General features: G+C 37.1%; 2 protein-coding genes and 1 pseudogene across 3 annotated transcripts; 2 read left to right on the top strand and 1 right to left on the bottom strand.

Moving 5' to 3' along the window:
• Positions 1–12,782: 12,782 nt before the first annotated feature.
• Positions 12,783–88,192, bottom strand: Micu3 (mitochondrial calcium uptake family member 3). 2 transcript variants are annotated; one of them, XM_051169961.1, is made up of 15 exons: positions 87,792–88,192; positions 62,175–62,328; positions 58,122–58,153; positions 48,977–49,055; positions 44,479–44,526; positions 42,105–42,187; positions 39,376–39,447; positions 36,963–37,001; positions 28,203–28,298; positions 23,033–23,133; positions 22,402–22,573; positions 19,492–19,600; positions 17,308–17,465; positions 15,819–15,887; positions 12,783–13,515 (listed from the first exon to the last, which is right to left on the bottom strand). In XM_051169961.1, the coding sequence occupies exons 1-14, from the start codon at positions 88,149–88,151 to the stop codon at positions 15,819–15,821; spliced, it is 1,572 nt and encodes a 523-aa protein (XP_051025918.1). In that variant the 5' UTR covers positions 88,152–88,192; the 3' UTR covers positions 12,783–13,515. The 2 variants fall into 2 exon arrangements, with proteins under 2 accessions (XP_051025918.1, XP_051025919.1); XM_051169962.1 differs by lacking the exon at positions 36,963–37,001.
• Positions 88,193–90,113: 1,921 nt separating this feature from the next.
• Positions 90,114–95,222, top strand: LOC127209841 (eukaryotic translation initiation factor 1-like; annotated as a pseudogene).
• Positions 95,223–111,139: 15,917 nt separating this feature from the next.
• Fgf20 (fibroblast growth factor 20) lies at positions 111,140–118,393 on the top strand. The gene is made up of 3 exons (XM_051169931.1): positions 111,140–111,684; positions 116,907–117,010; positions 118,148–118,393. The coding sequence occupies exons 1-3, from the start codon at positions 111,396–111,398 to the stop codon at positions 118,391–118,393; spliced, it is 639 nt and encodes a 212-aa protein (XP_051025888.1). The 5' UTR covers positions 111,140–111,395.
• Positions 118,394–129,051: the final 10,658 nt, after the last annotated feature.

Here is a 129,051-nt window from a genome sequence, read left to right as displayed (position 1 = left end):
CTCCAGTTTCAGGAGAGCAGACATCTTCTTCTGGCAAGGGATGTTGACATATGCAGACAAGAAACTTGTATACAAAATAAAAAAAGAGAGACCATTTTTATAAATCCAGTATTTTCTTGGAATGTTAAGTCAACTCTTGTCTAATGTAAAGTATTAATCTGCCATCACTATAACTAAATACCTGAAACTGGGAGACTTTTTTACTTTTAGTTATCCATTCATTTGTTTTGAGAAAAGATCTTGCACATTCCAGGTTGTCCTAGAACCTTTGATATAGTTGGGGATGACCTTGAACTCTTTATCTTCTTGTCTGCGCTGGGATTATGGGTAGCTGCCATGCCTGGTTTATGTGGTGCTGAAATGAAACCCAAGCTCAAGTCTCTATGCCTGTTGAGCAGGCACTATGCTAAGGGAGCTATATTCCTATTATTCCTAACTCTCAAATTCTCTAAGTGTAAAGATTTATTTGGTTCCCAGTTTGGGATTTTTAAACACATGGTGCTAATACTGGTTTATCTCTGCTAAGGCCTTGGAGTGGATGGGAGGAGAAGGACACATAACTAGACAGAACAGAAACATAGTTCAGGGCATACTACCCTGTTAAGAAAACCCTCATTTTTGAAAAAACTCATTCCAAGATACCAGCCTTCCTTTGAGAGCAGTACCCACAAGGGACTAATAACAGCTTCACACTAGATTCTAACCCCAAAGGATTCCATAATTCCTAACATGGATGACACGGGGGACCAAACTTTTAGCACAGGAATCCTTCCAAGTCAAACCATATTCACACACTACAGCATGATTATTAACTTGTTAGACTTAACTAATTATTTTTTTATTTATTTCTTTATTTTTGTTTGTCCTGTCCTTCCTTCACATTTTCATCATTGTATTTTATCTGGTTTATGGCCCTATGTGTTATAATATACATTAATTGGATTAACTGTTACATCACAACTGGGAAGTGCAGATTTTACAACAGTCTACTTCCATTTACTGCTTTCCGTTCCTTGTGGTATCACCAAACATTTTAACAATGCATTCAATAATGCAGTATTATGTTTTAATTATTTAACTACCTTTTTCTATATTTAAGAGGACTGTCTATTTACTGACAGATCATTTTGCACCCATCAATGTTTCGGTATGGTTTTATTTTCCACATATCTGGACAACTTCTACTTCTTCCTATGGTGCAAGTCTGCAAGCTGCTTTCTCTCTTATAATCTTTATCTGAAAGATTTATTTTCTACCACCATTATGACAAAAGGCAATTCTGGATAAAACCTTCTAACTCCCTTCTTTGTACTTTATGGGTGTGGCATGCCAGCCTTGTGTTCTACTCTCTCTTTACTCTGTGTGTCGCCTCCATCTTTTGTTACTGGCTTCAAGAGAATTCTTTTTCTAGAAATTCAATTAGGATGCCACCAAGTATGAGGGTTTGGTTAGGCATTATTAAATTTAGAATTCTGTCGATATAGTTCCTTAAATATGGGAAAGAAATCAGATGTTACCTCCTGAATGTTCGTTTGGTGCCTACTCTTTTCTTCATTCAGCTATTCTTTATTTAATTTATTCACATCATATCCTGATTGTTATCCCCTCGCTCTTATTTCCCGGTCCCACTCTCCCTCTTCTGCTCAATTCCCCACTCCAAGACCTCGGAAGGAGGGCATCTCTCCCCCATTGCCTGGTCACAGCCTGTTAGGTCTCATCAGGATAGTCTACACCCCCTTCCTCTGTGTGCTCATAAGGCACTCCTGATGAGGGGACGTGATCAAATCCTGGGCACCAGAGTGCATGTCAGAGGTCCAGGGGCAGGTCCCCCCTCCTTGGAGGATTAGCTGTCCTTCAGCTATATCTGAACAGGGAGGTCTTGGTTTGTTGCATGCATTGTCCTTGGTTGATGCATCAGTTTGTGCAGACTTCCTGGGTCCTGATCCACTCACCTGTGAAGCTCCTGACCCCCAGGGTCCTACCATTTCCTCACTCTTCTACATAACTCTCAGTACTCTGCCCAGGGTCCAGGTGAGAGTTCCAGTATCTGTCCCAATCCCCCACTGTGTGGAGTCTCTCAGAGGACATTTATGTTGGGCTCATATCCACTTATAAGTGAGTAAATACCATGTATATCTTTCTGGGTCTGAGTTTACTTCACTCAGGATGCTTTTTCTAGATCCATCCATTTGCCTGCAAATTTCAAGATTTCCTTGTTTTTAATAGCTGAGTAGTATTCCATGATGTAAATGTACCACAGTTTCTTTATCCATTCTTCAGTTGAGGGACATCTAAGTTGTTTCCAGATTCTGGCAATTATGAATAAGGCTGCTATGAATGTAATTAAGTAAACATCCTTGTTGTATGGTGGAGCATCTTTTGGGTATGTGCTGAGGAGTGGTATAGCTGAGTCTTGCAGTAGCACTATCCCCAATTTTCTGAGAAAGCACCAGATTCATTTCCAAAGTGGTTATACAAGTTTGCACTCCTATCAATGAGAAAGGGGAAGACTCCTCCATTCCACTATTCTTAGGGAGCTGTTTTGTGTGCTTCTCCATTTCACCATGATGCTTTTTTTCTGAGTATGTTTTTCCTTTGTGCATCCGTTTAGATAGCATGTATCTTCCTGCCTTCAAGTTTAGCAGTCTTTTATTCATCCCCTTATAGTTTCTTTCCTTCTTTCTTTTGGATGGGATTTTATTATGTAACCTTGGCTGGCCTGGAACTCACCGTGTAGACCCGGCTGGACTGAAACTCTCAAGTTCTGCTTGCCTCTACCTCCTGAGTACTAATTACAGGCATGTGCCACCAAATCCAGCCAGAAATAATTTTCTTTTCTTTCTTTTTCTTTTTTAGGTTTTTTGAAACAGGGTTTCTCTGTGTAACAGTCCTGGCTATCCTAGACTCGCTTTTGTAGACCAGGCTGGCCTGGAACTCACAGACATCTGCCTGCCTCTGCCTCCCAAGTGCTGGGATTAAAGGCATGTGCCACCACGCCTGGCCAGAAATATTTTTTAGTCCTATAATTTCCTTGGCTTTTACACTTTTAATTTTTTCTGTATATACTGTACATTTCTTCTCTTATGTTCAAATTTTCACTTAATCTCTTGAACACAGTTTACTACAGATCTCAAGGTTTTTAATCCATTAATTCAAATACTGGGTCATTTCCAGATGAACTTCTTTGAATTTCCCTTGTCATATTTTCCTGTTCTAAGTAAGTACCTTATTTACATTACAATGGGTGCAATGAACATTGTGTTGGCTGAGTTTTGTCATGTTGACACAAACCTAGACATATTCTGAGTAGAGGGAACCACTATCGAAAAAGATTGGCCAATGGGCAAGTTAGGCATTTTCTTAATTAGGGATTGATATAGGAAGGCCCATCCCATTGTGGGTGGTGCTACTACTGGGCAAGTGGGCCTAGGGTGTACAAGAAAGCAGGCTGAAGTATCATCTTCAGCCTCCTGACCCAATATATCTGTCAGACATATTTGTGAGGCAGGAACTATTGAGAACTTGCTTACCCTGTCTTGGCAGAGTTTGGCCGTAGACTCTGCCTGCATCCAAGATTGCCCATTTTTAGGCATAATTCGGTCTGTGGTAGAAATGAGGATATTTTGGCCAGTGGCTGGTTTCAGGTGGCAGTCTGTCTCTGTCAGAGTCTCATTTTGGAAGGTGCTAACTTACACTCCTTGTCTACTCAGGTAATTAATATTATTCCTTCTCAGGTCTCTGATGGGGTTGAAGACCAGATGGTTTAGTTTTACAGTTAAGCTTAGTTGTTTAGGGGTTAAAATGTGTTTAGGTCTAGATAGATGTATTAAGTTGATAATGACAAGATATGGAGACATGATATTTCTTGATTTACAATCAGATATTCAGACACAACAAGATAGGAAATACATTTACTTTAAGGCTGCCAAATACAAATAGCCAGATCACCGTGAATGTAACATTTGTATAATTCCTGATTGTGTTTCTTCTTGCTGTAGGTAGTTTATTGTATATATGTGTACTAATATAAATGTTTATGTAAAAAATGAAAATTTAAAAATTAAAAAAGAAAGCAGCCTGAGCAAGTGGTAGGCATGTTCCTCCATGGATTCTGATGAGTTCTTGCCTCCAGGTTCCCACCTTAAGTTCCTGCCGTGACTAACCTGGATGATGGACTGACTACAAACTGTAAGCTGAAATAAATTGTCCCTCCCAAGTTGCTCTTGGCCATGGTGTTTTATCACAGAAACAAACCACAACCAAGACAAATGCTACTTTATAGAAGGTAGGGATTTTGTTGTCCTTAATATTTGGGATGTTTAGTGAGACAGTACATTCTGATTTGAAGTCTGAAACGTCCCAGAACTATTTGACTGCCAGTATCTGTTTTTTGCCATACTTTCTGGCATTTTGTCCTGCTAATGTGCCCCTTAGCATTCCATTAAAGACCCAGCAGATCTCAGGGCTCTGTGTAGTTTTCTATGGTATTCTCCCTCAAACTACCAAGTGACCCCGAGTTCTGCTCTCATTCTAGCCATTCCATCATTCTTTTTGTCCTTTGAGTTCTTACTATCTGCAATGCACACCAAGGCACAAAACCAGAAGGAATGCAGAGGTGTAGCTATTTGCGGTGGAAGGGCCACTTGATACCAGGTTCTTAGCCAAAACTATCTGGTGTGATTTAGATTTAAGCTATGGTGTTATTTCCTAGAATATTTACCTACTAACTGTACTTGCTTAATTCCTAGTTTTAAAATAATATTCTTTGCAAATCCATGGCTTGTTCCACATGTACCTCCTTTGAATTTTGTTCTCCATTCTAACATCTATATTCTCAGAGTCCAAATTCAATGCTGCTGTTACTTCGTATCCATAGCTGCTTGCCTGTTCTGGATTGGTTACCTTTTTGAAAAAGTTTATGTTTGGGACTGGAGAGATGCTTTAGCAGGAAGAGTTTTTGTTGTTTTCCCAAAGGACCTAGGTTTGGTTCTCAGCACCTGCATGACAGCTAACAACCTTTTGTAACCCCAGTTCCAGAGGATTGTATGCCCTTTTCTAGCTTTCACAGGACATGCATGCATTTGATACACAGGTGAAACACCCATACACATAAAAATCAACGTAAAATGTTTTTTTAAAAAATGCTATACAGATAGGAGTATAGGCCAATTGTAGAGTACTTGCCTAAAAAGTGTTAGGCATTGGGTTTAATGCCCAGCAAAACACACACACACACGGTTGTGTCTGTAATCTATAAATATCTAAAACATTTTTTTCTGCTCCAGCCAGGTGTGTGTGTGTGTGTGTGTGTGTGTGTGTGTGTGTGTGTGTGTGTGTGTGTGTGTAAGGCACACACATGTGCTTGTGTATACTTATCTCAGGACACCTGAAGATTTCTAACTCAAAGAGGAGTTTCATTGCTATATTTCTACTATATGTAGAAAACTGTGGGTTCAGAGCAAACTGTTCCCCATACCCCAGCTTGTACGCTCACTACTGTTCAAATTACAACTTCCACTGAGCTCTTTTGTTCCAGCTGAGGCCCCTTTCTGCAAGTCCAGTTAGGCTCTGAGCTACCTGGTTTCCTCCTGTGAAGACCTGGAGCTCAAATCTCAGATTTAAAAAATTTTATTTTTTGCCTTTTTTTTCCTTGAAGGGGAGAAATACTGCTGGGTACTATAACCATTAGAACATATGATTCATTTCTTTGGGTCTAACTATTGCAGGAGGAATTAGCTTAGCTTCCAAAACTGCATACATCTGGTAGCGAAAGCACACATGTTAATTTTCTCCTCAGCAAAGTATCAGAAGCAGAAAAAGGTGAATTGTTGGCATAATCGATTCAGCATTTGTTGTTTTCCTAATTTATTTCTCAGTCCAAGTATAAGCTAAGGAATACTTTGCATGGCCTGAGCTGCTGCACATTTTAGAAACACACATGTGACAAACGAGGGCTGACATTTGGCTATGCTTTAATAGGCTGAACAACAAGCAAATCCTACTCTTTTATTTGTTCATTTTGCAATAAGTCTTGACATCACCTTCTCCTCTTTCTTAAATTTACTTGCTTAACAAGCACAATGCAGTTTTGATGTGCAATCTGATTTCAAAAGGATCTTTGAGAGAGCTAATCTTCTGTACACTCACTGTAATTAAATATTATAGCACAAACGGTATATAAGATAGCCGCCTTCTTGAGAACTGCTCAGCACCAGAGAGTGATGATTTGAAAAAGTATAGATTTCACAGCACTTACTTTTAGGTTTCAGCTTGAACTTTGACCTTGCACAGTAACTAGAGCAATATGCAGCATGAAGTGGATGTCTTCATTGTCTTCCATTCTATGCTAAACTCTCATTTTACCTGGTTGAAAACCTGCTATCATATTAATCTGTTCACCTTTAAGCTATGTGTTTCCTCTCTACCTGCTTGCTTCAAGCTTCTAGCTTGGAAATATTCCTACAGAAACGCCATGCCGAAGCACAGTCATCATTAAGCTTCATATCTTATAAAATAAATGTGATTAAAAATATTTATCAAACTCTATAAATGACTGTTTATACCCTTGTGAAAATTATTACTTCAAAGGGACATCTTGTGGCATTCTTTACAAATAAACAACATGGGATTTACCTCTTATTTGTGTGTGATTAAACAATAAAGAGTCTTTTATGGGGTCAAATTTCAATTTCTAAAGTAAATGTTCATTCAGTAATGTTTGGATAATCTCATTGTGCTTCAAATTGGAAAATAAACTAATTCATTAAAAATATTTATCAAACTGAGATCCTATACTTTGACGACTGTATTTGTCTTGATGTATAAATAAATTGATTAAGAACAAGTTGTGCCCTCACAGAGAACCAAGGGTCAGTTTTCAACACTTGTGCTGGATGGCTCACAGCTGCCTGTAGCTCCAACTATAAGGGATCTGCTACCCTTTTCTGGAATCTGTGGATGCCCTTCCCCATGTACACATTCCTTCAAGTAAACATGAAGCTGGAGAGGCAGGGCCTGGTGTGCAAGAGCAGTTGGTGCTCTTGCAGAGGACTCAGGTTTGGTTCTGAGCACCCATGGAGACGTGCCACTAGCTGTATCTCCAGTACCAGACAACCTGACTCTATCTTCTTGACTTTCAGGGCACCAGGTGCACATGTGATGAAATACATACATAGAGGTAAACAATCAAAACATATAAAACTAATGAATCTTTCAAAAACATAAAGAGTCATATTAAAAACATTCAAAAACAGTTCAGCAGTGGCTCAATACATATAAGAACATAACAATGAATCCCAATCTCCAAAGACAGCCATTCATAAGTTTCTTAGGTATATTTCCAGATATATTCCAAACAGAGTTTAAATGCTATGTTGTTCTGGACCCATATTTCTGCTACTCCTTGAAATTATACTAAAATAATAGAATAAAAACTCATTTTTTAAAAGTAAAATTGTCTTCTTCATGGAAAATTGGAAATGGTAATATAGGAAAAGGATTTTTTTTTTAAAAAGTTTCAGAAATGGACAGTAACTAACTAACTTAGATCAAAAGAATACAAATGCCTATAATGGAAGAGAACTGTGAAAGAGGTGGATTCCCACAGTTGAGTTCCTCAAAGCTAGAAATTAAGGATTGTGCTAACGCCAAAGCTTGTACTGTAAATAGCATGGTTAGCTGAAATGCTGCTTAGGAGGCATTTAGATTTCAGGGTCTTCTCTGCCTTTCCTTCTTTCTCCTCCCTAACATATGCCAGCAGAGAAGCTTCGGAGCTTCCAAAGGATAATATGCACAGATGGAGGAACCCAGAGAAAGAAAGGGGAATCCAAAATATCTTTTCAGTTCTGAACAAATTAGAAATAAAGCTTTGAACTTCCTGGCAGAATTCTAGCCAGCCAGAGAAAAGACCTGTCAGTGCTGATGGTAAAGGGGCTTCACAGGCAAACAGGCTGGCCGGAAAAGCAGAAAGGGAAATCCACCAATTAACAGCTCATTGTATCCACGCACAGATTCCAATGTGTTGTAAAACATAAGCATAGAGCAAAGAACTATCAGATAGATATTAGACAAAAACCTGTAATATGAGAAGCCTAATATATAAATGCACAAAAAAGAATAAGGCAATAAAAGAAGTAGGAGAGAATATCAAAGAATTGAAATTAGACAATTAGAAATAATTAATAGAATATATGAAACATAAATAGAGGACAGAATAATTCAGACCAATTTAAGAGTAGAATAAAAAATTTAAACAGAATGAATAAATATAAAACATATCAAGGTACCATAAGGAGACAAAGAGATGAATAAATAGTAGAGGGAAGATAAGATTACAGGTTGAATAAAGGCGGTCTGTTATCCGAATAACAGATGTTTCAGGAAAAAACAGGCAGAGAAGGCAGAAGGAAAGGACATTCTCAAAATACATCTTTCAAAAAATTATCTTCACTACTAGATGCTGGGGGCTGGCAGATAAAACACTACTGTCCCATGCACGTGTATCAAGGTACATCAAGGAGAAATCTTATGGAACAGGAATGAGCAAGACTTCAGCTTCCCAAAGGGAAGGCAAACTTCTTGAGAAGAACACTGAGAGCTGGAATAGAATGGGACGATGCGTTTACAATGTAGAGGGAGAGATGAGATGTGCTGCCCTAGACTGCTGTCTACAATGTAGAGGGAGAGATGAGATGTGCTGCCCTAGACTGCTGTCTCTGGACAGACTATTCTCCAAGGGTGTTTTCAAGGAACACATAAAAAAAAATCACTTTGTAGTGTTCTCCAGAAAAAGAAAAGCACAGAGGATGTCTTAGGGTTGGAGGTCCTAAAAAGATAGCTCTGTTACAGGTGAGTGGGGTCAGTAGATGGAGACCATCAACAGGGATTCGCAGAATAACAAAGGGCTTATGTGTATATGTTCAAATTCATTAGCAGTACAGAGTGTTAGAGATGAATCTAGAATGAGTTAGTTACAGCTAAATTAGGTGCATGAACATTTTAGCAAACTGAAATGGAGAAAGTTATTAATTTTGACTAAACATGAGACTTTATAGTTCTTTGGCTTTTAAAATATGCAGTGGTTCTCAACCTTCTTAATGCTGCCATCCTTTAATATAAAATTATTTTTGTTTTTACTTTGTAATTAATTTTCCTAGTGCTATGACTCGAATCATAATATAAATAACTGTGTTTTCTAACGGTCTTAGGAGACCATTGTTAAAGGGCCATTCAACACCCAGGGGGTTGCATCAGGTTGAGAACTGCTGATATAGTGAATACAACTACAATACAGTACTATGTAATGAAATATATTTTGAGCAAAACAGTAGCAGAGTACACACTTTAAACTCTACTGTGTTCCCATATAAATGTCTTGCAGATCATGTCATATCAACACGATAAATTAATTTCTTATTTTTTCATTATATACCATTTTACTAGACTTCTGGACATATAAAATTATAAACTGTAAGTGCGTACATCAGGATACTCTAATCCAGAGGTAAAGGTTGAGGTAACAATTTTGTGTCATTCAACTTCAAGGGACAGCAAACCATACCACGTACTCTTTAAAACCATCTTCGCTATCTGGAATTCATGTGAGAACATATAACATCATTCATAATATCATGTTTACCTTTATGCCCACGTATTCAAGATTAATTTTTCCTGTTACCTAGTCTCGATTTAAAAAAAAAAATCACTTCCTATTCAGATCCCTACTCCCTGTGCTTGTTCTCTACCTCTTTCCTGTTAGCGCATGTCCTTCTTGTCCTTCACTAAGTGGACAAAATTGCCCTTGAAAGATGAATTTCACAGTAACCTTTTAAAAAAAATTGGTTTTCGAGACAGGGTTTCTGTGTGTAGCCCTGGCTGACTGTAGAATTTGTTGACTAGGCTGGCCCCAGACTCACAGAGATGCACTTGCCTCTGCCTTCCCAAGTGCTGGCACTGTGCTTATTATAGGCATGTGCTACTGTGCCCAGCTCATAGTAACCCTTTTATGTTCTACAAGCATTGCATACTTACTGCATACGGTTATAATTATAGGTATGTCATTATTTTTAAAATGCTAAAATATTAATTATAATTCAAAGACAATTAATTACAAAGATGATATTTCAAAGAATATAACATGTGATAATGGTAAGCTATTATTTCATGAGCTTCTAAGAAAGTAAAAAATGTTGCCCGTAAAAGAAAAAGAAAAAATTTTTTTTTTATCACTTATGGTTTTCATTTTATTTACTGAATATTACACAATTCACATTTTCGCATACTCCAGGACTACAAGCACTGCAGAAGTAAGATGAGGTGAGGTGACATGCACCTATGCGACAAGAACTCACCAGACTGAATCCACATCACTGCTTGAGCCAAGGAATCTGAGTCCCTCCTTGGCTTCAAAGTGAGGGTGTCTAATGAAATGAACACCAAACCAAACAGGATAGAAAGATAACTAATACACTTTTAAAATATCATTTCTAGGTTTTTCTTTAGGCAAGGTAACTCCTATAAAACAACAACACTAGAAACATGGGCTACTGTAGTTTTGGCTTCATTTAAAGCCATTTAAGTGATTAGTTCAGTGACGCAAACTAGACACTCCATTAAGTCCATGTAAACTTTCTCAAACTCTTTCCAACTCTCTAAGACGAGGATCCCTCTGAAATACTCCGGGAAGGATCCAAGACTCTGCATTTACTTGTCTACAGAGGTATCATGAGTCTGGTTTGATGGTGCGTATTATGATGGAAGTGGGTTTATGATCAATGGTAACCCATAAAGATTTTCCAAGTTAGAAAGTGTTATTTTCAGAAAGAAATTAGTTCACTGACATACACACTAGCATACATCAATGTTTCTTGGTTCAAAGGAGGTACATTTATTTTAAGATAATATAACAATGTAACACATATAGATTCACAATTAAGATTTATAGTAACAATTGGACTTTAAGCTAAAACAATGTATTATAAACTATTCTGACAAGTACCAGTACCATTTATCATGTAGGCTTTCTTCAAAAAGCAGAACACTAAAATTTTTTGTAGAGCTTAATTTCTGTGAAATTTGTAGAAGAAAAATTTGAAGCTAACATATGTGTATTTAGTGCATTGTTTGTAAAACATTAAAAATTATTTCAATTGATTAACCAACATCTCAGTGAGATATTTCTACTTCCAATTCATAGACAAAAAGGTTTAAGAGTGCTATGAGGTAAGTCATTGTACTCCACTGTTCTCTTACCATACTAATTGTTCAGAATATTTTATTTAGTCTCATTTTTGCATTATCTTGCCACCTTATAAACAAACCCACTTATAATAAAGGAATAAAGAATAGTGACTGTACATATAATATAGTGTTATTTCCTAGGTCAATAACAAGCTTATAAAAGACCTTTAAATAGTTTATTTAACTTTAATCCATATTAACAAGGTTTCTATGTTTATATGTATAATAATATAAGTTATAGCCAAATATTAATTTGTATTTTCTCAAATATATATATATATATATACATACATACGCCAATCTAGGCCTGAAACATGGTAAATGAGTGGGTAGGCATCTCTGTCTCTGTTTAGTCATCAAATGACTAAAGTTTCAAAGCAAGTGAAATTACATAAGCATGACTCTAATACACTTGCACATTTATATTTCTCTATTGGTGCAATAAATAATATCAGACAAAGAATGTAGAAAGGTCTAAAAACACATACTCAGAGCTAATAACACTGAAATAACATTACTTTTATAAATATGCTGATGCAGATCAATTTCACATTCAATAAATTAGAAAAATAAAGCCAGTGTTTCCTATTTCATATGCAAAAACATAAGGAGTGTATGCAATTTGTACTAAGTACATATTATGAAAGAAGATTAATTAATTTAATAATATTTTAACATGCAATATACAAATATATTAACTTAAACTCATTCTATTATTTTATCGTACCCTTGTATAAACCAATTTTACCAGGTAGCCAAAGTTCTATTAAGTATTCGCAAATTCTTTTCCAATGTGAAAATCTAGGGACATCCTAACAACTCTAAGGGTCTTAGGACAAACCTGAAGCAGTACAGTCCAAACCAGAAAATGTGTTTCCATTTTTAGGTCTGTTATAGGATTTTTTTTCCCTTTCTTTCTTTCTTTTTATTCTCTTTTCATTTTCTACTCTTTTTTAGTGTTGGGAATTAAAGCTAAGGCCTCACACATGGTAGGCATGCACTCTGCCACTAAGCTAATTATTATTATTGACAGGGTTCTTCTAAGTTGCTGAGGTGCCTTGAGCTTGCACTATAGCCCAGGCAGGCTTTGAGTTGTGACCCTTCTGATGAGTCTCTCAAGTGAGTTTTTTTCTTTCAATAGAAAGTTTTATTTCCCCTTTTTAAGACATAGTTTAGATATAATGGATTATACATACATGATTCTTCACTACTGGCTGTTTGGATCAATTTTGCATGTGGTCCTTTTGCAAGAAATAAAACATCTTCTACTTGTTAAATACATATCGAAGTTCTAAGCCATTTGCGTTAGTTTTGATGCTATAGACATATTACCAATATCCAATATGCTACTAATATTATTTCCAAATGTTCCACTTGCAATTAGGAGCAACACCTTGTTTCCACCATAATGATGATGGTTATTACTACTACCACTGCCCTTGCTTTTAACAGCATCACATGATTGCTGTGTTTGTTAAGCCCCCGGCCCCAAAGAACAAAACACAAAAATCTAAATTTCTTTAAAAAAAAAAAAACAAACCTGAAATTCTGTTGGCTTTGAAAAAACAAAAAAGAAAAACATAAAAATCCCCCAAACCAAACAAACAAAACACACAAAGAACAGAAAAAACAAACAAAAATCTACACAAACCTAACAATGTATATTACATAAGTACTTTTAAAAGTTTAAAGTACACTGTAAACCATCGTATTACTTAGTAAATTTTCACTTGTTTTCTGAAATTACTTCAACACAAATAAATACAAGATAAATAACAGGGACATCCTAACAACTCTAAGGGTCTTAGGACAAACCTGAAACAGTACAGTCCAAACCAGAAAATGTGTTTCCATTTTTAGGTCTGTTATATTCTATCATTCATACATTATTTTGAAATAAAGGACATTTCTAATAAATAAATAAACAATCTAAAAATACTCTCAGCTAGCCATCAGGACTACCCATGTACTGTGGAGGGAATGAAAAAGTTCCGACCGGCCAATCAAAGTGAAAGCTCAGCTCGTTATATTTACATATGTGGTAAGTTTTCTCTTGGTGGTGTTTGGGGTCAAACCCAGGGCTAACGTTTGTAATCACAAGATGCAGTTTTCCTGCTTTACATTGACAAACTCAGTTCAAGGGGGGAAAAAAAGGTAAATTCCACCTTTCCCTTTATTTTCTGCATGCTCTGACCTCACACTGGGATCCACTCTCAGAAACTTGCCTCTTGCCTTGTCACGTAGACCATAATTCTTCAATCACTGTTTTAGGAGGATCTAGTTAAAAAAAAAAAATACACACACATACGCAATGCCAATGTAATATTCATGTAATTCAAGGTAGTAACGTTAAATAAAAAATTTAAAAAAGCTACATAAAGTAGTCAGGCATCTAAACACAGTCCATATAAAATATAAGAATCAAATATTTTAAAAACTTAGGTTTAAAAGTTCATAGCTTTTTAAAGACTCTCTTTGTTTGTATTTGTGCATGGGGGACCCATGAGAATGTAGCGTGGTGTGGATGTGTGAGTCTGTTATCAAATTCCATCATGAGGTTCAGGCTGTCACGCTTTGTGGAAGTGCATTTATCCACTGAGACACCTCACTGGCCCAAGTTCACACTTTGTTAAGCGGCTTCTTTAACACTCATTTTTGGAAAGGTAAAGATTTCGGTCATCACTCTGCGTTACGGTTCTGTGCACTAATAGGAAGAGGCGGTGGTGTCAGTGTGACGCTGTTACACTAGGATGGGACACTATTTAAGGGGCGGCAGCACTATGTCCTCTTTTGGAGCATTGTTCTTGTTTCATAAGGTAGTACAGTTTCTCCAAACAGAAGTACAGACGACCCCATGCAGCTGAATGGCAGCAGCTACCTTAACAGATAAGTAAGCCTGCTCTTCTCTCACTATTTTGGGCCACCAATTTCAAAGTGGATTCCATGTAATAGGAGGCCTCAAAGCCACTTCACAAAATACTGAACACTGCAGTTCCTTTTTAGAAGGATAAAAGCAAATAGTAGCATATTGAAAGCCCATAAATTCTCTGAGGAAAGTAGCAATATTACCATTTCTTTTACATTTCTCAAAGATGACAAAGTGTGGTACCCTTAGACTGTGGGTTGGAACAAACCCTTTCTCCCTTAAGTGGCTTTTACTAACGTATTTTATCACAGCCACAGGAAATATGTAAAGACACAAAGAAGTTTATTTTTTCTTTTTATAAACCACTGTGGGAAACATACTCATCTCGAAATAAACAACAAAACTATCATTATGGGAACCTAACACAACTGACCAAAATTACATAGTTATTATGATGTTAAAAACAAAAACAGGCTTCTTTCTGGAGCTTAACAAGTTTGAGATATTTCTTTGATTCAATCAAAAATAGGACAGACTTCCTGACTCATCCTTAATTACTACAATGGAAAGTGATTAACATAATAAGTAAAAAATTTAGTGTTACCATGAGAACAAAGGCAGCTCAAATACTGATTTGTTATTTACTAGCAAGTTACCTTGAGACGTCACTTTCTAATTTTTGATTCTTCTCTGTTGTTAAATGAGTTATCAATCTAATAAGGGCCATGGTTGTTAAGGCATACAATCCCTGTACTATGAAGGTAGAAGCAGGGGGATCATGAGTTCAAAACCATAGAAGTCTAGAGCCAGGGATGTGAACAGGCGATAAAGCCGCCGCCTCACATGCCCAAGGCCCCAGGTTTGATTATCAACAATGCAAACAGGGGCGAGGAGTATATCTGTGTGTGAGAATCAAAGTAAGAATGCTTACTGTAGCATCATGAACTAAACTTATTCTTTAATAGTAAAGCTACCATTTTTGTAGCAACACTTTAGACACGTTCCCACAAAAGAGTAACACAAATTCCCTAGGTGCTAAAGATCCTGTGTTACAAAGTACAGCTTAGATTATACCTGCACAGATACAGAACTGCAAACTTAACAGAAAATTTCTTCCTTCAGCCGGGCGTGGTGACACACACTTTTTAATCCCAGCACTTGGGAGGCAAAGGCAGGTGGATCACTGTGAGTTCAAGGTCAGGACAGCCAAGACTACACAGAGAAACCCTGTCTCCAAACAAACAAACAAACAAACAAAACCAAAACAACAAAAAATTCCTTCCTTCCTTTTTCCTTTCTTGAGACAGGATCTCCTGTGTCCCAGCATGGCTTGGGACTGGAGATGTTGCTGAGGATGGCCTTGATTCCCGACTCCCCTGCTCTTATCTCCAACAATGGGAAAAGGGCTGTGCAGCACCACACCTGCTTCATGGGGCTCTGGAGATGGAGCCAGGGCCTCCTGTGTGCTAGCTGAGCATTCTTCCAATTCCAATTAAGCCATGTCCTCAGCCCCTTAGCAAACAGCCTCACTGTCCCCAACAAACTGTAGGTGATAAAACTATTATTTCTTCTCTTGTGGTACATGGGATTGAACATGTGATCTACCACTGAGCTCTAATCCTGGTTGCTTCTCACCTATTGTCTAGATGTTATAAAAAATAATGGCTGCTCTTTATATTGCTGGGAAAATTAGGATAAACCTAAGTTAACATACTTATCTGCTGTGAAGTTCTTTTTTCAGGCAGGATTTGAAGGTGGGATACTTCTGGACTGTTTTATAACCCTGTGGAATAAAGAATTACTAATGTTGAGATGTATGTGAGGGGAGATCTAGCATTAGTTAATTCATAGGTTGAAATCTGTGAGTCAGACTGATGGATACTAGAGCATGGTGCTGAATGCCAGAGGCGGGGAAGGTCGGCAGACACAGGGGAATGTGAACCAGTAAGACAATGATCCAGTCACACAGGAGGAAGGCCTTTCAAGATCAACTGTACAGAACGGTGACTATAGCTAATAACCATGTGTGTTTCAAAACTGCTAAAAAAATAAATTTAAATGGCTCACACTGGAAAGAAGTACAAGATTAGATCAATTAGATTATTACTCCACAATGTATTCATGTATCATGTATTGTATCCCATAAACATACTGTGAGTATTTGCCAGTTAAAAACAAAGAAAATAATGTGTGCAAATACAAGTAGAACACTATGGAAGCACAGGCACACACAGAGTAGTGAACAGAAGTGAGAGTCATGGTACTTAAGAGGGAAAATTGTGCCAAAGGCTAACAGAATAGTTCATACTAAATATAACATTTTAGAGGAAAAATAAGTGGATTTCTAAGTACATCCTTACAAGTGTCATCTGAAATGTTAACAAGCTACCACTAGGTGGCACTTAAGTACAACAGATTCTTTGCCAAGATAGCTTGGGCTGAAAAGTCATTAAACAAATCATTGAATTACAATGTCTAAGATGATAATCTTTATTTTTTCTAAATATGGATTTTCCTGTTTAAAATGTTTATCCCTTAAACAGAAAGAATGCTGCCTGTAGTAGCTGTTAATTTCAAAAGGACTTTTTCTTTTCCTGTTTCTTAAATAGCCATTATGTCAGATGTGTAAACAGTGGTTAAGCCACATTATAGCTGCAATTTTTAAAAAAATGATTTTTAGAAAAGGGTAGATAAACTCCTGTTACTTTTTAGTATGCCAGCAGGAAAAACAGTTCAGAAAACAAGGGTTATTTTCAGTTTATTTTATAGGTAGTAATGAATATGTACTGACTTAAGGCTTCAGTTCCCTACAGGAAACAGCTGATGTGCCAGAAGGAACAGCGATGTTTCTTTGTTTACTACCAAGTCTGAAGACCACATTAGAGAGAAAACAAAAAACCCAAATGGCAATACCCTTCTCTCAAAACAGCAATAAATATATTCCCCTAACTGAATATAAAAGTGAGTTACAAGTCAAATTATATACAAATATATATATACACACACACATATATATATACATATATATTTAAAATGATTGTTTATCATCTCTGTTTTTGAAAGCAGGTAAGGCCTATCATCTTAGTCTTTCTTTTTTTTTTTTTAAAGCACTTCATGTTTATAACCTTAAAGTTTCATATTAAGTTCTTTCTGAACTTAGATTTAAAATGGATCATTGATAGGCTTGAAATCTACAGGCTTACCCGGAATCCTCTATGGAGTCTGTCTTTCATAATCCCAATAAATTCTTTATAACTTAGCTGGTCATCTTTGTCAACATCAAAAATCTTGAAGACAGTGTTCACCAAATGTGGTGAAAGTTTCAGTCCAGTAGCTACATACACTGCACGTTTAAATTCATCTAGATAAATGTCACAAAAAAAGAAAAAGCAGTACTTTTTTTTAGTAATGGTGTTAATTACAGCAAAGGTTGTAAAAGTTTTTCTAAGCAGGATCCCTGATGGTATACAGCACATGACTTTCACTAAACATGCTGTCTCTCAGGGAAAAAGATGACACTGGTTTTAATGAAAAGAGCCACTGGGTTAATAATACACTCTCAATCAAGGAATGCTGACCAAGTAGCTACTGCCGGGAAGAGACATTTAAGAGATTATTAAGACAAATACATTCCCAAGGAACAGTTCAGTAGGGAGACAAGATTTTCAGGAAGAACCATTATACAGGATCACGCAAAATGTGCCAGGAAAATGCTGAGAATTTGAAGGCGAGGGACTAATTAACTAATTCTGTCTACAGTGTGAGGGAGGGAGGAGGGACAAAGAGCAGGCAATGATTTCAAAGGCTTTGATTATGTACTGGAGCTAAGCCCCCAAGGATGGATGGTTTCAGCAGAGAAGTGACAGGTGAGAGCACTTGAGGGAACACGTGCTGTTTGAGAGCAGAGGTTACAGAGTACTTGATGAAGAGCAGCCTTGCCAAAGGAGAACCCAGAGGACCTGGGCAAGTGCTGCATAGATGGTGAAGTCAAGAACCTGTACGCTCCCATAGAAAGGAGGGAAACGTTTTCCACAGCAGCTTTGCCACAGAAAGGTTAATTTTTGTTTTGGGCGAGTCTTCTGTGTGTTTCAGGAATAGCTAATGGAAGGAATGCTGCTTAGGTGCTACTGAAAGATTCTTTAATTGAGGCACTGATAGAAGCAACAGAAAAGGAGCATGTGGGTATTATTCCATACATTTGAAAGGTGACACGATACATTTTTTCCTGTTTTCTAGTTCCATAAGAGAGCAACTTCTGCTCTGAACCAAATCAACTGATACTAATTTCGTTTTAAAAGAATATATTATTCCATTAAGATATATTATATATTAAATATGTGGTATATTACATATTAAAATATATTTCATTTATGGAGACATGACTTCCGATGTTTGAACATACAGTTTAGAGAAAGAAAGAAGTATCAAAAATTTTAGATTTCTCCTAACCAATGAATAAAATGAGGTTGTACAACATGTGGGTGCAAGTGTTTTGAACCTGGAGTGGAACCCAGGGTCAATGCTCTTTCCCTTCCTATGCTTTGGAGAGAAGTAATTATCATCATGTAGGGATAGTTTGTCTTTCCCCTAGAATTTGAAAAAAAAAATCCAAACAAAACTCAACAATATAATTTGAAATTTAACATACTAGATTCTAGCAAACACAGGTAAAATTGCCTTCAAGACATGAACAGACCCTACACAGCATGAACTTTTAATAAGGAAGTGGTTATAAGGGAGAGAATCCTAGGAAAAGGATCTGGCTTTTTAGCCAACCAATGAGCAAAGAGTGAGGCAGTCCTGAGGAAACCAGTATTTGAAGTTACAGGTCAGATGTATCTCTTTGTAAATTAAAAAAAAGATAATCACTTTTATATATCCCTCTCAACAACTGGTTAATGTAAAGTAATGTTATGTTAGTAAAGGTTCTGCTCATGGACTTCTGGTTTCTGATTAGGTAAAGACCAATGAGAATTTGTGGAACTGGAGAATGGCCAGCAGCAGTGCCTACAAGTAGACATATGTTTTCTGATAGTATAAAGGAGTCATGAGGTTTCTTCTTAGACCTTTTATAATAAACATTATTAGTTATTCTTCATACTAGGAAATTAAAGGCCAAAAATAAATCCAGTAAGAAATCAGCATATCTCCCTAGACTTTGCATACTTTTATGTTTCAGAACTGATTTCTCACATAAATTATAAAACAAACAAACAAACAAAAAAGAAAGATAGAAAAGAAAAAATGGAAAAAAGAAAAAAGAAACTATAAAACCAGGCTTTCGAGTAAGCAGAAGCAGGTTAGGCATCTCACTAGCCTCTTTCCAAAACTTCTGGGAAGAAGGTAGGGACATTTTGACATTGACATTTTGAAGGATGATTTCTTACCTTGTCCTATAGAACGGCTTGCAAAGTTATACATATTGAGAGCTATTGCAAAGTCTTCTAAGTTGTTTAGAAACTGGAAAAATGACCTGAACTCATCAAATGTGATGCCCTATTTTGGGAAAATAAACGTGCAACAATTAGTATTGACAGCTGTATTAGAATAGGTGCAATGTATGTAATAGAACAAAGCATTAGGATCTGTAATATATTTCATAAGCAAGAGTGCCACATGTATTTGGAAAAAATTCTTAAATAAACTTAGGACTCATGCAGACTTATTTCTATTGGGTATCATTGCTATTCTAATAACAGTAAACTCTGTTAAAGCACTGTCCTGTCAACATCAAGTTTCCTAAAGTATTTCAAAGAAAATGGATGGAAAAGTTCCAATTATGATAGTCCGCTAAATACCATTTCTTAAACCGATTTAAAAAAAAAAAAAAAACCAAACTCATTTTCTGTACACATTTATTCTTTTGCATGATTTGGCATCAGCTCATCAGTATGTTTATAATGACAATACAAAAATCAAAATATTGACACAGTATCAACTGTCATCTAATTGAACTTGTTCAGTCATGAAAATGACACAGCTAAGACACCAGGGGGAAATGTAGTGACTGCAGAAAGTGGCACTGAGAAGACTGACACCAGAGATATTGAGAATGAGGACCTGTGCTGAGAGCAGCTGTTCATGCCATGTCCATAGGCTGCAATTCCTGCAATTCCTCCTCTGGTCTTACTTCAGTTAACAGGAACATTATTTGAAATAAAATAATGTATCTCAAGCTTGAATATAATACACAAAACTTAAATAATTGAGAAATATACAAAAAAAAAAAAAAAAAGAGCAGACAGTCAACAGGTCCAGCTTCCCAAATCTTGGCTTTGATTGTAGGGGCAAATGAAGGAGCACCAATAAGGATGTGCTGAGCAGCTGGGGAACTAACTAGAAGGGAGTTCCCCAGACCCACAGCTTTAAAGTTTAACCATGACAAGAGCTTTCCACCACTCAGTATCACTAGTAGAATTAAATCTAAGCCCCCACCTCTTTTGTTCTATCAAACCTGACAACTACCTAACTCTCCCTTCACATCACCTACTACTCTCATGGTTTTTAATGAAATATCTTTTAGCATTTCCTCAAACAACGGCCCTTGCCATTTGCTGCACTCCTTTCTGAAATACTTGCTATCCAGATTTTCGCACAGCACATTACATACAGGCTCTGCTCAAACTGCTTCTGACGAACCCTCCCTAACAGCTAGCCTTCTTTTCAGTCTTCATATTCTTGATCCTCTTGACAGCATTTATATTTATCTTCCTAGTAACGCATGTTTCTACTGAAGAATTCACCTATCCTGTCACTTTATCATTTGCTCCTATAATAAAGCCTTATAAATATTTAATATCTGTGAATGAAAATGAGATTACTTTAGAAATGTTAAGTGCCATTCAAGTATCAGCTTTTCTCTGTTTCCCTGGGAAGAAAGGGCTGAGTGGTGGATTGGAGGAAGAGATCTAAGCAGAGTACAACAGAAGAACACCGCCTGAGAGTCTCGGGTTAGAGGGGACAAGTGTGTAAAGTCCTTAGTTTCTCTTTTTCCAAAAGAAATGTCAATGCCTGCAAGGCTGTTCTGAGAGATTGATGGGGAATCCTGAACAAGCAATCACCATCCGAATCCATGATGATGCAATTTTCCTATAACTGTGGAGATACTTCTACAATTAAATTTGTAGAAAAGTTGAATTTAACTTCAGATTTTTTATTTTGGAATAATTTCAGATATAAAAATTAATTGTAAAATAAATTGTAAAAGGTTTCTATAAAGTCAGCCTGTAACAATTTGACCTTGTAAGTTATAGTTTTTCATGTTTCCATTTAGAAAAAAAAGACAAACAGATTAAAGGTCCTTTTATATAATACTGTAATAGCTTAAATAGCACAATTTATGATTTTTATTTCTAGGGAATTGTCTGCTGGTTAGGAAATCCAGCTTAGTGGGTAAACAGATAAAGTTGTTTGAGTAAAAGATAGTGTAAAGTAACAGCCAGATGCATCAAGCCTCCCCACCCCCTTTCTGAAATTGTTAATACTGACACAGTGTATCCACTCTAAACAAACTCAATCTATTTGCAGGTTTTCTTGTAGTTTAGCCAGGTCCTGCTATAAACACAAATAGAAGGCAATAGATCCCAAACACCCCAGGCTTAGAGGGATACTTGTGACAGCAGTTTCTATTTGATTGCAGTGAAGCATTCAAATACCATTAGATAATGCAAGTGTTCAAAAGGGCTGACACCACATTTGCAACGAAGCAAATAGTCAAGTAGTTGTCCCAGGTTCTAAACCATTCATGCCATCCAAACTTGTTCAAAAACCTCATTTCAAATGCAGATAAGATCACTCACTCAATGGCACTCTTCAAATGACCTTTTATTAGAGGTGCTTTAGAAATGAAGAGCAGGTGACAGAAACAATGTCAATACCAGCTGTTTGGTACTAGCCAAAACTCCAAAATAACTCATCAAAATTCTCTTGAAAAATGTTAATAGTCATAACTTGAAAAAAAAAAAACAAAACAAAAAACTGAGCCTTAAGTGCAGGAATTATGTTGTCGATTAAACATTTTTTTTACAATTAAATAAAAAAAAAAAAAAAAAGAAAAAGAAAAAACGAACTTGTAGCCTTAAATACTTTTCTAAGAACACTGATCTCTAATTGAATTAAAAATCAACAGAGTATTTGGCATACAAAAGGAAAAGAATAGAATATATCCAAAAATAGTTTTAATTCACAGAGAAACTGAGCTAATAAAGTTATTCAATAAATCAATACAAACTGGCATTTACTAGATAATATGTTTCAAGATAATGGATATAACAAAATAAATATATGGGATTAAGTACCTTTTCTTCAGGTATACTGTAGCGCACATTTTCCAAAAATACAGATGTATTTTCCACATTAGTATACCGTAGAAGAATATGGGCAAAATCTTCTTCACTGATAGTATTCATTCCATTAGAGTAGGAAAGAAATTCTATTTCTAGAACTTCTGTTTGTAGGTTATCCATAAATCTGTGATAAAATAATAAAAAAACAGAACAAGGTAAATGTACTTTCCTAGAAAAGGTTATATGGAAATAATTTAATTATATAATGGCTCAAGGCTTTACACTCTGAGAGGGATTACTGCTTAATGACAGTGGTACTTAAACAAATAGCCTCTCTCTTGGGCCTTGAGGCTGCTCATCTGCAAAATAGTTAACAGCACAGTGGAGAGTAGAGATCATACTGGCCATTTGTACTGGGGTTTATTGAGGCTAAAGAATTCTCTTCCAAATACACAGGATGTACTCATTTTTTATCTTTCAATAACTGTGTAACATTGCTATAACTACAGAGAGCAACAGCAGAGGACACTAAACAGAATAGTTCCCATTAAGAACAGAGCAGCACAGTATTACTGTATTAGATGATTTCTCAAAACCACCTGACTTCAGCATTCTAATAACTTTCAACCGAAATTTAGCTTACCTATAAAAATCTTCAAAGTTGAGCTCAGCTCTTCCTTTCTTTCCAAAAAAGTGAACCAGAAGTGTAGTATCAGCTACTAAGCTTGTGATGTCATCAGCACGCTAAAAAACATAATTTAAAATTAGCAGTTAAAAAAAAAATCAAAACAAGGCAGGCTACTCACTATCCCTCTAATAGTTATTAAAACATTACTCAAGAAAGGCGGAAGAGATGGTTTAGTGGCTAAGAGCACTTGCTCTTCCAGAGGACCAAGTTTGGTTCCCACTACCCACATACTGGCTCACAACCATTCTAGTTCCAGGTTATCTAATGGCCCCTTCTCATTTCCATAGGCACCAGGAACACACATGGTATATATATGTACATACATGAAGGCAAAACACTTTTATATGTAAAATAAAACATCTAAAAAACCATGAATGTGAAAGTACAAACATTAGAATAAAGACCAAAGGCTATAATTACAACTGTAACTATAACTAAAATGTCAAAATAAAAAAAAAAAGAGAAATTTGAGCAATACTGATGATTATTCTCAAAACTGTTAAGGCCATAGTTATATTTTAAAATTATTGTACCTGAAGTTATTATACACATGGGTTACGTTACTTTAAATTATCTAAAATGTTTTGTTATTTAGACATCATTTACTTATGCCACTTTTATTTAAGTAATTAACCTTTTTCCCTAAACAATCTGAAAACTATATTCTTCAAAGATATTGGCTAAATGGAAATGACAGAATGAACTCAAACTTTTACAAGATAGCTTTCTTTAACCACATTTATTATGTAACAACTGATATTAAAATATGTTGATACTGCATTTAGAAAGAGAAACTACAGTAGTAATTTATCACTGATACTTTTTCAAAGAAAAGCATTATACAATTTTTTGAATGATCAAAAAGCCAATTCCACAGGATTTTCCTTCTTTATGCAACTTAATAAACTACATTTCAACAAACATATTCCTAATGCAAATTCCCACTTCAGTGCTTCACTAATCTTTGCCCTCTTCTTTCCTTCCTTCTTTACTTTGTCATCGATTCATACCTACTTTATTAAAGTCAAGTACACAAGTCAGGAAACTAGAATAGTCACACCTCATAAGAAATGTAAGGGGGTAAGCAGTGCCACTGTTTCCAATACCAACACAAATGCCTATATCCACTGAGGTGTGTAGCTGAGATAGTACCTGTTAGAAGGCAGGGAGCACGGTGTTTTTCTAGAAAAGATGGTTCTAGTGGTAGCTGCATTTCACTTATCATCCATAAAATACATATTGATATTAATTTGATTTTTCCAAACCCTCTTCCCTGTGTTTCCCAAAGGTCATTGTTTTGGCTTTCAGCACTAATTGGATCTTCATATCCTTTCTTTTTGGACCAAACACTATTTTCTTCTAATGATTAGTTTGTGCTAGAGACTAGCTTGTCTATTTCCCTTCTTAGAGATGCCCTCTTTTATACCACTAACATGCTTTTAAAAACCTGCTACTTGGGTTAGTTATGTCTTTCCTAAAAACTGGAGTTTGTAATCCAGATGTGATTGCACATGGCTTCAATCCCAGCGCTTAGGAGGCTGAGATGAGAGAATAAAGAATTCAAGGTTAGCCTTAGCTACCTAGTGAGTTCCAGGCCAGCTGGTGATACATGAAACCCTATCTCAAAAAGCTAAACCCAAACCCAACCAAATAAAAATCCATCAAATGCCTAGCTTATGGAGTTAAGTTAAAATTATTGAAATTCTTCAGTTATTACCCAAATGTTCTGTCTAGAATTGCAATTGAGTTTGGATTTTCTTCCTGGTCTCCAGTATATAGTTTCCTTATAGTTTAGAAGAACTCTTAGTACCCATTCTCATTTTAATTCCCTGAGAAGGCCAAAGCACCCTCAGTGGTCAGAATCCAATAGGAAGGCCCCACCGGACAGCAGTCCCATGTGGTTGCTGGAGGAGAAAATACCACAGGTGGCCAAGCATCAATACAATCTTTACAAATGCTTGCTAGTAAAGCATATCACGAATGGTGAACAATGAAAGAGGTCCCAGGTCTTCTTTCAGTGTCCCATGTAAGGAGAGAGCAGGCCTGGAAGGACACCAAGTCACTATTAACTGGGTGGAGGTGGTAGGCTGTTCTAGTGATTAAAGGATAGGATTTAAAGCCAGAGGTCTTCCCTTTATGACTTTTATATACATAGTCTAACTCAATCAATTTATTTTGACCCGAAGAGCTAAAATGTAAACAGGATGGGGTAGATATTTTGGAGGCATGCTCAAGTTGAGCTTAAGAGAGTAGGAACTAGTCTATTAGCATGAAAAACCAGTGTACTTGTCTGGAAGCTAGAGAAATGGAGCAGTTCATAGATTTTTCCTTTTTTTTTTGGTGGGGGGGGTTTCGAGACAGAGTCTCTCTGTGTAGCCATGGCTGTCCTGGACTCGCTTTGTAGATCAAGATGGCCTCGAACTCACAGCGGTCCATCTGCCTCTGCCTCCCAAATGCAGGGATTAAAGGTGTGTGCCACCATGGCTGGCTTTCCTTTTTTTTTTTAAATTAAAAAATTTCATACAATATATTCTGATCATGTTTTGATTATTTTTTTCAAGTTTAAGATATGATATGGATGACAAAAACTTTTCAAAGATAATGGAAAAATGTAAAAATTATGTAAAAAATAATTGTTATATGGTACATACTTTCTTATTTGTTATTGAAATTAAATCTCTACAAATGTGATACAAATACCTTTCAAAATAAGAGATTCCAGGAGCCCCACAAGTGAGGGGCCCATGGGTAATACAAGTATTGGCTTCGGTGCTGTGACATCAGCACATGCATGCCTAAGATGAGGACTGTTTGCCCAGGTTTCAATAATGACATCACTCCGGCTGTTCTATTCACTTAGCAGAGCAGACCTTCACTTGCAGTCTTTCTGTGTCCAATCTTATTAGCTTCAGGTTGCAGTTATTCGGGTAATGGAGAACCACAGAAGGATAAATAACCATTTGACATCAGAGGAAAAACCAAACAAACAGAAAATGTAAATGGGAACCCCAACCCCGTACTGAAACTAAGCACTCACTGGGGTCAGTGGGGCCTATACCAGGAGCCTTGGTATCCTAACAGTTCATATAAGCTAAATTACAAGAAGGCGGAAATAAAATAAAAACTTTATTCCTCTGATTCTTCTGTTTAATGTTAAAAAAATGAATTTAGATGTTCTCATAATAAAGAGAAAAACCAAAGAGACCACCATGGGCTATTTCCATGTACATAATTTCCCTAGTTATTTATTATTATTATTATTTATCCTTTAAATGTCAAAATTTGTATAAAATACAAATTCATCAAACTATTAAAATAAAGTTTTAAGATAGTCTTTTAACAAATTTCTATTGGCTACAATGTGAAAATAACCTTAATCTACAGCAAAGGGAAGTCTTCAAACTTAATATAATGAGGCTTCTGAATAATCCAATAGCTAAGTAGAATTTGCAACACAAAAATTTTATTTGTACTGACAAATTATTTTCTGTTATTGTACAATATGCTTGTCATATTGCACCCTGAATTATTTTTGTCACAAATTAGTGCCAGCTGTGACATATGCAAATCTTCTTCATATAATTTAAAAACCTATAATTTAAAATGTCAATAGTTTTAAGCAGCTTTGAAATGAGAAAATAAGAGGCTAAGATCTGATTTACCTATAATATTTTAAGGGTAGTGTATTATATATAAAATGAAGAAATACATATATAAATATATAAGCTTTCCTTCTGAACCAGTTTGAATCTTGAAATACAAATACTATAAATTCTGTTATACTAGTATCCATTGTAACATGAGAAATTATAGTAAGTTGTGACTTACAGTTAATTCTCATTTTCTATAATGTAGGAGAGCAGTAAGAGACAATCTTCAAGCAATCAAGACCTCACCCCAAATTTTATACAGAAAAGGAAAAAAAAAAGTCACAATTTCAATTTCATTTCTATATTGGTGTGTGTGTATACACATATGCCCACATGTATGCATGGGGCCAGAAATCAATGTTAGATGTCTTTCTTAAACACTAGCCACCTAAATTTTAAAGACAGGATCTCTCAATGAGCCTGGACTCTGCCAATGCAGCTAGATTGCCTGGCCAGCAAGCAACAGGGATCTGTCCTCCTGTGTCTCTCTCCTCACTGCTGCCATAAAGAATATATAATTTGTTTCTGTGCTAGCTCTTTTCATGGATGCTGGAGGTTGAACTCTGTGTAGCCTTGGGTGTCCTGGGCTCGCTTGGTATACCATGCTGGCCTTGAACTCACAGAACTCCGACTGCCTCTGGTTCCTGGAGTCCTGGGATTACAGACATGTGCCACCATGCCCAGGCAGTGCTTTACTTTTTGAAGTTAATGTTTAGAAAAGAAATTATATGTCAAGTTTAATATTAAACACTTAAATCCCTGCTGATGATTAGGGGATAGAGGTGGGCCATTCTGAGTGTAGCACTAAAGTGTCCAACAGCATTAAATTCAAACAATAATAAAACAAAATCTGATTTTTATTTAAACATGGACTGGCAGTCTTAAGTAATGTAAAAGTAAACTACTTCCCCATTCCTGGACTGAATGTTCATGCCACCCCACCATTTAACTCCGCACCCCTATCTTTGGGAGGCTGCTCACTATTAGTTGAGAAAGTTTAATTGTTTAAATCTAACATAAGAGCAGCCATTTTTTGCTAAGTGAAACATTTTAGTATTTCAAGCAACACTGTTATGTTGTAGGATAAATCATTTCAGTAAATTTACAAATCAAATCTGTATTACTATTTCAAATTTCTAAGAAGTGGACTTTAATTTAAACTTACTATTATTTTCTTTTAAATAAGCTTGGAAGCCTATTTTAACTTGTCAACCAACACAGACAATAATAAATAGGCAGCCCCTGTCAGTACAATGAACATACTAAAATATTCTTCCTATCTATATATGATATATAGTACTTATCAATAACTATATTCTTCCTATCTATATATGATATATAGTACTTATCAATAACTAAAAATGAATAAAAGAAACAGAAAAATTGTAGGCTTCATCTTGTGAGTCTAAAACCAAATGATGATTAGATTAATGAGATGGCATCCAGTGCAAGGACTGCGAAAGGTTTCATTATACCTCTGCGAGGTCTGAGAAGAGCGCTTGGCTTGTGTTACGTCTCAGTGTATCCCAGTAGCTTCTGGAGACGAGTTCCTCAGAATCTGTTTTAAGTACCTGTAGAAGTTTTAACAACAACATAAACCAAAGAACAATCATGAAGCATAACAACTTATATGCTTTACGTCTCTTTTAACCAACCTCAAGAGGGAAGAGAGGCTGTTAGCTTACCTTTATTGTTTTTCTGCTGTGCACAACAGTGTTGCATTACACAGCTACCTAGCACAGCCACATTGTGCATAGAGAAAGTATATATATACACTCATATGCACAATGTGGCTAGGTAAAAAACTCTGTGATCTTGCCTGCCTTTCTGTTGAGACACACGTAACTTCTACAAAAGAAAGACATAAAAATGTATTTACATTTTCTGTGAAATGGTATATGGAGATTTTTGTAAGTTTGTGGTAACCTGTTAAATACATGCCTAATTTCAAAATTAGTTGTTTTATCACCCATCTTGTCAAAACAAACAACCATACCTTGTAAATACAAACTTTAATCCAAAGCTTGCAAAAATAAAATACACCTGTTTAAGTCAGATGATATAAGCCTATTCTATTATTTGACAGGTGGGTCTACTATGAAAGGTAAGGTGCATTTAATGCTTACAAGGGCAGGGTACTCATTTTCATCTCAGTACTGGTGAGTGTGATGGCATTTCTGAGGTTAAGAACTACAAGCCTGACCCGAAACTCTAAAATTAGCTAAAAGTAGCTTGTGTTGGGACGTGCAGTGAATACTGAAGTCATGAGGTCCATGCATCTTTTGGTTACTGAGAGAAGAAAGGTACTATGGCAGTATAATAGAAATTTTCTATTTGTCTTCTGACTTACTTTTTAAAATGCAAGTTATCAGTGAGGTGTGGTGCATATGGTTACATTCCCAGCTACTTTAGAGCCCAAAGCAGGGGACTGTTTGAGTCTAGAAGTTCAAGGACTGACTGGGCATCATTGTGAAACTCTGTCTCAAGAAAACAGACAGAAAAATCTGGAGAGTGTATTAAAATTATAGTATGTACCAGGAATATTTGAAAGATATTTTTAAATTAACTAGAAAACACTATCCACTGTTAATAACTTGTTAATAATAAAGTATTACTTAGCTGTAAATGTGTCACAGACATAAATGCTTATGTATCAGTGTGGCCCTGGGAGAAGGCTCCATCATTCTTGCTCTTCCAACTAAATGAGTTGAAAATGAGCACTCCTAAACAGGGAAAATTGGCTAACTACAACAGTAGCACAGTGTGTTTTCCTTTATACAAACTAGAAATGACTCAATAAATATTAGATTAACATCTTACTCTCATTTCTATTGACATATTTTGAACATTTTTGCATTTTATCTATAACTTAGAAGATTAAAACATGATCTTGAAAAGGGTTTATTAAACCCACTACAGTAGAAAACATGGCTACTGGCCACAATCACAAGAGATAGCAGAAACAACTCAGTGAGTCTATGCTAATAGGTTTTACATATATAGAAAAAGAAGCAAATATATTAAATTAGAGCACAGGGAATCAGAATCTTTTAGCTTTCCAACAGCAAAAAACACTAGAAAATTTGTATTTGTCTGTATAATTTATAACTTTAAAATTAAGATATTTAAAACAAATGACTATTGCTCTCTGCCCCGAAAGCTTTTGTGTTATTCCTCACTTAGCTCCAGAATCTAAATCATGATAGAATATGAGTGGAATGCTGTGTCTATATTTTTTCTCATACCCTCTTTAAAAATATAAATGTTCTAAGGGAAGGCCCAATATTCTCACAGCAATTACTATTACAAGTAAAAGATAGCTGCTAGATCAGTGACTGGCCAGCATACTCATTAATGCCTATATATGTCTGGTCTCAAGCTAGTATTTCATTTTTTTTTTCGAGACAGGGTTTCTCTGTGTAGCTTTGGCTGTCCTGGACTCACTTTGTAGGCCAGGCTGGCTTCAAACTCATAGCAATCCACCTGCCTCTGCCTCCCAAGTGCTGGGATTAAACGTGTGTGCCACCACTGCCCGGCTAGTATTTCATTTTTAATCAATAACATTAATCATGTAATTAAGGATGAACTTTTTATATGCAAAACTAGTAGAAAGATTTAATAGAAGAAAAAATATAAATATGGCTTTTCAATAAACTTCAAGTAGATAAGAAGCTCAAACCAGAATTTGAAAGGAAGAAATATAGAGTAAATTTAATATCAGAATATGCTTGTGTATGTTAAAGAAAGACATGAGGTCTACAACGGTCCCATGAAAGACTTCTTGAAGGCCTCTTACGTGTGATCTCAGCTTTCAAGCCTTTACCAGTGGAACAAGTTAAGTGTGGATTTTCATTAAAAGAGAGAAGAGGGGCCGAAGAGATGGCTCAGAGGTTTAGAGCACTGGCTCCTCTTCCAGAGGTCCTGAGTTCATCTAAATGTTATGTGGTGCCCTCTTCTGGCCTGCAGCCATACATACAGGCAAAATATTGTAACCATAATAAATAAATAAAAATAAATAAATAAATAAAAAGAGAGCAAGAAAAGAATACACGACTGTCCAAAAGAGCTTCAAAAAAGGATGGAAGAGGCAAAATGATATCCTGTACCTTCTAAGTCTGATATATACATATTTATCTATATATGTGTAAAAAGGCTATTTATTAATGGAATTCCTTAAACTTCGCAGATGAGAGTTTCTAAGTTTTTTTTTTTTAAACTTTAACAGCAAGGTCCTATTCACAAAATCCTCTAATATCCTATCACTGGTATCTGTGATAGGAAGAAAGAGTGTGGAGAAGGAGGAAAGAGCAGTGGGAGGGAGGAAAGAACGTCAAAGGACGTTTGGAAGAAAGCCTAACTTAGAGATCGTGACCCATCACTGAGGTAAAGCAGAATGAGACGCCCCAAAGCCACCAATGACTAAACAGGCCAGTACTTTACAGACTTAAACACACAAACAAAACCCAAACAAAATAAACTATGCATATAATGTGTGCTATTATAAGAACTGTGTCCCAAGCCCCCCAAACAAATAAACAAACAACAAAGAGACAACAGTAATATTGGAATTGTGATTTAATGTTGTGGTGGACTAACTGCCCCCAGGTCTGTCAAACTCTGAGAGAAAAGCTAGCAGACATTAGACAAAATCAAGCTCAAGAAAGTAGTCACAGAAAAAGATGGGAGATATCACTCAGGGAAAGACAATGAATTCTCAATAATAACAGGACAAAACTATTTCCTGTTTTGGAAGCTCAACAGATCTCACTACACATAAAAGCAGGCCAGAGAGGCACCTGCATCAAGAGAACTGTAAAACAAAGGTAAAGAAGAGATGACATTCTGTGGGGCTGAAGAGATGGCTCATTGGTGTTTCAGTTCCCAGCTGTGAGATGGCAGCTCACAACTGTCTGTAACTCCAAGGTCTGACACCCTCATACAGACATACGTGCAGACAAAACAGCAATGCATGCAAAGTAAATAAATTATTTAAAAATAACATTCTGCTATATTCATAGATCAATGTTTTGCTGGGCCATCATCAGAGTGGCTTGTTCTTGCACCAGGTGGGAACAAATACAGAGACCCACAGCTTGCCAGAGAGTGAAAGGCCTTGGAACACTCTGTCAAAACTAACACATTCTTCTGTTTGTTTGTCTTCTCCAACTCTGATGTGTTAGTCTTTGTTTTATCTTATTATATTTTATTACTGTCCCTTAGAAGCCTGTATGTTTTCTAATGAGAGAAAGGCAGTGGGCCAGGATGGGAGGAGATGTGGAAAGGAACTGGGAGGTGTACAAAGAAAGGAAGTCATAATCAGGACATACTACGTGAGAAAAAAAAAAGCTACCGTCAACAGGGGAGGGGGAACTAGGCTGGGAGGAGACTCAGATAGCCTACACAAAATTACATTCAGAGCTGACCTTTTAAATTCAATTTCAGAAGAAAAAAAAAGGTGTATAAATTTTATCATCACTTGCTGAGAAGCATATGATAACTTAGAATAAAGACATTTTCAAATAGAGGTTTTGTTTTTCTTTTTGGTTGTGATGAGAATTGAACCCAGGGCCTTAGACACGAAAAAGCTCAAGGATAGGGTTACCATTGGGCTATACTGCTAAGTCATCATTTTCTGTTTTTAAATTACAGAGGGACTCTTATCTTGAGGATGTACTTTAGGAGTATTAAATTATATGGGTTAGAAAGGATGAGACTAAACTGATTATGTACACTGGTGGGTAGACATAGCGGTACATTTATGAATTGTATGTGTGCACAGGCCAAAGCCAACATTACTTATCTTCCTGTTTCACTCTCCAAATCATCTTCAAGGACAAGACTCTATACCTGGAGTTCATCAATTCTGCTAAACTTTGCTGGCCCATGAACTCCAGTGATCCATCTGTCTCACACTCCCCACTGCTAGGGTTACATACGTGTCCCATCTACTCGGCCTTTTATGTAGACTCTGGGAATCAGAACTCAGATTCTGATGCTTTATAACCTGAGCCATCTTCTTAGCTCCAAAACAGAAATTGAGTAGGGAATGATAAATATGCAGGTAATTGAAAATGAGCATTGATGGCTAGGAGTGTAATCCCAGCACTTGAGAGGCAGAGACTGGAGAATCAAGGTGAAAAGCCAAGCTACACAGTGAAATTATCACAAACAAATATTGATGGCATGTATTTAAAATATCTAATTTGAGATAGTAGATAAAGAATAAATCAACCACTATACAAGAATTCCAAGTTTCTATGCTAAGAGAGACATCAAAGATAGTTAATCATAAGGGTTTGCTACTGAGGAAGAGCATAAAGATATGCCTATGACTATTAGTTTAGGTGTATTCTTCAAAAACTCAGAAGACAAACACAGAAATATATTAAGTATCTTCTAAACTCAAAGAAAAAATAAACTGCAATTAATTTAAAGAAGCCAAGGTAATGCAAGGAAAAAAAGAGTGGTTTACAGAGAAAAATACTGAAATTCCACATCACAAAGTAACCATACTACTGTAAATTGACTGACTTTAAAAAAATATATTTTATAAATTTATTCATATTACATCTCAATGGTTATCCCATCCCTTGTATCCTCCCATTCTTTCCTCCCTCCCATTTTCCCCTTACTCCTCTCCCCTATGACTGTGACTGAGGGGGTCCTCCTCCCCCTGTATATGCTCATAGGGTATCAAGTCTCTTCTTGGTAGCCTGTTATCCTTTCTGAGTGCCACCAGGCCTCCCCATCCAGGGGATGTGGTCAAATATGGGGCACCAGAGTTCGTGTGAAAGCAGACCCCACTCTCCACTCAATTGTGGAGAATGTCCTATCCATTGGGTAGATTTGGGTAGGGGTTCGAAGTTTACTGCACATATTGTCCTTGGCTGGTGTCATAGTTTGAGCAGGACCCCTGGGCCCAGATCTGCCCAATCTTGACTGACTTTCCTAATTAAAAGGCACAGATTATGAGCCAGGAGAAAAGAGACCAGTACAATGCACAATCATACCATTAAAATTTTCCCTGTTAATGAGAAAAGCAAAGTTGAAAAAGGTACAACAGGCTACTGTTGATGAGAGACCAGTAATTAGCACCAGCTTACCCAATGACAATTGTGAAAAGGCCAGACACAATCTAGCACAGATGCATCTTAAAGAGCTCTTACAAAGAGTATTTGCCTTTCTTTTGCTAGTGCAAAAGCAGTGAATAAAACTCTTAGTAACTTCATACAAGTAAGGCAGTGTCATCAAAGATCATGTTCTTCAGTGCCACATGCTTACAGCTGGCATGGAGAAAAAAAGATTCCATTTAAAAATTTACTTGCTAAAAGATCCGACTACAGATCTGGTAGACCAGTACAATATCTGTGTGGCAAAGCAGAAGAATCCATGGAACCTTTCTGTTGCATACTCAGGTGGTGTAATTGCCCAGAAAAGAAGATCTGTGTGAGGGTTTGTGTTATAAGTTGAAGTACCTACGTTCTTCATGAACCACCATTCTAGAACAACTGACAAAGCCACTGCTTATAGCAATAAAGGAGTTGAAGCTAGGACCACCTACAAGGACTCCATGACTAAAGTTAAACCATATTTTTCAGGATGCACAGGTGGCAAAGCAAAGATCTACCTATAAACCACAGTTGTGGCCATCATCCTGGGGGCAGAGAAGAATTATGACTAGGGATAGTATAATGGGGGTTATGGGAAAATAGCAATATTTTATTTGTTAAGCTATTTTATAATTATTCATTTTATTTTTATTAACTTTACCAGGCAAACTTTATTTTTAAAATGAAGGAAAGCTCCATTATCATTATGGGGAACAATAATAAAACCCTAAAGTATTAATTAAAAATGTAGTATTTACTGATAATTAAATTAAAAGTTTTATAAGGCAAAATATACTCAGAAATCTAGAACAGTACCTACCAGAAATTTAGCTAGACATAATTAATATATATTCTTACTCATGTAATAATGTCTCAAAATAGATAAAATAAGAATGAAGAACACTGTGAATAGACAATAAATCCATAATTGTAACATTTACTTTAATATACCAATTTACAATCAAACAGATAATACTGTCAGTAATGGAAGACTGAACACACATAATTAATGCACGGTAATAAGCATATATATGTGTGTGTAAACATAGTACTATATATGTATATATATACATATACATACATATACATGCATACACACATATATAAATAAACAAATAAATATAAACTGCATCATAAACGGGAGGAGACAGATTCTTTTAAAATAAAGATTAGGTGATATTAAAAATTGGCACATTTTCTGGTAGTAACAGAATTTAGTTAAATTAATATTCTAAAGAATAATTTTAAGAGATGCTGAGGCCAAACATTCTCCACCTTTGAGTTCTTTGACTTGTTTACTTCTTTGAATATTTTGGTATTTTTTCATCACTATGGAAGAATAGCCACGACTTGACTACTTGTGAAATTTAAAATAGATCTGGGTTATCTGGAGCAGAAAACTGCTGAAGGGAACTACTATATTCATAGACACAAGGGGAGTACCCTCACTTTTTCACTGTATCAGGAAGAAGGAAAACAGAACTGACCATAGGAGGTGTTATCTTAGAACAGGCTATTTGAGATGTCAGAAAGGCTCTGTCTTCCTGTCCAGACCCCACCTCCTTTCCTAACTGATAAGAAAGTGTCTATTATAGGAAAAAGGTTATAAAAATCAAACAAATCCTTAAGAGTTAAATTATATATTTGAGAATGCAGACTAAAAGAACATGAAGTTATATCACATTAACATGTTTGACATAAGGACAGAAACTATTCTCAGTAAAACAAATTGATGAATGCTAACCAAAAAAATAAAAATGACAATTATGCTTTCCTCATCAAGGATAATATGAATAAAATATACACTTTAAATCTGGCTATTGATAACCTCTTAACAAATGCAACTGTGAAGTCTATACAATTTAAGCAATATATTACCTATTTATAAAATTAAAGAAAACATTGAAACTGCCACAGTTAAAAAGTAATTCACACAATGACAGTGGAAAATAGCCATAAAAATCACAAATACTATTAACCATATGTTTAAAAATACATATGGCATTCTAATGTTGAGATTTTCATTTTATAAGTTCTTACAATTTTTTAATGATTATCAGAGAAACATTTTTAAAACTAATTAGAAATTTCTCTTATTGAGAAGCAGCAGTACATTTTATAGAAAACGTTTTCCATTTCTTAGACAAATGGAAACAGTCAGGTATGTGGAGGCCCCATCAACTTGGCTTGCTCTCCATTTACTCCATGTCATTCTTCGTGAGTATGCAGGATACCCTGTGATTATCTGATGCTGAAACCCTTTAGAATGTGTTCAAATCTAAAAAAGTGTAGCTAATTAAACAGTACGGAAGGTGATACACCCACTGTTAGGACTGTAAAGAGCACCTTAAACACTGTCCTCTGAACTCAAAGGCTTTTCAGGGATGCTTTCTATAGTTTGAGAAATCCTCTACAGGGATGAAGAACATCTGGGGAAATGAAATGAACAGCATGTTTCTTGGGCAGGCTCAGGTCTATTCTAATCAGGCTCTTATGTGAGGGGCTAACCAATAAAGTTTTTCTCAAAAGAACTGAGAAGTCACAATTGGGGAGAGCACTTACAGAAACTTTCATGACTAAAGAATGAAATTCATAGTCATCTTTGTGTAGTAATATAACAGTAGAATCTTATACAGAGTTCTTAATAGACCAGAGAAAGCAGGCAATCCACAGAGCTTAAAAAAAAAGAAAAGAAAAGAAAAGAAAACTGCAAACTAAAAAGTCAGTATTAACATTTTATTGTCACTGACCAAAGTCTAGAGCTAGTTCTTAAAATACCTGTGTTCTTCAGGAAGAGAGCCTATCTGTTCTATTATTTTTGTATAATGCTTCATATGTTGCTGAAAATATAAAAATTCAATTACTCTATCCGAATTTCTGGTGGTAGTTACTCCCATTTATTTTAATTTATAGATATACAACTAATAAAGATATATAACTGCTTTCTAAATTTTTGTCTCTTAAGTCTAGAAAAGAAAATTTGTTTTGATTACATCTTATCATATTTAACAAATTCCAAAATATTTTTAAAAACATACCTATATATATATATATAAAGAAGTAACATTATCCAATACAACAGGTGAGGGATATATACATAAAGAACATGTAAAGTATTGTACATACACTATTAGTAGGAGAATGGTATCCATAAAGTTGAAGACGCTGACATAGAGCACAAAGGGCCAAATGAAGTGTCACATTTCAGAATGAACCCAAGTATAGCAAAAGAAAAAAGAAAAAGACGACAAAATAATCAATTAGGAAGGGCAAATCATTATGCTACATTCTCTATAAAGCACACACACACAAGTGAGATAAATGTTAAAGATGAGTAGCAAAGTTTTTAAAATCTAATGTAAATAAACATTAATTTGCTCATTTCAACCATTTTCATTGTACATGAAAGAACTACCGCTGTGAGTAAACAGTTCCTCTAAGTACAGACATTTCAAATATGAGGCTTCTGGACTCAGCAGCATGATGGTGGCAATGGTAGGAGAAGCCTGCTTTGGAAGCCTATTCACTGCCCTTCCTTCCTTGACAGTAGATTGCACTCACCTATAAAGCACTATTAATACTTACCTTGCAGAAATGAGATGGGACTACAGGAGAGTAGCTTAGAGCACAGTGTGTATTTCAGAGTTTTAATGACATGGACGTAGTTAAAAAATTTTATTTGTATATGCTAATTTTCAGTTAAAGAAGTTATAAGGTTTTTATCAAGTCTATTTGCTAACACTTTAAAATGTTTACTACATTTTTACAATTATGTATTATACTAGTGAGTACCTAAGTATTTTAACTTATTTAATCCTCATTGAATTACAGGTAGTGACGACATTATTCTATCATTTCAATTGTAAACCTATAAAAGCTGGGACTGAGAGGTTGGGAATCCTACTGAAGACCACATTGGTAATGTATCATAGAGGTAATATGCAAACCCTCCAAGCCTGGCTCGTGAGCCTGCTTTACTTTCCTTTGGGGGATTTGTGTTACTTTTCCTCTATGATAAATTTTAGTTGCTTCAAGTTCAACCTAATGTTTAGAATATCATTTCTGTCAACTTGCCAAGATCATTTGCATTTACTTGAGTTTCTATAGATAAATTAGCATAAAATCAATTCAGATTTGTATTTTTTAAACTATGACTAATGCAGTGAAAACAAGGACTGTCACTATCAAATACAGTCACGAGCACTGTAGAGTTCTGTGTTTCTGAATGGTGTTGTCAGTGAGAGGTCACTGAAAGGAACATCTGAGAATGTTTAGCTTTTAGCATGACTAAGATCAACACCTCTGAGGTGCCTGAGATATCAATTAGTGTAATGAAATCCTTCACATATATAAAGTTGTATACAACTTTGTGTTATATTCACTTGTTTTTGAAACTAAGTTTATTTCCCAATATATTTGTTAGGGAATGCATCACTATCATATGTATATAAGGTATCACCTAGGATAAGCTGATATAGATTTCATAATTTACCTAGACTTTGCCTAACTAATCCAAGTTAATGTGATTTATATCACTATTATAAAATACTTAACTTTAAATGTGTCTCAAAATTCCTTTATCTTGTCGTTTGTGTTGATACTGTAGCATTTCCCTGTTGTATGGCAGTTTTTCTCCTTTGTTATGTGATTTATATATTTTAATAAGTACTAATGACTAGAATCATTCTAATTAAGTATTTGTTACATGTCAATAAACCATACCATATTTTTTGGTACATAAGGAGCAAATAGATAAATTAGATGGATAAAAGTATGGAATTCAGAGATGAACCACAGGTTCAAACTGTACCTTTGTCATTGAAGAGTATTATAACTTTGGATAAGATACTTAAACTTTATAATGATTAGTTTTCTTATCCTTGGTTATGGACAACAGGAAGGTGGCTGCATAGAATGATTGGGAAAATGCATGAAAAGCACACAGCCATGTGCACAGTAGTAAGGGCTTAGGATAAATCTGTTATGTTTATTATGTGAACTGGCTGTTGTTAAGACTAAATTATTTGGAACAAATAAAAGTGAAGACTGAAAAGATGAAATAATGTTAATTCTAACTTCAGAACAAGGTACTAATATGTAATCCAGAAGAATCTATACTACTTCTAAGAGATGCAGATAGCTTATATTACTTCCTTATATTTACCATTCATTATGTTACATTATCATTAAATTAATTCACATAATTAAATCTTTGCATATTCACCTTTAAATTTTTACATGCATAATGATATTATTAATATTTTATATGATATATACCCTTCAAATATCACAGATAACAACAGTATGGATGAAAATGACTTAATGAATATGACTGTGGGTACAGAAATTTAATATCAATATTTAATAGAAATATTGATATTGATGTATAAGATACTGAAGTAATTCTTCTACATTAAACCTTCAGAAAGTTTTCAGTAAGTGAATAGATCCAAATTCTAAGTGGTACACTGTATCAACATGTACAAAATAACTCTCACCTGGAAAAGCCCACCTGAAACTACTATACAGTATTTCTTACCAGCAGTGCACGTTTTTCTTCATCTCCTTTAGTTTCTCTCTTTTCATTTTTTTTCCTGAATATCTCCTGAAGCTATAAGGAAATAAATCAGGAATTAAATTCCATCAGAATTTTAAGGTACCTATATATTACTGTTTAATATATCCTAAAGATAAACAAAATAGTTTCACTAACATTTAATATACAATAGATATATTTTATGAATGCAGTATATTTTACAAGAAAAATATATCCTTTGGTACTAGCAATTCACAGTTATGTTATATGTATTTAATATTACAGTTTTACTTGATCTCTATAATACAAAGACATTGAGTCTGAGGCACATAGAGAAAGAGATGAAACCTGTTGGGCTGTAAAGAGAACTGAAGCAGTCCTCAAGATCTCTGGGTTTGATTCCAACTTTTGTCTCACATTAAAATGTTATTGTAGTAGGCAGGTCATTAGACTCTACTGCCTCTAACTTGTTTGTTTGGAAAAGGTCAAGATAACCTGTAAAGTTCCTGCAGTAACTGTGCATGTCAGAGAATAGACTGCTGGCATCATTCCTCAGATAGGTTAACTATCTAAGGCTCATTAAAAAAAAAAAAAGAAAGAAAGAAAGAAAGAAAAAGAAAGGAATACCCCTTACCTTATAGAGGGCTATATAAAATAAATATCAAAGCTAAATACCTAGCATTTTGCCTACTACTTCTCAATAAATGGTAGCTAGTACTATAAATAGTATTATTTATTCTTTAATATTCTGTGGTTTTTTTTTTTTAAATGGAAGCCCAACTCTGTTTCATTTACTGTGGAGGACAAGAGGTCCTTGTGCTCACAGATAAGCACTAAAGAAACCAGGAATGTTAAACATACAAGATTGTCTCTCTTCAAAGGAAGACATGAATATACTATTTTAAGCCTAGAAAGCTGGGAATGAGGTGGTTAACAGCATGTGACCTCTGTGCTATCTGTATGGCCAGGGCCACACCTGGCTCCCCCAGACTCTTACAAACAGGAACAAGGGCAGTTTATAGCCTGGTGACCTTTGTGCTATCTATATAAACAAGATCATAGGAGATCCTTTCCTAGAGCCTTAAGATGTCACATGTAGTCAATTTATAGAAGCCATCTTTATGGAAGAGGCCACATATACTTTATGAAGAGTTTTGATGTGGTCATGCCTTAAGCTTTATTGTGCACAAGGGACTGAATTAATTATTACCAAGGATCATTTTCCAAATTGTGCTGTGCTTAACTATACCTAAAATAAACTGCCTGGTGTCCGGCTGTAGGAACCACACCAGCTACTGAGTCATGCTAACTGGACATCCTTCTTGCCTCATCCTCTGTTGACTGCGGTGTTTGCAGAGACACCTTTACTACACATGTATTTTGCCAGTTCTCTGGATAGTTCATTAGCCTTGTTTATGGAATTTGGACAATAATCTCAACTCTATTTCATTTTCCTCTTTTTCAGTTATTGTTTACTTAGCATATTAGTGTGTGCACATGTGCCAGTGCATAGAAGGTAGAGGTCAGTACTGTATGTCTTCCTCAGTCATCTCCACCTCCATTCTATTTTAAAGCGCCGTCTTCCTGAACATGGAGTTTACATATTAGCTAGACTACCCAGCCAGAAAGCCCCAAGGATCTTCCTGTTTCTGCTTCCTCAACCCTGAGGTTACGGTGTGGGCAGCAAACACTTTGCTGTTTAAGCCACCTGCCTCGCACCTCTGTTTCAGTGTATACATTAGGAGTTGAATGTCAAGTTACTCCTGCTTTCAGAAATCTTTGCAAATAGATAGGTAAACATCACAGCTGAGGCGGCAGTGCAGCAGCTTGAACAGACCAGGTTATAGCTTTAGGGAAAGGCAGCTCTTGCAGAGTCTATATGAAAACAGGTAGGAGGATATGTGAATGCCTCCGACTTCATCCCACAAGCAACAACATTCCAAAAGACACAGGCATAAGGAGCATTCGAGGAACAGCATCTCCAAATCATTATTGATACAGAACGCTTATCAAAAATTATTCAGACAAATAGGTCTGTTCTGAAATAAAATAGCTCTTTAGGTGCCACCTTTTCTCTTAATTTTAAACAGGAGAAGATATGAAAAGATGGAACTGAACACTGATATTCATGGCAGATTTTGTTATTCTAAAGAAATTAATTAGCAATCCTTTTAAAATCAGAAAACAGAGGAAGCATTTTGTTACAGAAACAGACATTGGATACACAAGTAAAAGAAAAAATTGTAAGGGGAAGTGGGAAAATGAGTCAGCAACTAAAGACACCGTCAGAATACGCAATGGAAGAGGAAGAGCAGAGGTCAATGCTCTTGGTCAGAGACTGGGAAGGAAGCTGGGAAGTAGGTTCACACACTTGAAATATTAGGTAGCATTGAATGACAGGGAAAAGGAAAGATGAGTGCAAACTGATAAAAGGAAAGTTCCTATGGCCAAGAGCTATAATACAAGCTGAATAATAGTTAGAAAGACATAATCTCAGGCCTGTCTTTTATCTATCAAAGAGAAAGTATCTGATAAATTACAAACTTCCAACTATATTTATCTTTAAACATTCAATATAACTTATATTTCTATAACATAAATATTATTTGAAGTATATATTTGCTAAGTAGATTCAGGTGAAGCATCACTATATAGTAATACTCCTAATAACACAAAAATTAGTAATATAAGTAAGCAATGTCTAATTATTAGAAAATGCAGTTTGTACATACCACCAAAAATTCTTTTTTATCCACCATCTCATTTCCATCAGTGTCAAACATGTTGAAAGCTATTCTAAAACCTGCATGTGGCTCTGCCAGAAACAAAAAACAACCCAGAACAAGTTTTCATAAGTACATGCATGTGTACTTCAAAGTACAAAATCCATGCCTTCGACAGATATATACACTACACAAAATAACCAACAAATGAAAAGCAAGGTTACTATAAGTTAAATAGAGTCAAAGTTATGCTTCATGTATTGCAGACTAGTAACAGAACTGACAGTAAGCTTTCTAAGTACCTGACTGTTACTTATTGCATTGCATTAAGTAAATACTTGACAATTATCATCTAAAAAAACCAAATACCTAAATTCTGTTTTTTTGTTACAAAAGATTATGAAGTTGCTGTATTTGAGTATTTTCAAAAAATTCAACTATGTTCAACTATTTGAAGTGGCTGAAAAGAGTAAAAATATAGTATAATATACTAATTCGAATTCTTCAGAGCATTTAGCTGAAATTACCTGAGAATAAATGTGATTATGAGAGGGTATAGATTTGGGGTTAAACTTCTAAAAGCTTAAAAAACCAGAAGCTTTTATAAAATATTTGGATGTGTAATCCCAGGCACTCCAAAATCCGAGAAACAAGTCTTTTTGTGAAAGACACTCATATCCTACTGTCCTGTGAAGTGATTTAATTTTATGAACCTTTTCCAGAAGCCTCACGCAGCATTTTTTGTTCTCTTAATTTCTAGAGTAGAAATAGGAAAACCTGGACAGAAGAAACCTTGAAGTATCCTTCAAGGAGGAGCTCAGTGCAGTGCATGCTTTTTAGAAAACACTTGACCTTTCCCTTTGAAATAGCTAAAATTTGAATGCCACTCCCAAGTAAACTTGCCAGTCCAGTATGAAGTCCTGAACTTCACAAAGAGTTAGAAAGCTGTATTTTCTTAATCCTTCACAACCATCTCTAGGAATAACAAATGAAAGTTGCTCCTTTATGATAGCTTATGTTTATAGGCATTTGAGAAAAATTTGCATTTAGTTTTATTATCATTCATAAATAATGAGATCATAATTGATAAGCAAGTTTTATATTTTTGAAAGATTTTCAAAATGTATATAATTATGTGTAAAATAAATATCATCACAGACTTAGATTGGCATCATCAACTAGTGTCCAATCTGGATTAATCTCAGGGGGCCCTGCCATCAATGGCAGAATATTTGGTTTTCAACATTTTATTCTCATTATGAAAATAAACAACATAAGAGAAAATAAAACATAATTTTGACATGTGCATGTATTCACATGTTCACGTCCCCCCTTTCTCCTGTATATCACTCATCACTAAGATAAGAATAGCACAGAAGTGTAAGTTTTCTAAGCATTGAGATACAACTTTAGAATGAGTTTTACTAGTATTCTCATTTGTGTACAACTTCACAGATTTCCTCATCTGAAATCTAAAGTAATATTGTTAAAGGGTAGTATGGATAAGACATTGTTCATGTTACAGATGGCCCAAAGGGGTAGCGTTTAGCTATTACAGACCTTTCATGGCAGTATGGAAAGACTGACCATATAAACCAATAATTTCAAATAATCTAAGTTCCATGAAGAAAATAAGAGTGTGATGAAGGGATTAAAAGAGAAGGGCAGGAGAGCTATTTGAGGAGTGGAGCCAAGTGAGGACTACTGTGTTTGAAAAGAAGTGTGAGTGACACATTCCCAGGAAGCTCCTGGGAGAAGCACTGATGGCTCAAAGAGCAGAGAGTACAGAACTCAGAGGGCAGGATTTCCTCCATGGGGAGGGAGTTCAAGAAATGGTAAAGGCCAGGTGCTGAAGCATAGTGAGTACAGCACCAATTTCATCTATTGGATGAAAAGAAATTGAACCAAAAGATTTAGTAAACCTTCCATATATTTCATAAACACTGCTGCACGTGCCAGACAGAGAGCAAACCACTGCAGCGAATGGATAATGAGTTTTTAGACAGACTCTCCTCAGTTAGGGGACTTTAGACTTACTACTACTCTTTCACATTAGAATTACAGAAAACCTGTCAAATGCATATAATAAAATCTTTACAAATTACTATAAATCTTTACCTTTGGGGTCTTATGTAGCTGAACCCTCCCAAAATAATACATTTATAATTAGTAAACATTTTATTATTGTCACAAGGCAAATACATATGTTTATGACTCTGATAGTATTATACTTAACATTTTTCCTGTGATATTTAGGCATGTATTTGTAAAGGAGCCAACATACACATAAGGTAATTTTCAATACTATGCTAACCTAAGAAAGACTTATTTTTAAGATCATAAGAAAAATGTATATAAAAATCAATGTAATGAGTGTACTTACTTGTTAAGATACATAATAGAAAAAGATATTCTGTATAAGAAATCACACCTAGAAAACAGTAACAATTATGCTTTAAAAATATTAATTTATATTTCATATTCATCAAAGTAAAATACTGTATACAATAAAACTATGAATAAGGCATATACTAAATATTGTTTTAAATGACACTATGATGTTATAAAATCATTGCAAAAGTACACATTCATTTTAATTACATTGTTCTACATGCCTCTATAAGAATTTCTACAAAATCTCCATTCATAATAAATATACTGGCAACAAAAGCAAAATGTTAATGTTTATTCATAGCTTAACTTTTAAACTTGTTACTTGTTGTTACTATATGAAACTGAGACCAGAAATACTATAAAGAACTTAGTCATTTTTTAGTAATACTTGAATAAAACATTTACATTTACTTGTTTAGAAATTTGATATGTACCTTTCAAAAATAAAACCTTACATTTACCTTTTTTCTGTCAAATGATCATTTGCTACTTTTATAACATTATTGTCCTTAAATGACTCTAAGTTTTTTTTAATTCAATGGCCCTCACCTTGTGTTTTCTGCATCGTGAATTCTCTTTACCTTCTAATTATAAGTTCACCAAGAATTTGTATGAAGTAAATAAATATACATTCTTCTCTGCCTTTCACTTTAAGGCTCCTCTTCTTTACTCACAAAGCTAGAATTAATAGCTTAATTGATAAAAAAAAGAAGACTAAAAAATTAAGTTCTGGAATAAGTCTACCATGTGTACCTAGACTGCAGTCAATCTTGGTGTTTGGCAATAGGTATGGAAACTCCCCCCTCGTCCCCCCCCTACACCCTCCCCCCCCACACCCTCCCCCCCCCAACAAACCTCCACTTATCTGATGTTCTTTGAGGCTCCACTCTTTGTTATAGAACAAATAGAGTAGGAGTCAATGTCAGGTGGTCTGTCACAGACATGAAGGGAACCCCTCACAGGCTCTGAAAGCATTCTCTTTTGTTTATACTAGAATACTGTGACCTATAGACAGATAGTTCTGGATGACTGCCATGAATGTTATGGGAGAAAGATTCTGAAATGGCCAATGCCTGTAAAGATACAATTACTCAAGAGTCTTCTTACTGTTCTAACTCACTTAGTGGGTGACAAAGCATTATAGGTGATATAAAGTACTTTTGAAATCCCATATAATTACTGACAATTAATTCAAGATTTCCTTCATGTAAGGATTACTTAACAGGAGGACTATTTGACTGCAAAGGGTCATAGCAATCATTTGTCTGTAGGGCTGGCTACCTGGCCAGTGAGATGGATTAATATGCACACAGGAAGGGAGAACCAAGTGATATAAGTTAGTGAAAATGGTCAAGGAAAGAGACAATATTGCTGAAGATGAACTATAGATTCTTAATGCTTCCTAGCTATAATACAGAAAACCAGAAAAATATTAGAAGATCAACCTTCTGACTTAATTAAGGCTATACAGGACAAAAAAAATTACCAAAGACAAATGCTACTATACAGTAATGGTACAATCTTTTTAAAATTTATTTATTTAGTTATTCACTTTACATCCCATTTGTAGCTCCCTCTTTCCTCTCCCCCAGTCCCACACTCCCTCCCTCTTTCCCTTCCTTTTCTCCTCCCCTTCAGAAAAGGGGAGCCCCCCCCCAACCTACCCATCCCAGCAGTTAAGTCACATCAGGACTCAGCGATCCTCATCCACAGTGGCCTGGCAAGGGATCACTCCAGTGGGGAGTGATCGAAAAGCAAGCAACCAAGTTTATGTCAGAGACAGCCCCCGCTCTCCTTACTAGGAGACCCACATGAAGCCTGAGCTGCCCATTGAGTACATATGTGTAGAGGGCATAGGTCCAGTCTATACATTGTCCTCTATTGGTGCTTCTGTGTCTGCAAGGCTCCCCGTCCCCTTCCTCGACACACTCCTGGGCCCTGGTTAGCTGGCTCTGTTGGTGTTCTTGTGGAGCTCCTGTACCTTCCAGGTCCTTCTATCCTTCCTCCCACTCTTCCAAAAGGCTCCCTGCCCTCTGCTCAAATTCCCATCAAAATACTAACACAAATTTTTACAGACCTTTAAAGAATAATTCTAAACTTCATATGGAAAAACAAAAAACTCAGAGTAGCTAAAACAAGCCTATGTAGTACTGGTCCAGTCTTTAGAAGTAAGGGATAAAGAAGATCTCAACTAACTTACAGTAGTCAGGAGGCTTAGGCAGGAGGACTATGAGTCCAAGAACAACCTTGAGCTATTTAGAGAACCTTTGTCTTAAGTAGAGGAGAGGAAAGGAGAAGAGGTGACAACTAGGTTTTGGAAATTCAGTTAAAATTTTTAAGAATTTCCTTAAAAGCATGGAATTGCTAAATTACTATTTCTTGATCTATTACATGTTTTCCTATGTTTTATATATTGCTTATAAGAAGCTGCTCAGAGTAAAGGGATAACAATCAGGTTTTAATATGAATAAAATATAATAAATAAATAAATAAATAAAGTAAGTAAGTAAGAATCTGTTTAATATTTTACTAAGTAATAGCTAAGAACATAAAATCCATTTTTAGGTTAATATTTAGTAGCTTTAAAGAGTTAGCTTTAAACATTTCCCACCACTTAACCTTTATATATACGTAAATTAAGTAGTTCAGTATTTCTCTAACACCTAGCAAGTTGGTTTTAAATCTTAGAAGACCATGGTTTACTGATCTTGCCAATATCAAGACTATGAAGCTGGACAAGTGTCACACACCTGTAATCCCAGTACGTGGGGAGGCAGAAGCAGGCGGACCTCTGTGAGGCCAGCCTAGTCTACAAAGAGAGTCCAGGATAGCCAAGGCTACACAGAGAAACCCTGTCTGGAAAAACCAACCAACCAAACCAAACCAACCAAACAAACAAAACAAAAAACAAGACAACCCCAAAAAACCAAAAACCAAAACAGAAACAAAATACAACAAAACAAAAATAATAAAACCTTCAAAACCAAGACTATGATACCGTAGGTAATCAATGGCAGGTATAGTTACTTAATTTTTACTAATACAAATAAACTTCCATTCCTCAGATGTTCAATAATCACAACTGGCCAATGGTTTCTATACAAAACAAAAAAGAAATATGAACACTTTTATCACAGCAGTAGTACTGAACAATGCTAAATGAATATTCTCACCTGAAAATAAATAAAGGAAAAAGAAAAAACACATAAAAGAGAATATACATCCAACACCAGAAGGGTTGGGTCTTCCAGACAAACCTTTTCTTAAGGAAAGAGGACTTTCTTTTTCTGTGCATTTGCCTTTCGTTTGTTGGTCTTTCAGAATATATTTGATCCAATCTATATTTTTTCAAAATTATGAAGGCAAACAATTTAAGATTCATTATACTTAACTCTTTCTTTGCAGTTTAGAACATTTCCAATGTTATTATCTCACTATAAAATGTGAATATATTTTCTAAGAATATCATTGTTTTATGAGATAAGTCTTTGCTATGGAGTCTAGTTTGGCTTCAAACTTAAAATCCTCCTTCTTCAGGTTCCTGAGAAGCTGAGATTATAAATGTACCACCATGCCTAGACCTCCAAGGAGTATTTTAATATACCTAAAGTCTGGTATTTAAATCCTAGTTAAAAAGAAATGACCACAATAAAAGACACATGTTTTTCATTCAGATTCCATGTGGAAAACTGTGAAAATATTAAAAATGAAAACTCAGATTAAAAAGGACTATATTTTGCTTTTTTTCTTTTAATCAAGGCACATGTAACACAGGCTAGCCTTGAACTTACTCTGTAGCCAAGGCTAGCCCCATATGCCAGCCTTATCTTCCTGTATTCACCTCCCCAGCACTGGGATTATGGACATACACCATAATACCTAGATAGGCCACATAATTTTATTGCAAGCCAATGTCCATATTAACCATTTACCATAGGGACACAGATACTGGTAAGAGAGAAATTTGAAACAGGAAGCTTTTACAGTGAGTGTTGTATTTCAAACTTGGCTGCTAACATGGAGATGTAACAAGAATAAATTAATAAAAAACAAAACAAAACAAAAAAAACTTGGCTGCTAAAAACATACCCCATAGTCTTGTGTAGTCATTAAGCATAATTCCCAGAAGCAAAATGACATGAAGAAAACTAACATTTGGATATCTACCATTTTTTTTCCATTTTTTTAAAGTACTTTCTATGAGTAAATGTAAAATGCTTTTCAGTATGGTTGAAAATAATGAAGCCAAAGAGGCCATGAATACACACACACACACACACACACACGATAACATAGTCCTTACTCACACTATACCAAAATAATTATTATTTACCCAGAAAAATTTGCATTTGGTGGTGTTATATATTATAAATATATAACATATCTATTAAATATGTATTTATTTTTACTATATATAATAAACTGTTAATTAAATACATATCTACACACATAAATATTAAAATGCATAGGGATGAAGGTTAGCGTACCTCTTTCTTTAAGATTTCGAAAAAGCTTTGATGACCCCTTCCAAACTGGTGGTGTTTCTGAGAGCATCTGACTTAATTCCTATAAAGATGGATTGGAACACTGATTAGTAGTCAAATCACTTTCTTACAACATGAATCTTAAAAAAAGTAAGCATCCTGCCCATGAAATTCTCCATTAAAAGGATCAAAAATGTGACATTAATGATCTTATTCCATATCTGTGTTTCCTTCCACCACAGTATTTAGCCATAATGCAAATATCAAATAAATGATAAAGATGCTATGTTAAACTTAATTAGAGCTATTCAAAGCTTCAGACAAATTTCCTAACTAGATGAATATTAGCCAACATGACTAAGTTAAGATAAAATAGCAAGCTTAAGGGGTTGTATGTAGATTTCCTCATTAAAGTCAGGTGACCAGCTGGCTCCACATTCTTCTTTGTTGCATGCCTAGTTCTATCTGAGACTGAGCAAAACAAGTGAGCGAAAGAATATGCTAGGAATGAATTGAGTACTTTCATGGTGACCCAAAGAATCTTAATGCTGAGAAAACTGGAAATATTGATTTGTACTCAACTTTCTACAAGTAAATTATCATTGCTGGTGAGAAATTGAAGAATTTAAACAGTCGAATCATTGCTTATATAAAAATATTTTAATATATTATGCATATTCTGCAAAAATAATAAAAACAACAGAGCAACAATTAAGACATGGTTGATGGTTAGGAAAACTAGTGAAAGGTCTTGGTAAAATAATGAAACAATTTGAAGTTTAAAAATTACTTTTCTCAATAACACATTTTTAGTAATACATTTTAAAATGTAGAAACCACTTCTAATTTTAGATCTAATCTTTATTTGTCACCCTTTGTTTCCAACAATTGTGGTGTCATCTGCAAGTTTACAGAAATGCCGAGTGCCAGCACCTTCTGAATTAGACATGGGTTCTTCCTAGACCTCTGGGTGATTTCGGTGCACATTCGAGTTTGAGAATACTTCACACAGACTTTTCTGTGGAATCTAAAAGATGCTCTGTGATATTTATTTATTTATTTAAAAAATTTTTTTTAATTTATTCTTGTTACAACTCAATGGTTATCCCATCCCTTGTGTCCTCCCATTCTTCCCTCCCTCCCTCCCCTTTTCCCCTTATTCCCCTCCCCTATGACTGTTCCTGAGGGGGATTACCTCCCCCTGTATATGCTCATAGGGTATCAAGTCTCTTCTCCTTAACCTGCTGTCCTTCCTCTGAGTGCCACCAGGTCTCCCCCTCCAGGGGACAGAGGGGAGGACATCCTATTGGGACTCTAGATGAGAGAAGCATGGGAGAATGGCAAAGTAGAAGGATCCTGAGGGTCCTAGAAACCTACAAGTAGAACATTATGATAGGCAGATTTGGGCCCAGGGGTCCCGCTCAAACTAAGGCACCAGTCAAGGACAATACAGGTGGTAAACTTTAAACCCCTTCCCAGATCTAGCTCTGTGATATTTAAAACAGTATTTTTACATTGCAAAACCGAGGTATCAGGAAAAAAAATCCCTGGGATGTGAAACGCAGGAACATTTTTAGGGGCTTTATAGACTCCCAGATGTCCATGTTTGGATTCTAGCATTCAGTTCCTTCTGAGCTTTATCTGCATGACAGATAGCAGATGCCACATATGATGAGCAGTGTCTTGGGGGTGGGGCAGAGGCAAACAGGGAAGACTGCAGGTGTGAATGATGAGAAACTGGGATATTTGCCATTTAGACAAAAATAAATGTATATATTGTTAAAGTAAAAAAATTTTAAGAATCAACACATTTCACATACTTAAAATTTATACCATTTCTGATGAATACAGATTAATTTTTCCTATTATAACTATGTCCTTTAATCTCTATTCTGATTTTAAAAATTAATTATCTTTATTGAGAGAGTCCTCTACGTGATTAATAATGGACTCATAATAGCTCATTTAATTCTACTAACCTATTCTCACATACATTTTAACTGAGCCCTAGATTGGGTAAGTAATTTGCTCATTAGGCACATAGCAGTAAATTACAGAGACCGAAACTCACTGACTTCAAGAAGTTTCTCTCTCTCTCTCTCTCTCACAAGAATACATGCTTCAGGCCTAGATCATCTGGTTGTTATAGTAATCATTTTAGTTATGTGCCAATTTTGATTTTTAATGTTTACCAAAATTTTTATATATTCATTCATGCTTGAAATTTGTTTCCTCGCTGTCAATACCTAACCATTTCTACCTACTACTCTGCTGCATAAAATGCATTTGGCCTTCGTCTCTAGCTCCTGGGAGGCAAAGGCATGGTCAACCGTTTCATCACTTATACCTCAGATATAACACCCACGCAGCAAGTCACTATGCTCACTGGAGCCTGGTGAAGAAGCTGGGAGGCGACAACGCCTGACTCCACATGGAGAGAGGGCAGATGCTCTTCAGCAGGGCACTCCCAGACCCAATACCTTTGCTCTCCATTTATGTTCTTGTCTGTAGTCACAACTATAGCATTTCTGAGTTCTATGAGTCATTTCAGACTCATAGAACCAATTGGGAACTGAGGGAAAATCCTGGAACTGTCTGTAGCCAGTGCGGTCTGGAGACCTCTGAGGTTGGGGTACACATCAGCAAAGAGAGCAGTATTTGGGGGTTCTATATCTTCAAATTAGTGGAGTCAGATACCAAACATGGGGTGTCCAGTGTCAGAATTACTTGCAGTACTGCAAGGAAGGAACAAATACACATTTGCTGAATTAATTTTACCTTCCTAATATTATAGGTGTTTTTTTAATGTAAAGGACTTAAATATTTTCTTCAGTATAGTTTATTAATCATATAGTTAGTGCATGCACACATACTCTTTATCCCCTGGCATGGAAATCGTAGGTTTAGAAAATTATATTTGAAGAGAAACTAAATTTCAATTTTACTTAATATTTACTCTTTTAATCTAACTCTATCATAAACATTTTATTATTTTAAGTACTAAACCTATTCCTTGCCTTTTACATAATATGGACATATTTTTAAGTCAATTAGCTTTAACTTTGTTATTAATGCCTATACAGTTTATAACAGCACCTCTGGAAGTCAACTGTTTACATTTTTAAAATAATAAGGACACAAAAGATGTTTAATTTATTTAAATGTAAAAAACAAAAGTCTTAAAATACAAGCTTTCATAACTACACTTTGCCTCAGTTGTCAGGCGTCACTCATCATACAGCCTTCACAAAAATCCACTGAGGCTGAATAAAAATAGATTCTCAGAATGAGAAAAAGTATTCTGTTTGCCTAGGCCCTAGAAAACATCAGCATCCTGCCAGTTGTTGTTTGCTTGGCTGTATCTGTTAGGTCTAAAGCAGGATATATACACTCTAATACACTTGCTCATTTTATTCTGTAGTACTGTTATCCAAAGTATGAAATTTTACAATTATTTGATCAATTTCTCCAATAATTATATCATTTCTAAATTTTTGGCAATTCCATCTATTGTGTCAGGAAACATGGATAAGGTAGAGGGTGCAAACATTTAAACTATTCTCTACCATATATACCTGTAAATAGGACCTCAGATACACACTGCAGATTATATCAGCCATTACCAAATCCCTCCCCAAACTAAAGAGATCAGGTATTTTTTCAATTGGCTCCTTCATGCCCTTGCTCATTACTGACATGTCACATTTCTGGAAGCCAGCCATCTAGTATATGTGAACTAGACCATCATTGCTCTAATTTGCATATCTTTAAACTGAAAACCATAACCTATTTTGTTGTAATTATATTAGAGTAAGATTAATATTAACACTACTCTTGCTTTGGCTGTCCATTTATTTCCTATTGCGATGATTTTCTCTTTAATATCAGTTTATACCAGTTCTAAATGACTATTAGATATTTTAAAGTTGCTTTTGGATAATAAATTACAAAAGCATTTCCCTATGTATCAAATATTTTTAAGTGTTGTTTAGTGAAAGTTTAACTATTCAATTTAGTAAAATTTGCTAGTAATTTCCTTTGAATAAAGTCTTGTTTAAAAATATTCTCTCATGTGTTCTTCAGTTTTTGCTTTTTGACATTCAGAATTTTTAATCATAAATAAAAACAACATAAAAACAAATCAAAACAAAAATCCAGCTGACACTGAGAACTCTGATATTATCCTTGGTGATTTCTTATTCCTCCAGGTAACACGTCTATGTTCATTATAACCCTCTTTTAAACATTTTTTGGAGTTGGGGCATCATGGGCTTCTTTTGGAGTTGGATAAAAGCTTCTGGCACAGTAATCAAAACAATTATTTTCTTTTGTGGGATCCAAGTACCAATCCCTTTCTTAAGGGTAGAGTCTCCTTAATTGTAGCAAATTGGATCTAACCTATTCCATCCACAGAAAACATGACAAGTAGGCTGACCTTTCAGCTAAACTGTATCTGTGAGGAGAGTTCACTTTTTGCTTTGAAATTCTAAGGTGGCAGGACTCGAGATTTGGGTGGGTAGAAGTTATAGTTCTTATCACATTTTGAAAGCAACATAGAAGGTGCTACTCTGAAATGCTCTGAATTATTATGAAAAACATTTCTGGGTAACAACTGCACCACTGACATTTTGGTAACAAGGACTGAGACATTCAATTGTTTGCACTGTGTTCTTTTCTTTTCCTGTACAGGGAAACATTTGTTATACTTTATAATGCTCTAAAATTCAAGGAATATCCAGTTCTGGACTTTAAGTTATATTTATGTGGATGGGGGTGTAGTCCTGAGAATTAATAAGGGTAAAAATATAACTAAAAGCAAAGACAATTATGGGTATCTCCAATTCTATTTCCCAGTTCCCCAGAACATCTTGCTTATCTCCACTACTTTTGAGCAAGAAGACATTATCTCTTTTGATACTAACAACACACTAATATGTTTACAAGTGGAAGAATAAGACTGCCAATGTACACACAACCCTTAAATGTATTTAATTACAACCAATTTTTCACTAGACTATCAATTTACTTATATAGCTGACAGCATTTGATACATAATAGGTTATTTAAACATAATTACCATATGAGAATGAATCATTGGTAAAAAAAATGAACATTGTTGGTATCTATACTGTTGTGAATACTGTATTTTTACATATTTTAAATTATTTTGAATATATACATAACTATAGTGCTATATTATATGTTTATCCTTCTAAGTATATGAAATATTATTCTATGAAGAGTAAAGTAACTAGCCATGATGCTTAGGAAAAATAATAACATAATCCATCTGCAATTAGCTTTCATATCTGGTGGTGAGTTCTGAAGACTAGTTTCATTTGCCCCATTTAGAAAGTCTATTATTCTTACACATGATGGGGGAATCAGTATTTTCTCTACTGATTTACAGATTCTCCTTAAGATGTCTAGATATACTTCTGGATTACTTATCTATTATTTATTATTATTTTATATTTATCTAGTTAAAAACCTCCTGGCAACAATACAATTTTATTTTAATTATCAACCTACTATTACCCTTCAATTAACAATTTTCTATTAATATGAATAATTTATTCTCATCCCTATCACTTCTTTTTTATTTCCTTTTTAAAGCCATCCTACATATTTTAGAGTCCTTACTCGAATGTTTTAAAAAGTGAAAACTAAAATCTATTTTGTTATAATTAGATAATAGTAAGATAATGTACAGACAAATTTGGAGATAAGTATCATTATAATTTAGTACCCATGAACATGCTATTCCTCTGCCTAAAAGACAATTTTTAACAATGTTGTACACATGCTGTTAAGTACATGTGGTGGTTTGAATGCAAATAGGGTCCATAGACTCATATTTGAACACTTGGGCTCCAGTCGGTATGTGTTTGGGGAGGATTAGAAGTTATGGCCTTTATGGAGGAAATGTGTCAGTGGGCAGCAGATTTGAAGTTTCCAAAGACTTGTGCTATTTTGAGTTGTCTGCCTCCTTTCAGATCAGATGTGAGCTCTCATCTGTCTCTGATGCCATACCTTTTCTTTGCCATCTGAAATCATAAACCCAATTAAACACTCACTGCCTTGGTGCCTTGGTCATGGTGTCCATTACAGTAATAGAAGTGTAACTAAGACATTTGGTGCCAGGGAATGGGCTATTGCTGTGACACACCTAACCACGCGGTTTTGGCCTAGAAAAATTATTAGTGCTGTAAACAAGGCTTAATGGACCATCCTACTAGAAGCCTGGAAGCCAGTCCTGAGAGCTACATGGATTGTGGAAGCCTAGCTCAAGAGACTTCAGAGGGAAGCAAGGACTTTAACAGTAACTGAACCAGAGGCCATTTCTGTGATGCTCTAGGAAAGAATGTGGCTGCTTTCTGCCTTTGTCCTAAAGATTTTCCTGAGCCTAAATTAAAAAGCAATGGGCTAATTTCTTTGGCAGATGAGATATAAAGAGCTTAATACTGACTCTGTCACATGGTTATTCATAATCACTATTATGCAGGTCTACAATAAAAAAGCATTTAAGTGGGACAAAAGATATAAATGAACAGTTAGAAGAAAAAAAAATAACAGGAAATTTAATGTTCAAGTCAAGGCTTGTGCTGAAAGAAATACAACTGAGGAGAAGCCTAGTCTAAAATAGAATAAGGAGAGTAGTGTCCTCAGGGGAGGTCTCAATCAGCTTTCAACTTATGAAGGGAAAATGCCTAGGAAATACCCCCTCCTAAAAAGCAACAACAAAGGAAAGCTGCAACTGTGATACAAGGAGGCTCCAACTCAGTGGCAGCCTCATCCACATGGTTCTGGCTTTGAAGTCCTAGTAAAGAGATTATACAATCTTCCACGAAGAAGGAGAGCTGCTGAGTATAGGCAGTGTGCGGCAGAGCAGTTTCTGCTTGAAAGCTCTGTAAGCCATTGAATGAAGCTGTAGAAATGAAGCTGGGAAACCCCAAGATGTCAGAGGTGCTGCTGTCAGAGGGATATCATGAAAGGAGAGCTACTAACAGGGAGTGGAACCAGCCCAAGAGAAAAGTATATTGCAAGCAGCAAAGCTGGAAGGACAGAGCCACTTTAGCCCTTTGATACCAGACACAAAGCTACAGGATTTAGAGTTTGCCCTTCTGGGTCTTAGTCTTGCTTTGGTTTAGTATTCCCTTACTATGCAGTGATGCCTCTCTTATGGAAAGGCAATGCATATTCTGTGCCACATGTTAGAAGTATGTGATTTGCTTTTGACTTTGCAGACATTACAATTAAGAGACTGCCTTGAGTCTAAGAAGAGATGCTGTATTTCGGACATTAAATTGGTATTGAGACTCAAAGATTTCTGAGGCTGAACACCAGAAGTCATGGGTGCCAGGGAGAGGAACTAGTAGCCTGAATAAGCCTGGCCCCTAGAGCATCATGTTTGAATGTTTGGTTTCTAGTTGATGGCTCTTTGGGGAGCATTAGAAGGCGTGGCCTTGCTAGAGGAAATTTATCACTGGGGATAGACTCTGAGTTTTCCAAAGACTTGCGTCATTTTGGGCTAGGTCTTTGCTTCCTCCTTTAGATCAAGATGGGGCCTCTCAGCTGTTCCTGCTGCCATGCCTTTGGTCTGCTATCTAGAACCATGTGCCCAATGAAATAATTCCTCCAAGTTGCCTTGGTCACAGAAAGTAAATGAGATAGTATGTACTTAAGTACCTGATAGATTTTGTTGCTACTGGGTAATGTATCTTGATGCAGTTTTATAATTGCTATTATCAATTTAAAATTTAGTATCAGCATGTTACTAACATTGATTCATTTATTTTTATATCTAGTATTAATTTCCAAAACTTTTATTGGATATGAATTTTTAATGTATTACTTGTCACTACTGTAGTTCTTACAATTCCTTTGCTCCACTCCCACCATCTTCTCATCTCTTTCTCCTTGTCATACTGTATTTTATGGCCATAATGCAGTATGAGACTCAGGCTTCTTTGAAGACAGGCTCTTCAAAGATACCACTAATGCTCATATGAGATCCTCCTAAGTGATTAGAGGAAAGACCAAGTGGAAACAGAGTGAGAAGATGGCCATAGAAAAGGAGCTAAGTCCTAAAACAAACCGACCTGTCAATGCCTTGATCTTAAACTTCTAGTTTGCAGAACTGTGTGACAATAGCGCTATTTCAGCCACTAGGCTATAATACCTTATCAGGACAATCTAGAACAAGATATATCTCTTTGCTAGCCCTCTGTGTGACAGATGTATCTTTATATTACATTTAAGTGTAAAGAGAATATTTCTAAAGTTTCACAAGTCAGCATGCATTTGACATTGCAGGCTTTTGAGAATTCCACTTTACTAGTGAAGGAAGTTTAAAAATAGCTAAGTTAAAACTAGAAAAATCATGAGTACATTAGAAGACATTTGGAAGTCCTCCCTGATGGCAGACAGTCCTTTTCATCTCCTAAAGATGAGAACTGCCTTAATTTTACGTTAATTTATCTCTTAGTTTTGCCAACTGTGGATGTATCCTTAAATACTGTGGCTTTATTTCCTGTTTTCAATTCTGTTTGAATGGAATTGTAGTTTTTGAAAAATTATTAGGTCTACTATTCATGTTTTTTTTTAAAACCATGATGAGCAGTCTATGTACTTCTGAAACTCTTCTATATGTAAGTGATGATTTCTCTAGGTATGAATTTCTATATTAAATTACCTAGTAATTTATATGTATAACTTATAAGTATATATAATTATGTATTTATAGTTATATATAACTTATAAGCATATTAAATTTGACTACACTAGGCACATGTTGATGTATTGTTGTAGGATTTAACCTCAGGGATGAAGCTGTTGGGTACAGAGTCTATATATCTTCAATTAGATAATGCTAATCGTTTCTAAACAAGGGACACTAATTTACATTTACACATGGCAATTACCATTAACCTTTATCTTTACTAGCCTGCGGAAATGCCTCCCTTCTTTACTTCTTGACATTACGAAGACTAAAAGATACCACCACTATGTAATTTTACTTTGTAAAAACCACAGACACATATAAGGACAAATATTATTGTATATAGTTACATGATATGCATGTATGCTTATATGTGTATATTGTGTGTGTACATGCATATGTTGTATACCAAGAGCTTTAACTTACCTGTTTAGAAAGTGACTTCCACGTTTTAGCAACTAAAATAAATATAAAATAATTAGATAATACTGTATGTAATGTATATCCATATCTAGTAACCATATATAACCATAACTCAAAATCAGGCTTTTATGTTCAAAAGGCAAAGGTTTTCTTTTTTACCCTCGATATCTGAATCTAAGATATACTCTTTTCATGTTATCTATTTGTTGCAAATACTATAAATTTATAATAAATAAAATAAACATCATGGGAATTTTTTTCTTAACTCCAGATTATGGTTGGGCCCTTCAGAATTCATGAAGTAAGCTAAACTACAATTGTTCTATAGGCCTTAAGGGACAAATAATTATACTTATAGAACATTGACACTGGAATCAGATATATTAATATTTCTAAAAATAATTCATAGGTGAGGTCTGTCCAGGATTAAAATGATAAGAGGCAAAGAGAAGAAAAGCTAACAGGACAGCAAGGAAAGTGAAAGGAAAGTTCCTATCCAATTTGGATTCTAGGAGTATCTTAGGAGTATGGCAGTTCAATAAAATGTCGTTTTCTTTACCATGTCAATGATCTCAGTTTAAATAGTAAAATGCTGGGACAGATGCACAGCCACCATTTTTGTTTCTCTTGTTAAGATTCTAGCATTGGAAATGGCTAAGAATTACCTCCAGGTTGGCAGCAATTAAGTCCTACAGTATACCTACATTAAGAAAACTGGTGAACTGTCAATAACTGTTTCTACACAGCAATTCTGTATAACAACATGTTGACTTTTAAATTGTAAGGAAGAAATATTGCTATGGAACTCTCTTTCTACGGTGGTAAACTAACTCATCTTGAGATCAAAGGTGAAGAGGTACCTTTATAACATTTGGAACTAATTTTTCTTATAGATCAATTTCTCTTCTGCTTCATAACAAGATCTTTCTTTTACCCAGGTAGTCTATATGAACATGTGATCAAACACTGAAATTATAGGAATTTTGCATGAAACCTTAACTATGATACTGTGCACATAATTTTGCAGTGGCTCTTTAGTGAATAGGACAATAAAATAGCAGTTCTGAAAGAGTATAAGAAAAATCCATTAAAAGTACAAATACACAGGCATGTTCTTTGGCAATGCTCAGAAGCTATTTATCCAACAAGGAAGTTAAATCTACTCTTGAGTGTGTGGTTTTATGAGATTTCCACAGTAGATTATTCACAAAAGACATATTCATACTGCAGGAAATGTACCATGTACAATAGTTTAGCTGTTGAAGAAATAAAGACTGAAGAGCTATTAAGTAAGATAAGTCTTCAAAGGGTGTTCTGACTTTCCAAATTCCTTATTTCATATTAAATCACTGAGTGTATAAATATAACACAAGGATAAAGGTGTTAAATTTATTAGAAATATTTTATTTCTCAGGCTGTAGGCTTATATCCATCATACCTGTGATGCACTCTTGTATCTGAAATGGTTTTAATAGTGTATGCCTATAAATATAAATTAAAATAATTCTTGATCCTATAGGAAAATAAATATATATTTTAATCCCAGAAGGAAAATTTACCTTTCAGATTAGATTCTAAAGAGAAAAATAAGATACTTTCTTAGTTTCCAAAAATTATAACCAAAAATGTTTTATTTTACAATTAACATTTATTTGAGCTACAATTATTGACAAAATACTGAAGTGCATTTTTCTATTGAATGTCATTATAATATTATGTCAAAGATGCTAAAAATCTGGAATATGAATTCAAATGATGAAAGTGATGACATATCCAAAATTACGGTTCTTTGCTACTAGTCACACAAAAGTTATTTGCAAAAATTCTTCATGAGGTTACTATTATTTTCACATTAATAAAATTAGTATAGAGTACTTACAAATAAAGAATAAATAACTCATAATATACCAAGTCAGTTAACTCAAAGGGTTATAAATCTTATGTTAGCCTTAAAATTACTACTTAAAAGAGCCCTATTTAATTTCCGGTCATTCCTAACTTACACATTTCCAGCACAGTTACTATTATTACTCTCTGGGTTCTGTGTTTTCTCAGGACTTTCCTGCTAGTGAAAATCACCTTCTTCTTTTAAAAATTTGTTTATTTTTACTTTATTTACATTGTTTTTTTTTCTTTTTCTTTTTTTACTTCTTACATCTGTAGATGGTGTCAGATTCCCGGGGACAGAAGTTTCAAACAGGTGGAAGCTGCCATGTGGGTGCTGGGAATTGAGCTCTGGTCCTCTGCAAAGGCAGTCAGTGCTCTTAACCTCTGAGCCATCTCTCCAGCCCTCACTTTCTAATTTTAAAGTATATTTTGGGTTAAAGTCTTGCATGATCAAGCCTCTGCCTCCAATTCCAACCCAGCTGCCATTTCCTTTCCCTGGTAGAGCCAAACATCTTGAGTGGGTATTTGACAGTCACTCTCTTCACTTCTTCATCTATTACTCCATTCTGCAATCTAGTTTTTGTCTTAAGTCAATTTCCTGAAATGCCGGTTTAAATGGCACCAGTAACTTTCATAGTACCAAGTCTGGACTATGTTCGGCCTTATCTAACTTGATTTCTCAGCAGGGTTCCACTCACTGGACCACCCCAACTATTTCCTTTTGGTCTCTATGACTCTGTACCATTCTGTTTTACTTCTTGGGTCTGTGGATAGGACTGTTGAGGCTTACCCTTCTCCAGGATTCGTACATTCATTGTTTTTAATGAGTAAGAATTCCTCAAGCATTTGCTACTGGTTATCTAAAATAGTATAGTGTTTCTCGGGACAATTTCATCATACATAGCATTAACCATCAGGCACGCGCAGACAAATCCCAAATATGTATGTTCAGACCTCTCCCTGAACTTCATTGTTGAGAATTCAAAGCATCAAAAGTCAATTCATTGAGAGCTGGGATGAAACTCAGCAGAAAAGCACTGGCCAGCATGTACAGAGCCCTGGATCCAATGCCCAGCACTGAGGGGAAAGAAAGCATTACAAGCTAATCCGCACACATTGCCAAATTTTTGAAAAATTTAAAGTTTGGTTTTGCTGTGGAGGAAACTGGCTATAATTATTCTAGTCTAACTTATGTATTTTATGAGAAATTTAATTAAAGAGTAGTTAAACAATTTATCTAGTACATTAATTTTAGTGAATTATCTTTCAGTGTGCAGAAACTAGACAATCCAACTTTTATGTATTCGATGCATCTCAAATACATCAGTTAGAAATTTATTGATTTTTCCCTCTTCTACCTCATTTTTACAAACCATCCATCCGGTTAATCTAACCCAAATCCTTTCACATTAGAGAATCTTTTGCTGCATCTGTGCAGAATCTGAAAGCCTCAACTACCACTAACAACAGTGTCAAAAGATAATATCCACAGTTAGAAGAGACAACGGAAGTAGTTTTCCCTTTCCCAACCACCTGTATCTGTGAAATGGTTTTTCTTTATACCATTCATTGAAAACAATGGGCTGGATTCAAAAGCATATATAATAAATTTGCTGCCATCTAGTAAGTCAGGTGTAAAGCCTTTCCAAGAAATGCGCAATTGTTCCAGTGTTTGAAAGCCCATCTTTATACTTCGCACATAGAGAAGTGGGGAAGAAGCAGCCCGTCTTTATACTTCAGGAACTATGTAAAAGAAGGATATAACAGAGCAGAAGTCTGGAGCAAGGCTAACGTCAGTGCAGTCCACTAAATTGCTTATATGATACCTAAAAATAAGGTAGTGTTCAATATATGAGGGAGTGACTCAAAATTCTGCAATTTTAAACATAATAAAAGGTTTTTTAAGAAACATCAGTCTGCAAGACATTGCATAAGATGATGAATTTTGAATTGTCACATTATTTCTTGTTATGTATTCTAAAATAAATATACCGTTACATATTTTCAAAAAATAGATTTTTTTCTTCAATCTTCATTTTTATTGTCATCTATTTAACCTGGCTAGAATTGCTTAGTATCCATTACTCTGACCACCTTCTTTGGAAGTGTTTGAAAATTATTATGATACTGAAGGTAAAGTTATGAAAGCAATTTAAAATCTTTACTTACATTTGGGCTCATCTGTTGTAACAGCCAAAATAAAATCATATGGAGTCATGAATAACTGTCCTTCACATTCTATAGATGCAAATAAACGAAACCGTCTCTCTCGAGATGTGGCATAGAGGTCCAAATCTTCAGTAACAGCTCTGCCAGTAGCAACCTATGGTTAAGAAAACAGGAAAATATTAACTAGTAGAGATGCCACCACCTTTAAGAAGACTGATGTGGGCAGTGGTGGCGTATGCCTTTAATCCCAGCACTTGGGAGGCAGAGACAGGCAGATCTTTGTGAGTTCGAGGCCAGCCTAGTCTACAAGGTAACTCCAGGACATCCAAGGCTACACAGAGAAACCCTGTCTTGAAAAAACAAAAACAAAAACAAAACAAAAGAAGAAGATAGATGCTTTTAAACTATTAAAAGTGAAATAGTCAAGTGTAGGAACCAGGCCCAACTGGGCTGCCTGCCTGTCTTGCTGTTTCATGTCCTGTTTCTAGCAGCTTCCATGTTTGTGTTTATCTTGGTTAGCTAGTCATGTTTACTGCTCTGAGAACGTGCCCCTCCCTTCCTCGAGATTTCTCCTCTTGTGTTGGATTACCCCTTGAGGGATGTCACCTGGGAGGAGGATTCCTGTTAGGCTGCCTATAAGAAGGCTCTTTGGAACTCTGGGGCTGGACGAGAATAATAAACCGCTGCGGTGGCTGCTGCTGTAGTGGCTGCTCTCTTAACACAAAGGACCCGCTGTGTTATTGTGTGTGTGTGTGCGCGCGCGTGTGTGTGCATGAGCTAAATCAGCAGCCCCTTGCCCTCGACTCAGTACCATGGTGGCGCAGGCGCCACAGTCAAGTAAATATAAAAGAGTGAAGACTTTATTACCTCAATCCTTTCATAAAGAAAAATTTCACAGTAATAGAATGAATTAATGTCTGGAGAATCCTACCACAATGTTAAGGGATGGGAGAATTTTAAACTGCCACCATCAGAAAGGTTCTTAAGGTTTAGCTAGAGAGAACATTCCAGACCCACTGGCAGCAGGACACCAAAGCTTGGCCTGAGTGCTTAGTATGTGCTCCATGGACTTATGTCTAGGTCCCCCCCCCCCAGGGAAAAAGCCATGCCTTGAGGGTTGTTGCTTTGTGTTTTGTGACTATCACTATAGAAGCCATAGAAAGGTGATGCTTAGGCTGGAGCTGAGATAGAACAATGCAGTACAGTGAGCACTGATGGTGTCCTGAATTTTGCATAGAGCCAAGATGAACAGAATTAGCAGGCTTGTGTACACAGACATTTGGAGATTCCTCTGCTTTCCACAGGCCTTTCTTTGTAGACAGACATATCAGGCTTGCAATTTATTAACAGAATCTACAAATAACACTTTGGGATAAATTCCTAATATTGACTACCAATAATCTGTCTTAAATCAAGCTGCCTTCAAGATATTTATTTGTGATTATAAATTAAGTTTTTACATGTTAAAACTACTTTATATTAGAAATACATCTTACTTAGAACAAGATTATATCTGTCCTCCTACTGGGTTGCTTTGAAAGGTGCCTACATTTATTGTAACTTGATGTGCTATATTTGGTTGCTATTCCTGTTAAGCCAGCCTTTTTTTTGTTTTTGTCTTTGAAGGGAGGACATAGGTTCAGAGGGAGGAGGAAACTGTAGTAGGGATGTAATATATAAGAATTAATAAAAATAATAATAAAAAGAAAACTCATCTCCTTTCCCAATGATAAAGGCCTTTTTCAATTAGTCATTTAATTAGTCTCAATTTTTCAAATTTAATACATTTAAAATCAACTACAAATGAAAAGAGTTCATTTCTCTATTATCTATGGATCCAGAAAGAATATTCTAGGACTAGAGTTGAATATGGGCTCTAGGAATTCTGCTTCACACAGCAGTTCATAGACCCAGTGCAATGATGATGGCCACAACCAATCAAGATGAGTGTTGAAAGAATTGCAAGAAGTTCATGTGTGAAGTATTGACCGGCCAGGGCTAGAAAAGGTATAATCTGCCTCCGTTCACACTGAGCTGAAGAGAGCTTACTCACTTGGCCACGCAAGTGTGAGTGATGCTGGCAAACGAAGAACAATTTATATGGACATCTATATCCTATCTACTATAGAGGAAAGATGAGATTATGGTTAAAATTTTATATTATATATCCCACTTTTTCAGGACATCAAGTGCTCATGGTGCGGAACATGGTCCAAGAATGGAATTGTGTGAGGAGAATTTGGAGTGCTCATGAAAAAACTCCAAGAAAACAAGACAAGAATCTTTGACTTCAGTTTCTCCAAAACACAGAATTGTTCCTGCTGTTTACTTTCGTGTCCCTCCCAGGTGTAGCAGATAGGAGGGAATTTAATTCAGATTATTCATTACAGCTGACTGTTGTTATTTATTTATATGCCTCCAAAGAAAAACATGTTTTTGCCATGTGTAGCTTGCCCCTATGATTGTATGCTTTACTCAGGTGACTCTTCTTCAGCCTCACAGTATAAACTGCCTGGTGCTCTGAATGAAATTGACTATTGTATGAGACTTTAGTCGGCCTCATTTTTAGGCTCTGCTCTGCTCCCAGGTTCACACCACCAACTAGAATGGTAAACACTCATGGAATATAGAGGATGAGGGAAAAACACTAAAAATATGTATGTATGAGAAATTTAGAGTAATTTAATAAGTAATAAAAAATTGAGGTATTAAGAAGTCCATTTGTATTACCAAACTATTCTATAACTCTTCTTTTGTTCTCCATAAACACTGCCCTATGACTAAGAAAAGGTTCTTTGTAACTGCTTGTTGAGATACTCAGGGTGCACATATGTCTTTTGCTCTTTTTCCAACAACCGAGCTATATATTTAGAAGAAATTTAACACTAAGAGCATTGCTGCCCTATAATTTATAAAAAGTAATTTCAACTAACTATAGCTGAGCAGATCTTCATATTTTATTCTAGAATTAGAAAACTTACATATTTCTAAACTAAATCTGGTGATAAGTTGTTATAGTTAAAATAACAACCAAAATAGCCAGAACTCTAACTCTAAAATTCTATGTTAAATTTTTTTCATCACTGGCCAACTTCACTCTGAAAATAAAGTATTAGCAAATATAAAGATGACGAAATAACACATGAATAATTTTTGACAAATATTAGCAATTATATGGAATACAACTAGAATTTCTTGGCTTTACAATGAAATATTCTAACTAGACATTGAAAAAATCTTATAGCACAATTTTTTTAACCTAACAGGCAAGTTTGGTTGCAAAGAGTTAAGAGAAGGCACTGCTATCGTACTTTAAAATCCTTTGCAGTTTTGAAATATGGTCTGATGAGTCCAGGCTTACTCTACAGCTAAGGATGATAATGACCTTTGATCCTCCTGTTTCCACCTCCCAATTCTGGGATTATAGACAAGCACCACACATCTGATTGCATGTGGTGGTAGAATTTGAACCCAGAGGCACTCATAACGGCAGCAAGTGCTCTGCCAACTGAACTGTATCTCTAGCCCCAAAGAATTTTTATGTGTACCAAACTTTGTTAATGAACTGAAAAATTTGCACATTATAGAGATATTATAAAACACTTGTTTAAAACTATCCATGCACAGGCCTCAAAGCTGGCATATGAACTATCTGTATGAACAAGGCCACAGAGTAGAAGATAAAATCATAGACTTCTAGAGTTAACAGAAAATTTAAACTTGTCTTTTATTTTATTCGTTCTGAGAAATTACATCTTACACTTTCTAGAAAATAGTAAGAACAGTCTGACATTCTTTTCCACATTAGCAACAAATATTTAGGAAATCTTTTATCTGTAGAAAACTATTTTTTCTTCATAATTGAGAATCTGTCAGCTTCACTTCAGGCTCTAATCTCATGCTTCTTACTAACAAAAAATGGAGAATTTGAGGCTGAGGAGATGGTTCAGCAGATAAGAATATTAATTTTACAAAAATGAAGGCCTGATTTCAAATACCAGCACCTATATAAAAGCTGAGTATGGGTGTATGCACCCCTACATGTCCAGGGCAGAGGACGCGGTAATTACTGAGGCTTACTGGCCACCCAACTAGCTTCAGGTTCTGTGAGAGGCCTTTTATCAAGGGAATGAAGAAGAGTGTTGTCAGGACACATAGTTGATGGCTTCTCTTGGCCATGGACATAAAGACACCCCCCCACATGCTGGTAATAAAAATCAGTAATGATCATTTTTAGGTTACTGTGTGGTAACCTAAAGCAGTAGTTCTCAACCTTCCTGATTCTGTGACTGTTTAATACAATTCCTCATGTTGTAGTGACCATAAAATTATTCTGTTGACACTCCATAACTGTAATTTTGCTACAGTTATGAACTGTAATATAAATATATAATATGCAGGATATTTGATATGTGACCCCCGAAAGCATTGGGACCCACAGCTTGAGAAATATTGCTCTAAAGTCAAGCTGACAGAACTACGATTAACTTACAAAGTAGCAGGAAAAAATTTAAAGCTGTATTTTTAATTACTGTGTTTTCCAAAAGAAACAAAAATAATATGTCAATGCAATTAATATCCTGGAATTTCCAAGTGCAGACCTTTGCAAACAGTATTTAAATGTTACCTATTACTAGAGTTTCAGTAGGCCTCGAGGCAATAGAGTACATCATTATCCTTCCTATGAATAACAGAAAGCAAAGGTTCACTGCCAAGACAGAGTCTCATGTTACTTTGGGTCAGCAATGTGAAAATTTACTCTGTGGTAAGGTCTGGTTTTCCCAGGGAGGTAAGATTAAATGCCAGATAAGGGATTTACCACTAGACAATTAGAGAAATTAATGCCTACAAGCTGATAATACCATAAAAAGGTAATTTGAAACAATTACTTAAATAGTGAACATTGCGTTACATTTTTTTTTTTTTTTTTTTAGCAATCAAGAAATGAGAATGAAGAACAGCAGCAAAAATAAATGTCACTTCTGTTAACCATATTATTTAGAATAGACATCAGCACTAATTTCCTTTAAAATACATTTGTTTTAGGGCTGTAGAGACGGATCAGTTGTTAAAGGCTAGGCTCACAACCAAAATACATTTGTTTTAATTAAATTAAATAATGCTAAATTTTCAGAATAAAAAAAATGTATTCAACTAAACATAGGAAGTTGAACTCTGGTAACAGGTCCTATCTGGTGCTGGCAACTACCACTATTTAAAAAAAAAAAAACATTAAAGACAAAATATCTTTTTACATTTACAGTTAAGAATTTCTTGGGCATGAATCTTATGTGCCATATTTATGATTCTGTTTAAGTAGCTAGAAAAGGTGTTCATGGTAATATTATGTTTAACTTTCTTATATGGCTTGAGGCTTATTTAAGAGTCTAAGAAGATAAAAGAACACTTTCTTAGCTCACTGGGTGGTCCAAAGGTTAAACATCAAATTCCCAGCATGGGAAAATCCCAAAGTACTCGAGGTAACTGTTTTGATGCTTACTTAACAAATATATCCATATGGAAAACCACAGCTGACAACAAGCCAGGAGTATATACCTTGCTGGGATCAGATAAGAATAAAGATCTTAATAAAGAACTGGGCGTTTATGAGGGTTTTGTTTTGTTTTGTGTGTATGGGTGATTTGTCTGCAAGTATGTTATGTCTATAAACCACTTGCATGTCTGATGCCCACGAATCCCAGAAGAGGGCATCAGATTACCTTGGAATAGGAGTACAGATGGCTGTAGGGAATCAACCCTCATCCCTCTGAATGAGCAGCCAGGGCTCTTAACTGACAAGTCATCTCTCCAGTCCCAAGGTTTAAATCTCTAAATGTATTGCTGTAGGAACTTATCCTGTACAGATTTGTCAAGTGCATTTCGTAATAGCTGGTAAGATATAAATTCTTATATAAATGGCTTATAAGATATAAGACATTCTTAAGAAGGCAGTGCAACACCACAAACTACTGCTTGGAGCTTATCTCTTCTCATTTATTGACTCTCTTATTCCTTGAGACCTCCCTGGCCCTGCAATTTCATGCTCTTCTTCCTCTAGTGAACACTTCCCTCCAAGTATGCCCACTCATCACACCGCTACTCTCATCTTAGAAAGCTTATTTATGCCTTACCTCCCATGTAGCTGGCCTTCTCCTCCTCCCTTCTACTTTGTTCCTATCTTTTGCAGCAGGCTTAGTAGAGAACTCAGTCTACACTCCCTGTCTCAGATTTCTTTTCCTTCTCCTTTGAACGTAAGCAGCCTCTGGTCTTTTCCTCCACTAAGACTGCTTGTTGAGGTTGTCAGTGACCTCCTTGTTGCTCAATCCAAAGGTCAAGTCTCAGTTTGCATCTTACACCATTTGACACAGTTGCTAACTCCCTTGAAACAAATTTATTTTGCCAATTTCCAAAATCTCATTCTTCTGATATTCCTCTGTCCTTCTAGAAGTTCCTTTTTGGTACTGTAAATAAAAAAATATTTTTATATGTATTTTGCATGCATATACGTCTGTTCACCATATTTGTGCTTAATGCCCAGGTGTTGGGCCATGGTCCAAGAATGGAGTTGTGTGAGGAAAATTCTGAGTATTTGTGGAAATACTCTAAGAAAACAAGACAAGAGTCTTGTGACTTTAGTTTCTCCAAAAACCTTTTTTAAAATTGTGTAGTTAATCTTCTTAAATTACATACATGGATTTATTTATGTGCAGTGTATGTGAGTGTCTATCCACCCCAGGAGCTGAGAGGGCTTGGAGGAATTGTTTTTGGAATGTGCTTTCCTGCCCCTCTCATGAAAGGCGTAGGAGATAGGAGTGAGTGGACTTCTGATTATTCATTACATGGAGCTTGCCCTTATGTGACTCCACTTAATCCTCAGAGTAAAAATTATCTGATGCTCTGAATAAAGTTGGTTACTGCATGAGACTTTATTCAGTCTCACTTATTGGCTCCATTCTCCCAGGTCCCACTGCCTCTAGGGTAGTCACACTCAGGAATGCTAGAAGAGAGCATCAGATTCCCTGGAACTGGAGTTAGAGACAGCTGTGTGCTATCAGGTGGGTGCCAAGAATCAAACCCTAGTCCTCTGCAGTAACACAAAATGTTCTTAACCACTGAGACATCTGTCTTGCTAGGCCCTCCTCTTGGGTACTTTTTAAAAATTTATTTACATGATCCCCTAGAGTCAGCCCTTAGTATTTATTTTTCTTTTTACCTATAGTTATTCCCCCATGATGATCTTGGCACACAGACAAGAATTGTTACTTAGTTACTTGGGTTTCCAGTGCCTAAAGAATTTCTGGCTTCTATTAAGCTCTCAAACATCTACTAAATGAGTGAATGCTTGAATATAGTTGAAAAGGTTACTGTAACTGTTAAATAATGACTCTTTAACAATTAAAATATATTTGTAAAAGTTATCATCAAGGCTAGGGTGTACTTTGTAGGTAGAAAATTTGGTGAGCATAGCTAAGACTCTGGGTCTGATATCCAGACTGTGAAAAAAGAAAATAAATGAATGCCAATAATCTGCTATCGGATGATAGTTTGCATGTTAAATGTCTCCCCAAGAGGTTCTTGTGTTTGAATCTTTGGTTCTCAGCTGGTGACAGTTTGGGAAATTTATGGAATTGTTGGGGGCATAAAGTGTGTCACTGTGGAGGCAGCCCTGTAAAACTTCTGGAGAGCGGGCTGGCTGCAAGTGGCTCACTTAAGAGTACAAGGGTGTGAAGTAAGCCCTTCAGGCTTCCTGAGTGCTAGAGGACGACACCAACTGCACCCACTCCTACCACCATGGGGCTCTTAGCTGCCACCCATCCCTGCCATGATGATGAGCTGCATAATCTTCCCCACCTTTTAGTTGCTCCTGGTCAGGTATTTGGTCACAGAAATGAGAGAATTAACAAATACCTATGTTTTATACTTTAGTTGACTTAAGAAAAATGTAGGTGCAGAAGGTAATGGTGTAAAACATATTCAATTATGTGTCTTCCCTGGAATGGGAAATTTCATTTTAATAATTTACCCTTAATTTTTAGATTCATATATTACAAACTATATAAAACAGGGTTTCGTTACATAGTCCTTGCTGATAAGGATCTTGATATACAGACCAGGTTGGCCTCAAATGTACAGACCTCCTCCTGTCTCTGACTCCCAGGTGCTGGGATTAAAGGTATGGACTAAGATACCTGATTATTATAAACTATTCAGTTTTGTGTTTAGCCAATCAATTGAGAGCTAAAAACAGAACGTTCAACTTTCAAACCGCTAGAATACTGGTTTTCAACCTTCCTAATGCTGTGACCCTTTAATACAGTTGCTCATGTTGTGGTGACTGACTAACCATACATTTATTTTCATTGCTACTTCATAACTATAGTTCTGCTACTGCTATGAGCTGTAACGTAAATATCTATGTTTTTTGATGGTCTCAGGTAACCTCTCAGAAAGGGTCTCTAGACTCCCACAAGTTGAGAACACTGCTCTAGAAGAACAAAACCAAGAAAATAGATCCAATCTATGCCACGAAATAAAAAGAGGGAACATATATTTATAAGACAGCAAAACCAAATGTAAACATGTTCTTAATCACAATAGAAAACAATAGTATTTAATTGCCTCACTGAAAAAAAAGGAACCCCTCACAGGATAAGTGGCGTTTCTCAGTAGTACAGTGAGATTCCCAGCGTAGACAAATACAGGTTAACTCTCATATTGTTCCATTCAAAACATCCATGAAAGCATTCCTTAGAATGTCACAGTTACACTCTACTGACAATATCTGAAAACACACGGATTTACAGGATAGGAGTGTTAAATGGGACAATGTAAAACTCATAACTAATCATGAAGTAAAGCACTTCAGGCCATTGAACAATTGCTGGAGAAATGTACTGTAAATTAAATGAATTCACAATCAGAGTGGAGGCTTCAATACATTTCTATTGAAATGGAAAGAAACCATATAAGGTCTAAGTAACAACAAAAATGGTGATTATTAACACTTTGTAATAAAAAGACTATGTAAATTGACTCTTCATGAAACTATCCACCACATAAAAATGTGGAAGTTATTACAGTTTAGGGAAATATTTATACCATAGATACTCATATATAAAGTTCATGGATATGTAATTCATAATAAAATTACCTACATGGAAATGATAAAAATCAAACTTAGAACACAATAATAGGTGAAAGACATAAACAGATAATTCCTAGAAAAAAAACTTCTAAAAGTTCTCTGCTGCAAGCCAGGCATGGCTTTAACTAGTTAAAGTCCATGCCTTTAATCTAACAGTCAGGAGGCAGAGGCAGGTAGATTTCTGTAGGTCAAAGCCAGCCTAGTTTATGTATGACTTTCAAGCCAGCCCAGGCTACACAGAGAAACTGTATCTTTAAAAAATTGTATTCATTCAGAAAAACTGAAAGCAAATAGTACAATCAATGGACAATATTAAATTAAAGTAGAATATGGAAACCTATTACTAATTGCATATGAAGTATATTTTGGTAAAACCACTTCAAAAAAGAATATAGACAATGAATGGACACAGTAGATTTAGGGACAATATAAAATTTATAAAACATAGTTGGCAAAAATGTTACAGGAATTTGGTCTTAAATTTTGATATTTATAGAAATATGTATGTGTATATGTAGAGAAAGACAGAAATTTTTAAATGGTGTATTATCTGTTTAAAAGTTTTTAACTTTTGTGGAATTCGTTCTTAGTTTCAAGCATTAAGTGTGTTCTGATTATTGCAACTTGTTTTTTCTTGAATCTCCTTACCACTCCTATTAAGCCCCTTTCTTTTCAAAATTCTCTTTTCAAATGCTGCCCCCCCTTTCTGAGACCCACTAAATTTACCCAGGATTATCTGTGTGGTCATGGGTTTGGAGCCTAGAGCCTCAGTGAATACACAACTAAAGATATTGACTGCCCCTACCTTAAAAACCATCAGTAGCCAGTACTTATTTCACCCAGGAAGGACTGGTTCTGTGGGCCCCTTTCCAATACGTGACTGGGTACTGTGTTAGGTCCATTGCAGACATCTATAGCTGCTGGGAGGTTATGCCCACATTGGCTTTGCTGTTTCCAAAATTCAATACCCATAGCCTTTCTCCTTATCTTCTTGCTTTTGTATTCTGTTTCTCTTCTGCAGTGATCTCCTAATTTTAGAGGTGGTGGCATAATGTCCTCCTTTTGGACGGAGCACTCAACTGTCACTTAAGAATAGTGTGCTACATTTATAATTTTTTTTTATTTTTGAGAGTATAATTAATTGGTGTATTATCTTTTAACAAGCAAATAGAAAAACTTGCTAGTCTAATTTTTAAAAAAAGAGATAATAGTCTATAGAGGCCGTCATCAGTGTCACACAGACAGCAAATGAATCTAGGACTAGAAGTCAGATGTTCTGACACCCAATCCAATATTCTTTCCTATTACACAACTTGGTATATTGGAATAAAAGTGCACTGCTTTTGCAATCCTTCAGGCTTATGTTCAAATGTCAGCTTCACCACTTTCTATTTAGGTAACCTCGGGAAAAATACTTAATCTCTGTGAACTTTAGCTTCAAAATAGAATAATACTAACCTAAAACTATAAAGACTAAGTAAAAAGTAGTAAGAATACTTCTTTCTCTGATAGTAAAGAGAATCCACTCTCTTAATTGGCTAACTCTTGAAACAGCCTAGATGTTCAGTCAGCTCCACGCCTCAGGTGTAAACTAAGTCTCTGTGTTGCTGTAGGTTGAACGCTCACTCCATTTGTCCATGATCATCCCCACTGCCTGCATTTCCTTGTCCTTCTCATCTGCCTTAAATTCTAGTACTTTTCTCTCAGTCTCACTTAGGTCCAAATGTCTAGATGAAGTAATATGGTGAGACTTTTTATATTTGAGAGTCACAGCTATCTTTGCAAGGCACAGTCTTTACCTGTACACTCACCATGGCCACGTAGGCTGGCTACCCTGTGCCTATGCTATGGTTTGAAGGCTTGCTCTCCAGCTGGTGGCACTATTTCAGGAGCCTAAATGAAGGCAGTCAGTCATGGGGGAGTGTCCCTGCACACTGTGCGTCTTATTCGCAGGCCTCTCCTCTGATCTCACTGCTTCCTTTCTGCTCTGACATGAACAGCCACCTCCTCCTGCACATGCCTCATGCTCTTACAGCCATTGTGTCTTGCTTATGGTGGTTCCTAAATAAAGGAGCCACGGGCTATACACTAAAATCTGTGAAACTCAGAGCCAAAAGGAATCTCATCATTGCATATATGTTTTGGTGACAGGTATCCAAAACTAATACAAGCTCTAAGATGTTCTTTTCTAGGTCAAAATTAAAAGAAAGGAACAAAAAATACATCATCAGTGTTTATATTATTTTCTCCTAAGTAAATCACCCTGAACTATGTTACTCAGCTTGGGCTGCCAAAACACACAAACACATACTACTCAGCTTAAACAATAGAAATTCATTTCCTATGGTTCTGGAGGTAGGAAATCTGAGAGCAAGGTGCAGGCACAGTTGTTCGGTTGTAAGGGTCCTCTTACTGGTGTGCAAATACCTACTTTTTGTTACGTCCTCCCAAAGTCAAGAGGCCATGATGCCTCTGTACCATCATTTAACACTGATCCTTCCTTAGCAGTCCAATCTCTGGCACAGCGCCACTGAAGGTTAGCACTTCAAGACAGGTTTGTGGAGGACACCAACATTCAGTACACACAGTCAAGCACAGAGTGACTACTCTTCCACCCCCTTTCTCTACACTCTCATGCAAGCTTTAAAACTGTTCCAGCACGTCATTCTTACCAAGTGGATATTTCACTCTGTGGAACACTGTGAATGTTTTAGATCACCTGTAAACAAACAAGACAGGTCTTAAGATAAGATCCAGAATCCTTGGCTACCTGGTCCCTGTCAGTGGAACTGTCTGCTTATTTGGCCTATGCTAAGGTTACCTAGCCAACAACCTCCCTTAAAACTCCTAAAGTCCAGGAGTTGGGAGGAGGTCTCCATATAATAGCACCCTACTGATAGGATTTCAAGCTGCCTGTCTCTTTGTCTGCGAGCCTTGGCCTAGCATCTGGAGAATTTGGAACTACTGAGAAGATGCAAATTCTTACCCAAGTCCTGGAATTACAGGTATATGTTACTATTTAGAGCTTGAGTAAGTTTTGTAAACTATGGATGATTTAATACTAGCAGTCTACTTCCATCCTACTGATGCTTTATTTTGTTTACCTAAGTGTTACTTAATTTTAACAGCCATAAAAGCCAAAAAGACATTATCTAGGATGAAGTTAATAAAACCAGTAATTTATAAAAGTTGCATTAATGAATTGATTGCTAGTTTGTGACAAGAGCTTTCTGAGTAACTCAGGCTGGTTTTGACCTAGCAATCCTGTGGCCTCAGCCTCCTGGGTGCTAAGATTATAGGCATGCACAAACACACCTAGCTAAAAAAGATTTTACAGGGAGTGTTAGGGGGATTATGGAATGGAAACAAGATTAAAACAACCACTAACCAAGCAAGACGTTACTTAGCATTAAAGACCTTTATAGATAAAATGGACCTCAGAGATCCTAATTCTATGACACTTCAGAAGTGATGAAATGACCTCCCTGAAAGGTTAAATGGTTTAATCATTGTCAAAGAGATAGACAGCGGCAGAGAACTCAATGTTTTTATATAGCCTATCTTAGCTGAGAAGTATTTTTAAAGGTACAGTTTCCATACAATTTTAAGCTACCTTCTACAATTTTACTCTTGCAGACCATTTACAGAAACTTCTTTTAAACCATCCAAAAATATTGGAAATAGCCCTAGTATAACATAGTCAGTACCCACAAAAGCAGAGAAAAACCTGCCATTCAAAGAAATAGATCAAAATGTCTAAGTTCTCAGGCCCCAGGACCGGCACAGCTTTCACCAGAGCAGGCTCCCCACTTACCAGTGTATTACACAATGTTCTTGAAAATAGCTCTAGGCCACTGTGAAGGTGTTCAATTCAACAAAAACTAAACTCAGTAAATTTCTATTAGTGTGAAGAAACTGTATGGTAGACACGATAGTTTTATCAAGCCAAGTGGGATGTACTTTTGCAAACTGAGATCATCAAGGAATGAACACATATGGCTATGTACACACACACACGTGAACACACACATGCATACACCTATATACTGTTGTATGTGATATATACAGTTATGTTTACTAAAATTGTTAGATTTGGGACTTTATCTGTTTTTTATCCTTTAATAATTTCTCTAAGTAAAATATAACAATCTTAAAGTGAGAGCTTAAATAGTAAGATAATATTTGAAGTGGGTAGTACAGAAACTGTGTTGACTTTACTAATGAATTTAAATAACATTTACTGAAAATGTATGGACAAGGGGTGGAGAAACATAGAAACATCAAAGATTTGGTCAACTAGAGGAGACAAGTGTTCTTGATGTTTAATCCAATGTATTATGTTTCCTCATAAGAGAGTTTTCAACATATTAATATATAAATTTAGAAAGAAGATTCATTTTAAGTGTTTAAAACAGAATACAGAATCTATTTCCATCCTATTTTCATAGCTTTAGACAGGGTGTCTTCAATAGAAAACTTGGTGGTAACTGAAGCTTTAAAGGGGTCACTGGCAATTGGAAGAAAAGTTGTTTCCTTTTGAGGTTCTTCATCATTATGAAAGATTCCACTAATTTCCGAACAAACCCATCTTCTTTTCTTCTTAAGCATGTGGCGGTGTATATCTCTCAATCTTTGCTCTTAGATAGAGCCATATTGTTAAATTTAGAAAATGTAATATGAATGGAAGGAATATATGTCATTATCAGGCCTGATCCAGAATATATCCCCATGGATGTTCCTCCTGTTTTTAAAGCCTTATTAACTACTCCTCTGATTAATTTTGCAAACTGCTTGTTAATGAAAATCAAATCCACTTTTCCTCTGAGCCCCTAAATAACCATATGGAAGACAGAAACTTGTAGAAGTCTTCTTAACCATATAGCTAACCACGCAGAAGAGTTACAGAAATAAGCTTCTACTGAGCTGGTCCACTGAAGGTTGAACGTGCAATTGTTACTGCAAACGACCTACCCTAATACGATGCTATTAAAAGCTACAGTGTATATTAATTTGACTGTGGGCTGTAAGGATAATGTGAATGTCTTAATGGGAAACAAAATGAAAGCATACCATGAGATAACTTAGTAAGGTGTTTCTTTAGGGAAAAGAACAGATTTTAGTAGCCTGCTATCCTTCCTCTAAGTGTCAAAATCTGTTCTTTTTCAGTCACAGTCATAGGGGAGGGGAGTAAGGGGAAAGTGGGAGGGAGAGAGGAATGGGAGGATACAAGGATGTGATAACAATTGAGATGTAATATGAATAAATTAATAAAATATGTTAAGAGAGGGGGGAGAGAAGAACAGATTTTGAGGAAAAAAGTATCTTCCTGGAATGTGATGTAGTACTTAAGGAAGTTTATTAAAGGATTTTGTGTTTGTTTACATTTTCAACAATTTTCATTTATCTTTACTAACTTAAACTATCCCAAAGAATTCAACATATTTAACTAATTAACCTTTTCTTTTTTTTAACTTATTAATCAATTTTAGATAAATGACGATGAAAGTACCCTGCTCACCTCAATTTCTAATTTCACCTGGCATTTATATCTGGCTATTTAATAATATGCTAATAAAGGTGCATATGCACTGATTCTATAGTCATTGTCAGTGGCAACTTGTAGGCATTCTTACTCAAGTGGTAAAGAGCACTTTGATACAAAACTCATGATCTTTCTTCCCAACCCACATCACATCAGAAATAACTCCACTATTTAAGCAGATTGCTCATCTAGTAACAGCCGCAGAGTTCACTGACATGCTAACGTCAAGGCATAGATACACCATGTAACTAGAGTAGCTCTAACTCCTGAGGTATTGACAAGAGTTGACAGCAAATGCAAATATATCAACTTTGATCTTTTCTCACTAGCTTCACAGGGAAAATTCTCTTCTGTGGAACTAGAAGAAAGGAAGCAAGACAAGAAGTAGGCAAACCTACGTGTGAGGAAGTAACAGTGAAAAAATTTATATCTGATATATAATTTCAGCCATTAAAAATGGAGACCATGTGCCTGTCTTAAGAAGACTTAAGAACTATTGAGAAGAGTGAAGTCCCAATGTCGGTGGCACATATTCCCATTTCTCAAAAGTTTGGACAACATAGAATCAATCTACTCTACCACTCCTGCTTGTCTCTGGCTCTCTCCCTTGCCTTCTGTCCTCTTTCCTCTTCTCTTTATGGTCTTCTCTTTTCAGTCAGGACTTGGGCATGCTGGGTGTCTTAGTTAAGAATTTCTATTGCTGTGAAGAGACTGGTGTCTTCACTGGCCATGGCAACTCTTATAAAGGAAAGCATTTAATTGGGGCTGGCTTACAGTTCAGAGCTATTGTCATCATGGCAGCATGCAGGCAGACATGGAGCTGGAGAGGTAACTGAGAGTTCTACATCTGGATCAGCAGGCAGCAGAAAAGGAGAGTGACACTGGGCCCGGCTTGAAGACCTGAAACCGCGAAGCCCATCCCTAGTGACATACGTCCTCTAACAGGGTCACACCTACTCTAACAAGGCAACATCTCCTAATAGTACTGCTACCCAAGGGTCTATGGAAACCATTTTCATTCAAACCACCATACTAGACAAATACTACCAGGGGCTACAACCCCAACTTTAGAAAGACATTTTGGAGAAAGAAAAACATAAGTATTCACTTAACAATAAAATGCCAAACTATTTTCTGAATGTATACAACCACAGCCAGCGAAGGAAACTTTGTTGTCATCACTGCTAACAGATGGTATTGTTCATATTTAATCATTCTAATTAGTAAGAAAGAATTCCTCAGTGCGGTTGTAATTTGTGTTTCTCTGTTATTAGTGGTGGTGAACACCTTTCCATGTGTTTGTCAGTCGTTTGAACATGTGTGTTTTGATTTACCTGTTCACTTTGTCCACTCTCCTTCTGAGGTCTCTTTGTATTCTGTAGCCCATCACAATATGCTCTGCATAGGTTTTCCTTCTGAATGCTGTGTTATATCTGCTATTCCAAGACTTCTTTGTGAGCATCTTCTGAGTTTTACTTTTGTTTTAAAAACCAGCAAGGCACATTCCTCTAAATATTTTTAAGTTTTACTTATTACACGTAGGACCCTAATATACATGAACTGACTGGATTCCAATCATGTCAAAAGGAAAATAATTTTATTTTTCTCTGTCACATAGAGTAATTTAAGAATGTTGTATAAGCTTGCATAAAAGTATTCTTCCATATTTAGCATAGGCCTTGTTTCACTCTTCCTTACTCTCCTAGGAATACTGTACATATGAAAGTCACAAGTCACATTTCATTGTCAAATGTGTAAGAAGATGGAAAAAAACTTAGATGACTATATCTGAGTACAATAACTTGTAATAGGGTAGAACTATCTTAAATTGAATTGATGCAAATACCTTCTATCAGATCCTTTCCAGGGAAAAGAGTAATACACATATATGTATTACATATATCTTTCATATATATGTACGTGTATCAGTATACAGATACTACACAAATATGTTAATTAAAAAATAGAAAAAATAGAATGACAAAATTCTTGTACATCCGTGTTCAACCCAGGATGTTCATTTTATATTCCAAATTTTAGGGAAGTTTGAGCATTAAATTAGTTAAATGAAAATTTAGAATATGAAAAACACGGATTTTACTTTTCCAATTTGGGGAGAAAAAAAAAAGAACTTGCAAGCAAATACTACTACTAAATAGCATTTCTACTGTTAACCAAACAAATAATACAGCATCAAAATTCCACAATTTTTAGACTATATAATACATCATAGGCTAGAGGGGTGTAAACTGAAGTCCACAGGAAAAAAGCCACATCTAAGTTGAAGATTCTCCATGGCTGAGAGTTGGAATGTCACAGATCCAGGGCCAAACGATCTTGGGCTAACTTTAATCCTAATAATAGCTTTTAATTACCTACCTGCTTCTGACCTACTGTTTTGTGAGTATTACTTGAAAAATCGGGGGATGTATTAGGTTAACTGACCATTAGCTTTCTTCTACCAACCCAAAAGTGATCAATGTCATCAGATGATATGTAAAACCTACAACACAGACTGATTTCCAGATTTGCTATACTCCACCTACCTGGTGTTTCCACCAACTATTTGAAAAGTACTTTTCTTTTGTTCTGTAACAACAAAAATTTTATGGATCTTCATGAATGTCAGTACTACCATGTTGGAACACGGTATGTGGGGAAGCTTACTTTGTTTCGTCTAGAGCACAGCCACTCACATGTGGCTCCTGAATAATCCATCTTCTTCCATATAAGGTTTCCAGAAAAAGAAAAGGGAAAATAATATATTTGTAAAATCCTGCTATAGTTCATGAGGCAATTTATTTAATGCTAGACAAGGATATAAATGGAATATAAATGGAACTTATCTGACTTTTAGACATTTTCTCAAACATAAAAGTGTTTAAATGATACAAAGTTATTCAAATTCTCAGTGTCTGACACAATTATAGCACATTAGTAGTCTCTAAAATTTCATAGACAAAACTGGCCAATCAAGTTTTTATTGAAAAGAAGACTATATTATACTGAGTTAGGTGCATTTTCTAAGAATTACACTAGAGATATAAATTGTTAGATCAGATTATTAAGGTGTTAAAAAATCTCAATAAAAGGAACAATACAAAAACTTATAAATTAGAATAACAAAGGCTGTGATCCAGTTAAATGCTGAATTGCAGGCAGAAGCAGAAAAAGTCATTTAACAGATCACAATTAATGCTGTAAGTGTGAACCATGAGAAACAAAAGGATTTTGTGGTCTTCGGAAGGTGTTCTCTTTCTTGGAGCTGGAGACCAAGCTGACCTTGATCCTGTTACTAACCACTCTACCAACAAGTGAAATTCCACCATGACCCATCCCCAAAGCTTTCTTAAAAGTGGCTGTTTCAATAACCCACCCTCACCCCAATCTCTGTAGTTTCCTGACACACGCACATTTTGCTCTCAGATGATATCACCTCCTATTTGATATAGTAAACACAAGACATTAGTCAAGAACTTCTGTTACTTTCTACTACATAGCCATACAATCTATTTTATCCTGTCCCTTCCTCCCATTGCAAAGGAAACTGCACCCCTCTATGATCTAAGACTGAATTGCCACTTACACGTTAACTCCACTTTCCACTTCCATATGCCTGCTTGAAAACAAAGGAGCCTCTATTTCAGTCTAATCTTTTATTTCTTTTTCAACATTTAAACATAGTTCTGAGTCTTTTACCTAAGAGTAATTAAGTCAATTCTGTGTCCCTGGAGCTTTTGCCTCTTCTTCATGGACAAACTCTTGAAAGCCTTGTCAACACCTACCTCTTCAATAGTACTTTTTCTTCACCTTTACTCTCAACATATCCAACTACAATGCGAATTTCACTTCCAAATGTCACTCATATCCCTACCTTTTAAAATCTAGTTTGCAGGTCCTACCTCTTTCCTTAACTATGTCTGTGGTAGCCTTCACTGTAATACACTATTTCCTTCCATAGGTACCATCTTCTGTTGCCTTTTATGATGCTCCTGGTTTTCTTTCCACATCTCTGGACCTTACTTCTCAGATCTGTAGCGTTCTAACAGTCAGTTTTTTAAGTTGCTTTTCTGTTCTGTTAAGTTGCTTTTTAATTTACACTCCACATATTGTAAACTACCCCATCCATTCTTATGATTTTTTTAATACTTGATGATTCCCAAATTTATTTCTATCACCGAAATAGCTCTCCTGAGATTCTGACCTATGTATCCAACTGGAAAATCTTCCATCATCTTAACCCTCATCTCACTCTTTAATATTTATTTTACTTTATTTTATTAGTGGTGATATTGGGGTTTGAAATCAGGGACTCCTACGTGAGAGGTAAGTGCTCTGCTACTATTCTACCTACCAGTCCTCATTTTCCTCTTTAACTAACAATTCCTACTCATTTTTCAAGTCTCATCTTAATGTCACTTCCTCCAGGAAGACACATTTTAAGGCATGGCACCACCTGAAGTATATTTCTTTCCTGTGTGGTCTCATAGTACATTCTATTTTCCCCATCATTTATCGTGTTATAGTTATTCTGTGGTCTCATTGAATTATAAACTGAAAGCACATATGAATCTTATTTATCACTAAATCCATAGTGCCTATTTAAAACATTCTAATTAATTTATTTTTTATACAGGACCTTGCTATGTAGCTCAACTTTAGCTCAAAGTCACTATGCTACCCAGGTTGGCTTCAAACTCATGATCTTTCTGCCTCTGCTTTCCAAGAGCTGAGATGGTAGATGTATACCACCACACTGGCCCTTAATAAGCATTCTATGAATAAAGTATTTAAATGAATAATGGTCAGATTGATATATTTATTATCCTTCCAAATAGAACATAAACTAGAAATGTTAATATTATATCCATGAAATTAAAAACAAAAATGTTTGGTACAATAGTTTAAAAACATTAATCACTTAGGGATGAAGGTGAAAATCAATAATAACATGCAATTTTATTGCTCAAGGTCCTGGGTTTGATCTTCAGCATCACCAAAACAATTAAATAAACTAAAAAACAATTATTTAGACAGACTCATGACCACTACCACAAATGACCTAGAAAGTGTCTTACCCTTTAGCATATCAAGAACAATTAACATGTTGCCTATTATTTGAAAAGAGAGAAAGACAGAAGTGAGGGGACTGTCACTGTTTGCATCTGAAATGCCTCCTTATGCTTCTGTTTTGAAGGCTTCTTCCCCAGTCGGTGGTGCTCGTTATGGAAGCCAAACAACCTTTATGAGGTGGGGTCTAGTGTGTGTTCGGGGTGTCACTGAAGTGAGCCTGCGAAGTTTTCTACCACTATGGCAACTGTCTCCACTACATTTGTGTTCAGTGAACTGAGTGGCTCTGCATGCATTTTGCCATGATAAGTTGAAAACTTTCGAAACTTTCAGCTAAAATAAATCTTTGCAAGTTTAAGTTTTGTTTTTTTAAATGTCAGATTATATGATCAAAGTGATGCAGAAGTAAGTATTTAGGGATGAAATGAGCCACTTGCTGACAGAATTACTAAACTGATAGGTATCATGAGCCAGGTGGTCAGCAGTTGCAGTACATAATTTTTTATGTGCAGCCATTTCAAAGTAAAAGAAACAAGAAGCATTTGATTAAACATTAGTGCTGAAAAACTAAGGATGTATACAAGGAAAATTACTTGATCACATGCTTACAGTGATGAAAAAAATATATGTACACATTTTGTACCCATTATTGCAAAAATACTGTAATTATTCTGTTCACATCTGTCATGCTACTATAACTTAAGTTTCTAGTCATTAGTCCTCACGGATACATGGTATATAGCATGTGATTTGTCTGTTCAGAGGCCTGGGCTCAATCTCAGCATCACCAAAATATGCAATGGGTTTTAATTTGCATTAACATTCACGTGCAAATCAGTTCCCAAAATTAAGGGCCACAAAACTTAGAAGTGACTCTGAAAACTAAAAGGGCCCTTCATGGAAGATTAGAGCAAAACATCCAGCCATAGTAATACGTTTTACAAAAACATAATTACACCCATAAAATATGCCCCAATGAAAAGAAAAGCTCCAAAATAAAAACAGCTCTGAAGATGAAACCCTATGACAGAAACTACCTTAGAAAATTACATGAATGCAGGTTCAAAGCCGGGAATACTTTTTTGAGACTATCCAGGATTACAATGCATTCTATTATTTCATATTCATCACTAATTACTACATTGTATTTTTAAATTATTCCTTTGAAGATCTGAAGGTGAGAGCCAACAAGAATAACAGCAGGTCACATACAGCTGTCTCTGCTAACTCTCATTTATCAATAAGACCTGATTTACACATCAGCCTGAAATTTCCACACTGTGTGCTTTCCAATGTTGGTGCTGGGTGTCTGTTAGATTTAAGGGAAACAGTGATCTGAATTTCCCCCAAAGAAGTGATATAGAGTGCTGTGACCTCAACTGGAATTAGAAATTAGACATTGGTTTTTCTTGAAATGCTTGCCTTAGCTTAATAAATAAAAGGAGAAAAAGAAAAGAAAAAAGAAAAAGAAAAGTTGCTAGAGATGGTAAATTAGTTCAAGTTAGTCTTTCTACAAAGCATGTGTATAAGTTACTTTTCTGGTGCTAAGATAGTGTGGTTTTTTTTTTTTTTGTTTTTTTTTTTTTTAATTAAAATGGCCCCATAGGCTCACAGGATGTGGCACTGTTAGGACGTGGAGCCTTGTGGATTTTGAGGTCTCAGAAGCTCAAGCCCAGTCTAGTGACAAAAAGTTCTCTTCCTGCTCCCTGTGGATCAAGGAGCAGAACTCTTAGCTCCTCTCCAGCACCATGTCTGCCTGTGTGCCACCATGCTTCCCACTATGATGATAATGGGCTAAACAGCTGAACTGTAAGCCAGCCCCAACTAAATGTTTTCCTTTTATGAGAGCTGCCTTGGTCATGGTGTCTCTTTACAGCAACAAAACCCTACCTAAGGCAGATAGGATACTTTGACAAAAAGCAACTAGGGGGAAAAAGGGTTTATCTGGGCTTGAGGTTTCAGAGAGTTACAGTCCATCACCAGAAAAAGCCTGTAGCAGGAGCACCAGGCTAGTCCAGCACGAAGCAGGGTTATCACATTTAATCTGCTCACAGGAAGGAGGGCCAAATTACAAAACTCAAAAACTGTCCAGGAGACACAGTTCCTCCAGCAAGGCTCTACCTTCTGAGGAGTCTATAATCTTCCCAAACACTGCTTCCAGCTAGAGACCAATTAATCACTCAAACAAAGGAGGTACTGAAGGCTTTTCATATTCAAACTGTAACAAATATACACATATACATCAAAATACCATGTATGCATACATATTTGCATATATATTTCAAAATAACACATAACACATACATGCAATAAAGTATAGTGTTAACATAATTGTTTCAATGATTCCAACTGTCCTCTTTAACCTTTAGGTAGACTACCATTCATTTCTTTAAAATTATTAAAGATAAATTACATAGTCTGTCTCTGAGATGGCATTAACATTTTCTTTTTTTTTTTTTTTTTATTAATTTATTCTTGTTACATCTCAATGTTTATCCCATCCCTTGTATCCTCCCATTACTCCCCCCCCCCCATTTTCCCATTATTCCCCTCCCCTATGACTGTTCCTGAGGGGGATTACGTCCCCCTGTATATTCTCATAGGGTATCAAGTCTCTTCTTGGCTACTTGCTGTCCTTCCTCTGAGTGCCACCAGGTCTCCCCCTCCAGGGGACATGGTCAAATGTGAGGCACCAGAGTACGTGAGAAAGTCGTATCACACTCTCCACTCAACTGTGGAGAATATTCTGACCATTGGCTAGATCTGGGAAGGGGTTTAAAGTTTACCTCCTGTATTGGTCTCACTTATATCTGCATATTAGCCCAAGGGGCATGTCCCACAAAAGCCTTCACTTACCAGGAAACTGGGACAGAGGGGAAGGCATCCTATTGGGACTCTAAATGAGAGACGCATGGGAGAACAGCAAAATAAAAGGATACAGAGGGTCCTAGAAATCTACAAGTAGAACAATATGATAAGCAGATTTGGGCCCAGGGGTCCCGCTCAAACTAAGGCACCAGCCAAGGACAATACAGGAGGTAAACTTTAAACATTTTCTTACAACAACTCAGGCCTGTGATGGTTAATACTGGTAGTCAGCCTGACAGGATCTAAAATCCCCTAGGAGTAAAACCTCTGAGCATATCTTCTAGGGAGTTTCTTGACTGGATTAACTGGGATGAAAAAAAACAAAACTCTACCACAGCTCTTTTGTTTTGTTTTGTTTTGTTTTTGTTTGTTTGTTTGTTTTTGGCTTTTCGAGACAGGATTTCTCTGTGTAGCCTTGGCTGTCTTGAACTCACTTTGTAGACCAGGCTGGCCTCGAACTCAAAGCAATCTGCCTGCCTCTGCCTCTCTGAGTGCTGGGATTAAAGGCATGCACCACCACGTTTAGAACACCATTCCATGCACTGGACTGAATAAACAGCAAGCAGAGAGCTAAGCTCTTCATTTCTTTCTGTTTCCTGAATGTGGATGCAATGTGACCAGTTGCCTCATACCTACATTGCCATGACTTCTCCATCATGAAGAACATAGTTCTTGAGACCATGAACCAAGATAAAACTTTCCTTCCTTCAGTTGCCTTTATCAGCTGGCCCATCACAGCAGCTAAGATGTAACTAATACAAACTCCAAATCCAGATGGATTTGGAAGAAAAAATATTTCTTCCTTCAGGTTGTATACCATGCCTAGACTTGTAAAAGTAAATGTATCCTTTTATTCATGCTGAAGGCTGGTTATAATATTTTGTAGATGTATTTTTAACTTAAATTAGCATTAGAATTAAATTAGGGTGCCATAAAATTCAGACCAAAGCAGCTCCAGAAAAGAAAAAGAGAACAGAAATAGTATAAGAATCGTAAGAAACTTTTAAACATGGATTTCTATAATGAAAGGCTTCTCATTATGAGAGTACCTTGCGTAAGCAATGAAAAAGTGTTCGAGCCAAAGTTCATTATGGTGAATGTGCCAATATTCAGATTAAAAAAAGATTATAAAATGTTTTACAGAAGGAACACACAGTCCATGCAAAAGGTATGACAATATAATGCTGCATCAGAGCCCAGGAAGGGTAAGGCAAGGGACTTTAGTATCATTTTACTTCTAACGTAGTGCACAGAACTGTATGCATGTGAAGCAATAATAATGTAGTAAGAACCCAGGAGACTGTTCAATGTTAGAGCACTTGTGAAGCATGCATGAGGCCCTGGACTTCATCACTAATAGCATAAAAAGAAACAAAAACCATAAAATAAATGGACAAAAGCAAAATAAATTCTGACTGCTTACTATACACCAAGCATTCCATTTTGTTCCAAATACATTAATTTATTTAACTCCTTTTTCACCTTTGAGCCCATTTACCTCTTTTACAGAGAAATGGACAAGCATTGATACATACATACTTAACCTAAAATGGGCACAGCTTGTAAGTCAGCTGTCTAGCTTTCCCAGCATGGTCATGTAACTATGTGATACATTCTCTCAAATCTGAGCCAACATGTGGTTGCTGGGAATTGAACTCATGACCTTTGGAAGAGCAGTCAGTGCTCTTACCCTCTGAGCCATCTCTCCAGCCTTTCTCTCAAATCTGAAGGTGAAGTTAATTTTTAAAAGGAAGGAAAGAAAACACTATTTGCATGTTCCTTACCTTGATAATCTGTTTCCAAAACTACTACCGTTGATTGAAGATCTGACATGGTCAATCAAAACATGTCATGCTATTTTCCCAAGCCACAAAATAGCATGCATGTTGGGAATGAAGACTGAGTATTTGTAAGTACTTCTTTTCTTTCTTTTTTTATAGAAGTCATTTACATAGTGTGCTTGTGATTTGGCACTAAATAAAGGTGCATAACACAGATTCCCTAAACTCAATGCACTGCCAACCATCATCCAAAGCATAAAAAAAATAAAAAAAAGAGTTGTGTAGTTGTATATGATCACAACTTTATACTTACATCATAAACAATATAAAATTTCATCAAGGTTAAAGGGGGCACAGGTGTCATTTTCCTGAATTATTTTCACCTAATCTTCTCATATTCTTCTAGTCTTGGTGTGGAAATAGTCCCTAGACTAAGTAATTTACATGACAATTAAACACTGAGCTGTGACAAGTACACTGCACACCTTAACTGTCCTTGCTTTACAGTCTTTGCCTTTTATAACGAAGTACATTATAGTTCCACGTTTTCATATGATCCTTCTGCACTTGGCTTCTTTCATAGTTTATGACCTTTCCTGTCCTATCTATCTTCAGGTTTGTTTTAACATCAGGGATTCTGGTTTTAATGAGAGAAAGAGAGAGAGGTACTACTTTTCAATAATGTTTCCTTTACTTTTCCAGTACGGCAACACCTCTCTTGGGACTTCCAGACACTAATGCGGCAGATTTTGAGATCTAAAGACACCTTCAAAACTCATGCTGCATTTGCTTCTGTTATCATTTTCTCTTGCCTTGCTCAGTCTCTGTCTCTTTCTCTTATTCATGCGGCCCTCCATCACTTCTTCGTTTTATGCCTGTCAAGTCCTTTAGCTGTGACACTTGTGCGTAGTGAGGGCTTCTGGTTTGCATTTGGTTGCTCTAAGGTAGCAGTAGCAGCCATAATGGTCCTGATGCATCGGTGATAACATCATCCACATCTTTCCTCAGCATCCACGTGAACAGGGATGCCAGGCGATGATCTGCATCACTTAACTGGCGATTCCCCACTAGCTGTTACAGAGTTGATAATGCCTCCACAACCTACTCTGTCGAGTGTCACGGTGACCCCAAGCCCTCCCAGCGCAGGTGGGACACCTGTCAGCCCAGCCCTCTGGCGTCACCTGCGCACGCGCTAAGGCTAAGGCACTTACCGTCTCCTTGGCAGCAGCCACCGGGATGGGTAGCAACCCCCTCCCTCGGGGCGGGTCCTCAAGCTCTGGAACCGCTAGCTCTGAAGGATCAGTTCTGGGGTCTCCATAGAGCTGGTAGCACACGAAGCCCACTAACCCGCCGCCCGCTGCCGCCGCGATGCTCAACTCGCCCCAGCGTCGCCGCCGCCACGTCGCCTCAGCCACGGCCCCCTCGTCCTCCTCCCTGCAGGAGAAGGGCCGACCCGACAGCCCGGGAGCCGTCCCCGCAGGCCGCCCCCACGGCGAGAGGAAGGGTTGCTGAGGGGCGAGCGTCGGCGACAGCCGAGGTGGCGGCCACAGGAGCCTCCGTAGCGCAGCCATAGCGGGAGCTGCGGCCCGAGCTGAGGGGAGGGGGACGGGAGGAGGACGGGAGGGGCACCAGGGAGGAGCGGTACTGAAACCTCGCGAGAAGTCGGTGCGGCGCTAGACTGTGGAGCGCCGGTGCGAAGGCAGCGGCCAGGGCCCCGGCTTACTGGAACAGCTTTTATGGATCAGGCGCAAGGCGGGGAGAGCTCGGGAGCCCCGAAAGTCCGGGCTGTACCCACCGTGCTTCCCCGAGCCCAACCACGCAGTCGTAGATAACTGCGCCCGCAGCCGGCGGCTACTGCCAAGGGAACCGAAGCCGGGGAACCGCTCGTCGGCGGAACTCCGGGAGTGGAGCCTGCAGGGCGCCCCGGCGACCCTCAGAGATAGACCCCGCTCCTAATGGTGCCCGATCCTGTGACACGCTGGGAATGCTTTGCCGTTGCGTCTTCACGGGTATAATGTCAACAAAACAGAATAAGAAAGGTGCAGACGTTTTGCTTCAAGTCAAAGCGACTGCAGTTCTGAATTTAAAATATATTTTGATTCCATAGTGATGGTTTCTGGACTTTGAGCACGGACAGACTAATGATGTATAGTTAGCGTTAATATTTTTAGGAAACACATATCTTAGATTACTGAGTTCAGTAAAACTGTCGAATGCGTGAAACAAAGGATTTTCAAAAATTTTAGACTGTGTGTGTGTTGGTATAAACGTAACTGAGAAGTGTACTCTGCCCTCTTTATTTTGTGCACGTTATGCTTTTTTGTGTGTGCACATTGCCAATGTCAGCTTTAAGACTAAGTTATGCTTGCTTTGCTCTTCCTGAGGAATGGTGCCAAGAACCCCTGAAATATTTCAGATCTAGGAGGATAGACAACATCATCCAATAGTTAATTGGTCGGTTTTCCACCCTCCGTACTATTTCTGTCCCTCACTCCCTCCCTGACCATCACCTGGCACATATGCTGTGTTACGTTTTGCTTTAATATAGGTTAATAGAATTTTACTTCCTTAAAGCTACTAAAAATGATAAACAAAGAAATGTCTGTGACATGTAAGGACAATATCTATTTTAGGATATCCTCTGTTTTCCCACCGAAGCCTGTTAATGTCACCAGGAAGACTTGTGGTAGTTCTTTGCTGTTTCAGGATATTTTGGGGGTGGGGATCAATTTTGTCATCTTTGAATTCTGATATTTTTTATTTTCCCAAAGCATTTTACTTTCCAAAGGTGTTTATGTATACATATACATGGCAATGTGTGTAGCATAGATCCTCTAAACTTGTCTTCTTTGGACTGAACACAATTTCCTGTTTTTTTTTTTTTTTTTTTTTTTTTTTTTTTTTAATCATTTTCCAACATGAACTACTTGGCCAGACTAGATTTTTATTCATGACGTTTTAAAAGCTAAGAAGCTACAAAGAGAAATGGAAAGTAATATATACTGTCATTACAAGTGAGGAAAATACACCGGCATGGTGGCACATGCCTTTAATCTCAGCACTCCAGAGGCAGAAGCAGGAGGATCTCTGTGAGTTCGAGGCCAGCCTGATCTACACAGTGAGTCCAGGACAGCCAAGGCTACAGAGAGAAGCCCTGTATGAGGAAAGCACAATGAATTACCTGAGATGGCGTCACATGCATATGACGTACGCATACTGTTATCTACTTTCTCCAGTTTTAATAAGTTTATAGGCCATATTTATATTTTCTCTGGGAAAAGCCAAATTCTGATATAAGAAGTATGGGGTTTGGTTTTATAAGATTCTCAAGTGTCGGGTAAAAATGTCTCATTATGCAGGAAAATTATCTGGCTTTCCACATTTTCTTTTAAACCCAAACTCTGTTAACAAAAATCACTGTTTTCTTCCCCTGTATATGCTCAAGAAAAATAGCTCCAGAAAAATAGCCAAATTGCTGCACTATTTGTATATTGTTCCAAGTTTAATTCCCAGAGTAAAAATGATAAGAAAACATGATGTTGGGAATTTGGGGCTTCTTGAAATTTCAGATACTATATTTGGATAAATATAGGTTCAGCCTAATTCTCCTCCGCTTCTGTGTCAGTTCTGAAGAGGGTCAGCGATTGCCCTCCACCCCTGCAAAGCCCTGCGGCAGTGAGAGCTGGCTCTCTCTCGCTTAGAAGAAGAAGTAAACTTTGGTGAAATAGCCACTTGCATTCATTCACTGTGGTCTATATGAAATTATGTTCTGAAAAAAAAAATAATGAAAGGGCAAGAATTAAGCCAGAACTGGTTCTTTTCTTTAAAAAAAAAAAAGGGGGGGGGGATTTACTTATTTTTCTGCACATTGATGTTTTGCCTGTATGTATGCCTATGGGAAGATCCCGGATCTCCTGGAGCTGGACTTACAGACGTTTTGAAAAGCCATGTGGGTGCTTGGAATCGAAGCAGGATCCTCTGGAAAAGTAACCATTGCTCTTATCCTCCGAGCCATCTCTCCAGCCCCAGATATGGTTCTTAAGGAAAATGTATATCTTAGATAAGTTGTAATTACAGGCTAGAGATCTGGACTCTAGACCTGACTGTACAGCAACAATTACAGTGCCTCAGAGGCTACACATTCATATCACATAGTGGGGCTAAATAGATAGTTCACTTTATGAATCTGTTACATACCTTGTTTCATTTCGTGTGTGTGTGTGTGTGTATGCACTTTATAGCTATTTTTTTTTTTTTTACCATTCTAGGGTTCATAGCATCTCTCACATATTATCTCTTCAAATCTGTGATTGCTCTACTTGCTTTGTTTTTCCAACTTAAAAATCACATCTCCTGGCCTAATTGTGTTAGCCTTTCACTACTTGCCATTGTGCAAATAAGGGAATAACATTTATATGTTGAAAATGTGGAATGTAAGTATGCCCATCAGAAACAGCTTAACAAAATTCCTATAAAATGAAGCTTAACATTTGTCTTATTTTGTGCACCTGAGCTCCCAAAGCCCCACTAGCTGTAAGAGAAGCCCTGTATTTGTGCATGCTCACCCCCACCCCCAGGTCTTCTCAATCTTTTCTTTGTGGAAAGTTGTCCCAAACATCACCCCCTAGTCTTTGAGGCTGTGCTACTTAGAGCAGGTTATACTCTGTGACATCACAGCCGTCTCTTGTGATATTTGTCCTGAGCTAGCCAGCAGGACCTGGAAGTCAATTCCTAATGTTTGAGATTGTGGAAATTAAGCTACCCAAGGCACTGGGGATCTGCTTTCTAATTTGACTAGCTCCCACCATCATGGACAATGATCTGCACCCCGCCTCTTTCCCTTACTCTTACCTAAGCTGTATGTACGGAGGCAGAACATTTACGTAACCCAGCCCCAGCCACATGATAGGACCTCAATTGTGTTAGGTAAAAAGGAAGGGATTTTGTTATGATTGTGCAGCGGGGAGGAGGATGAGGGGATAAAAAAAAAACAGAGTGGCTCTTGTTATATACATGAGAATTAAAGAAAATAAAACCCCACGTTGAATAAAAAAATTGATTTACTTCCTGAAAATCAAGCTGCACATCTGGAGATGTGCTGATTGAAATGGGAGACTTCAGTGGTCGATTTTTATTATCAACATGACAGGATTTAGAATGAGCTAGGGAGAGGGAGAGAGGGAGGGAGGGAGAGAGAGAGAGAGACAGAGACAGAGACAGAGACAGAGAGATGTGTAGAATTAACGTAAGTAGGCCACACCTTACAGCAGGTAACCCATATACAAGGAGGTCTCAGGGAAAGCAGTATGTTCCTGTTAGTCTTCTGTGCCTTCTTCCTGAGTGGTGTCTATCAGCTCCCACCATCTTCCCATTGACATCAGACTCCAGTTTCTTCAGCCTTCCAACGTAGAATGAATACCAGCAGCTTTCCAGGGGACTTTTGGGTCTTAAGTACCAGTTTGGAACTACTGAGCCATGCAGCTTCATGAGCTTCATAGGTACCAGCAGGGTTCCCAGCACCCCTATGGTGCAAGCCAATCTAGCTAATTCCCCTTTTGTAATACACATTCATTCTATTGGCCCTGTTTCTCCATAGAGCCATTGCCTAATATAGAGGCCGGCCGAAAGGGAAAAGAGAAAGGATCAGAAGGGAATGTGATCATGGAGAAGGGTTAACTCAAGGACAAGTTTTGACATTTCAGTACAGAGCTAGCACTTTAAATATTATGTGGAAGCATCATATTGGACTAGAATTTTAAATGTCAGTTCTTATGGTCCCCTAAGAGAGTTCAGCATTATCAATGGCCACCAGTCACTGGCCTGACTGACACATGTCCCTTTTGATTCTCATAACTGAATTGTTAGTAATACACATTTATATTCTAGCATCAAGCCCAGTAAAACTCTAACCATGACCATTTTACCCATTTAGTATTTTTTAATGTAATTTTCAAAAAATCTCCGTCTTTGCCTGCCACTTGCTCATATGGACTTTTATATTATTTAAGAATATTATGGAATAGTAGCTCTTACTTGCTTTCAGCAAAGCCCCCTGTCCAAAGCAAGCAAATCTGCCTTATTGTCACTCTATTTTTGTTCATGTGTTGTGGTGATTTGGATGAAAATGGTCCTTATAGGCTCATAGGGAATGGCACTAATAGGAGATGTGGCCTTGTTAGAGGAACAAGGGTCACTGGTGTCACTGGGAGTAGGCTTTGAAGTTTCAAATGCTCAAGCCAAGCCCAGTGTTCTACCACCTGTTGCCTGCTGATTCAAATGGAAAACTCTGAGCTATCTCTCCAGCACCACGTCTGTCTGTGTGTTGCCATAGTTCCTGCCATGATGACAATGGACTAAACCTCGGAACTGTAAGCCAGCCCCAGTGTAATGCTCTCCTTGATAAGAGTTGCCGTGGTCATGGTGTCTCTTCGCAGTAGTAGAACTTTGACTAAGCCATAAATAATAGTGATTAGGCTCCATGCCCATCAAAGGGTACCTTCTGGCAGAAAATAGCTTCCTAGTACAGAGTTAATCATCCATTTCACAACCACAGTACCAAGGTAGCAGAGTAAGTAATGACCTTCTGAAAACTGTCAGCAACAGTTACTTAGACTTGGCACATGCACGTCCTATGCCTCATTCATTCCACGCCTAGTTGGAATAACATAAGTGAGTACTAAAGTCTCCAAAAGACATAGGTATGAATTCATAGCAGCATCACAGAATATAACCTACTCATATGCCTCTCAGTGAAAGTGTGCATATAAAGAGAATGGTTTATTTAAGCAGCTGGACGCTATAAATCAAATAATTCTAAATTGCAATTACATGTAATTTGTGGGGCTGGAGAGATGGATGAGCAGTTAAGAATTAGCAACTCTTCCAGAGGACTCAAGTTTTCAGTTCCAGGACCCGCATGGTAGCTCACCGTTGTCTGTAACTGTAGTCAGAGGGGATCTAGCACTTGCTTCTGGCTTCCATAAGCACAAGGCACAGGTGTGCACACAAGCACATGATAATCATGGGCATATGTTCTCTCCTTCCGTTATATAGGTCCTGGGGATCAATCTCAGGTTATCAGGCTTGGCTACAAACACCGTCACCCTCTCAGCCAGGCCTATTCGTTTATTTATTAGGTTAGAACTTAGGACAGCAGGTTCCCTAGATAGATGATGCTGGTTCTGTGACCATTCTGGCTGAAATGACAGAAATGTCTTTGTTCTGAGTATTCATAGAGATATACTCTTAAATTTTGCATGTCCTTTTTTTGTGTAAAGTAGTACATAAAATGTTTATATTAAATACAGAATTGCTTCTTGATGTCCGTACACTTTATCAACTATAAAATCATAGAAGTTACAAGCTATAAATTGAGCATGTAGAGCTTAGAGTAAACTAAAACAATGAAGTTAATTGAAGAGTTTAAACCTAAAAGAAAATGTAGATGATCTTGGCATAGACCACAGAGCTTTAAACAACGTGTGTCATGCAACATGTCATTTTTAGTGCCTGGAAACTACAAAAGATAGACACTGGCTATTTTTCTGATTTATAAGGAAAGCCAAAAGGATTTGTCAGCAAATTCTCACTGTTTCCTCTTTTGTAGCTTGCAGCTCTTCTGAAATGTCCATATGGACAGACTCAGTAGGTACTTGGTCTTAAGACCTAGTGCAAGTAGAGCAGACTCTTGTATCTGGCTCTAACCCCATACTGGCATATGTTAGCTGAGAAATTGCAGATATCCAAACAGAAGGACAACCTTCGGAACAGATGGGCATCTCAGCATAAAGAGAGGGCTATTACAGAAGCAGCAAGGAGAATTTAGTGTACGTGCATGGAGAAAAGTAGGTGGCTACCAAACCAGTGTCATTTTTTGCCAACATCTGTGGACTAAGTAAAATTCTCAGGGCAAGCTCATAATTCACATGAGAAAATGGATGATTGGGTCTGCGAAGGATAAGCTATGAGAATGAGATGGGTTGCCATGGTTTCTGCAAAACTCCTCCAAAAAGAGAAGATGCAGCCCAGTCACTGAGCCTCAGAGGACTCGGCTGCCTTCCCCTTGAGACCTCTGGTTTCCAGATGCTCTGTGCCTCCTGCCCTCATTCTCCCGAAAACACCTTCCACAGTCCATTTCTATCAAGGGAAAGGAATCCTATCCTGTGTCCGCTATCCAGAACCTCCACTCTTTCGACCTCTCTGCTGATACAAGTAAGGGTGATGACCTGCTGCTTCCTGCTGGCGCTGAGGATTATATCCATATAAGAATTCAACAGAAAATGGCAGGAAGACCTCTAGTACTGTCCAAGGGGTCGCTGGTGATTATGATTAAAAGAAACTGGTGAAGGCGTTTAAGAAGAACTTTGCCTGCAATGGTACTGTAATTGAACACCCAGATTATGGAGAAGTAATTCAGCTATAGGGGGACCAGTGCAAGAACATAATGCCAGTTCCTGATAGAGACCGGACTGGCTAAGGACGGCCAGCTGAAGGCTCATGGTAGTTTTAAGTGCTTGTGGCTCTGAAGCTTAAGTGAGGATTGTCTTGCAATGAGTAGAATTTCCCTCTGTCCCTTGTCACAAGTTTAAAAACCTCACAGCTTATATAATGTAACCAGTTAGGGTCCGCTTTTAACTTGGACTAGTGCAATTCTTTCATGCAGTAAACTGAAAAGAGCAATAAAAGGAAAAAAAAAAAAAAAAGATGATGCAGAAACAGCAAGAACGAACAGACAAATGAAAAAAAGTTTAAATATTTCTGTAATATCCACAATGTAAAGTCAGAGAGTTACTGAAAATAATTTAGAGGTAGCTTAGTCTAATGTTTTTAACCTTTTATAAATTTTTCTTCCCGGGAGTATTTAGTAGAAAGTGTCAAGGAATTTTACATGGAAACCCAAAATACAAAGTAGACAGCTATAGAAATCCCCTCACTAAAAATGGGAGGAGTATAACTCCTATCCATACAATGTTCTTTACAGCTTAGAGGTGAGGAACCTAAGAGGATCTTAGGATCACTTTTATTTTTTACTCTGGGTTATCTAAGACTTAAACCTAAATAATTTTCTTTGCACTTAAAAATTTTTCTATATTCTAGTAAACTGAGATACACATTGATTTACAAAGAATACAATCATAATCCTATTCACTCAATTAAAAAGATAATATTTTGGGGCAAAGTCATATGTAAGTCAGTGAAAAGAGCCTAGAAAGTCCACGAACATTAATCTCTATAAATCTTAGTTCACATTATAAAGGGAAAGCATTAGTTTAAGCCAATATGATAGAAAGTTGGGGAGTCATATAGCAATGAAGTTGTTGAAAGCTGGAGGGAGCAGCTTTCTTTAGAAGGCAGTGGCATGGTAAAGGTTTTATGACTGGTTTGGGAATAGAAGAGATCAGGAGAAGTTGTTTGTAGCATTTACAGAATTCCATTATATAACATATTCCCACCATGATGATCTTAATCTATCACTATAACATACTTGATTTTAGAGTTGGGAAGAATTGCAAAGAGCCGTATCATCACACTGAAATTCCACTGTCTGTGTACGTAACAAAGGTGCAATAGATGACAGAAAAATAAACAGGAAGTGCTGAGGTTTGTTACTCATCTGCTTTTGTATTCGTTTTTATATTAATAAATGTAAATTATACTAATTTATAACATAATCTATTCAACAATAAGTCTATATGATTCCATGCTCAATATCACCCATGGCATATAACTGGTTAGAAACCTTTTGGAAAACTCAACAACTGACACAAGAATGAGACAGGGTAGAGAAGACATTTGTCTAACCTAGAAAGGCCAGGATTGAGGATTTGTCTTTAGCCGTAAATGGCCGAATGAATTCTTCCATCTTTAATGGAAAGGAGGATCCCAGTTGTTCTCACTTTTATGAGATTCTTCATTAATTACAGTCAACCTAAGTGTTACCACTTTTACTATTTTTTTCTTTCGGAGTTCAGGCCCGCAGACACTACATGGCACACCACACTACTCACACTGGGTAGAGACTACTATGACTGGATCTACACAAATACAGTTAAAAGCAATATTTTTTTATAATTCCAGGAAATGAGGGGTTGGTATAAGAAAACGCTGATTTTTAGATTTGATTGAGAAAAAAAGATATGTTTCAAGTTCACATATTGGTGATGTAATGCATTTAACCAATGCTTAAATTTATTCCACTTTAAAATCTGTATATTGTCCAGATCAAAGTATCCACTCATAAACAAAAGTAGTATTTGAATCACTTATGTAGTGTGTTTTTTTCTGTTAAAATAAATTAATGTGTCTCAGAAACTAGGGATTGATCGCCACACAAAGTTCAAAATTACAAGTGTTCCTAACTTATTCGGCTACTGAAGCATACGAAGACCCACACACTTCAAAATGACTTCCAGTTCGTCAAGGTCATGTCAAAGCTTGTGCTCAGGCCCCTGCCTACCCCAAATGACCACATCAATGAAAATGAAGTGGACTTTTCACTTGTGAAAATACCTTATAGGAAACCAATAGATGACCTACTCTCACATCATTGTTTGGTGTACAGTTCTTCTTGAACATGTTATTTTAGAATAAAGAGGTCTGTTCCTTCCATTCTTTAAGTGCAATATAAGGAAATCTTATTTGACTAGATTCTTGGTGTATGTAACTTTTTTTGGAGACATACACTTTGATTGAAATTTATGTCATAGAGACTTATGCTCTGTGATACCCACAATTAATCACTGCACTCGTGCCTCCAGCTAAATATGATGATACACTGACTCACTGAATCACTTCAGATGAGCCTGTCTTTATGTGGGTCTGCTAAGGTGGAAGAGTACAACTAAAAATCAATCCACAAAATTCAAGATATCTTCCAAAAATAAAGTCATCTTTCAAAGTGGAAATTAACCCAATGAAGAGCTGAAAAACAACAGGACACTTTATCCATTTAGGTCTTAATCAGGTAGAAACTTGAACAGGCAATCTCAAAATGTGGTACAGATGCTCTTTTGGTCTCATTTCAAGTCTGTTCATTGAAATGAAATATTCTTCAAATCTTTTTTTTCCCCGGATGACTATGCAGGCTGACACGACATTAAATCAGAAGGCGCTACTGCATAGATGTGGGCCACACCTTTGGAAGGGGAGCCTTTTTCTTTTGTGAAGAACATTTACTTTATGCTTTGTTGTTGTTGTTGAAATGCAATCGATATTTATTGAGGTCTGGAATGTTTAGATGTCCAATGTACCACTCAGATACCATTTGGCAAAGGTAGTTCAAGACAGAATATTTCTGTTACCTCAGGAAGTTTCCTTCTGCCTTCCCTATTAATTCACTACCCTTTTATATCCAGAGGTTAAAATTGATCCGATCTAATATCTATAATAAAGTTAGTTGTCATTGTACCCTGTGGTATTTACCTTTTGGAGAGTTTTATAGAAGTCAATGTTACCATTTTCAAACAACCTGATTATCTGCCCAATTTAACTCACCATGTTATTAAGATTTATTCATGCTTTTGTTTATACCAATTATTGTTTTTGCCAAAGAGAATTCTACCTCTCTATACTGTGGTATGGTAATCCATTCTCTTGCTAATGGGCATATGTACTCTATTCAGTTTTAGTTTCCACAATCATTTGTATGGGCATATCTTTTTATTAAATTAATTAACCTGCATGTAGAATTTCTCAATAGTTGCACAGATATGTATAGCTACTTAAGAAATAAAAGCATTTCCTAAAATGGCGGTGCCATTTTACACTTTCATCAACCAGCTTTGAGCATTCTAGTTGCTTCATATCTGACATAGAGGTCATAAAGGTAGTTACTGAAATGTAGGTGGCTAATGCCTAGAAACATTACCTGAAAAATTACCTGAAAATTAGCTTTAAAAAAAAATCTAAGTTTTGAAAGTAGTGTTTATTTAAAACTCAAGACTTAGAAGTTTATATGTAAGTGTGCAGTGTTAAAGTAAAAAGATTTTGTTACATAGATAGCATTTGTACAATAACAAATAGGTTGTATATAGACTTTCAGAAATCCTGTGTATGTTATGGAGAACTGCAGAATCTTAATATGCATATACAATTTTATATGTCTTGTATTTTAAATAAATTTTATATTTTAAACTTTATATGTGCATATATAACATTTATTTATGGGTTTATTTTGGTGAAATATCAATATTTGAGTCCCATAGTTAGAACCTTCTTCATTTTCTTAGCACTCTGACTCTAAGGGAAGGAAAATTTAGGTAATTTGAAGATATAATCTTGTAAAAATTAGCCTGTAAAATTAGGTTACTAACTATATTCCCCTACCATTTTACTATGAGATTTGGAAAGTATGTTATAGAATGTTAGCTTGGAATAGAATGTAAGGTTGGGTGGCACTAGAGAAACTCTCATCAGGCTTCTCTTTTCTCTGGCCTTCTCCTCAGGGCTCCTGGGTGTTAGCCTAAATGTTTCCCCCTCCCCAGTGATGGCTTAGTGAACCCTCTCCTTAGTTTCAGAGAAGCACCTAAATTCCCCATCCTGCCACTCCCATCAATACATAATGGGATTCCTCTTTATTTGTTTGTATTCAACAACTAGAGTGTAAATTCCAGGAGGGTTCGGCTGCACATTTCTTTTTTCTTTTTTTAAACAATTTTATTATAATGTATTCACATTACATCCCAATTGTAATCCCCTTGCTCTTATCTTCCCGTTCCCACCCTCCCTCCCTCTTTGCCCTCTTCCCCTCCCCTAGACCTTTGACAGGTGGGGGTCCTCCTCCAGTACTGGCTGATGACCGCCTATAAGGTCTCATCTGGATAGCCTGCATCCCCTTCCTCTGTATTCCCACAGGGCCGCTGCGCCACTTTACCAGGATAGCTGCTGTCTATTAGGTAGTAAACACTTATAGCATGAGCAGTTGCAAGGCCCTGGGCTCAGTCCTAGGATTTTTCAAAAGTAAACTTCTAACAGTGGGAGTAGGTGTATCTCAGACTCTTTTGTCTGCTCCTGGGACTCTTTTCCTTGTTTTGGATTGCTTTGTTCAGCCTTGATATGAAGGTTTTCGCCTTGTCTTACTGTAGCTTTGACTGTTGTCTCTTAGAGGCATGCTCTTTTCTGAAGAGGAAGTGGAGGAGGAAGAGGGGAGCTTGGAAGAGTAGAGGAAGGGGAAACTATGTTCAGGATGTATTGCATGAGAGAAGAATATTTAAAAAGCGGGGTGGGTGGGGTGAGAGGGTGGGCCGGGGTTAACCTCACCAGAGGACAAAGCAGAGTATCATTGTGAGTTTGAGGCCAGCCTGGTTTAAACATCAAGTTTGAGGACAACCGAACTATATAGCAAGACAACGTCTCAACAAACAAGCAAGCAAGCAAGCAAACAGAAACCCTATGTGTTTTTGAAAGAATGAAAACATTTCTTTTTATAAAATTGCTGAAAGTCCATGCAAATCTGATGGGCACAGCAGTTCTGTCCTCAAAGCAGGGAGGGCATGGTTGGATTATTGGAGCTTCAGAGACCCACGTCGAAAACAAGATGGAGCTGCAAAATAAAACTCAACGGTAACACTTTCTTAGAAACACAGTTTATACTGATGACTTTGAGGGAACACTAATGGATCTGAGTTTGCTGAGAACATAAAAGGCGGCTGACAAGTTTTTATGTCTTTAATTTATAAGACCCACAGAGTGTATTGCTGCTGTAATTCTGTTATTTTGTTGCAGATTCTGGTAAACACAGCTTTCTGAGTATTACAATTCTTAAAGAAATTGTCAGTCATTATGTTTGACAGCAGTGAACTTCAAATCCAGCCACTAGCTCCTTGCCTTCTCATTTACTTGACTCAGCTCTTGTCCTTGAACTCCTTTCTAAGTTTCACTGCCAGCTAGAACTTTATAGCCTGTTCGCAGGAATAGCTCGAGTCAAATATTCTCAGCGTCAACACTTTCTCAGTGTCCTGACAGCTGCATAGTATCTGCTGATCTGCATTTTCTTCACCTCAAGACTACTGACATTTTCACAGTTTTCTGTGACTTTTTAATCTTGCCAATCACCTACTCATTCTAATTTTGCAATACTTTCTTCTTTTCACATTTGGAAGCCAGAGTTACATGCAGAATTTGCCAAGGGCAGGACTAGAAGCTAGGAAATGACACTTGGCCGCATTCATTCTGTCTCCCAAGGTCCCCTCTGGGATTTATCAAGGCATGTGACCACACCGTCCTCTAGTGGCTGGCCCAGGAGAGGTCAGCAGGTGCTTGTTCACAGTGGTAGCAAGTGGATTTATGTAGCTATTTTTCAGGACCAAGGGTATGTTTCTCCAAATATAGCTTGTTTTGAGGGTCAAGTTACATTTTTATGTTTCTGGATTCTATAGCTTAGAATCATTATTAATTGTGAGGCAGAATAAAGTAAATTCAAGAAATTAAAGCAAATGCTTTAGGTTTCCGAAAAAGTTTTAAACATGCCTATCAATTAAGGAAAAAAGATATTTATTAAGTATGTAAAGTATGGCAGCATTCACAGTGTATTTTTTCCAGGCCAGTTACAGTACGTCAGAGAGTTCATAGCTGCCTAAGGCTGTTGTGGGCTTTTAGTTGTTTTTAATTAATAGTGTTTGAAAATTTCATGCATGCATATGATGTGTTTCAAATCCACCCCATACAAGCTTCCTCTTCGTTCCCTGCCCCCATCTTCCCCGAACATTCCTTTCTCAACCTCACATGTTCTATTTTTCTAAAAGCCACTGTGTTTAGTGCTGCCTGTGTGTGCGTGGACGTAGGGCTATGGACTGGAACATGGGTGGACTTTCACAGACCACATCCCTGAAGAAAAGGGGCTCACTCTTTTCCATAGCAGTTGTCAACTGACAGTGACTCCTTAGCTAGGCACGGGACTTAAGGAGTCCCTCCCTCGTTCGCTGGAAGATTTTAACTAGTTTGATTTTGAGCGTGTCACGTACATGCAGTCATAGCCTCCATGAGTGCATGTGTACAGAGAAGCTGTCATCTCTGGAAAATACTATTTTGCTGCAGAAGTCCATTTCTTTTGACTCTTACAATTTTTCTGTTTCCTCTTCTGACATGATACCTGAGCCATGGGGACAGGACTATCGTACAGATATCTCATTTTAGTTCACTATTACGTAATCCCTTATTCTCTGAAGGTTGACTGTTTGTGGGGCTCTGCATTAATTGGCATCTACAACAAAAATCAAGCAACTTCCAATGAGGCTTGAGAAATGGATTAGCTTATGGATACAAATATAAGAACTTATTAGGCAGTTTATCACTATGTCCACTGTGCAGAAAATAGTATTAGGTTCTGCCCTAGGTCCTATGACCTAACCAATCATGAGTTATGGTTTCAGTTAGTGCTAATAGTGTTGACTTCTGTCTTGTAGAGAAGGCTTTAAACCCAATAATTTTAAAAAGTAGCTGTTTGCTCCTATGATATTCATGCCACTAATGCACCAGTGAGTGTATTTTGCCAGGCCTGTGGTTACAGTCATTCACAGAGTTCACAGCTATGTATCATTGTTGACTACTTTGATACCCCAGTAGTGTGCATAGCTTCCCCCAATATGGAAGCTAGCCAGCAGGACTTCCAGGTCTGTACCATCTTGATTCTTTCATGTCCTACAATTCAAGTGTGTGGTAGCTTCAGCAATAGGGTCTTACCATCAAGTCCTGGAGGATAATCAACAGCAATGACAATAACATGTAATATTTTGGGAGCATCTACAGGACCCCAATAACCAACAATTCAAAATGATGTATTTCATATCTGGCACTGGGATTTTTATTTGATAACCTATGATTCCTGGGAGGAGCCTTGTCCCCATTATAAAGTCACTCTGTTTAAAGTTCTTTTATATGTATATATTTCTGAGAGTCTCTACAGTAGTAAATTTCCTATGACACTTTCAACGTCTTTAATGTTAGTTATTCCTTTCCATACTCTTTCCTCCACCCCATCCTCCCACCCCTCCCACTTTAACTTTCCCTGTTCCATTAATTCACTTTTCCTGACTTTATGGAGTTTACCTTTTAATTTAGCAAGACTATAATGAAGAATCAGCATTTCTCATTAAAATGGAGTTCAAACCAGCCTGTTTTTAAATCAGTCAATTTACAAAACCATACGGTCATGATCTGTGCTTCTAACATCAGTACTGTACTTGGTGTTTGTTTTTAATCTCCTTTAACTTGCTTTCATGACAAGTAAGAGGTGACTGGCAGTGCTTTACTTCACACATCTCTCTATCAGAGGCATCACTCAGCTTCTGTGGGATGGTGCTGCTCACTCTAGACTGGTCACTGTGAAAAAGAGTTTGTGTCTTCCTAACCTATGTCAAGTTTATGAAACTCCTGAGTCTTCTTTTTGTCCTCTTATTTCATTGTCCCCTGGAGGAGTGGGCTTTTCCCTACTCCCCAAGCTCTAGTTTGGATAAACCTCTGGGCAGCATTTTACCACAGGCTAGGCTCCAGTATTTCCAAAACTGTACTCGTTAGCTCAGACTTCTAATTAAAGGAGAGGAATACATAAACAAGGCTTTAGTCAGCTTATCACTTTGCTTGCAAGCTGTATAATCTCAAGGTGGTTTAATAAGCCATGAGTGCATTTTCTGAATTTCAAAGTGGATGTCATTCATCCTTATTACTGCTGTTATTATAGATTAAAAATGTACTCCCTTGTCAGTAATGGCAGTTTCATTTCTATTTAACTCTAAAGAGATGACAAGTTTATTAACTGTTAAAATGTATTCCCTACATCTTATGGTAAAATGTATTATTGGAAAGAGTACCACTTAAAATGAAGTTTTAGTGACAGTTTCATTCTTGTGGAAAACTTAATTTGTTTGAATGTGGTGATTTAGTGTTTACACCATCATAATAAAACACATCCCTGTAGTGTTCATTCCAGAGAATTAATCCTATTTAAAAATAGTTTATTTACTTGAAATGGAAAAATAACAAACAATCTAGTACCATCTCTGGGCACATTCATAGTGAGATAATAGAAAGTGCTGAAAAGTAGCTATAATTATGTTCCTTAATCCACTGTTTAATCACGGATTCTGGAGCCATCAAGTAATGCATATAAACAACGTTGTCAGTTTTTCATAGAGTTCACTTGTTTAAAGACTAAACTTGTATTACCTTCTTAGGTATTTGTAGCTTGGTTTGATAAGAATAGAATTAACTATTAATGAACTAAACAGAGCTGGAGAGATGGCTCAGAGGTTAAGAGTATTGTCTGCTCTTCCAAAGGTCCTGAGTTCAATTCCCAGCAACTACACTGTGGCTCCCAACCAGCTACAATGAGACCTAGTGTGCAAGTGTACATGCAAGCAGAAAATAAAAATAAATCTTAAAAAAATTAACTAAACAGATACAGACTCCTGCATAAATAAGCTTCCATTTTAGCAGGACTTCATTTCTCTTTAGCATGACACTGAAACCAAACAAGTTTTAAATGTAGCCAGTTTCAATTAATCATAATATCATGATCTGTGGTCTTCTTTTTTTAAAAAGAATAATCTTTTAATTTACCTTGACTTTATGTGCATTGGTGTTTTGTCTGCACATATGTCTATGTAAGACCATCAGATCTTGGAGTTACAGACAGTTGTGAGCTGCCATGTAGGTACTGGGATTTGAACCTGGGTCCTCTGGAAGAGCAATCAGTGCCCTTGACCACTGAACCATTTCTCCAGCATCATGATCTGTGTTCTTAACACTAGTAATGTAATTAATTTTTCTCATTGATCTGCCTCAGGACAAGTAGGAGCTACCATTAGAATTAATTTATGTTAATTTTTCATTAGTTTCATGGTAGTAGTAGTAGTAAACACATCACCTTACTCATTGTCAAATGTTTAGGTGAGGTTATCCAGCAACTTTCTCCCATGAAATTAATATTAAGTATGTTTACAATAAATGTTAATGAGTTTTCAGATGATAACAACAGGCTATTGAGACATTAATGAACAATGTGTGTTTATCGAGATGCTGTGAAATAGGTTTCTGCTGAGGGTCTCAGTGTCTATCCCCTCAGACCTATTCAAATGAGTATTGATTAGTAGGCTTAGCTACTTCAGAGACAGAAGTAAGAGGACCACTTGAGCCTGAGAGCTCAATACCAGCCTGGGCAATGTAGCAGACCCTGTCTCAAAAAAAAAATAAAAAAAATAAAAAAAAATAAAAAGAAATAAAAAAAAAAAGAAAGAAAGAAAGAAAAGAAAAACAGAAAGCATAAAATGTCTTCCTTTTTGGATTCATGATATCATTGTTAGTTTTGATGAAGCTGTAAATTTCATTATCTATCTTTACCTTCTTGGAACCTAAATAAGAACATGTGGTCTAATATTCAGGGAAAATCAATAACAAGTATTGTTATTAAAAATTATTCCTTGTATTTTCACCACATTGATCCATGTGATTCCTACAGTATTCACACAAGCTGAAGAGATCAATATTTGCTATTCCAATTCTGTGAAAAGGCAAAGTCTGAGTTCTGTGGAGATAATAGAATTTTCCTGAGGTCTTGTTATAAACCAGTGGCATCGTCCTGCTTATATTGAGCAAGGCAAGGACAGAAAAAAATGCAAAAGAATAACAAACGCAAAAGGGAAAGATTGTATTATGTGTTACTATTATTTTGATCCTCTTTATTGGTAGAAACAAAATGGAGAATGGACCCCCAGAATCAAATGTATGAGCTGTATAAATAAAATTTGTATGGCTCTATTTTTCTAGTTCTATCTCTAGACTAAGGTTATACATCACATTTAATTTCTATGTCTCTTTAGTTTGCCTTAATGTGGATGTGGAACCTTTGACATTCTGAAAAAAAAATCACAGGCCAGTTGTGTTGTGCACTGCCTCTCAGTTGGAGTTTATTTGATATCATGATGAAATCAGGTATAACCAGAATAACACATAAATAGTATTGTATTCTTCCTAGGGCTTGTGATGTCACTATTCATTGTCAACCTGACAAAAGGGCCACATCATGAAGTTATTGTATAGTCAGCAGACTGATCCCTTGATGAAGTCATAACATGGCAGTGTCATTGGGAAGTGGTAAAAGGTAGAAGTAGGGAATTGTCTTTGGGGCTAGATTTTGCCCTGGACTCATTCTTTATCTCCTTCCTTCTTTCTTTCTTTTAATTTATATTTTTATGTGCATTAGTGTCTTGCCTACCTGTACATCTGTGTGAGGGATCGAATCCCCTGGCACTGTAGTTACAAACAATCGTGAGCTGCCAAGTGGATATTAGGAATCGATCCCTGGTCTGGTTCTCTGGAAGAGCAGTCAGCACTCTTAACCACTGACACATCTCTCCATCCCACTTTCTTTATCTTCTCTCACTCTGCATCCCACTTGCCCTGAGGTGGACCACACCCACCACATGCTTACATGGCTACGATGTTCTACCCTAATACATGAGGCCAAGCAACTAGGGACTGAACCCTTTGAAATCAGGAACCAAAGAAAACTTTCCTCACTTAAATTTTTCTCTCAGGTAACTAATAAAGGCATAAGATGAAAATGGGTTTGTCTGTCATTTGTCTGTGATTACTACTTGAGCAAAGCAGGAGCTACTAGATTAATATACTATTGTTACTGCTCTTCATGTAATCCTCTTCAGCCCCCCCCCCCTTTTCCAATTGTTTTTGTTGCTTTTAAAATAAAAACTTACTACCTAGCTTTACCATGCACTAATGACTGTTTCTGGCCCACAAGTGTTCTGAGTATAAAATGGTCCTTTTCTAATTTTTTTTCTTTCTTTTTTCTTTTCTTTTTTCTTTTTTTTTTCTATTTATTAGTTGGTATTCTTCCACAAGACAAAGATTCCCTTTTTATCACTTGGTTGTTTCGTAAACGGTTGCCTTTGAATTTTTTTATTTTCTTCCGTAAACGTCGTATTGTATTATTTATTTTGATGCTCAAATTGTCACAGATTAGATTTCATGTCCCTTTCCTACTTTCTTACTGTTTTCTCTGTTTCCTTCCTTGCCAGCTGGCACACACAAAAAAAAGTTGCCTCAATCCTAGAAGCAACCTGACAATTCCTCCAAGTTTCCCAGGTAATTTCAGAAGGGGACTACATTAAAAAGATCAAGGGCTGGATGTTAGCTGTGCTCATTGCTTTGGCGGCGTATGTTTTCATCAGGCCCTTTTAGACGGAAGAGTATGATAAAGCACAAACGCAAGCACAGGCCAGGGTTGGGGGCTTGGGGGGAGGGGACTGGGGCCCGGGGGGGGGGCAGGGGAAGGGGTAGCATGGTGGCGGGGGAAGGGTTGGGGGTGACAAGAGCTAATACTGGTTAATGCAATTGTAATTCAACACTACTGAGTAAAGTCTAGTCTTCCTGCCTTGCTATGTAAAGGCTTCTCTCTTAGTGTAAACTCCTTTCAGTGTATCTAGCCATTATTTAGTCCTACCGTTCTCTAACTCATAATGCTGGGAAAAAGGATCTTTCTCACTGAAGTTCAGTATTTATTTATTTAGGTGTTTAGAACCAGATTATTTAAACAAAGAAGTATTTTTGTAGAACTGCTTATTTTCTGAAAGTAATGTCTTTTTTTTTTTTTAACCTGTGACTGTCGTTCACTTGTGTGATGTTATTCACTTGAAACTTTATTGATAGGTTCTCTTGCTCTTGGTCTTATTTTGCTCCCAATCACCTTTGCTTATCTCATTTTACTTGAAAAGTAAAAAAAAAAAAAAAACTTTTAAAAAGTAAAAGTTCTGTAAAATGTTCTCAGAGAAGTATCATCACTCTTCTGTCTACTCTTGTTTTTAATCTGGTAACCTATTTTATTAATATTTAATTCATTCATTTATTTTTAAAATAAGCATATGCATGTAAACTTTCTCTGATTTTCCTTCTTTCTTATGGAAAAGATAGCAATCTGTATATAATTCTTTTGTACATTTTTAAATTTAATATCATCTTCTAAAGATAATGGATATTACCACATTTTTTGAATTTTAAGATGTATCTGACCATAAGATGCACCCAATTTCTAGAGCATTAAAACAAGAAAAACAGTAAAAACAGCAATTGGGCCATAAGGTGTGCCCTAATTCCCCTCCCCCTACTTTAGAAACATATATTGATAAGTCTCTTTTAAAGGTTGCACCAGGTAAATGTCATATTATTTTACCTTTCAGTAAAAACAGCCTGTTTTGTGGTGGGGCTCCCAAATCCACCACAATCGAGAAAAATATGGGAGTTCATAAATCATTCTCATTTTTAATCAACTAAATAATATCTCATCATTTATTACAATTTATTGTTTATTATATACAGATATTCATGCTGCTACGAATGTTTTATAATTACAAGTAATGAGTAATGTTGCAGAAATGGGACTTCAGTTTTATTGAGGGTGTAAATCATGACTTTTAAGTGAGCTGTATTTTTCTTATGTGACACACATATACAGTCATTAAGTGTGTAAAAACAAGTGTTTATGAGAGTGTGTTGATTGAAAAGGTTTATAGGATTAAATGGTCTGGAAGACTGAAACTACATTTTGTGTAAGAAAAAAATCATACCATGTATTTGTATAACAGCAAGGCAAGTGTGGTCTCTAGGAAGCACGGGTAAAGTCGATTAGATTGCAGTGTATACTTAAAAGTTGAATAATGTACCCTTGTAAAACACTCTTCAAAATTATTTAACTTCCCATGATATCATCACAGCATGTGCAAAAAAAAAAAAAAAAATCTTTAACGTTATCTTTTCCTGTCATGTGACCAGAGCAAACAAAAGAAGTCCTTATCTTTTTGTTTCTAGTCTGGTCTTTTATAAAATAGCAGTAAGCACCATTCAAACCTTACACATTAAAACTTTGGTTTAGGTTAGAAAAAAAGATTTATTTTGCATCTCAGACAAATTGCAGAATTATAAAGTTAAAAAAACTGCTCAGCAATTCAAGTTGTATAGGACATTATACACAGAGGAAACCTTGTAGTTTTAAAACCTCTTTCCAATGTGTACTTTCGCATTTATGTCTCATAGCAACCCTGAGTACAGTAAGCTATGGAGTGGTGCTGTCTTTATTTTACAAATAGAGGATGGTAGATTTTGAAGTAAACTCCAGCAGAATACAGGACTTTCCTCTCTATAACCTGGTTATACTTATTGCATTGGGTTACTGCTGTGATAGAAAATACAAACAAATGCTAAGGTACACAAACACCTGGTCTGTTATTACAGTGCTTGGGTGTTGGTGACTATTTGTGAATAGTGGTGTGTGTGTGTGTGTGTGTGTGTGTGTGTGTGTGTGTGTGTGTGTAATGCAAGAGATTTAAGAATATAATGGCTATTAATTACACACCAGGACTGAAAGTGTTCTTGTGAGGAAATACGTATTAAACTAATACTTCTAGGAGCAGGTGACAATAATATATTTGTTGTGGAATAATTAGCAGCATTACATGTTGCATAGAACTTAGATCTTGAAACAAACCTCATTAAAAGGCACTTGATCTAAGTTTAAAACCTTTAAGCATCTCCTCTTTAAAAGTGATCAATGTATGTTCTGGCTACTTTAGTTATCCCGCTATGAGATTCGCACAACTTTGATCTAACTTTCTTTGATTTAACACTGCAATTAAGAAGATTTGGTTCAAAGTAAAAGCCCATTGGTTGATGCTTTACACTGATGTGATAATGTTTACACAGATGTGCTTTGAAATCTTGATTGTGGTGGATTTGGGAGTCCCACCACAAAACTGGCTGTTGTTATTTGAAAGGTAAAATAATATGACATTTACCTGGTGCAACCTTTAAAAGAGACTTATCAATATGTGTTTCTAAAGTAATTGATCTGCTTGTTGTTTTTAGCCTGGACTTTTGTTTTATTTTGTGTCTATCAGCAGTAAATCGCTTGCTTTAAGGACTCTTTTATAACCTGGTTCCACAAGGGTCAGTGGTTAGGCCTGTAGTGACAAAAAAGTGTAACTTTACCTCCTTTAAAGCACCTGCCAATTAATTATCCAAGGGAGAGGGAGGAGGAGGGGGAGGAGGGAGAGGAGAGAAAGGGAGGAGGGAGAAGGGGGTGAGGAGAAGGGGGGGAGGAGGAGGAAGAGGAGGAGGAGGAGGAGGAGGAGGAGGAGGAGGAGGAGGAGGAGGAGACAACTTTCAGAGAAAATAAACTTGTCAAATCCACCTGTGCTCCCAAGTTTAGGCTTTTGCTGAGTAGAGCACAAAAACAAGACCTACATTCTAATCTTAGCTATTCTGTAAAACTCTCTGCACAGGGAAAGAATAAATTTGACCAGTAGCCAGCTCTTGGAGCTAGCCAATGGAACAAAGTTTTAACATTTAAGTAGATATATGTCTAACTCCTTAAGGCCAAATTTTTATTTTGCAAATATGTTTGCGCACTCTTAAATTTTAATAGTAGTTTTTAAAATCTGAGACACTCATCAAGAACCAATATTATTTCTGTTTAGTTAATTTGAAATTTGTTGTAGTTGGAGTGTGAATTTAAAAAGAAAGCTAGCTTCTAGAAAATTACAGCGAAGAAAAAAGGAGGTGTTCTTAGATTGGATAAAGGCCAGCAGCTTCTGTCATTTATGACACCATTATAGATACTTATTTTGTATTCACAGCAAATTATAAGAATGTGAACCAGCCCATTTGAATGTACTGTTAATCCCTCGATTTATGATTATAGTGTGCTATTTTATTATTCCAATGAGAAGCCCAGGACCTCCACACACAATTTATGAGTTCCACATAGATATAAGACAATCCTGGTTATGTCATTTGCTGAGTTAAGATAAACATTAAAGAGAACTTGAGAAATGGGGCAAGGCATTTCCAACCTAAGCTTGATTATGTAAAGAAAATCCCCCATCTAAATGATAAAAGAAAAGAGTAATGCTTGTACATTTTATTAGTGTTTTAAAATTAGTGAGTTAAACTGTCAAAGCTTTGATTTTCCTTTCATGTGTGTCTGGGCAGGTCTAAGCCTCAGGTAACGCCCTTTTTCCTTCTCCCTCCTTGCCTTTCTTTGCACCTGTCAACTGCAGGCTCCCAGCAGCTCCCAAGGAGTCCAATTTTCTTCTACTCTCCTCTACCTCCTCCCACCCATCTCCTGGTCTCTACTCCCCCCTCCCCCTTCTAGATTCAGCAAGCCGGCTCCTTCTCCTAGCTCTCTGTCTGAGCAAAGCAAATGAGCTCACATCAAAGGTTCTTGTACAGCAGCGGCTAAACAACACTGTGGCCTTCCCAGAGATAACCTAGAATACCAGGGGTGTTGGCTGAGGCTCCCTGAATTTGCTGGCTGATTGACTTTGGCCAAGTGCAGGAATGAGTTTCCCAAGTGCTCCGTTTAGTCACTTCCGAAGAGCAAAAAACGTGTTGAGAGGAGGCTGGTTTAAGATTTCAAACAAAACCAACCTCCCAGGCGCGCATGAAAGGACTTGATTAGCATATGTCAAGAGGACCCGCATATATACCGGGAGTGTATGTACACAGGACTCTGATCTGATCAGTTTGCTGAGCTGGAGCCCTAGCCCCTAGCCCCAGCCCCAAAATCAGCAGCCTCAGCTCTAGATGTTTCTGCAAAGCCACCAGCCAGCTCTCACCTACCCAGGAAGAGAAGATCGCTTCCAAGACAGTGCACTGCACGGTCCCTGCAGGGATCTCACAGGAGTAACCCAGCTTTAACTTTTTGTTCCTATTTGGCTATACTTTTTCTGCATTCGCCTCGACACCCTCGCTACACTTTTTATTGGAGGGTTCTCTTGTTTTCCGGAATTTCAGTCTTCCTGTCCGGCCCCTCCATGGCTCCATTAACCGAAGTCGGGCCCTTCTTGGGCGGCCTGGAGGGCTTGGGCCAGCAGGTGGGGTCGCACTTCCTGCTGCCTCCCGCAGGGGAGCGGCCTCCGCTGCTAGGGGAACGTCGGGGCGCATTGGAGCAGCGGGGCGCCCGTGGCGGGCCGGGTTCCGTGGAACTGGCGCACCTGCACGGCATCCTCCGCCGCAGGCAGCTCTACTGCCGCACCGGCTTCCACCTGCAGATCCTGCCCGACGGCAGCGTGCAGGGCACCCGGCAGGATCATAGCCTATTCGGTAGGTACAAGCAACCTGCCTCTGCGCCCTCAACTCCCTAAGTATTCTTGCCTCCTACCTCTATGCTAGTGGAACCGGTCTGAGCTGCCGTGCTGCCTGAGCCCCTGGACCCTTTGGATGCGTGGTTTGGGGCTCCAGGCTTGTAAGAAATCGTCCTGCCCAGGAGGAGAGCAGCTCCTGGCGTGCGGTGTGGGAGGAGAAAGGTGGATGGGTCCCTCACCTTGGGCTGTGATGCCGCTCTCTTTTCTCTACTGCCTGCCTCCCAGCCTTGGCCAGTACTCCTTGCTTCGCAGGCAATTTTTATTATTTTATGAGGTCCCTATATCGTTTTCTCATCCTTCTACACTTGCAGTTCTGTGTTCACGTTTTGAAAATTAATAACGGGAAGCGTTCTGGCTCTTAAAACATCCCCTCCACCCCCGCGGTTTTGCAGCTAGTCAGCCGGTGTCTCTCTCTCTGAAGGGACGGTTCTTAAACAGCTCTGCTTAGAGGGCTGCCCTTGGCTGAGGTTCTTCTGCTCTTGCTTGGGGGTGGAGAGTGAGGGAGATGGAGCGAGGGAGGGAGGAGGGAGAGGGGAGAAGGACCTAGCATGCCCACCTGGCTAAGATTCGCTTTAGAAATTGCGAAACTGGAAAGCAGAGATCATGGTATTGACCTTAGGTAAGAGGAAATGGGAAAAGCGAAAGAAGATATGGCTGGGAACACAGAGCATGGCTTCTGCATACAAGAGCAAAGCCTGGGAGCAGAAAGGGTTAATGGGATGAAGAGAATTCTAGATTAGATCAGTAAAGTTTCTACTCTTAATTACTCCCCAGCCAGCCAGGTAACTAGCCAAGTGCAACCCCCCCCCCCTCCCCCCCCCCCGCCCGCCCGCCACAGTGCTAGTTTTCCTTTCTTGCCTGCACAACAGACAAGAGACAAGATAGGTTCATTCAGATAGTTTGCTAAAGGTGCTTGCTTCTAATATCCCAGGATATTTCCCCTTGTGGCTACATTTTTTTTTTTTTCATCAACTAACCTGCCAACACGCTCAAGGGACTTTCCCTACCTAACCTGTGATGTCATTGGAGGGTGTCTCTATATTAAAAAAAAAAAAAAAATACACATTACCATTTATTTGTCACCAGCATGAGGAATCACAAACGCAACTCTTATCTTTTCACTATGGAATTTCTCTAGAATCTCTTTTTGGAGTCGCTTTTTCTTGTCTCGTGCTCATCTTATCCTTACACTCCCATTTCTTTTTCGCACTTGTAGTGCTCATTAAAACTTTGTTGACGTGTAAATCTCAACTTCAGGAGCACGTTAGATGGGAGGACAAGCATGTGGTGGTCATTTGGCAGCACTTAAGGGCTTAGGAAACTGACTTTTAAAAAAACCCACGTGTTGACAGCTTCCACTGATCTCTTCCAAATTCCCACCGACTGTGAGTCAAGAGTGTCATGACCTAGTGGCCAACCTGGGGTCACTTTTGAAAAGTGTTTTTAAAATGGAGGAGGCTGACAGTATGATTCGAAAGAATGTGCTGACACCAGGTGGCCTAGTTCTCTTCCTTTAAGACTGACTGTACTCCATATCAAAAAATCTCCCCAAATGTGGTAAGACTTTCAGACAAAGCAGCCAGAAGTTAAATGTAGGCTGTAGGCAATATCCAACTTTTCTGCCTCATGCTAATGGAGTAAGGAAATGCTTCCTTTAAGCCCCTTGTGATGTAGTTGTTATCTCTTCCTCTACTGTGTTCTGTCTCCTTAGAAGACGGATTCTATTGGAAGACTTGGTAACATTCATTGAGCTGTAGTGAAATCTGATCCTTTAGGAATGGGTGTGGCTTATTCTTACTCATACCCTGCAAAGCTTATATGTTGAGTGATTGTTTAGGAAATATGACTTTGATTCTTTTTGGCTTAGGTCATGCATGGTTGGGAGACTCAGTAGAAAGACAAAATATTCACTATTATATGAAAGGAAGACAACCCATATTTTTATGTGAGCCTAAAGAAACAGCCTCTTTATACCGTATAGTTCTCTGAGTGGCCTAGACATCATAACTGACCACTAGAGGATAAGGGACAAGGTCAGTTTTAATGTGTGCAGCATTGTGTGCCTCTCCATCCTCTTTTGCTAGTGCTTTAGTAAATAAGTTATTAAGTGATATTGCCCTTTAGAAAAACAAAGCAAAACAAACAAACAAACAAAAAACCAAACAAAACCCAAAAGAAATCAACTCCTTTCTGTGATATTGAAGTAAGAATTTTTGAAAAAAGAAAACCTTAAGGTTAACTATCTAAGATACTCAATACTACTAAAATAATGCAATGCTAATTTGAACTTGACCAATTAAAAACTCACATTTTAAAAAATTTAAAGCCATATCAATTGAACATAAGCAGGGAGTTCTCAGTGAGGTCAAAAGTAATAACCCATCTGAGCTACCTGAATCTCTAGCAGAGTTTTCTGCACAGCAGTATAGAAGAAAGGACTTTACCTAACATGTAAACATAGAATCATTCCTTTAGGAAAAAAGTGTAGTCTGAGATCAAACATATTCACTTAAAGCTTTTTTCTTTATTCTCCTTTATTCTCCATAGATTTGTCTGATGTGGTTGCACTGTGGGTTGACTCACCTGTTTATTATGATTTAAGAAAAGGCGGGCTTTGAAAGTGATACCAGAAAGACAAAGGACCTCCAAGTCTTTTTATGGGACACTGGGCATTAGAAAATCTACCTCAAATCTGTGGTTACCTCTTAGGGGAAGTTCTTCACGTCTTTTCTTTGGCAGAGAATTAGCTTAGTTGCCACCTCATATTATAAATAAGAAAGACTTGTCAAATCTCATTTAAGAATCAAACGATTACAAATTACTATGTGGTATACTATTTCTTTGGTGAGAAAAAGGATCAGAATTAAAAAGTGTGGCTAAAATCTTTAGGATGGCTAAAACACACGTATTCTTTTCCCCCATCAGTTCCATGAGCCATTGCAAAAATCATTTATGCCTGGTTATGTATATGGATTTATATGTTGTTTAATAAAGTTAAAACTATTGGATATAATTATTCTAAAGACATGTGTAATCATTTTTACTTATTTAATTACATACTTTAGAAAGCATTATCTTAAGATAAGATTTAATGTGTAGGTGGAGTGTGTCCTGGGGTAGGAACATTGGGTGCGCATCAGCCACACATACTTTTTAATTTGACTGAATATTCAATATAATTTAAAGTAATTATACATTTATAATTATATCCTGAGTGAGATTCCATTTATATATATTTATACCAATTATGCTCAGGTTTATGTTTTTGTTCCTAACACGAATCTTCCATTTAGGAGCTTGGTAATGGCTGTGACTCTCCCCCACTCCCCGCAGCCCACAGCCATCACAATACTGCTGCTGGTAGACCTTCCCTGCTCTAGCCTCTCAGTTAGGGACACTGGTTTTTCTAAGCCATTTACAGGGTATTTAGTAGTGTATTGTGCTGCAAGACTCCCGATCGCTCTAGAGGTCTGCTAGTCTGAAATCCTAGTAGTTGAAATGATCTCATCTGTCTTAATAAGAATTTATGCTTCTACCCCCTCCCCCAAAGAGTGAATTAGTCTCTGGGTAGAATAGAGCCTTCCATTCCAGCAAACTGTCAGATTCTGAACTTTCTCTCGGCTTTGGGAGTATCCCGTGTTCAAACAGGAACTTGTACAATAAATCATGAAATGACTTTAGAGCAAGAGCCAGGCTAACTGGTACACATTTATACTATTTGTAGAGCTTACAGTAGGGTGAAGGATGAAGGCACAAAGCTATTAAGAAAGGCAGATCCAAGTGCAGAAGGTATAGGCACCCATGTTCATCAGTCTAAGGAAAAAAACCAGAAAAGGCATCATTAGTCCAAAGGTTAGTGTGTACAGCCAAATAGGACATCAAACAGACGGAAAGTGTATCTCTTTTCAACACTAGTCTGCTGGTGTATTAAGGTTGAAAGCTTTCCAAATTAGTTTACCTTTTAATAAATCAAAATAATCCAGAAAATTGGTATTTGGCTATCAAATATAATGAATTTCAAAGCCTGCCTGTTTCTCTGAGTTGCACGACTTATTCTTATAGACCATAAAATAGAATATAGCACATTTTGCAATATACAAAGTCTAGAAATGACTGTTTTTTTCTCTCCTCAATAAACCATGTTGTGGCATAGAACCATGAGATTAGTGTCCAGAAAGTGGACGTTCAAGCACCATTTTTATTAGTTACAAAGATCACGCCCCTTAGGCATTGGAGTCAATATTTCCAAGGCTCGGTTTCTTTCAATCTAACAAGTATCTTCTCTCCTTATTTTCAAATATTTTTAAAGTTGAGGTAAAATTTACTTATTAGCTATTTTTTTTAGAATCTTATTATATTTGTGTGGGTGATTTGCCTGCCTATATGTCAGTGTACCACGTGTGTGTTGCAGTACCCAGAGATGCCAGAAGAGGGTGTCAGATTAGTTCTCTGCCATTTGGGTGCTGGGAACCAAACCCAGGTCTTCTGCAAGAACAATGTCTTAGTTAGGTTTTCTACTGCTGTTATAAAACACAAACTGAAGGAAACATGGAGGAAAGAAAGGATTTATTTCATCTTTCAGTTCCCAGATCATCATCATTGCTGAAGTCAGAGCAGGAGCCTGCAGGAAGCAATGCTGCTTTCTTGCTGGCTTCTTATGGCTTATTAAATTTGCTTCTTTATAGCATCCAGGACTACATGACCAGGGATCCTTGCTCCCACAGTGGCCTGGGCCCTTCCATGTCAATTGTCAATCAAGAAAATGACCATGCCTTTGCCCACAGGCCAACCTGGGAGCATTTTCTCAATTGAGGTTTGCTCCTCTGAGATGACTCTAACTTGTGTCAGGTTGATGAAAGATCCTAACACATGCTCAAAGTGCCCTGAGTTGCTGAGCCATCTTTCTAGCCCAGAAGAAACCCTTTATAAGCTTTAAAATAATGTTATACCAACATAAAGTATAAGAGATTGGTCTAATTATTGTAAATGAAATAAAAACAATTCATGGAGAATGGTTATAATTACCTGGGAGACTCATGGAAGAGCAGGAATTATTTTGTTACCTATTCACCTGTGATAACAGTAGCTTCTATTTACTTGTTTACTACTTCAACGTGTTGATGTTTATTGCTGTTAATCCTGTAGTTATGTGTTCAAACTGTATTTTGTTTATAAATTTAGGTATCCTGGAATTCATCAGTGTGGCAGTGGGACTGGTCAGTATCAGAGGTGTGGACAGTGGTCTTTACCTTGGAATGAATGACAAAGGAGAACTCTATGGATCGGTATGTAATATTATTTTTTGATTATTATAATTCTTGAAATAATGATTATCCATTATTGATTAGGTAATTAAAATATCTATCAATGATGTCTGATAGACATTATTATATGTGATAGATGTAACATATTTCCAAATATATATGTAGACATTAGAAACCAGTATCCTAAATTTAAACATATTGAGATAATAATATAATTGTTCATTATTATTTTTTAAATTTTCAACCAGTATTGCTATAATCTCACCTGGTCTTTTTGTTTATTGTCCTGAGTCTTTCCATTTCCTTTATATTTTAATTGTTCCCATCAGAAACAGAACACTGAGTGTCAGTTCTGGAAAAAGTATGCATTGTATTTTAATCTGAAGATAGAATTACCAAACAATTAATAGAATTTTGGGAAAGCACATGCACCCAATGTTCATGGTATGTGTTAGAATAAGTAAACAATAGTGGTCTCATCTATGGAACACACACACACACACACACACACACGCACACACACACATGCACACACACACACGCACACACACACACACACATACACAGAGGGGGGAAGGAAAGAGAAAGAGAAATTTTTGAAAAAATAAGAAATCACTGGACTTTTACTTCCTTTTTCTCATTATTAATAGTAACATACATGCTAATCATGGGGACTGTATCATTAAACAATGCATTCATTAGATGGTATCTGATTTGAAGTGGTGAGCTTGAGTTAGTAATTTAAATTCTAGAAAGAGTTTGACTGTACAACTTGATAGCAGAGATTTCATGGTTATGCCTTTGGTTTCTGTCTCCTGATGGTATAAGATGAAATACATGCCTGTTTAGTGATGGTGAGGTGGGGCTAATATAGACCACAGTAAAGCTCAAAATATTTATTGCATGTTTGAAAATAAAATCAAGAGTTGGAATGTTTGGTTTAAAGTTCCTTGAACTAATTGACTCAATAAAGTGATATAAAGGGAAAAAGTTTTGCATTCCGTATGAACAAAATAAAAATAAAACATTATAATGTAAATTGACAACAATATAGCTATAAGCAAAGAAATAAAATACAAAGTTGGGACTGTTGTAAGGACCTTGTTTTGAAGGCATTTCTAAAATTCTATATTTCTTTCTTTTCTCTTTTTTTAAAAGGATAAATTGACTTCTGAATGCATCTTCAGGGAGCAATTTGAAGAGAACTGGTATAATACCTATTCATCTAACATATATAAACATGGAGACACTGGCCGCCGGTACTTTGTAGCACTTAACAAAGATGGTACTCCAAGAGATGGTGCCAGGTCCAAAAGACACCAAAAATTTACCCATTTCTTACCAAGACCAGTGGACCCAGAAAGAGTTCCAGAATTATACAAAGACCTACTGTTGTACACTTGATGAACAACAGTTCCTGTTGTTCAGTAACACTGAAGAAGACATTCAGAATATGACAGCGTCTGCATTTCACTGAAAGACTGTATTTGGGAAGAGTATTGGGAATAAGGAATTAACTTGAAGCAAAGCAAGATCATTCTTCATAAGTGGATTGTATTTCCTCAGACACATTGGCTTGAAGCTGACATCAGTTTAATTTGTGGATAATGTGAACCTTGCTGCTGATGCCTCACCTCTCTGGATAATGTTTACTTGGATGGTTACCTTAAAGATAGATACTTCATGTTGAAGAAGTGGATTGAGATGATATAACTACTGCCTCACAAATTCTGAGGACCTTGTAGAAAGGTTATAACATTATACATAAAAAGAAATCAAAATTCTAGATGACTTTGAGCTACAAAACATGCCACACCAAGATGGAACTTTTCTTTTAGAAGAATGGACCTATTTATACATTTTTCAATCTATAAATATTTATTATATATATTTATTTATCAAAGAGTTTATTTTTACTGGTATATGAAGACTATACAAAATAAAACAAACAGACAAAAAATAATGAAATGTGTTTTATTGTGCCATACATTGCTTTAGCCTTAGGATATAAAGGAGACTTCATTATTATAACACATTAGCAACAGAACAAATGTTTATTTGTTTTTAAAAATTAAGTATAGTGTAGACTATAGTTTTATGCAGTCTCTTGCCTTTTAAATGTAACATAGCTCTCTTTTGGTCTTGAAAAATCTTTCATTGATCTGTGCTGAATTTAACACAGGTTTGAAAGGGAATTAAACATTTTCATTTTATATTTTTTTCTTCTTTGAGACAGGGTTTCTCTGTGTAGCCTTGGCTGTTGTAGACTCACTTTGTAGACCAGGGTAACCTCGAACTCATGTCGATCCACCTGCCTCTGCCTCCCGAGTGCTGGGATTAAAGGAGTGTGCCACCACCGCCTAGCCATTTTATGTTTTTGACAACACTGAATTTTTTCAGGTGAGAGCTGTTCTATTTATAGAAGATAATTTTAAAATGAGAAAAGTCTAAGAGCCCCAGGGAAAATCCATAGTATTTAGAACTCATATCGTTGAAGCTATAAAAAAATACAGCCAACTTATGTATACTTGTTTTACCAGCTTCAAAATAAAAACAATTTCTTTCACCCCATGTGATCATAGAAAGAATTAGTCCCTGTAGAACCTCTATTAACAATGTGAAGGACTTAACTACCTGAGTTTGGTATTCTTCCCATGGGTGTATCAAATATTCACTAATGGTTCCTACATACTGGATATCATGATGAGTGCTAAGGAATGTTATATCCAAGGAGTCATCCCTGCATCATGGAGCTCAATGTGTGTGTGGTCAGAGAAAGTTTTCAAAAATGAGTAAACTAGCACATATGCTAAGTATGAATTGAGATATACTTCAAGAGGAAAACAAGTTTTAGACACTGAAAAAAAAAAAAAAAAAGAACAGATTTAGAGGATGGATGGTCCTTTCTAAGGAGGTGAAATTAATGATGGACTCAAACAAGAAGGAACTAGCCAGGTCAAAAGTCATAGAAAGGGAAACAATGAATGTGTTTCCCTTCAAGACATTTAAACTCCTGCACTCCCCATTGGTGACTTCAAAGATATTGACGGCCAGGCAATTATAAGTTGGGTTTTTCCAGGAGTATTTTAATAGCAAAGATACTCATATTTGTATGAAAAAGGTAACCATGTGCTTTCCCACCTCTTCACACAGATTTTTGTAAGGTAAGCAACCAGTTCTTCTCTCATCTTTTGGTTTCTTTGAGACAGGACTTGATCTAGAACTTGCTATGTAGACTAGGCTGGCCTTGAACTCCTAGATCATAGATCAGCTTGCTAATAAATGTGCGTACTAACTCGTTGATGAGCTTCTGATGGGAATGTAGCCTCTACCAGTGTAGCTGAGTGGTCTCCGGCCTCGCTGGGATTCTGAGCACTCCTTGCTTTGCTGGTTCTCCCCACATCTCACGCTGTGTAGTGGAGTGCTGCTGTCTTCCTTCTGAGGTCATGCTGCAGTTGTCTTGTTTTGATAGCGTCAATATCTAAAGCTCACCGTCTGGTTTAGTATGAGGCTTTTTCCCATCAAATCAATTTCCCGTGCTGACTATGTAATAGGGATCCTGGGTAGAGCTGGTTTGTCTTACTGTTTCCATTAGGGACTAGGTGGGATTTCACCTGCACTTTGCAGATGTGTGAGATGAATGAGAGTACTGGTGTTTATGAATGGAGGGGTTAGAATGAAGGGGATGCAGCAGAAACTAGAATACTAATGCACATAAACAGTGTTCTGGTTGCATGAACCTAGATCTGAAAATCTCTGCTTCATAATACAGTACCACAACATTTTCTTCATTACACAATTAAACATTTTAACGGGCATAGAGTAAGCCTTTAAAGTTTAGCTGGTTTCAGTAAGATCAATCCTAAGCTTAATTCTAGAGCTAGTTACTTGTCAAAGGTTGACTAATCGTACATACCATCTTAGTCACAGAATCTAATGTAAGGATAAACCAACCTTGTCAATCAAAGCCCTTCTGGGGCTTACGGGGACTCCAAAGAAAGATGGGTCTTCTCCTGACATGGAAGGGGTGAATAACCAAGTAAGTTTCTAACTTCTGCTTCTTGGAGCCAACATAATGGCTCAAAGCAGAGTTGAAGCCAAAACCAGGTAAAGAGGAGGTGACTAAGGTAGCTATGGAGACTTAAGCTCCGGTCTTCAAACCAAAACAAAAATGCTTAACAATTATCTGGCAAGAGTTAGACCCTTCTGGTGCCTTTCCCTTGCTCCTCTGTGCTTTAGAGAAAGGCTATTGATAATGTAGTGCTAGCTGGCCTGGGAACTTACTCATCTGACCAGGCTAGTCTCCACTTGCATCCATTCTGTGTCACCATTGCTAGCACTATAGACACATGCTGCCATGCCCAACCCATCTCCTTTTAAAATCAAACTGATGATAGCTTTTATCTTGTGCCTAACCTATCACTGAATATTGTATATGCTTGGAGTATAAAACTTGACTTTTTAGTTTTACAGGTACACACATTGAGAGCAGCTTTGTTGTAGGAGTTAACTATGCACGCCCTAGGAAACTCTTCTGTACATGAACTGATGTAGATAATGACAGTTTGGACTTTTACATGTTGCTAAACAATTGATAACTTTGGAGACACTTGGGAGAGAAGAAATGCATGTTTCCTGTCCTCTAAATCCCTGCATAATGCTCATGCTTTTGAGCAATACTTCCCTATGAGGCAGGTGTGACTGCTTTCTAGGAACATAATATAGAAAAGAGAGGGGTGCTATGTCCATAATGCCACATCAAACTCTTTTTGTAGTATATTTGCTAGCAGCATAGAGTCTCCTTGATGTAAGGATGAGGCGCACACCACAATGGTAAAATCTAAAGTACCAATAAGCCTCAGGTGGCCTGCAGGAGCCAAGGATAACATCCAGTTGATGACTAGAACAAAGCCACACCCAGTCCTACAACTGCAAGGGATCAACTTCTGCTCAGTGGATTGAAACCAATCAAGCCTCAAGACAAGAATGTAATGTGCAGGCTGTAGCTCTTCTACAGAATCCTGAGCTGTGGGCCTACCTAAGACATGACTGATCACCTCTGACCCACAGAAAGCACAGAACAATAGCACATTATGTTTGAGAGTCACTGATTTCACATTAATGTAACACACAGAACAGGTAACCAATACATTCACTGAAGGAACACTTATTATAAGTATTCTCAAATATTTTCTGGTGTTCATTTTCATTTATAAACTGTAAGTATAGAAGCAAGTTTCCTTTCATATGACTCAGCCTTGAAAGTTAGATGAGTGCATTTCTAGACATTTCTATTCCTGAATGGAACAACCCAACTCCTTCCTTTGTAAATAAATGATGGATACTGATGACAGTAAGCCACATTTATCATCTTTCCAATATGTGCCTTCTTTTTTTTACCTTAGTTAGATTCCTAGTCCAATGATAAAACACCATGACCTAAAACAACTTGGGGAGAAAAGGCTTTATTTCACTTTACAGTTTGTAGTCCATCCAGGGAAGTCAGGGCAGAAACACAAGGCAGGAACCTGGAAGCAGAAATTGACATAAAAGTCTTGGAGGAGTGCTGCTTATTGACTTGTTCCCTTCTGGCTTGCTCAGTTTGCTTTCTTGTACTCCCCAGGACCTCCTCCTGAGGGATGGCACCTCCCACAATGATCTGTATGCTCCCCCCATCAATCATTAATACACTACCCTACAGATTTGCTGATAGGTCAGTCTTATAGGGGCATTTTCTTAATTAAGAGTCCCCTTTCCTAGATGTGTCTAGGTTTGTGTCAAGTTGGAAAAGACCAACTAGCAAAGACGCAGAGATGTGAGCTTCCTCCATTTCAAGTATAACCATCTTCCCCCTCTCCCCGAGACAGAGTTTCTCTGTGTAGCCTTGGCTGTCCAAGACTTACTTTGTGGACCAAGCTGGCCTTGAACTCACAGAGAGTCTCCTTCCTCTGCCTCCCCAAGTGCCTCAATTACAGGTGTGCACCACCACACCTGGCAAATATAAACATCTTAAAGGTGTGAGTGTGTGTTAGAAATCTCATGTGGTGTTTCCAATACATTGCACTTTCTTCAGGTGATTTTCTGATGAATAAATGCTGCAGGTCCTCTGGGTACCACTGTCTTGGAATACTGGACTACAAGGAGTGATGTCAAGTCCATGTCATTACATATAGCCAAGGGGCCCTCTGACCTTTTTATATTGCCAAGAATTCTCTAGCATATTTCACCTTCAAGACTTTTTTTATTAAAAAGGGAACACATGGATGCAATATGCTCCAAGGTCTAATTATATTTTATGCTTGTTCATTGTCTAAGGCAAACCTTGGAAAAGAAGACTTTTTATCTCTGATTTACCAGTAGTCTAAATTAAAAGAACCAGTAACACCTGGTCCATCAATAGCAACGCCACAAAACTTCCAAAGATGAGTGTTTCTACTGAGGCACAGGAGGACAATTCTGTATTTATTTATTTATTTATTTAGGAAATTAATTTTTCTTACAGTGAAGCTCATTTGATTTCCATTTTAATGAATTTTCCCTTTACTATTCACTTTTCAAACAAGATTATTCTATGTCAGTTTTTTTTCCTGAATAAAATTTAGAAGTTAATGTTGTGTTCAATTAACCTTAGTGTCTTTATCTTGGCTCTCATGATACATGACATCGGAGGCTGAATCACTTCACTTTGTCTAGCTAGTGCTACGACACTAGTAATTATGATACCTGGAGGAATAGTTTGATATTTTTTGTATAATCCATTTATTTCATGACGTATAGTCCCAATGTTTAAATTATGCAACGAAACACACACACACACACACACACACACACACACACACACACACACAAGCATCTGTACTTGTGGTTTGGTGTCAACTTGACACAAGAGTCATCAGAGAGGAAGGAGTCTCAGTTGAGGAAATGCCTTCATGAGATCCAGCTATAAGGCATTTTCTCAATTAGTGATCAGTGTGAGAGTGCCCAGCCCAAGGTGGGTGGTGCCATCCCTTTGCTGGTAGTCCTGGGTTCTATAAGAAAGCATGCTAAATGAGCCATGAGGAGCAAACCAGTAAGCAGCACCCTCCATGCTTTCTGCAGCAGCTCCAGCTTCCAGGCTCCTACCCTGCTTGCGTTCTTGTTATGACTTCCTCCAATGATGGACTATGACCTAGAAGCACAAGCCAAATCTTTCCCGCCTCAACTTGCTTTTTGGCCATGGTGTTTCCTTGCAGGAATAGAAACCCTAACTAAGACCTCATCTAAATATGTAAATATATATGTGGAGTAGGGTAGTCTCAAACTTGGTATGTAGCCTAGGTTAGCCTCAAACTCATAATTCACCTACCTCAGCCTCCAAAGTGCTGGACGACAGATTATCGTTATGCCTAATTAAGATATCCACTTTAATAGAAATTACAGCATACCATTCTAAGATTTATAAATAAATATATCAATTAGACTTATATGATGAAAACAGAATTAAAGGGCAAAAGCTGAAATGAAAGGAGGTGGGTGGATGTATGCTTAGTTGACTCAGCAGGTCCAGTTCTTATTGGGCAGACATTTTTTACAGATCAAACCTTGAAACTCTAATTCTCTAACAGATTCTTCATTCTAAATGGTTGAGAAAATGTAAACACTGCTGTAATATGGTATTGAATGAAGGGCCAGATTGAAACATTATATATTTAGTAGCAATTCATTGCCTAGTATGAACATACAAAGTATGTAATGTTACTTCATTTGAAATTCTGTTTTCTTTTTTAAAGTATATATAGTGTACTGGATTCATTGTTCTTGTTGACCATTTTCTGTCCGGGGTTAGTTGAAAACACTGAAATTTTGTACACTTTCATTGGAGTGACAAAACATTACTGACTAGCTTTAAAGAAAACATTTATTATTATATTTTTGCGAATTTCACACATGAGTACCACATTTACATCATTTTGACCCCACTCTCACCCCAAATCCTCCCATATACCTCCCACCCCTTCTCAGCTTCACACTACTTTTAAAAGTTGCTATTGTTATACAACACACACACACACACACACACACACTACACACACATACACACACACACACACACACTACACAAACACACATATAAATACAGCCTGTTGAGTTCACTTAGTATTGTTCATGTGTATGTGTATTTAGGGCTGACCACTGGAATTAGATAAACCAGGAGACTGTTCCTAATTCATGCTCTTAACAGCCATTAATTACCAGGAGGTCTTTATCTAGGAACGGGACCTTGTGAGACTTCACTTCAATGGACTCTGAAAAAGCATGTTCAGTGACTGTAATAATCTTCCAGTGCATTTCTCCACTATGCACTTAGGTGTCGAGAAGATAAGTTGATGTAAGATGGGAGCCTTGACCTGAATTCTCTTAGTAGTTTTGTTGGAACGCTGTGGTAGTGTCAGAGCACTTTTCTCTTTCAGACGGAATTGACTCTTTTTTACCACAGAGACCAGGTATGTTAATATAATTCTACCAGTTTTAGGACATTCCAATTAAAAATACTACAGATGTTTAACGTAAGTCATTATAATTTTTAAATAATACTCAGATATTTTTGTATGACCCGCCCCCAAATTAGGTAGATCTAAGGAACCCCAAAATGGGCCATGTTAATTCTTGCCATTCATACTGCCGTGCCAATCATCAGGCTATGATATAACGTCTCAGTTATGTGGAACATGCGCGTTGCCTTGCACTTAAAGACTGTTCTACTCAGTAAGTAGAAACATTTGATTTGCATTATTGCACTGCTGAAAGTGTCCCACCAGGCTTCTGTTTTATCGTAGCACAACCCTGATAATCCAGAGACGATCCTAGAATGCATTCCAATCAACTTTAATTGGATTTTCTAGTTGTTGAAATAGCATCCCTTGATCTTTCTCCTGGAAGAGCATCTTTCTACCTGCAGCCTATCAGGGCTGTGCACTGTGCTAGGTAGGTTAGGTTAAGATCTTAGCTGTACTTCATACAGAGCCTCTGACAGGCAAGACTGTAATACATCAAACAGTGACAGCTGGTAAAACTTTCCCACATATGCTACAAATAGCTCTGATTCTCATCAGTTTGAGTAACCTTACACTCAGGTCCCCAAAGTGCATTGAGGTTGCACTGTAACCTTGGTTGGTAGGACCAATTCGTAGAACAGAAATGCCAGAGGACTATGAGAATTTACAAAAAGAGCTAAAGAAGACCTCAAAGCTTAAAAAAGAACCCGCAGAGGCCTTTTCTTCTTATGAAGTTCCCCTACTCCTTTTTTGTTAAAACATTTGCATATCCTTGTTCCTCCGTGTACAATCTCCCTGACGGTTTGCTTTGGGGCTGTTGTGGAACACAAGGTCTTGGAGCATAGCAGTCATTGGCATCTTTACCAGAGCAGCTGTGACTACTTGCAAGCTACCCTCATGATTGGGCTTGTTGATGTTGCCTCCTAGAGGAAGGGTTCTGAGGAGGCCCATTTGAAACCTCCTCTGAGAGTCTAGGCACTCCCTCCTATACTTCTCTCCCAGCTGATGCAATTCTCAGGGTCTTGGGAGGTGACAGAGTCTATACATCCTGGAAGGCTGACTGAAAAGGAGTCTCCATTTGTGCTGCTGCGGGGGAAGCCATCATCCATGCTAGAGAGAGACTTTCTGATAGTATAGCTACTTGGAGGTCATCAAAGCTTCTATAAAGAACTTTGCATATGTGCTCTATAAATAGACCCAGTAAACTCACTGATGCACCAAGCAAGGCTTGGGCGGCACCAGACTTTGGTCTATAGTTGGTGTCCTGCCTAGGTTGAGGAGACACACCTTCACATCTCCCTGGAAAAACTCCCACAGCAGCAGCTTCTGATTGGTTTAAACTGTTTCATCCTAAAGGAATTTGAGTATGTGGTATCTAGAAGTCAGTATATTTCTTTATTTCACCAAGAACCACTACCCTTTACCCCCAATAGTTACCATTATAGGGAGCACAGAGATGTAGGCCCAGTTCATGCTTACCTAACATGGCACTGATACTGATATCCAGTATTGACTAAGATGGCTAGTGATGGACATCTGGGGTAGGGGCAGGGGTATGAGTCAGCACAAATTGGCTAACACCAGATGCCTGGGGAACCCAACGGTAAACAATGATGTAACCTGTTATATAACTACCCTTGGCAAAATGCCACTTTAATGTAGGTTCTGTATAAATATGTCCTGAGAACACAGGTGGGTGCTCTAGCCCACAGTGCTTAAAGTATATTGCATGTGCTTGGTGGTCTAAGAATCTTTTTTTTTTTTTTTTAATTTCTTGGCCCCTTTTGATTCTCTCTCTGTCCACGTCCCCACAATTCAGGCCCATTAGATTTATAACAAAGTCTAATTTTAGAATGATGCATTTAACAACCAACCAAAATCTTTCCCCAAAAGAACCGTATTATTCTACATTCAATGGACAAATCGGCTCCCCTGCGTTCTCTCTGGTGCTTTAATAGAGGCTCAGGACTTACACTATTGTATCAGGTATCTCTATGATGATGAATATGACAAAGTATTCTTGATGTTCTCCCATATCTACTGAGTAGACTGTTACTTCCTACCATTTTCCGGAAGACACGAGCTAGGGGAAGTAGCACTGTGAATGGAGAAATCACCACAAAGCTAAATTGTTTTCCAGGGGAATACATTTATACTGTCAACCACTGTTTGCTCTGAAACTGGAACTTTTGTGACTACTACCCTTTGCTCTTTGTAATTAATGGCCTTGGAGGTACTCAACCCAAAGGGTAGAAGGCAAGCACAGTGTTTCTTAGAGGCAACGGTGTACTTTCAGCATCAATTAAGGCACTTTTTTCGAGGGCTACCTTCAGGACTCCATCACCATTCTGTGAAGGCTTAGTACTTCTTTGGAGAGGATAATTCCTCTCCAATGACTATAATATTTAAATCTAATGGCAGAGATCTCATATACCTATTTTTCTTTGGCAGTTGCCTGTTAGCACACACTGATTCCTGTAGGTTATTCTCACTGCAGCTAGTTGGAGACTGACTTTCAAATTTGAGACCTTTTGTGTGTGTAGGGACATGTTGATAGAGCTCTATCAATGTCATAACACAGAGGGGTCATGTTTTGGTCCTGTGGGTTGCATAACCTTCAAGACATCATGTTTATCAGGCTATACTAACCATTGTTGAACTTGCCACATAATACAGAAGTGGCAATATTCATAAGCAACCATTTCTTTGCTTCCTATTTAGTGATGTGGCTTCCGAGGACAAATTCTTTTTTCTTATTGGTTTTCCAATTTGCTTCCCATAACACTATTCCTGGAAGACTTTCGTTTTTATTTTTTTTGAGGCAGCTCTAGATGGCTGTCCTCGAACTCCTTACTCTGTAGACGAGACTGGCTTCAGATCCAAGGAGATCTGCTTGCCTCTAACTCCTCAGTACTTTGAGTAAAGAGTGCACCACCACTGATATACTCTCCTAAAGGCCCTTGGATATTTTTCTCTGCTAAATTGTTGTGCTATAGCTAGTCATCAAATTAATGAGGTAAGATGGGGCCTTGGATACAACTATTTCTAACTGCTTATCAGTATGACATCTTTTAAATTAATACATTGTCCACCTGCATTAGGCCAAGGACTTCTATTTAAATTCCATGTCCCTAGATTAACCTGGTGCTTGGGAGTTTGTCTCCAGCGTAGGCTAATAAATGTGTAATTCTGGCTAAATGGAGGCAAAGCACACTCAAATCAAGAGATCCGCATTTGCTATATCAATGACTGCGGATTAGTAAAAGGCTGATGTAATGTCCTTCTCTATTTTAGACTAGTTAAACCAGTTTGATAGAAGGATAAGTGGTGTTTGGGGTTATTCTCAGTTTCTTCAACACTCCTATTATGTAATTTGGTACACTTCTACCATGGCTGGGCATTATTTTGTATTTGTGATTGTGTTGACATAGAATTGGTCTGGAGGTCCGCTTTCAGCATGGCAGTAATCGCTGCGCTCCTGTTCCTACCTTACCAAATTGCAATAACTCCCTTGCAATTGTCCACTCA

The sequence above is a fragment of the Acomys russatus genome, chromosome 27 (assembly GCF_903995435.1).
Source record: "Acomys russatus chromosome 27, mAcoRus1.1, whole genome shotgun sequence".
NCBI lineage: Eukaryota > Metazoa > Chordata > Mammalia > Rodentia > Muridae > Acomys > Acomys russatus.
Note: the sequence above shows the minus strand (reverse complement) of the source record. Positions and strands in the feature narration are given on the sequence as shown.

Coding starts and splice junctions, on each gene's coding strand:
- Micu3 (XM_051169961.1), bottom strand. CDS start 88,151: ATGGCTGCGCTACGGAGGCTCCTGTGGCCGCCACCTCGGCTGTCGCCG. Junction 62,329..87,791: donor TGGCTGCTGCCAAGGAGACG/GTAAGTGCCTTA, acceptor TCTTAACCATAG/GTTGCTACTGGCAGAGCTGT. Junction 23,134..28,202: donor TCTTCTCAGACCTCGCAGAG/GTATAATGAAAC, acceptor TATGTTTTTTAG/CGTGCTGATGACATCACAAG.
- Fgf20 (XM_051169931.1), top strand. CDS start 111,396: ATGGCTCCATTAACCGAAGTCGGGCCCTTCTTGGGCGGCCTGGAGGGC. Junction 111,685..116,906: donor GCAGGATCATAGCCTATTCG/GTAGGTACAAGC, acceptor TTATAAATTTAG/GTATCCTGGAATTCATCAGT. Junction 117,011..118,147: donor AAGGAGAACTCTATGGATCG/GTATGTAATATT, acceptor TTTTTTTAAAAG/GATAAATTGACTTCTGAATG.